Here is a 136,852-nt window from a genome sequence, read left to right as displayed (position 1 = left end):
GGTGGTAGCGCAGTGGGTTAAGCGCACATGGCGCGAAACGCAAGGACTGGCGGCATCTTAAGATCCCGGTTAGAGGCCCCAACTCCCCTGCAGGGAGTCTATTCACAAGCGGTGAAGCAGGTCTGCAGGTGTCTGTCTTTCTCTCCCCCTCTCTGTCTTCCCCTCCTCTCTCCATTTCTCTCTGTCCTATCTAACAATAACAACATCAATAACAACAACAATAACTACAACAACAATAAAAAACAGCAAGGGCAACAAAAAGGGAAAATAAATAAGTAAATAAATATTTGTAAAGCAATTTTGGGAGTCGGGCGGTAGCACAGTGGGTCAGGTGCAGTGGCGCAAAGCACAAGGACTGGGGTAAGGATCCCGGCTCCCCACCTGCAGGGGAGTCGCTTCAAAGACAGTGAAGCAGGTCTGCAAGTGTCTCTCTTTCTCTCCCCCTCTCTGTCTTCCCCTCCTCTCTCTATTTCTCTCTGTCCTATTCAACAACGACAACATCAATAACAACAACAATAGTAACTATAACAATAAAAACAATATGGGCAACAAAAAGGGGATAAATTTTTTTTTATTTTTTAAAAAATCAATCTGAAAAAAAGGTGGGGTCCAGATGATGTTACACATTATAGAGCACAAGGAGCTGGGTTCAAACCCCTGGTGACCACCTGCAGGAGGAAAGCCTTGTGAGTGGTGTAGCAGAGCTGCAGGTATCTGTCTCTGCCTCACTATCTCCCCCTTCCCTCTCAATATGTCTGTCACTAGCCAATAAATAAATAAATGAGAAAAAAAAGTAAAGGCTCACCTCAAAATGGAGTTGGGAGGAAGAGAGGGAAAAAGGACAAGTCCACACAAAAAGTGCCGGCATGGCTTCAGGAGGAACTTACAAGCCCAAAGCCTAGAAGGACAGAACTGAGTGCAAGCCGCTCAGGTTACACAGGTTACACAGCAAGGCAGGGAGCCAGGGAGCCAGACAACTGAAAACAATCTCACCCCCACCCCCGAGGGAGTGGGCCTGGGGCACCTGACATATGGCAACTCCATTAACAAAGCCAGCGGGCCATGAAAGGTGGCAGGCCCGCATGAGAGCGAGAGTGACAACGAGAGAGTTCCCAACTCTGTCAGATGGGGCTCAAAGACTCCAGCCCCGCCCGCCACAGCACTGCAGCTCTACTGCCCTGCTGAACCCCTGATTGGTCAGGTCCTAAGCCCTGATCCATGTAAGGGACGCACAGGACATGAGGAATGAATGAGGCAGAGACTTGCCATAGAAAATGGGTAGCAGGGGCGGCTTCCCTTCAGCCTGGAGGAAGACCCCAGGCCGTCAAGTGTCCACCAGGCAGTGACTTGGCTGCTGCACTGGGTCCCACTTCGGTCCTCTCCTGTCACTGATGAAGTGGACCTGAGTCCAGACTCCACAGCAGGAGACAAGAGTCGGCAGCCCCCTTTAAGGCGCTGCAGGCACCCACGCAGGGACTTGAGTCATAAGGCTCCCAAGAGAGTAAGGCCCAAAGCCCCCGAGGTTCGAACACTTGAAGCAGCCTGGGGCAGAAAGATGACACAGGAAGAGCCCAAGGGTGAGTGCCGAGTCCCTGCAGGTAGCCATACTGTGATGACTCTGGCAAGGCCTGCCACCTCCCCTCACATGCCCATGAGCCTCTCTGCTCAGATCTGGACTCTTACCCTCCCCTCCAACATGCATCCCGCAGGGAGCAGCCCTCAAGACAGGTGCTCCACACCCCACTCTTGGTTCTGGGCCCTGAAGTCACATGCCCACAGCCAGTCTGCACAGTGGCCGGGGAGCTCTCCCCACACACACACCCCACCTAGAGGAAAAAGAAGGACTTGGCAGTGCGCACCTGGTAGAGTACACACGTTAGCGCACGCAAGGACCCGGGTTTCGGTGAGTCTCTGGAACCCACCTGCAGGGGAGAAATGAAGCAGAGCTGCAGCTGTTCTTTCCCTCCCTATCTCCCCCTTCCCTCTCAGTTTCTGTTTCTATCCAAAATAAACACACAAATGAACAATATTTTTTTAATAAAAGAATAAGTGGCGTCTGGGGCTGGGAGTTGAGCTCAGCCCATTAGAGCACCAGTTCACAAGCCTGAGGCCCCAGAGGCTCCAGATTTAATTCGTGGCACCGCCTTGTGCTAGAGCTGAGCAGAGCTCTGGTCTCTCTCTCTTCTCCCTCCTCTCATTCTCTCTGCAATAATAGTAAAAATAATAACGACAGCAGCAATAATCAAAAAGACATTGATCTCAGAGCTTCACAGCGAGGCAGACACTCAGGAGTCTGCAGAATGACCACCGCAGGAGAGGGTTTTAACAGCTACCAACACAGTATGGAAGGTACTTCAGGGCAAGCCAGCAAATGAAAACAAAGGACTGTAAAAATAATAACAATATACTATGCATAAGGACCTGGGTTCAAGCCCCTGCTCCCCATCTGCAAGGGTGAGGCTTCACAAATGGTGAAGCGGTGCTGCAGGTGTCTCTGGTGTGTCTCTCTCCCTCTCTCGCCCCCCCTCTTAATTTCTATCTGTCCCATCAAATTTCTAAAAGTCAGTATTTTAAAATAATAATAAACTAAAATCAACTGCAGAAAGAAGTAGCCAAAGCCTTCAAAGTGCTCCTGCCCCTGGCCCAGGGATTCCATGCTAAGAATTTACCCAGATCTCTTGCCTTCTGTCCACACACGTGGCAAGGCGCCCCTGCCAGCAGGATATAAGGCGAGTGCTCCCACAGAGCACCCAAAGCTGCCCTGTTCACCTGCGCCTCGTGACAGCCCAAAAACACACTGAGCATGACCCCTGTTTACAGGCGTAATGACTCCAGGTAACAGCTGCTAACACGCTAGGTCCCAGTCCCTTTGAAGAATGAACCCCCCTCCGGTTGACAAAGCAGTGGGGCTCCCCTCCCTCCTCCTTTTGCACTCCATGGAGCCAGCTGAGAAGGTAGACCAGCTGCCCTCTCCCAGCCAGGCACCAACATGAGAGGAAAGCTCTCATGCACCAAAGCTGCACTGCACCCCCACCCTCTGTAGAGAGTGACCCCCCCCCACTTATAAAACCCCATTCCTCCCAAGTAGCTGAAATCCACCCCCAAACCAAAAGGGAGACCTGCCAGTGCAAAGCAAGTTACCCCCATTTTGAGACTGCTTGCCCACCCCAAACAGCAGCCACAAACAGAACTGGGGGGTATGGCCCCCCACATGCAGCCCCAGCTCAGCCCACCCATCTCAGACAAGTAGCGACCTAGTTACTCTCTCTACCCCCTGCCCCATTATTAGAAAAGCAAGACTGAAGATTATATCGCAGGGACCAGGCCCCAAATGCCACTACAGAGAAGGTGGCTGGTCCAGAAAGAACCCTTGAATCACAAAGAGCTTGGAGCCCTGGCCAGGAGCCAGCATGCCCTGGGGGGCAGCCTGCCCAGACAAGTCCTCCGACTCCTCCTGGCAGACCAGTTACAACATCAAAGCTGCTGCCCCTGGTATTTCACACCCCAACCCAGGGCCCCAAAGACCTTTTTTCGTTGTTGCTGCTGCTGTTTCCTTTTTAAAAACTTAAGAAATCCAGTTTCCTCCAACTATACTTCTTCTGGCCACACCCTGTAACTCTCCTGAGTTTGGAGAACTGGGAGATGGTGTGCCTCCACCTCCCCTCACTCAAACGGGACCTCTCTGGCCCCCAGCTGCCACCTCACCGGAGCAGGCTGGAGCTCTGGTTCTGCTTCCAGAAGGCAGATCTCTAGCCCCATGGGGAGCGGGGAGCCCCCTCCCCAACTTCCCACCCAGAGCACTGCCCTACTTGGAAAACATGAGGTTTCTCAAACGACAAGCAGGCTGTGAGTGCTGGAGGAAAGGGTAGACATGAATATGAAGGCTGAGTGGAGAAAGGTTGGGGTCAGGACTCAGGGGCGCAGATGCAGAGAAAGGCAGGTGCAGGAGGGACACTGGGGGTAGGGGGATTCAGGGGGTGGGGCCCCAGGGAGATGGGGCAGCTAGGTGGCTGCCTGGGAGCCCAGGAGCAGAAGGTAGGATTCTGGGAGCCCAGGTCCACCGTCCTTTCCATTCAGCCCTCAAGACAGAAGCAGGGTCACCAGTAAATGAGTCCCAGAGGACCAGCCTGCAAGGACCAGACAGACTGGGAGCAGGAAAACACACACACACCCGGGTCCATAGGCCTCCAGCCTCCACCTCCTGGCCCAATTCCACCTCGACTAATTACTTCAGACCCAATTTTCAGCCCTCCCCAGCTTCCTGCCGCCCGGTGGGGTGGGAGGAGGGCTGGGGGGGGAGGGGGGAGTCTGAGGCCTTACTGCTCCTCCTGTTCCCCCACCTCCACCCACTGCCCACCCCAAGCCCAACCCCGGAAGCATGGCTTGTACAAGTGCCTGAAGCAATCCCATCCCTCCCTGCAGGAGGGTGAACCAGCCAGCAACTCCAGCTGGAGAATCCGGGTTTGGGCACCCCCACCCCAGCCCACCCTTCTAGACAAGGCTCCTGCCCACCCCAACCCCCCTACTCCCACCCCCGCCCACCCAGCAGGGTGGCTGCTGCAGATGCTGACAAGCTTCACGGAGCAGAATCTCAAATCAGAAGCCTGACTGTGGGAGTGGAAGGGGGGCAAGGCCACCCCAGGAGCACCTGCCGCCTGCTGGGGCCTGGGAGCCCTGGCACCCCAAGCCTGGCCTGCTGGGGACACCAACTTCTCTGGGCTCAGGACGCAGCCCCAGGAAGCTCCCAGCGGGCACCTGACTCCTTATCTTCTGGGGCTCTGCGGCCCTGTAAGAGTCCCCAGCCCCCCCCCCCTCCCCATCGCTATACAGTAGGCTCCTCATGGGGCCTTTCTTCTGGAAAGGCAAAGGACAGGGAAGCCTGGCGATCTGCTTTCCTGCACAAACAGCAGCCCCTGGGAAGCACCCCCCCCCCAGTAGCCTGTGGCCAGGTGTCCCCAGCACTGGCTTCATCACAGGGGAGCCCCGCTCACAAGGAAGGGAGAGAGTTGTATAGTGGCCTCCCAGGAACCCCTCAAGCCTCCAGCCCCTGAGCACAGGCACCAAGGAGCTTATCCCCTGCCCCCCAATGCACCTCCCTGTAGCACCCCAGGTGGGCACCCAGCAGTCTGCTCCAGCCCCCCATATGGGTCTCTAGGAACCGGCCCCCCATCCTGTCCTCTGCCTCTCCTTGTTCCAGGCCCCAAAGAGCTGCCTGAAGGACTCCCCTGGCCTAAACCGCCCCCCACTGCTGCCAGCTCCTGACACCAATCCAGTATGCTGTCAGCATTTTCTTTTTTAAACCTCTCCTTCTAAAAATTCCTCCCCCACCCCCCCCACCCCAACTCCCAAGGCCTCCGGGATGGAGTCCAGAGTGGCAGCCACCACTGCCCCCTGGAAGTCTGCCACCTCCCAGCCTCACCCAGTGCCGCGCCCCACCCACCTCACCTCCCCCTCCCTGGGGAGACTTCACCAGCCCTCAGGCTGCCTGTTCCTCTCACAGGGCACATCCCTGCACACCCACTTTCTGCCAATGTAACTCCTTGCCCACTCTGTGGGGCTTGGGTCACCTGTCACCCACAGGTCATGGGGGGGGGGGGTCCTGTGTCCTGTACACACTCACAGGTGACTCAGAAATTGCTCCCCATGGCCTCTCTCTCAACCCACTAGATGCAGGCACTTAGAGGCAGGAGAAGAAAGGCTGAGGAAACAGCAGAGTAAGTCTGCAAAAAGGCTTCCCTGCCTGAGGCTCCGAGGTCCCAAGTTCAATCCCCAGCACCACCACCAGCCAGAGCTACGCAGAGCTCTGGTCTCTATACATTTCTCTCTGTATCTCTCATTAAAATAAAACAAATAGAGGACCAAGTGGTAGCACAAGGAGTTAAATGCACATGGTAAGCGAAGCATAGGGACCAGCTCAAGGATCCTGGTTCAAGTCCCCAGCTCCCCACCTGTAGGGGAGTCAGTTCACAAGTGGTGAAGCAGGTGTCTTTCTCTCCCCCTCTCTGTCTCCCCCTCCTCTCTCAATTTCACTCTGTCCTATCCAACAACAGCAGCAACGGTAACAATAACAATAACAAAGGTAACAACAAGGGCAACAAAATGGGAAAAATGGCCTCCAGGAGCGGTGGATTCGTAGTGCAGGCCCCGAGCCCCGGCGATAACCCTGGATGCAAAAAAAAAAAGAAAAAGAAAAAGAAAGAAAATATATAATGGAAAGAGAAAAAGAAAGAGAGGGAGGACTTGAAGCTTAAGGATTGGCGGGCAGGCGTAAGGATCCCAATTCAAGCCCCCCCCCTTCCGCTCCCCACCTGCAGGGGAGTCGCTTCACAGGCGGTGAAGCAGGTCTGCAGGTGTCTGTCTTTCTCTCCCCATCTCTGTCTTTCCCCTCCTCTCTCCATTTCCTCTGTCCTATCCAACAACAATGACATTAATAACAACAATAAAACAACAAGGGCAGCAAAAGGGGAAAAAATGGCTTCCAGGAGCAGTGGATTCGTGAGCCCCAGCAATAACCCTGGAGGGAAAAAGAAAAAAAGAGAGAGAGAGAAAGGAAGGGGAAGGGAAGGAGGAAGGGAAGGAAAGAACACTACTGGGTGCCCCCACCGCCCAGTCACACCCTCTGCTCTGGCCCAGAGCTTCCTCCTCCCCTCACTGCACCAGGGGGTGGGGGTGGAGTGCAGGAGCTGAGGAAGGAAAGAGGAAAGGAGGGTCCTCCCACAGCCCTCCCACCAGCACTGCCCAACACAGTCTGGAAGGTTCTCTCCTGAACTTTGGACTCAAGGCAAACACTCAGGAGGAAACGGCTAAGCTCCTGGGTCAAGTTCACTGCTGACATGGGCACAGGAAACAGGGGTCTCCTGGTCCTGGAGCCAGGCCACCCCATCCCGTCAGCCACAGCCGTCCTGCTGGAGAGTTCCAAGCAGCTCCAGAGACTCTCCTGGCAGAGCACACACATTACCATGCACAAAGACCCAGGTTCAAAGCCTCCCTCACCCGCAGGGAGGAAGCTTCACCAAAGGTGAAGCAGGGCTGTCGATGTTTCTCCTTTCTATCTACCCCTTTCATTTCAATTTCTCTATCTCTATCCAATAAATAAAATATTTTACAGAAGAAAAAATAACTTTTAAAAGATACTTTAAAAGATGATTACTTATGTATCAGCAGAGGAAAGAGAGAACCAGAGCATCACTCTGGCACGTGCAGTGCTGAGGGTCGAACTCAGGACCTCATTTTTAAAATTTTTTTAAGTATTTTTATTTATTTATTTATTTATTTATTTATTTATTCCCTTTTTGTTGCCCTTGTTTTGTTGTTGTTGTTGTAGTTATTATTGTCGTTGTTATTGATGTCGTTGTTGTTGGATAGGACAGAGAGAAATAAAGAGAGGAGGGGAAGACAGAGGGGGAGAGAAAGACAGACACCTGCAGACCTGCTTCACTGCCTGTGAAGCGACTCCCACACAGGAGGGGAGCCGGGGGCTCGAACCAGGATCCTTACGCTTAAAGGACTTCATACTTTTAAGTCTAGACATGCTGCCATCTCTCAGGTCATTCAGAAAATATTTTTTAAATATTTATATTTTTATTTGATAGAACAGAGAGAAACTTAGGAGGGATGGGGAGGTAGAGAGGGAAAGAAAGAGACACTTGCAGCCCTACTTCACTACTCATGAAGCTTCCACCCCGCACCTGGCTAGAACAGGTGTGCCCTACCAGATACACCACCGCCTGGGTCCTACTCAAGAAAAAAAAAAGTTTTTTTTTCTTAATCAAAGCAGAATCTTTAACTTCCTCTCAATATAGGTATAAGCCTCCAAAATCAACAAAGTCCCCCTAATAGCTCTTCTCTTTAGCAGTTCAACTCAAAAGGGGGAGAAATCAATCCTTTCCCCCTGAAAAGTCACTACAAAACAGCATTCATTTAGCAAACCCCACCCAAGGACTAAGTGCCCTGAACACATCCATGTCAGCCCTCTCCCCCAAGCCCAGGAGTGAGTCAGAGCTACACTGAGGCCCAGGTCCCACGACAGGGGCCAAGCCTGCATTCCCCTTCATTCTCCTACCCACAAGTTTTGAGTCACGCACATAAGTCCCTAAAGATAACCCCAAATTCTCACCGTCAGCTCATGCTTATCTAACAAGGCTGGGAAGGGAGAGGTGGAGGCAAGGCGGGACATTTTATCTACAGATGCCACACATGTGAGCACAGAAAGACAGGCACACTCATCACAGACACACGACAGGGACTCAGAAGTGTGACTGGCACTCGCGCCCCACCAGTGACAGAGGTCACTCCAGGGAGAGGGGAGGAAATGGGTTTAGTCCCTGGCACACGGGTGCAAGTCCTTATCGCCCCATGAATGCTCTCTGGACTCTCTCCACAACCCAGGTCCTCTTCACCAGCCCCTCCTCCTTCCTCAGAGTCCTCTGCTTTGGTGCAGTACACGATACCCAGCCCATGTTTCACTGTGTTCTCCCTCTCTGCCCCTATTTCTTAGTCCCACCTATAAATGCACTGGAAACCCCTAGCTCCCCAATAAAAAAAAAATGACTCAAAAAGAAAGAAAAATATAAAGAACAATTCCATTTTTTGTCTTTTTTTTATTTGATAGAGACAGCCAGAAATTGAGAGGAAGGGGGAGATAAAGAGAGGAGACAGAGAGACACCTGCAGTACTGCTTCGCCACTTGTGAAGCTTTCCCCCTGCAGGTGGGGACCGGGGGGTTCGAACCTGGTTCCTTGCGCACTTCTTCTTCTAGCGTTTGCCCCTCTTCCATAGCCAGTCAACAGCGTCAGGTTGAGCTGCTTGTTGCTGGCTTTGAAAGTGACTGGGATCCATGTGGATTCAGTCGGCTAGGAAGGATCGTCAGTTTCCCCAATGAATGGGTACTCACGGGATGCACCACGGGAAGGTCGATCCAACCAGGTGAGCCACCACCCGGGCCCTTATGTCTAGTCTTTAAAGCATTGTGTGGTAACCTCAATTATCTTGTGCCTCAACCCCAGGCCCCCTGTAACTGCAGTCCCCCCTCTCTCTCTCTCTATCTATCTTTCTCTCTTTCTCTAAGTTTTATTTATTATTCATGAAGAAAGAAGGAGAGAGAGAGGAAGAACCAGACATCACTCTGGTATATGTGCTGCCAAGGACTGCACTGAGGACCTCATGCTTGAGAACCCAATGCCTTATCTACTGCGCCACCTCTCGGACCACTGCAATCCTCTTTTGAAGTCTCTAGAGCACTGGAAAGACAACATAATAGTTCTGCAAAAGACTCTCCTGCCTAAGACTCTGAGGTTCAATCACTGGCATCACCATAAGCTGAGCAGTGCTCTGGTCTCTCTCTATTTCTCTCTGTATCTCTCTTCCACTAATGTCAAATAAAATATTTTTTCAAAGAAATGGCATTAGGTGGTCCGGGAGGTGGCGCAGTGCTAAAGCTCTGGACTCTCAAGCATGAGGTCCTGAGTTCGATCCCCAGGAGCACATGTGCCAAAGTGATGTCTGGTTCTCTCTCTCCTCCTTTCTCATAAATAAATTAAAATCTTAAAAAAAAAAGAAAAAGAAAGAAAGAGAGAGAGAGAGATGGCATGTTTTTAAAAAATGGCATTAGTAGAAGCATACTGGAGACTTCTATAAAAAAATTATTTAAAAAAAAAGGAAGGAGGGGGCCAGGTGATAGTGCACACATGGTTCGAAACTCAAGGACCAACGTAAGGATCCCGGTTTGAACCCCCGGCTCCCCACCTGCAGGGGGGTTGCTTCACAAGCAGTGAAGCAGGTCTGCAGGTGTCTATCTTTCTCTCTGCCTCTCTGTCTTCCCCTCCTCTCTCCATTTCTCTCTGTCCTATCCAACAACGACGACATAAATAACAACAATAACTACAACAACAATAAACAAGGTCAACAAAAGGGGAAAAATAGCCTCCGAGAGCAGTGGATTCCTAGTGTAGGCACTGAGACCCAGCAGCAACCCTGGAGGCACAAAAAAAGGGGGGGAGGAGGAAGGGCACAGGAGGTGTGCAATGAGCAAAGTGTTGAACTCTTCAGGCACGAGTTTTAAGTTTGACCTCCAGCACTGCACATATCCGGGGTATTACCTTGATTCTCTCATAAATAAATCTTTTTTAAAAGGAGGTGCTGTCAAGGTAGCTCGCCAGGATAGGGCCCCTGATTTGCCCTGCACAAGACCCTAACTCAAGCCAGGCCTCCAGTGCACTGGTGCCGTGGTCTCCTCCTCCCTCTCTGTCTCTTTCTATCTGGAAACATTGGCTCAGAGGAGTGAAACTCCTAAAATAGATATCTCAACCCAGGAGACAGTGCAGCGGGCAGAGCACCAGACTTCTGCCCCAAGTTTGATCCCCGGCATCGCATATGCCCAAGTGATGCTCTAGGTCTCTCTCTTCTTCCCTCCCTCCACATCCACTCAAGACATCTTTCTTAAAAAAGAAGGTCTAGCTAGGGGGCCAGGTAGCACAGTGGGTTAAGCACATGCGGCTCCAAGTGCAAGGACTGGCTGAAGGATCGGGGTTCGAGAGCCCCTGGCTCCCCACCTGCAGGGGGTCACTTCACAAGTGGTGAAGCAGGTCTGCAGGTGTCCATCTTTCTCCTTCTCTGTCTTCCCCTCCTCTCTCCATTTCTCTGTCCTATCCAAAAACAACGACAGCAATAACAGTAATAATAACGATAAACAAGGGCAACAAAAGGGAAAAAAAACGGCCTCTAGGAGCAGTGAATTCCTAATGCAGGCACCCAGGCACCAAGCCCCAGCAATAACCCTGGGGGCAAAAAAAAAAAAATCTAAAACAAGTGTGTAAAAGACCTACATGTTTCACATCTGTTTGGAACAACAGACAACCAGGCAAGCTCTTACTGCTGTTCCGTGCGCTGCTTTGCTTTTCACTTTCAAAGCTGGGAGGGGAGATAGATCCAAGGAAGAAAGGCGGGCCCGGGCTGTGTGTCCACTGTCAGAAGGAACCCTGGTTGCCTTCTGCCTCCTCAAGCTGAGTTTAGGGACTCAGGAAACTCCTAGCCCTTAAAACACTGAAATCCCGGTTCCCAGCCATCTCTAGCCCCTGTAGAACTGTGGGTTTCAGATCCACGACTCATACTCTGCAGAAGAGGACTTTGGGAGGGGGCAGTGCCCCCAGAACACAGTGAGTGAGGCATGCAGTGAGCCACCAGCAGAAACTCAGCCAGATCCCCACCTCCCGGGAAAGTCTATGGGCAGGTGTGTGTGTGTGTGCGCGTGCACACACACACACACACACACAGCAGGCATTTATCACAGGTTCAACTCCCTCCACCACTTAACCCCAGCAATAGCCCTGGTGGTAATAATAAAAAAAAAAAATTAAAGATAAAATAAGTAAGTAGGGAGTTGGGCGGTAGCGCAGCGAGTTAAGTGCACGTGGCACAAAGCACAAGGACCGGATTAAGGATCTTGGTTTGAGCCTCCGGCTCCCCACTTGCAGGGGGGTCGTTTCACAGATGGTGAAGCAGGTTTGCAGGTGTCTGTCTTTCTCTCCTCCCCTCTGTCTTCCCCATCTTTCTCTGTCCTATCTAACAACAACAACATTAATAAAAACAATAATAACTACACTACCAATAAAAAAAGGCAATAAAAGGGAAAATAAATAAATATTTAAAAATGTTTTTAAAAAATAAGTCAGTAAATATTTGAAATAAAAATAACTGTCTCCCTCATGCAAGCCCTCAAGCCCAGAAGAGTGGCTTTTGCAAAGTTGGAGACAGGATCAGGGAGCAGTCCTTGTTTGCAGAACTTCCTTGAATGTCCTTTCGAAGTAAGAATCAATTCTGTTCCTGCTCTGATGGCGGCGGGGCGGGAAGGGGAAAAGGCAGGACACGGGATTGTCTGCAGGGCTGAGTGGGAGGGTGGGAAAGAAAGCCCATTCAGGCCAAAGCTGGAAGGAAACATAAACTCCACAGTGATTGTGTCTGGGTGGTGGAGCTGCGCAGTGCTTTATACAGAGAACTGGTCACACGCGGGACAACAGCTGGCTTTCCACCACAATGAACAGGAAGGAACAGACCACAGCACACCTTCCCCACCTCTGCCCCAGAGGCCCGTGCAGGACAGGCTGTGAGCCTTCAGGACCAGGACCAGGAAGGCCCCAGGCTATCAGCAAACAACTGCTCTAGGCCAGGCCCATGTATCACCTCCTCTAAGAAGCCTTCTCCCCTGAGAAGTCACATCCTTCAAGATCACCTCCTCCAAGAAGCCTTCTCCCCTGAGGAGTCACATCCTTCAAGAAGCCTTCTCCCCTGAGGCCAGAGGCTTGCTGATGACATTCTTTTTTTTTAATATTTATTTACTTATTCCCTTTTGTTGCCCTTGTTTTCTTATTGTTTTCTTGTTGTTGTTATTGATGTCATTGTCGTTGGATAGGACAGAGAGAAATGGAGAGAGATGGGGAAGACAGAGAAGAGGAGAGAAAGACAGACACCTGCAGACCTGCTTCACCGCCTGTGAAGCGACTCCCCTGCAGGTGGGGAGCCGGGGGCTCGAACCGGGATCCTTATGTTGGTCCTGATAACATTCTTAGCCCAAATGGTTCACCCTGCCCATCACCCCTTTGAATGACTCCTGTATGAACACCCCCAGATGTGGGGGATCCCCATTAGACAGCAGGCTTGGGGTACCAGGTGCAAGCCCAGGTGGGTCTCTGGGAACCCTAGGCGTGCCAGCACGCCTGCAGAGCTCAGGAACATTCACCTGGCAGAGCAGCGACCGGCAGCGGGCACCACGCCGGGGCCCGAACTATCCTCACCTGGTAGTAGGTCTTGATGCTCCTCACCAGGATGCTCAGGTTCTGGATGCGCAGGTTCACGTCATTGTTCACGTGCTTGTTGACACGCTGGGTGGTGGGTCTGGGGTCTCTGCGCGGACAGGACAATGGGGTCACACGGCAACCAGGAGCCCAGCAGACGCTCCTCCCCTTCCCAGCCCCCGATCCATGCTGCCCCGTTCCCCCACCAGGAGCCCCCTCTGCACCACACGGTGCCGGACTGAAGAGGAGATCACCGGTGGGGACAGATCCTCGCTCTGTTTTGTTTGTTTGTTTGAGCTCCTTACTTTGTATGAGAACCCCGGGTTCGAGCCACAGCACCACACACAGTAACTTGGCTGGCAGCAGAGGAGCACCATGGATGGTGGACCGGTGCTGTGGTGTCTCTCCCCCATGGACAAGTGCTTAGGCTCTCTGTCTCTCTCATGCGCGCAATTGAAAAGTCAACAATTGGGTAGGGGAGACAGCATAATGATTCTGCAAGACTTTCATGCTTGAGGCACCAGAGGTCCCAGGTTCAATTCCTTCCACTACCACAAGCCAAGGCTGAGTAGTGCTCTGGTAAATAAAAAATTTTTTAATGTAAAACATTGGGGGCCAGGCGGTAGCACAGCTGGTTGAGCACACACGGCGCAAAGCACAAGGACCAGAGTAGGGATCCCAGTTTGAGCCCCGGGCTCCCCACTTGCAGGGGAGTCGCTTCACAAACGGTGAAGCAGGTCTGCAGGTGTCTATCTTTCTCTCCTCCTTCCCCTCTCCTCTCAATTTCTCTCTATCCTATCCAACAACAATGGCAGAAATAACAATAATAAGGATAAACAACAAGGGCAAGAAGAGGGGAAGAAATGGCCTCCAGGAGCAGTGATTCACAGTGTAGGCACCAAGCCCCAGCAATAACCCTGGAGGCAAAAAAACAAAAAAAGGAGAACGTTGAGGGGGACCAGTGGTAGCTCAGCCCTGTACAATATATAACTACCATGTACGAGGACCCAAGTTCAAGCCCCCCTTCCCCACCTGCTGTGGGGAAGGCAGCTTCACAAGCAACAGAGCAGTGTCACAGCTGTATCTCTTTCTATCTCTCTCCCTGTCTCTCATCTTCTATCAAAAAGAAGAATATAAAGGCCACAGGGAACAGTGGCATCACATAGGCACTGAGTGCCAGCGATAACCACAAACAAAAATAAATAAAATAAAATAAAATAAAATAAAATGCTGAGTTGGGGAGGTCACTTGGGTATCACACACATGATCCTGGATTCATCTTTTGATGCCACATTAAAAGAAAAATAAATCACTATCCTGCTTGCAAATAGATTTCAAGATTAAAAGGATTGCAAGCTAATCAATCAAAATATGTGGAATACCGAGAAATACAGGAAGCATCTGGCTGAGCAAACACATTACCCCGTGCAAGGGCCCGGCCTCAAGCCCCGAGTCCCCATGTTCAGGTGGGGAAGCTTCACAGCAGTGGAGCAGGGCTGCACATGTCCTCTGTCTCCTCCCCTATCTTCCCCATCCTTCTCAGTTTCTGTCTGTCTCTACCCAATAAAATAAAAACAAAGAAAATATTGTTAAAAGAAGCATAAAAAATTCATTAAAGAGGGCTGGGCAGTAGCGCAGTAGGTTAAGCGCAGGTGGCGCAAAGCACAAGGACCGGCATAAGGATCCCGGTTCGAACCCCGGCTCCCCACCTGCAGGGGAGTCGCTTCACAGGCGGTGAAGCAGGTCTGCAGGTGTCTGTCTTTCTCTCCCCCCTCCTCTCTCCATTTCTCTCTGTCCTATCCAACAACGACAGCAACAATAGCTACAACAATAAAACAACAACGACAACAAAAGGGAAAATAAATAATTTTAAAAATTCATTAAAAAAAAGAAAAAGAAATATAGTCCAGGAGGTGGCACAGTGGACTCTCAACCATGAGGTCCCAAGTTCAATTCCCAGCAGCACATGTACTGAGTGATGTCTGATTCTGAATCTTTCTCTTTCCTATTTTTCTCATGAAGAGAGAAAGAAAGAAAGAAAGAAAGAAAGAAAGAAAGAAAGAAAGAAAGAAAGAAAGAAAGAAAGAAAAGGAAAGGAAAGGAAAGGAAAGGAAAGGAAAGGAAAGGAAAGGAAAGGAAAGGAAAGGAAAGGAAAGGAAAAGGAAAAGGAAAAGGAAAAGGAAAAGGAAAAGGAAAAGGAAAAGGAAAAGGAAAAGGAAAAGGAAAAGGAAAGGAAAGGAAAGGAAAGGAAAGGAAAGGAAAGGAAAGAAAAGAAAAGGGGGAGAAAGGCAGATTTTCTGACTTCATAGACTGGTGACATCATTACTACTCTGTTTCAGGGCCCGAGGTCCCTCTCCTGTAACCAAGCTGCTAGCTGCTAGTCCTGCCTGTCATTTGTACCCCAGGGACACAAACCCACCTGGGGACCCGACATCCTCCATCCAAGCTGTGGACAGGGCGGCAAAAAGAAACACTAAATGTGAGAGGAGAGACACAAAGAATTCACACAGGAAGTCCCAGGAATGTCATTTATTTTGCAATCCTGGGCAAATGTCTGGACAGGTTGTGATGAAAGGAGGAAGAGGGGCTGTGGAGACAGCACAATGGTTCTGCAAAGGACTGTCATGCCTCAGGCTCTGAGGTCCCAGGTTCAATCCCCAGCACCACCATCACCAAGAGATAAGCAGTGACCTAGTGTCTCTTTCTCTCTCACTAAAATAAGTAAATTTTTAAAAGTCTGCTCTCTTAACAATATTTGTAAATCAAAGTGACAGGCACATTTCCTCATAGACACATAGAACACTTCTCCCAAGTCTCCACACTGGGTCCTCTGTGAGGAAGAGACACGGGAGAACACACTGATGCCCCCTTTCTGTGCCGTGTTCGGGTTTCTATATGAAGCACTCCTGCCCCTCGGTTCAGCCCCAACACAACGGAGGAAGCTTGACTGAAGTGGGACCCATCTTCGGGTTTCCTCTGTATCAGAGCCCTGAGCGGGGGTGACCCTGAGGGCTAACACAAGTGACAGCCACGACCTCTTCCGCCTTCCTCAACGATTAGAGAGGCACAGGAAGGAGGTTTAAGACAGCAACTCAACCTCAGCACCACCCAGCTCCTTTGAAGCCAAGAATCAGTACAAACTCAGCCGACATGCACATAGATAGATCTACAAATTGAAAGCATTTCAGTGGTACTAGAAGTACTGTGTTTTGTTTTGTGTTTTGTTTTGTTCTGTTTTGTTTTGTATGCAGCCTGTTTCAAACTCAGCCACTGGGCTGGGAGAGCTCACCTTGTAGAAAGATTAGTGCCTTCCCAGGCTCAAGGGATGGTAGAGGGTTCTGTGGCATCTCTCCACTCTCGTTTCCTCTTTCCCTCATCAACAATAATGATGATGATACTTTTTTATAAATATTTTATTTATTGGGTAGCAACAGAGAGAAATTTAAAGAGAAGAAATTGAGAGGGAAGGAGGGAGAAATAAAGAGACCTGCAGAGCCACGCAGTAGCACACCTGACTGAGCACACACGTTAGTTACAGTGCTCAAGGACCTGGGTTCAAGACCTGGACTCCCCCCTGAGGAGGGAAGCTTCTCAACAGTGAAGCAGAGCTACAGGTGGCTCTCATCTCTCTCCCTCTCTACTCCCCCTTCCTTCTCAACTTCTCCCTGTATCAGAAATGGAGAGGGGGTCATGCATCCTTGCAGCACTGTTTCACTGCTCATGAAACTTCCCCCTGCAGGTGAGGACAAGGGCTTGAGCCCAGGGCTTTTTGTGTGCTGATGTGTGCACTTAACCAGGTGCACCACAACCCAGGCCCCTATAACAATAATTTTTAAGAAACGTAAAGTTGAGTGTGAGGCAGATAGCATAATAGTTCTGCAAACAGACTCTCATGCTTGAGGCTCCAAAAGCCCCAGGTTCAATCCCCAGCACCACCATAAACCAGAGCTGAGCAGTCCTCCGGTAACAAAACAAAACAAAACAAAACAAAACAAAACAAAACAAAACAGTAAGTAAGTAGAACCTGGGAGGTCAGTGGCCCGTGCAGTGCATGAGGCTCTGAAATCATGCCTGGGGTAGTGTGAAATAAATAAGTAAAGAAATAAATGCAGACTGGTGGCACAGCTGGTAAAGCACAAGCCCAGGTTACCATGCTCAAGGACCCAGGTTCAAACCCCCCAGTCTCCACCTACAAGGGAAACCTTCAGGAGTGGTGAAGCAGTGCTGCAAGTGCCTCCCTTTCTCTCCTTCTCTACTTCTTTCTGTCTCTGTAAGAAGAAAAAAAGGAAGAAAGAAAGAGAGGAAGGAAGGAAGGAAGGAAGGAAGGAAGGAAGGAAGGAAGGAAGAAAAAGAAATAAGAAAGAAAGGAAGGTAGGCCGGCCCCTGGAACAGTGGAGCCACCCTGCAAGCACCAAGGCCTAGTGTTAACCCTGGTGGCAAAAAAAAAAAAAAAAAACGAATAATAATTAATTCCAATACCATCACTGAGTAAATATTTAACAACTACAACAGGAGCCCCTGTACTGCAGTAACGCCTTGTTTGTCTGCTTATTGTTTGCTGACACCTTGGCCACTGCAGTCACTAATCAGTCGGGGATCCTATGCCACCAGCCTGAGGCCGCTAACACCTTCACACAGGAGCCCCAGAGCATCCACAAGACCCTTTGCAGCTGTCAGTGGTGACATTCCTTACTGTCCCTACAGAGCAAGGACGCCTGGCCAGGTCATTTCCACGGTACGTGTTTCTCTTGGAGCAGTGAGCGCCTCTCAGGAAAAGAAAGGTTAACAGGTTAGCAGCAATTAACTGAAGAGCTGAGGAGCGCTGGGAATGTCAGAGGCGCAGGCACAGTGAGCACTGCAGGGCAACTTCTTTCACAGGTGCTGCTCTTCTGCCTCTGCCACAGACACCCGAAGAGACCAGAAGCAGCTTCATAAAGTGACAGACGTGCTTAGCAAGATGGGAGGACACGCAGGCTTTTCCTGTTTGCTGTCACTGTTGTTTCATCCAAGTAGGAGGGGTCTCTGGCATTCAGAGAGCGAGGTCCTGAGGACAGGGGATAGCAGGGCAGACTCCGCCTTCCTAGTTTTTACTGTCCCCAGAACAGGAGTCAACCACTGATTGAAACAAACACCCCAACAGAACAGCAGCCTACACCCAATAAAATGATTTCATAAAATTATTCATCTAAATCTTTGGAGGTGGGGGTTTACCTAGATTATGATCACTATACTTTTTTAAGGTTAATTTTTTTAAATATTTATTTTATTTATTTATTTATTTATGTATTCCCTTTTGTTGCCCTTGTTTGTTGTTGTTGTTGTTGTTGTTGTTGATATTGTCATTATTAGATAGGACAGACAGAAATGCAGAGAGGAGGGGAAGATAGAGAGGGGGAGAGAAAGATAGATACCTGCAGACATGCTTCACTGCTCGTGAAGCAACCCGCCTGCAGGTGAGGAGCCGGGGGCTCAAACCAGGATCCTTACACCGGTCCTTGTGCTTTGCGCCACGTGCGCTTAACCCACTGCACTACCGCCCAACTCCCAAGATTAATTTTTTACAGAAATGCCTTACGATCTAGCAGTACCACCACTCCTCGACATCTCTCCAAAGGAAGCAGTCATTTGAGAGGCCACCTGCAGCTCTGCATTCAAACTAAGGAAGCAATCTAACTACCCACTGGCAGCAACTAGATAAAAAAATGATGGGAAATGTATTCAAGGGAATATTACTCGACAATTAAAAAAAAGGCATCGCAGGGGGTCAGAGAAGTAGGTCATCTGACAGGAGGTGCTTGACCGTGTACAAGGTCCTGAGTTCGAACCGCTGGCTGCCACATGGCAGCACCATGCCGAAGGGGAAGTGAGGCAGTGAAGCAGGGTTGTGGTGACTCTCCCCTCCTCCTGTCTCTCACCCTCTAACTCCAAAAAAGAAAGAAAGAAATTCCACCAGGAGCCATAGATTTGCACAGGCTGGGGGTGGGCAGAGGAGAAGATACTGTAGTGGCACAGAAGATAGTGCTGGGCTCACAAATGTGAAGCCGAGTTCAGGCCAGCTGCCAGCTGATACTCTGGTTCAATAAGAAATAAATGAATGCAAATAAATAAATAGATAAATAAATGCATCTTTAAAAGTAATAACACAGGGCCAGTGAAATAGCTCACTGGGATAGTATGCTGCCTCCTCTGTGCATGACCCAGGTTCAAAGCCAGCCTCTACTGCTTTCAAGGAAACTTTAGTGCTGCGGTCTCTTTCACTTTCTCTCCCTCTGTATCTCTACCTCTCTCTCCATCTATAAACAATAATAGTAATGATTCATTTAAAAAAAAAAAGATAATGCATCATTTGGAACAAAATGGGTGCAACTCTTGGTGATTATACTAAGTGAAGTAAGAGCTAAGACAGCCACCGGGCTGGGGAGACAGCACAGTGTTCATGCTAACTCTCATGCCTGAGGCTCCAAAGGCCCAGGTTCAATCCTCCCCAGACCCTCACCACCATAAGACAGAGTTGAGCAGTGCTCTGGTAGGAAAAAAACAAAACAAAACAAAAACACCAATGGTTTCACTTATACATAGACTACAGGTAGCTAGAGCAAAAATTATTTTTTTAAAAAAGAGGGAAGGGGAAGTCGGGCACAGCGGGTTAAGCACACATGGTGCAAAGTGCAAGGACCAGCCTAAGGATCCCGGTTCAAACCCCCGGCTCCCCACCTGCAGGGAGTCACCTCACAGGCGATGAAGCAGGTCTGCAGGTGTCTGTCTTTCTCTCCCCGTCTCTGTCTTCCCCTCCTCTGTCCATTTCCTCTATCCTATCCAACAACAACGACAACAATATTAACTACAACGATAAAACAAGGGCAACAAAAGGGAACAAATAAATAAATTTTTTTTAAAAAAAGTAACCAAACTGTCTCTTGGGTGGTTACCACAGGAACTTATCTGGTTCTCACAGGAACTTCAGTGCTGGCTGAGGTGAGTCTCTCACACACACATATAGGTGTGGAACTATACCCCAGACTCTTCTAATTTTATAAACCAGCATTAAGCCTTTAAAATAAACAGACTTTCAACAGCTCTCCTGGACAGTGCGCTGCTTTGCCACTGTGTGACCCAGGCTCAAGCCCAGCTCCCACATACTCAATGTGAAATAAATAAATCACTAATAAAATTATTTTTTTAAAAAAAAGAACAAATATTGGGAGCTGGGCAGTAGCACACCAGGTTAAGCACATAGTGCAAAGCGCAATGACCGGCGTAAGGATCCCAGCTCAAGCTGTAAAGCAGGTCTTCAGGTGTCTGTCTTTCTCTCCCCCTCTCTGTCTTCCTCTCCTCTCTCGATTTCTCTCTGTCCTATCCAACAACCACAACAGCAGCAGCAACAATGAAAAAGAAAAAAAAAAAAAAGATGGTCTCCCGGAGCAGTGGATTCGTAGTGCAGACATTGAGCCCCAGCGATAACTCTAGAGGTAAATATATATATTTATGGGCTGGGGAGACAGCATAATGGTGATGCAAAAAAAAAACTGGGGTGGGGAGACAGCATAATGGTTATGCAAAGAGCCTTTCATGCTTGAAGCTCCAAGATCCTAGGTTCAATCCCTAACACCACCATAAGCCAGAGCTGAGCAATGCTCTGGTCTCTTTCCTCTCTCTGTATCTCTCATTAAAATAAAATTTAAAAAAAAATTTTTTTTAATCTTCACTATTCCAGCCTTTAGGTTCATGATTAGTTAACAATTTGTTTGGCTTTATATGTTAACTCTCTTTTTAGCCACCAGGTTCTAGATGCTAGCATGACGCCGACCAGACTTCCCTGGACAGACAACCCCACCAATGTGTCCTGGAGATCCGATTCCCCAGAACCCTGACCCACTAGGGAAAGAGAGAGACAGGCTGGGAGTATGGATCGACCTGCCAATGCCCATGTTCAGCGGGGAAGCAATTACAGAAGCCAGACCTTCCACCTTCTGCACCCCACAATGACCCTGGGTCCATGCTCCCAAAGGGATACAGAATAGGAAAGCTATCAGGGGAGGGGATGGGATACTGAGTTCTGATGGTGGGAATTGTGTGGAGTTGTACCCCTCTTATCCTACGGTTCTGTCAGTGTTTCCTTTTTATAAATAAAATGAGAGTGTTGAAGATGGAAATAAATAATTTATAACAAAAAAAAAACTTTCATGACTGAGGCTCTGGTAAATAAAAACAGGACTAGGCTAGAACTCGAATAAATCCCTCTCTCCATTGTTACCAGTCATTTCTATCAGGAACAACACAATAGACCCCTTTGTGAGCCCCCATAGGACCTTGCCCTCAACTTGGATCAACAATGGTAGAGAATGTGCCGTTCTCGGAAGGGAGGATGGACAACATACTCTATGCTACACCTGAGGAAGATGGGTCAATACTGGGGCAGCTTGAAATGTTCCTATTCATGACCACAGAATGTGAGCTCAGATCTAGAGGGATGCAGAGGTCACACAGGCTCCTAAGGTAATTATGGCCCCAGATCACATCAAATCGATGGGGTTTACAGTCAACAATATTTATACACCTTTTCCCATATTAGGGAGCTACTCTCTTCCCTGATCCAGCTTTCTGGTCCTTTTCCCAGGCATGACATCATCTCCCCAGACAATAACTTGGATCCACCTGTGTATCAGATTCCAGGCTCAGGCAAAAAAAAAAAAAACTAGTATAGCTACAGGCCCTTTGAAATATGACTAAAATATGCCTACTAGCTATCTACAAAATGGAGGACCCCCCCCCAACACTTCATCTGCACTATTCCAGCCTTTAGGTCCATGATTGTTCAACAATTTGTTTGGCTTTGTATGTTAACTCTCTTTTCAGCCACCAGGTTACAGACGTTAGCAGGATGCCGACCAGACTTCCCTGGACAGACAACCCCACCAATGTGTCCTGGAGCTCCGCTTCCCCAGAGCCCTTCCCCACTAGGGAGAGAGAGAGACAGGCTGGGAGTATGGATCAACCTGTCAACGCCGATGTTCAGTGGGGAAGCCATTACAGAAGCCAGACCTTCCACCTTCTGCACCCCACAATGACCTTGGGTCCATACTCCCAGAGGGTTAAAGAATAAGGAAGCTACAACATCAACAACAATAACTACAACAACAATAAAAAACAACAAGGGCAACAAAAGGGAAAATAAATTTTTTAAATTAAAAAAAAAAAGAATAGTGGTCCGGGAGGTGGTGCAGTGATAAAGCTTTGGACTCTCAAGCATGAGGTCCTGAGTTCAATCCCTGGCAGCACATGTGCCAGAGTGATGTCTGGTTCTTTCTCTCTCCTCCTATCTTTCTCATTAATAAATAAAATCTTAAAAAAAAAAAAAAAAGAATAAGGAAGCTATCAGGGAAGGGGATGTTCTGGTGGTGAGAATTGTGTGAAGGTGTACCCCTCTTATCCTAAGGTTTTGTCAATGTTTCCTTTTTATAAATAAAATTTAAAAAAAAAAATAGGGCTAGGGAGACAGCACAATGGTAATTAAAAAAAAAAAAACTTTCACATCTGTGACACCAAATGTCCCAGGTTCAATCCCCAGTGCCACCAGAAGCCAGAACTGAGGCAGTGCTATGATAAATTTAAAAAAAAGGCTAAAATAAAATAATAATAATAACAGTAGTAAATAGTGATTCATTTACTACCAAGCCTCAGTGCAGAAAATACAGCACTAGGGACTGAACCTGGGGCCTCAGGCTTGCAAATCCTGCACTCCACCATGGAGCCACCTCTGGGCCACAAAGATCAGTTTTACCTGATTGCCCTGGGTGAAAAAAGCCTATCAGTCTCCAGCCTGGAAGCCAGAGAACAGCAGAGGGAGCGGTCCAGGACATCCTCCTCAGAAAAGCTTCTCATTCATCAAAAGGAAACCAGCTCTGCCTAGAGCTCTAAGCTTCGTCATTTTGGTTTACAGCTTAATCACACTGTCCTCCCCAACCCCTCCGCTTCTCTGAGAAGCCAGTGCACCCAGCTTTGGGCTAGATCCCAAAAATTTCCTAAATTATAAAACTGACTCAGGAAGCTGACCACATTGACACAGAGGAACTGTCTATAATATGTCATAGTTTACAAATCAGAGGCTAAAACACAGCACCGTCAGCCCTTCAGTCTAGGTCAATGCACCAGGCACATACATCAGTGTACAGACCATAGACCCCACCTGGAGGGTACCAGATACCAACATGGCTCCCTCTACACCACAGAACCATGGGCAATGTTGACTGCATGTTCCTACCCTCCTACAAGGAGTGTGAGTTGTTGGTATAATTCTCAAAGGATCAAAACCCCAGTGGGATGGCTTATGCAGCAGCCAAAAAAAATCATTTTCCTACACATTTTCATCAACACAATTTCATTCAACTCACAAGTATTCACCCTCTTCCATCTGCAGAATGGGGACACAGCTCCTACTACAATATGCTACGGTGTGGAGATGGCGAGTTTTAGAGCCTGAAAAAGTCTCAGAATTCAGGCCAGCAAAACAGCTCCCTAGGGTAGTGCGCTAGTTTGCCATGTGATCAACCCAGGCTTGAACCCAGCCCTCCAACTACACCAAGGGTAGTTTCCGTGCCGTGGTGTCTCTCTTTCTCTGTCTCTCTCTCTCTCTCTCCTCCCCCCCCATCTCTACTGAAGGAAAGAAAAAAGGAAAGGAAGGGAAGAAGAGACTGCCAATTCTTCAAATTCCCAAACTCTTCATAATTAAGACATTATCCCAACTTCATTCTACAGATGATGACTGGCATCTTATTGGGCATTTTCTATATGCATAATCTTATTTAATTGTTTCAGTCTATAAAATACCAGACCCTTTATTACAGATGAGGACATGGAGGCTTAAGAGAGCACAAGTCGAAGCCAGATGGTAGTGCACATTTCCATACACAGGATCTGAGCTGAGACCCCCAGTCCCCACCTGCAGGGATGGGGAAGTTTCTCAAGTGGTGAAGCAGGGCTACAGATCTCTTTCTTTCACTCTCTTTCCCTCTTGATTTCTCTGTATCCAGTAAATAAATTATATATATATATATATATATATAATCGATTTTTTTCCCTCCAGGGTTATTGCTGGGGCTGGGTGCCTGCACTACAAATCCACTGGCTCCTGGAGGCTATTTTTTTTTTCCTTTTTGTTGCCCTTGTTGTTTTATCATTGTTGTGTTTATTATTGTTGTTGTTATTGTTGCCGTTGTTGTACAGAACAGAGAGAAATCAAGAAAGGAGGGGAAGACAGAGAATGGAAGAGAAAGAGACACACCTGCAGACCTGCTTCACTGTTTGTGAAGCGACCCCTTGCAGGTGGGGAGCTAGGGTCTCGAACCAGGATCCTTACGCCGGTCCTTGAGCTTTGCACCATGTGCACTTAACCTGCTGTGCTACTGCCCGACCCCTTAAATTTATATTCTTTTTTTTTATATTTATTTTATTTATTTATTCCCTTTTGTTGCCCTTGTTGTTTTATTGTTGTAGTTATTGTTGTTGTCGTTGTTGGATAGGACAGAGAGAAATGGAGAGAGGAGGGGAAGACAGAGAGGAGGAGAGAAAGATAGACACCTACAGACCTGCTTCACCGCCTATGAAGCGACTCCCCTGCAGGTGGGGAGCCGGGGTTCGAACCGGGATCCTTATGCCGGTCCTTGAGCTTTGCGCCACCTGCGCTTAACCCGCTGCGCTACAGTCCGGCTCCCTAAATTTATATTATTTAAAGAGAGTGAGTAAGCTTAAGTCACCTGCCCTGGGTAGCAGGAACATTAAAGTAGGAGACCAAGAAGGCAAAGAAATTCACTGGAAAAAAAATAATAAAATAACTCAAGGCCAGCAACATGGTAGACAGTATGTGTGAGCCAGATTTGAGCCCAGCCTCCACTGCATTGAAGGAAGTCTCGGTGCTGTGGTCTCTGTCTCTCTATGTCCATCTGTCGCTCCCTCCCCTGCTTCTGTCTCTAAAAAAGTAACAATAGTAATAACTTTTAGGCATGTCTATCCTTCTGGATTTGAGGAACACATGCAAAATTAAGTAAACAATACCAAGACCTATTATTTGAGAGCACCATGTCCTAAGATATCACCCCATTTCATCTCCTTAGGGGATTCCTTATGGCCTACATTACAGAAGTGAAGTGTCACAGGCTGCAGGGGACAGACTTGGGTTCCAACCCAGCCTGCCTACTGAAGCTGTCTCACAAGGGCTTGAACCCTTCACCTTATGTTAGTTAAATAAGAGGTTGCATGGTGCTGCACCTGATAAAGCACACGTTACCATGCTCAGGAACTCGGATTCAAGCCCACTTCCTACCTGCAGGGAGGAAGCTTCACAACTGATGAAGCCGTGCTACAAGTGTCTCTCTCTCTCTCTCTCTCTCTCTCTCTCTCTCCCTATCTCCTTCTCCCACCTCAATTTGTCTCTATCCAAATTTTAAAGATACATAAATAAGAAAATAGCATTGACAGTAAGATGCATACATCTCAAGTCAGTGTGCTGAGCTCTGAAAAAGGAAATGTGCACCGACCAGTATTCAGAGCATTGCAGTCACCTCCAGAGCTCCCTCCACCTTCCCCAATCAACCCCATCCACCCCCAATCACCAGAGGTGGGCAATATTCTGAGGCAGGATTATTCAGGGACCACAATCAATGAAAGGTGGGGCGTGGGAGACAGCTCAGAGGCCCCAGGTTCAATTCCCAGCACCGCCACATTCCAGAGCTGAGCTGAGCCATGCTCTGTTGTGCTCCTCTTTCCCCCTCCCCCTCTCCCTCTCTGTGAAAATTAAGAAATTAACCTTAAGGAGAGGAGTCCAGGGGGCCGGGCAGTGGTACAATTCAGTTAAGCAAACATAGTACTATGTGCAAGGACCCGCACAAGGAGCTGAGTTCAAGTCCCCAGCCCCATCTGCAGTGGGAACACTCCTTTTTTTTTTTCCTAATTTTTATTAAATACGTCAGAGAGAAATTGAAAGAGGACAGGGAGATAGAGAGGGAGAGAAAGGGAGACACCTATAGACCTGCTTCTCTACTCATGAAGCAGACCCAGTGAGAACACAAGTGGTGAATCAAGTCTGCAGGTGTCTCTCTTTCTCTCCCTCTCTACCTGCCCCTCCCCTCTCAATTTCTCTCTGTCCTAGCCAATAAAATGATGGGAGGAGAAATGATGGGGTGTGGTGGATTTGCAGTGCCAGCACTTAGCCCCAGTAATAACCCTGGAGGCAAAAAGAAATAAGTAAAACAGGACAGAGGCACCTCCATGAACTGTGTGCGGCTGATGCCACTCCCCCTTCCTCAGATAACCGCTCACCTCAGGCGAAAGGATCAGAGTGAGACAGTGTACTATGAGTCTTTTTCATTTTTACTATTATTTTTGGTCCTTGCCATGGCTTCACTACTCCTGGCTGGCTTTTTCACAGAGAGTGACAGAGCAAGAGAGAGAAGCTTTCTCCCACAAAGTGGGAAACCAGGCTCAAACCTGGGTCGTGCACCAGGCAAAGCGGATGTGGGTGAGCTATCAGGTTAGCCCCAGGAGTGACCCAAAGAGCTCCCACTTCCAACCCCACTGCACTGGAGCACCACAGAGGAACAAACTGCCCAGGGATGTCGAGAAGTCCCCCAAACTGAAATGGGCCAGAGGTCACGTGGCAGGAGGGGCAGGGGAGCCACAGGCATCCCCAATTTACAGAGGGCAAGGCTGCAGTCACCCCAAGGTTGGGGATGAGAGAGAAGCGGGGCCCAGAGCCCCATCTTCCCCTCCCCCAGGCACAGAAGTGGCCTAGACACTGCTGGGTTTTTAATTAAACAGGTGGGGCCTGGGGAAAGTTTCACTGGAGACAACAGCAAAGGAATCCAGGGTCTCAGAACCAGGGGTGGGTGGGAGGCTGCCACAAGTTGAATAAGACACAAGACAGCCCCTCCCTACACCGAAACTCATTTCATCCTCACTCTGGAAAAAGTCACTCCCACACTGGGGAAGGCTGGGGAAGAAAAGACAAAAAAGGCTCAGATCCCAACCTGTGTCTCCAAAGGCCCAAACCAGAGAAGCCAGGTTCTCAGGAAGTGGCTGCTTTTGGTATTTGTTGTTGTTGTTGTTTTCAGCCCTTTTAGGTACATCTATTTATTTTGTTGTTGTTCTTAAATTTATTATTTATTTTGAGAGAATCTGAGAGGCAAGGGGGAGATAGAGAGGGAGAGAGAGAGACACCTGCAGCACTGCTTCACTGCTTGTGAAGTTCCCCACCCCCCACAGGTGGGGACCTGGGGTTTGATGGTAACATACGCACTCAACTGGGTGCATAGACTTAAACTGCTTCCTGAGCACACCCCAGCTCACTGGGGCCTGAGGCTCACAGGTTCAGGCCTAACACCTCCAAGAGCCAGAGCTGAGCAGTACCCTGGATGAAAAACACAAACAAAAGCTGAAAGCAACCAGGAGCCAACACTGGTATGTGGCTGGCTGTCACTTCCAGACAGAATTCAATGGCAGCAAAGGATGTGGCCAGCCAGCACACCAGCCAACGGCCACCAAGACAGAGTCCCTGTCTAGGCAGAAAGACTTTCACGCTGGAGGCTCCAGAGTCCCGGGTTCGATTTCCCACACCACCATATGCCAGAGCTCAACAGTGCTCTGGTTGAATAATAACATCCACATATATATCATATACATATATCGGGCTGTTAGAAAAGTCATGACATTTTTCTGTGTTTTTCTATTCTAAACACTTTTTCTAACAACCCAGTATGTAGGCCAGGTGGTGGCACACCTGGTACAGCATACATGTTACCATGCACAAGGACCCAGGTTCAAGCTTCCAATTCCCACTTGCAAAGCTTCACAAGTGGTGAAGCAGGGCTGCAGGTCTCTATCTCCTTACCCCTCTCAATTTCTGTCTCTATGCAAAATAAGTAAAATAAAATATATTTTAAAAGATAAACATACACACACACATAGGACCAGGCCACTCTGAGACACTAAGTTTCTGCAGACACAGTGACTTGATTTAATTTTTATTTTTATTTTACCAAGCCCTGATAAGCTCTGGCTTATGTTGGTGCCGGGGATTGAACCTGGGACCTCAGAGCTTCAGGCAGGCAAGTCTTCTTGCATACCCATCAAGCTCTCTCCCCTAGCCACAGTAAGTTTAAATCCAGTGCAGAAGGAGCTTCCCTGCACTAGCCGGGGAGGGCCAGAAGAGAGAGAGGAGCGGTGAAGGGAGGGGGAAGCTCAGAGGGCTCCCTCTAAGCCGGAGTGAAACTTTAGAGTCAAGCAGATGCACTTCCTGTAAGTAGACACGCCACACCGCCACACCGTCACAGCTCCCTGCCCCTAACAGACTGAGGGTTCCTTCCTCGCTGAGCGCCCCAACTCGGGGCCTGAGTTTGATGTCACCTGCCCTCCAGAATGGGAATATGACAGTCACTCAGATGCAAACTCTTTTCACCTCACAAGCTGCTGGGTTTCTCTGCACCCCCAGGAAAGAATCCCCAAAACCGTAAAGAGTGAGGCCACCAACCAGGAAGCCTCCTGCGGCCGCAGCCCTGGGTCCCACGAGGTGGAGCACCCCTCTTTTCCTCCTTCCCTCACCCCGAGATCACTCACATCTGCAACATAATCTGGTTGAGCACGATGCCGTCCGCCAAGGCCATGTAGGTGGTGAGGTTGTCCTGGCCGCCGCCGCCAAAAGGGCCGAAAGTTTTCACCTGTGGGGCGAGGAGGGGACAGGGTGGAAGAAAGCGGGTCACTCATCAGGCCGTCGGCTCTGGGGGACACAGCGGGCAGGGCCCACGTGGGCAGAAGGGGGTCCGCCGTGCCCACCCACCTGGCCACTCAGGGACAGCTCCCTGTGCCCTCCCGCGCCACCAGCCAGCAGCAGGGCAATTTGCTGCCACTGTGTCCCTGAGCTGGGAGAAAAAACAAAAAACAGCCCAAGGAGCTGCTCAGTAAATCCCTCACGTCCTGGGCCCCCCCAAGTCTCGGCGGCTCCTCGCCCGCGGGGCTCCAGGACTCAGAAACCACACGAGGTTTGGGGGGTTCTAGATGTCCTCCCCCGGTGGTCAAGCCGCGGGGACCCGGGGTGGCCACTCGGACCCTGTACCCGCGGGCCCCAGCCCGGCGCCTCGGCAGGAGCAGGTGTACCCGGCCGCGCGCGCCCGAGTTGGGGACGCCCCTCTCCAGCCCAGGGCGCGCGCCCCGAGTGTGCCCCGAGTCCAGCCGGGGGGCGCAGGTCCAAGCCCCCACCTCCGCTTCTGTGGGCGGCCCGGTGGGGACGGGGGTCGGGTGGGGGCGCCCCTTAGTGGGGAAGGGGACGGGGGCTCACCCAGGTCACCAGCGGGCTCTGTAGGAAGAGCTCCATGAGCTCCGACACCGTCACGTCCATGCCGCCCCCGCGCCCCCCGCGCCCCCCCGCGCCCCCCGCGCCCCGCGGCACAAAGCGGCTGCGGCGCTCCGGCGGCGCCCGGGAGACAAAGGCGGGGCGCCGGCCCACGTTCCCCGGCTCCCGCGCCCCGCGCCCCGCCCGCCCGGCCCGGGAAGGGGAGGAACCTTCCCCGCGCCCCGCCCCCGCGCCTGTCGGCCCCCGCCGGACTCGGGGTGCACGTGGGCGGGGAGGGGAAAGGACCCCGCCTGCCCCACAACGCGCAGGGACGCCAGCACCTGCCCGCCCCCTGCGCCCAGGCCGCGCACCCGAGTGCCCGCCAGAGCCTGCCCCGCCCCCTCCCGGCCTCGGGGTGCTTCCTGCACCCCCACTTCTCCCAGAGCCGGGGAGCCCCGCCCCTAACGGTTAGCCCTGTGGGCGGAAAGAAACCCCAGTCACCGCCAATTCCACCCAGGTGATCCGACCGACCCCCACCCCGGGCGGGCAACGGAGGGCTGGGCAGTCGGTGCACCCAACAGGATGGAGGCACCACTTCGGAGGCCGCCCGAGGGGCAGTGGAGGCAATTCTGCGGGGAGTTTAGATGCTCAGAGTTCCTCCCACCCCTGCCTTCTAGAAGTTTCCCCCAGGCAGCCGGTGACGCGGCCACAGCGACCCGGGATGGCCCCAACTGTGTCCCCACCCCACCCCCACCTCCGTCTCTCCCAAGTCCCAAAGGCCAACTGGGAAGCCAGAGCTCCAGCTGGGTGGCAGGTGGCAGGGAAGGAGACGAGGACTCCAGGCTGATGGAAAGCCGTCACCACCACTGCCTCCGGCGGTCACCTGGCTGCTGAGACCTCACGGGGACCCGAGTTCGGGACCAGGCTCTGCCTCCTCACTTGGGCGGGAAGTCATCTTGCACTTTAACTGCGTTCAGAGCACTTGCGGGTGCGACCGCGGTGACCTGTACTTTCCCAGGTGAGCCACATCTGCAGGGTGACCTCGGTGCCCCGCTCACAGGTAGACGGCAGGCGCTAATAGGTGTCCAGCTTCTTCTTCTTCTAGCGTTTGCCTAGGTGTCCAGCAATGGCCAGTGTCTCAAAGTGGACGTTGTCCAACGTATGGGGCAGCGGCACCTGCCGATGAAGTATGGTACTGCAGCCTGGTTCCTGCTCTTCTTAATACGTCAGGCGGCCAAGTAATTAAAACATTTTAATTTTCTTATTTATTGGGCGGAGGTAGAGCCTCAGGCATGAAAGTCTTTTGCAAAACCACGATGTTGTCTCCCAAGCCAAATAGTTCCAGTTGAAGACAACGGAGAGATAGCTCAGTCTTCTAGCGTTTGCCCTTCTTCCGTAGCCAGTCAACAGCGTCCGGTTGAGCCTGATGTCAAGTTTCGAGACCTCCTTTGAATCTGGAGAGGTGGCAGTCGTTGACTATGTGGGTCATAGTCTGTCTGGAGCCGCAGGGGCAGTTCGGGTCGTCTCTGGCTCCCCAGCGATGGAACATAGCGGCGCACCGGCCATGGCCTGTTTGATAGCGATTGAGGAGGGCCCGATCATAACGTGCTAGGTCAAAGCCAGGTTGACGCTCGCAGGGCTCTGTGATGAGGTGTTTGTTCTTGACCTCAGCTGACTGCCAACTCTGTTTCCAAGAGACTGGAACAGAGAAGTTCAGTGTAGGCGTAGGGGACCAGATTGGGTGACGAGACGTCAAGCGTTGGACAGGGTGGGCGAAGATATCCGCGTATATTGGCAGGTCCGGTCGAGCGTAGACGTGGGAAATGAACTTAGATGATGCCGCATCCCGACGAATATCTGGCAGGGCGATGTTGCTAAGAACTGGCAGCCATGGAACCGGGGTGGAACGGATGGTTCCAGAAATTATCCTCATGGAGGAATATAATTTGGAATCGACCAAGTGGACATGGGGGCTACGGAACCATCCTGGGGCACAGTATTCTGCAGTGGAATAGCATAATGCCAGAGATGATAGCTTAGTATTAGAGTGGAGGACTTGCATGCCTCCCACACAAGACACCGCACTTTCAATCCCCCACATGCCAAAGCTGGGCAGTGCCTGGTCTCTCACACATGTTCTCTCCTGCCCCTCTCAGAAAAATAAATAATAATGTTTAAGTCTGGTTTGAAAGATATCTCAGCAAATAGAGCACCACAAATGCTTGAGCAGTGCTCTGCCTTCTATCACTCATAAAAATAAATAAATGGAAGTCGGGCAGTAGCGCAGCGGGTTAAGCGCAGGTGGCACAAAGCACAAGGACCGGCATAAGGATCCCAGTTCAAGTCCCCGGCTCCTCACCTGCAGGGGAGTCGCTTCACAGGCGGTGAAGCAGGTCTGTAGGTGTCTGTCTTTCTCTCCCCCTCTCTGTCTTCCCCTCCTCTCTCCATTTCTCTCTGTCCTATCCAACAACGATGACATCTACAACAATAAAACAACAAGGGCAACAAAAGAGAATAAATAAATTAAATAATTTTAATTAAATAAATAAATGTCTTTTACAAACGTTATTGGTCCCAAATTCAATCCCCTGCAGCACCATAAACCAGTATGAGCAGTGGTCTGAAAGAAAAAGAAATTAATTTATTGTTTCTTATTAGTGAAAGAGAGAGGGAGAACCATCACTCTGGCACATGTGATACTGGAGATCAAACTTGGGCACCTCATTCATACACACACACACACACACACACACACACACACACATATAATTTCATTTAGTTATTGGATAGAAACAGAAATTGAGAGGGGAGGAGTAGAGAGAGACACCTGCAGCCCTGCTTCACCACTTGTGAAGCTTTTTCCCTGTAGGTAGGGACCAGGGCCTTAAACTTGGGGCCTTGTGCACTGTAATGTGTGGGCTTAACCAAGTGCACCACCACCCGACACCCTTGACACCTCATTCTTGAGAGCTCAGTGCTTTGATCCTGGTGCCACCTCCCAGGTTGGGAGACTGTTCATTAACATGAGAGAGAGAGAGAGAGAGAGAGAGAGAGAGAGAGAGAAGCAAAGCATCACTTTGGTACTTGGGATGCTGGAGATTGAACTTGCGACCTCATGCTTCTAATTCTAGCACGCTAGCCACTGTGCCACCTCCCAGACTGCTAAATTACTCTTTTTGTTTGCCTGTTTTGTTTTTTGTTTTTTGTTGTTTTTTTTTTTGCTACCAGGGTTATTCTGAAGCGCAGTGACTACACAATTCTACCACTTCTTTTCTCTTAGATATGTGGTGAAAGAGTGAGATAAGGAGACATCACAGCACTGCTCCAGTGCTTGTAAAGCTTCCCCCTCCTGCAGATACTCCCATGTGGTGACATGGAAGCTTGAACCCAGGTCCTTGAACATGGTAACATGTGTGCTCTACTGGGATAGCTAGCTACCTGTCCTTTATTCTGAGGAAGGCATTTTCTAGCCCCTCCCTGAAAATGCTGGTTCAACAGACTGGTCTCGAGGCATTTCTGTGCCACCTGATAGCAGCTTCAAGAGGCTGAAGTGGCTGTTTGTTAATGTGCCTGTGTCTGAGTATTGTCACCATGAGCACATTGTGCCTTCATAATTAGATTTTTGCTTTTGTTTTCAAATGAAAACATAAGACTTGCCATCTGAATTATTTTTAGGAGTGTCAGACATATTCACACTAGAGTTCAGCTGTTATTATCATCCATCCCCATCTCTCTTTCCAGCTTGTCAATCAGAAACTCTATGCCCACTGGGCAGGAACACCCCACTCTCTCTTCCCCAACTCCCAGTGGCCCATTTCTACAGTCTGTCTTTGTGACTTATCATTAACAGGGTTATTGCTGGAGCTCGGTGTCTACATGACGGATCCACAGCTCCTGGGAGACACTTTTCTTTTTTTAATAGGATAGATATAATCAAGAGGGAGGGGAAGATAGAAGGAGGGAGAAAAAGAGAGACACCTGTGAACCTGCTTCACCACTCATGAACCTTCCCTCCTGCAACTGGGGACAGGGCTTGAACCCAGATCCTTGAGCAGTGTAGCGTGTGCTCATCATGTGTGCACACCTCCTAGCCCCATCCTTATTGTTTTATTACCAGAGCCCTGCTCAGTTTTGGCTTATTGTGGTACTAGGCATTGAACCTGGGAGCTTGAAGCCCCAGGTATGATTGTCTTTTTCATACCCATGATGCCTTTTCCCAGCCCAAAATTTTCTTGAAATATCACTGCATATATACTTGCTCAATCATTTCAAGAACGGACCAGGAAGGTGGCTCAATAGAGGAAAGCTGTTCTTACATCTGACAGTCCCAGGTTCCACCCCCTGCCCTGCTATGGCCTCTCTTTACTTCCTTGGCTAAATACAGATTTTTTTTAATTTTTTTAAATATTTATTTAATATTTATCTTCCCTTTTGTTGCCCTTGTTTTATTGTTGTAGTTATTGATGTCATAGTTGTTAGATAGGACAAAGAGAAATGGAGGGGGGAGGGGAAGACAGAGAGGGGGAGAGAAAGACAGACACCTGCAGATCTGCTTCGCCTATGAAGCGACCCCCCTGCAGGTGGGGAGCCAGGGGGCTCAAAAAGGGATCCTTATGCCGGTCCATGCGCTTTGCGCCGTGTGCTTAACCCGCTGTGCTACCGCCTGACTCCCATTTGTTTCTTTGTTAAAAGAGTGATCTCGTGTGCACTATGCACAATGAAGACTCTCCAGATGTGTGGCAAGAGAGGAGAGGATGGCTCACTTCCCTTTGCTGTAAGCAAAATTCTGCTTCACCTGCTTGGAGTTTCCCATATTCTCGCACTGAGCAATCCCCAAGTCCATTTTCTTCACTTTTCTCCATTTTTTTTCAAATTTATTTCAGTTTATGATGTAAAATGATACATTATTTATTATATCATCAACCAGCAATAGAGTAGAGCATTTCTCGCAAACAGGCGGCACTGCTGTGTTATATTGCCTCCTTGTGGACATATATTAAAATGCACCTTAAGTGATCTTTAAATTTTAATCAATATGTAACTGTCAATTATTGCCAAGAAAATGATGACTAGCAACCAGGGAAGTGGACCAGTGCTAGATTTTTTTATCATTATATATTTCTTGGATTTTTTTAACCGGAGAACACTGCTCAGCTCTGGCTTATGTTGGCACTGGGGATTTGACCTGTGACCCTTGGTGCCTCAGGTATTAAAGTCTTTGCATAGCCATTATGCTCGCTCTCCAGCCCAGTGGCTAGAAATATATACAGATAGAGAGAGAGGGAGAGAGATGCAGAGAGAGAGAGAGAGGAACAAGAGCACAGCTCAGCTCTGGCTCATGATGCTGTGGAGACTGAACTGCTGTGGGGCTCCGGGCATCAGGCATGAAAACGGTTCTGTTTCAGAACCATTATCCAGGCTCCCCCCAACCCTTGGCTAGAATTTTGAACATAGAAGCATGGAATCTTGCATTTAATCCATGACATTACATGTGCCAATAGTACTATTGTGTTCTCTCTCTCTCCCCCTCCCTCCCCCCCCACACTTTCCTTTCTTTTTCATGCTAATAAATACAAATATTAAAAAGAAATTTTATACACAAAAGATGTTGACAGTAGAATTTTTGTAAGAGTTTTTTTGTGTGTGCCTATTCAATCAGTTCATTCAGCAGAACTCCCCCCCCCCGCCCCCACATATCAGAAAGAGAAGGGGAAGGCAGATAGAGAGGAGATACTCTACAGTCCCACACACACACTGTGCAGGACACTTCCCCTATACATGATACTGCCATGTGGTACTGAGGACTTGGACACAGGCCTCATGCGTGAGGAAGTGTGCACTCTACTGGGTCAGCTGTGGCTCGTCCCAAACACAGTAGGTCTTAAATTTTGTCATAAAAAAGTAAAATAGGGAGTCAGGCATTAGCACTGCAGATTAAGCGCACGCACGTGGATCCCAGTTCGAGCCCCCGGCTCCCCATCTGCAGGGGAGTCACTTCATAAGCGGTGAAGCAGGTCTGCAGGTGTCTATCTTTCTCTCCTCCTCTTTGTCTTCCCCTCTTCTCTCCATTTCTCTCTGGCCTATCCAACAATGACATCAATAACAACAATAATAACAACTACAACAAGGGCAACAAAAGGGAAAATTAAAAAAATAGCCAAGACTTAAAAGAAAAAATTTTAAATATTTGTGGTTAGAGAGGGAGAGGGAGAGAGAGAAGGAAATGATTGGCTGAGAAGAGAGCTATCTAGCAAAGATCTGGCATTCTTGAGGTTCCAGAGGCTATAGGTTCCATGCCCAGCACCACTTTATGCCAGGACTTAGGACAAGGGTAGATAGCATAATAGTTATGCAAAAGAGACTCTCATGCCTGAGACTGGCTCCAAAGTCTCAGGTTCAATGCCCCTACCACCATAAACTAGAGCTGAACAGTGCCCTAGTTAAGAAAACAAAAAAAGACAGGGCTTGAACTCAGACTCATACTTGAGAGTTTGATGCTTTATCCACCTCCTAGGAGGCAAATATATGTTTTTAAAAGACATTTCATTAACAGTTTAGTCACTTTGAAAGGAAGAAATGGTACTTTGTGTGAATTATACTTGTGTTAGTTAAAGTGCTAATCTGTTTGCAAATTATTTGTTTCAAAGCAACACAAGTACACCTTAAACTAGCAGATTGTTATATCTGAATGGGGGAAAAAAGAAAGAAAGAAAGAAAGAAAGAAAGAAAGAAAGAAAGAAAGAAAGAAAGAAAGAAAGAAAGAAAGAGGGGGAAAAAATCATCATCAGAGTGTTACCACTTATTGAAACTCTGCTGTGTGCCAGGCATTGCACTGTCCGTCTGCTTATTTCGTGTGCACAGCAACTCCATGAAGCAGCAAGTAGAACAGCCTTGTGCACAAAGGAGGGAGCTGGCTCGGCATTTACCTGCCGGATGAGAGGCAGAAGTGTTCTTACTGTACAGTCAGTACACCTGCCCCCTGAACAAAGCTTTTGCACATTACAGAACCACTCAACTAGAAACTATAAAATAACCTATTTAGTAGACAATATTGACAAGAACATAAGAACTAGGTAACACTTACCTATTTTGTTTCATGACCTTTCATGTTACATAAATCAAACCAAAAAGTGAAGATTTATGTCATCTAAAGGGAGGGCATCATTTAAAATGGTACCTAAATGGCAAAGATTTAGACACAGGCATTAAAAAGGCCAAGGGGACAGGTAGAACACACATGTTCCTATACTCAGACTTGGGTTCAAGTCCTTGTCCCTGCATTCAGAAGAGAAGTGGGGCCAAGAGGTGGCGCAGCTGGTTGAACACACATGCTACAATGCACAAGGTCCTGGGTTTGAGCCCCCTGAGCTGACTACTGTGGGGAAAGCTTTCCTACAGGAGGAAAGGTTTCCGAGTGGTCAAGCAGGGCTGCAGGTGTCTCTGTCTCTCTCCCTCTCTGTCACCCCCCTTCCCTCTCAATTTCTGGATGTCTCTATCCAATAAGTAAATAAAGATATATATTTGGGGGGATGGATGCATTGTAACAGGTGCACTCAACCAGGGGCGCCACCACCTGGACCCTTTTGTTTTCCTTTTTATTTTTAATATTTATTTATTTATTTATTTATTCCCTTTTGTTGTCCTTGTTTTTGATTCTTGTAGTTATTTTTGTTGTTATTGATGTCATTGTTGTTGGATAGGACAGAGAGAAATGGAGAGAGGAGGGAAAGACAGAGAGGGGGAGAGAAAGATAGACACCTGCAGACCTGCTTCACCGCCTGTGAAGCAACTCCCCTGCAGGTGGGGAGCCGGGGGCTCGAACTAGGATTCTTACGCCAGTCCTTCCACTTCGCACCACCTGCACTTAACCCGCTGTGCTACCGCCCAACTCCCATAAAGATAATTTTTTTAAAAAATAAAATTAAGAGGGGTACAGGCAGTAACACAGTGGGTTAAGCGTACATGGTGCAAAGTGCAAGGACCAGCTCAAGGATCCTGGTTCGAGCCCTCGGTTCCCCACCTGCAGGGGAGTCGCTTCACAAGTGAGCAGATCTGCAGGTGTCTTTCTCTCCCCCTCTGTCTTCCCCTCCTCTCTCCATTTCTCTCTGTCCTATCCAACAACAACGACAGCAATAACAATAATAATAACAACAACAATAAACACCAAGGCAACAAAAGGGAAAAAATAGCCTCCAGGGGGCGTTGGGCGGTAGTGCAACGGGTTGGGTTAAGCACACATGGCGCAAAGCGCAAGGACCAGCATAAGGATCCCGGTTCAAGCCCCCGGCTCCCCACCTGCAGGGGAGTCACTTCACAGGTGGTGAAGCAGGTCTGCAGGTGTCTGTCTTTCTCTCCTGCCTTTCTGTCTTCCCTTCCTCTCTCCATTTCTATCTGTCCTATCTAACAACAACGACATCATCAACAACAATAATAACTACAACAACAATGAAAAACAACAAGGACAACAAAAAGGGAAAATAAATAAATATTAAAAAAAAAAAATAGCCTCCAGGAGCAGTGGATTGGTAGTGCAGGCACTGAGCCCCAGTGATAACCCTGGAGGCAGAAAGAGAGAGAAGCTTCAGGTAGTGGTGAGTGCTATAAGCATCTCTTTATCTATATCTTATATATCTCTCTCACTCTATCTCTTCCCTTCTCAATTACCGTCTCTAAAACTAAAAAGAACACCAGGAGCACAGAGAGCCAGTAATAATCATGGCGGCAATAATGATAGCAAAAAACAACAAAGCCTAAGACATGTATGAAAAAACACAACATGAGGACAAATTGAGGGTAAGGTGACAGCACAATGCTTATGCAAAAACCCTTTCATTTCTGAGGCTTGAGAATCCAGATTCAATTCATAAACCCAAGCTGAGCAGTGGTTTGGTCTGAGAGGGGGAAGAGTGCTGTAGTAGTCAGGGAGGTGGCTAGAGTGTTGGCCCTCAAATACAGAGTTCTGAGTTTGATCAGAAGCATCCCAGGTGCCACAGTGGTGCTTTGGTTTCTCTCCTCTTATCTCTGTCATAAATAAATCTTTAAGGGCAGAGTGTAGGTAGCATAATGTTTATGCAAACAGACTCTCATGTCTGAGGCTCCAAAGTCCCAGGTTCAATCCCCCGCACCACCATAAGCCAGGGCTGAACAGTGCTCTGGTAAAATAAATAAATAAATCTTTAAAAGAGTAGTAGAGGGAGTCGAGCTGTAGCGCAGCGGGATAAGCGCAGGTGGCGCAAAGCACAAGGACCGGCATAAGGATCCCGGTTCGAATCCCGGCTCCCCACCTGCAGGGGAGTCGCTTCACAGGCGGTGAAGCAGATCTGCAGGTGTCTATCTTTCTCTCCCCCTCTCTGTCTTCCCCTCCTCTCCCCATTTTTTCTCTGTCCTATCCAACAACAATGACAACAATAATAACTACAACAATAGAACAAGGGCAACGAAAGGGAATAAATAAATAAATAAATAAAATATTTTTAAAAAAGAATAGTAGAAAGGGGCCAGGTGGTGGCGCACCTGGTTGAGCACACATGCTACAGTGTTCAAGGACCCAGGTTCGAGCCCCTGATCCCCACCTGCAGGAGGAAAGCTTCACAAGCAGTGAAGCAGGGCTGCAGGTGTCTCTCTGTCTCTCTCCCCATCTGTCACCCTCTTCCCTCTCCATTTCTGGCTGTCTCTATCTAATAAAGATTTAAAAAAAAAAAAAAGAGTAGTAGAATAGGAGAAGGAAAAAAAGATCATCCTGGGAGTCCAGCGGTAACACAGCGGGTTAAGCGCACCTGGCACAAGGGCTGGCTTAAGGATCCCGGTTCGAGCCCCTGGCTCCCCACCTGCAGGGGAGTCGCTTCACAGGCAGTGAAGCAGGTCTGCAGGTGTCTGTCTTTCTCTCCTTCTCTGTCTTCCCCTCCTCTCTCCATTTCTCTCTGTCCTACCCAACAACAACAATAACTACAACAACAATAAAAACAACAAGGACATCGGAGGGTAGATAGCATAATGGGTATGCAAATAGACTCTCATGCCTGAGGCTCCAAAGTCCCAGGTTCAATCCCCCACACCACCATAAGCCAGAGCTGAACAGTGTTCTGGTTAAAAAGAAAGAAAGAAAGAAAGAAAAAAAAAAAGGACAACAAAAGAGAAAATAAATATTAAAAAAACTTCCTTGCTAGCTAAATGCATCCACAGATAACATTGAATTATAAGAAATAATGTTTGGTGGTAAGGTGACACACTGCAAACGGAGAACAAAAGCCACCCGAGGTGCAGGAAAAACGTAGTTTATTGGCACTGACCCAGAACTAGCTCAGGCTACAAGCTCTGGGCCCCAAATTTCAGCAGTTTCTTTCTTTTTCTTTCTTTTTTTTTTTTTTTTTTTTTTTTGCCTCCAGGGTTATTGCCTGGGCTCGGTGCCCGCACCATGAATTCACTGCTCCTGGAGGCTATTTTTCCCTCTTCTTACCCTGGTTGTTTTACCATTGTGGTTACTATTATCGCTGTCATTGTTGGACAGGACAGAGAAATGGAGAGAGGAGGGGAAGACAGAGAGGGGGAGAGAATGATAGACACCTGCAGACCTGCTTCACCACCTGTGAAGCGACTCCCCTGCAGGTGAGGAGTTGGAGCTTGAACCGGGATCCTTTTGCCGGTCCTTGCGCTTTGCGCCACGTGCACTTAACCCACTGCGCTACACCTGACCCCCAGCAGTTCCTTTTTTTATAGTAAAACAGTCCACAGAGGAAGGTTGGCTAGTGATTCACATTTGGATTGTGAGGACTAGGAGATGGGCAGAGGCAGTAAAAGGCTTCAAGCTCTCAGGACCATACAAACACCAGAAGATGGAAGAGGTTACGCTTGGAGTTTATAGATGTTCTGAAAACCTGCTACACATCTTTGCAGTTAATTTTTATATACTACTTCACTGCAGCCAAGTCTCACTCAGGAGCTGTGATGTTGTACATTTATGAGACTCTGGGACTGGGGGAAAAAATACACCCCAGCATGAGCAAACCCCTTCTCTCTCTCTGTTGACAGGTGTTCAGTCTCACACCAGTTTTGATTTCATCTTCACCTTCATCGTCTGTAAATAAATGTGACCATTTTAGTGGAGTCTCCTTTGACTTTACCAGGAAGTTGTCAAACAGTAGCATCATGTAAGTGTGGAGGGAAAACATCAGAGACAAAGAATGGAGCCAGGCTCATCCCCCAGCAGGCTTTGTGGCCCTGGGGAAGAGTGGTGTTACTGGGACTGAGGAGATATAAAGTGACCTTGGAATGGCCATGGCAGTGGGGGTACCTTCCTGCAGTCCAAAGTGACAGACATTATTGCACCTGCAGGTGGATGTCTGAGACTTAGTAAAAAAGAGATAGCGAATATACTTATCAACAACATAATGCGATTCATCAAATAAAAGTCCTTCAATGGAGCTTACCTGCTAATGTTGATTTAAACTATCACTTGTCTTATATGGGCATATATCTAATACAGTGAAAGACATAAGGAGTTTGAACTAGTACTAATTCAAGCTGTGCTTTCCTAGTGATTCTTTTCAAAGTTCTACCAGTTGAAATGGGAGACATTTGGCCAGAGAGACAGCATGGTAGTTTCAGCAAAAGGCTTTCATTCCTGAGGCTTGGGTCTCAGGTCCACCACTATAAGCCAGAGCCAAGCAGTGCCATAGTAGCCAAGAAAAGAAGAAGTATTATGCTTGCACATATATTTTGAAATATTTGCCAAAGATAGTGTAGCACCTTCAATAAAGATATTTATCTCCGTAACAAATTAAATTCAGAAAGAACAGGCTTCAGGTGCATGGCACCTCAGCTGTGGTCAACTCCAGACTCAAAGATGCTGGCAGGGTGTAGGGTCCTCCTCCCTCAGGCTGACTTTGTTGGGGGGACTTAGCCTTGCTCATGGTTGCAAACACCACACCTGTAACCCAGATAAAGGCAGTGTTCCTCCAGCGTTGTGATAAAAAGAGAAACTGCCTCTTCCTTTCACCTCAGACAACTTTGCGTTCCCAGGGCTCCAGAGCCTGGAGGACCTACAGGTGCCTGGGGCTCTGCATTGTGGAGGACTCATGCCCCTCACAGAGGCTGACCTCCTGGGGCTCCCCTGGGGGAAGCAGGCTTACATTACAACTCTCCACAGGCTCTCACTAGACTTGCCTGTCACCTGTGTTCTTCTCTATCATTAAGCCACTAAGAATATGGAATTCTCTTTTATTTTGACCCTGCTCAGACAGTATGGCAGCGTGAGCTATTCTAAGATTCTCTTCAAAGCAGTTATTTATTGACATATTTACAAAGTGGGCTCAGGAGAAGGGAAGCAGAGTGAGTTCAAGTTCCAGCTCTGCTAGGATAACACTGAGCCTCCAGGATGCTGGTCCTGGGTTCTGCTGATACATGCAGCAATCCCCTGGAAAATTCTGTCTTGTCTTTCTTAATATTCATGTTTGCAACCTTCTATCTAATTCCAGCCCTGCAGATAAAGAGTCCCTCCAAGAGCCTCAGAGACAAAGCTTCCCCCTGTGCCCCCCATTACCTATGGCTGAGGGGCAACCTGGGGTGTGTAGGCTGGTGGTGGCCTCTGCACCTGCTGGGTGCTGTGGGGAGCAAGGAGGTACACACACACCAGGGAAGGAGGGTCTTACCGCCCCAGTGAACTCACAGTTGGGGGATATGCATAGACATGTAAAGTGGCTTCTGCACACTGCTTGGTGCCTCTACACCATGGCCACACTGTCACAGCGATGGCCACCATCATAAAATGAGGCAGAAATAGCCCCCAGCAAAGTCTGTGTCTTAAGCCAGACTCACCAGGACGCCTCATTGGGGACAGATGTTTTGCAGACGAGAGCAGTGGACTCTCCTCAGCCTCTGGCTGTCCTGTGAGGAAACACTAGGTCCAGCACACCCTCTAGGCACTGGATACACTGTGCTCCCAGCCCCTCTCCTCCCAGGAGACAGGACCAGTGCAGGGCTCCCTCCCCAAGGCCACAGAGAGACAGCTCCTAAGCTCCCACTGTATGTCCATGTCGGTCTTTCCAAGTCTCTCTCTCTGCATGTCTATCTCTCCATGTCCATCTCTCTGGACTCAGAGCTCTGCTCCAACTTAGCATAGGGTGTCTGGGGGGGAAGAGGTTCTGTCTCAGGAGAGATTTGTCCCCAGGGGCCAGGAAGAGGGGCGCAGGGAGACCCGAGAGGCAAGACAAAGAGACTGAGGTCTTGCTGGTGCCCCAAGGGGGTCAGCAGAGACCTCAGTGCCAAGGCTGCTGTGGATTGATGGGAGCCCAGCTGTGGCACCCCACACCACTGCCTATGGGTGCAGCACCCATGTCTACCTGCTGCATAGAGCAGGAGTCCTCTGAGTGAGGGGACAGGTCTTTAGTCACAGGCTGAGGGTACTGGCAGCCCCAGACTAGACACCCAGCACAGGCCCCTCCTAGGTCCCTGCTGGAGGCTGAAGTATGTTGGCACCGGGGTGGCAAGCTGTCCCTTTGTGTCCCCATCTGCTTGGTGGGATGACACTTGGACACCACAGTCACCCAGGGAGCTGTGGGAGCCCCCACCCCCCCCAGAGCACAACGTGGGTCTGCTCAGGCCTGGAGTGGGGTGGGGGCAGGAGGCCAAGGTCCAGCTGAATATGGAAATGGACCCACACTGCGTCCTGTTACTTGGGGCAGCGTGCATGGGGCGTGGAGGGGCAGGGGGCAGGAAGGGCCGAAGCACTGAGCAGGGGAAGCATCTCTCTCTCGGTAAGTCTTTTTTGTTTGTTTGATTATTGAGAGGGGAGGAGAGAGACTGGAGCACCAGCCTGGCTGGCACAGGTGATGATGCCAGGACCTGATGTCTGAGGGTCCGAGGCTTTATCCTCTGTGCCACCTTTTAATAAGAAAAGGTTCCCCCCAGCCCAGGTGTGTGATGGTAGTAAAGAACCCAGGCTGGTGACAGTGTTTTGCAGACACCTGTCATAGGAGATGGGAGACTGTACTCGTGTCCACAGCTGTCCTGTAAACTATTAACCCTGCGATAAAGTAAAAGATTAAAAAGCAGAGTACCCTAGATACTAGGCCTGCCTTCTTCAGGAAGCCGTCAAGTATCTGGGTCATAGTTATTCCCCAGCCCCAGTTCTGGGGGGCTGTTTATGTGTCCCCAGCCCCACCTGGGGTTGTGTTCCTGCACACGTGTGCCCCCAGGTTGGCTCAGCCCCATGGCTGGCCAGGTACCCCCACCCGTGTACCCCGTGGGGACACAGGCAAAACCACTCCCTTTGTGACACCACAGGCTCTCAGTGGCATCTGGGGTCAGCCTGTGTTGTGAGGACCAGGCTGTCAGGTCTGTAGCTGGCCACTCAGAGGCCTTTCACTGTGTCCTCCAGGGACAAACAGTGACTCAGGGTCAACACACTCTGGGGCACTTAACCCCCAGCCAGAGAAGCAGGCAGGGGATTAAGAGTCAATGCTGATCACCCTCCCACAGCCCCTGACATCTCATGATGTTCTCACGCCAGTGTGTAAAACCCATTTTGTTTACACACTCTGCAGTCTCAGAAGAGCATAAAAAGGAAGCTTTCAAATCTAACAGTGTGGGTATCTTTTAGGTGTCTTTCCAAACTTGCCCTTGCTCATGGGAGACTTTGGTCCCTTTGTTTTACAATTTACCAACTACAGGAATGTTCCTGGAAGACAGACAGACCCTGGGGGGGGGTCATTCTTCCCTACAGGGTCTCAAGAGGCCTGGGGCGGGTGGGAATAATCAGGTGACAGGGCTAGTGAGCTGTGTTGGGGGGGTACACGAGGTGGGGGAGCACAGGACGTGATGGGGTCACGGAGGCCTGGGAGGTAAGAGGTAACAGGGTCACGGAGGTGTGGGGGGACTAGGATCAGGAGGTGATGGGCTCAGGCAGGCCTGGAGGGGGTGGTCAGGAAGCCGCCGCGCAATGGGGCGACACCGCCGGGATGGCATTAGGGTGCTGGTGGATAGCAGCCAGGGGTTATGGCGCCTCGGGCGGGGCGGGGCAGGGTAGGGCAGGATAGGGCGGGGCAGGGCAGGGTAAGGCAGGGCAGGGCGGGGCGGGGTAGGGCAGGGCAAGGTAAGGCAGGGCAGGGCGGGGCGGGGTAGGGCAGGGCAAGGTAGGGTAGGGCAGGGTGGGGCGGGGTAGGGCAGGGTAAGGTAGGGCAGGCCTGGAGGGGCAGGGCAGGGTAGGGTATGGCAGGGGGCAGGGTATGGCAGGGCGGGGCCGGGTAGGGCAGGGTAGGGCTGGGCAGGATAGGGCGGGCAGGGTAGGGCGGGGCGGGGTAGGACGGGGGGCGGGGTAGGACGGGGCGGGGTAGGACGGGGCGGGGTAGGGCGGGGCAGGGCAGGGTGGGGCGGGGTAGGGCAGGGCAGGCCTGGAGGGGCAGGGCATGGCAGGGTAGGGCGGGGCGTGGTAGGGCAGGGCGGGTTGGTGTAGGGCAGGGCCAGCTAGGGCTGGGTAGGGCAGGGCAGGGCGGGCCTGGAGGGGCAGGGCACGGTAGGGCGGGGCGGGGCAGGGCAGGGTAGGGCGGGTGGGTCGGGGTAGGTCAGGGCAGGGCAGGGCTGGCCTGGAGGGGCAGGGTAGGGCGGCAGGGAGGGGCAGGGTATGGCAGGGCGGGGCCGTGTAGGGCAGGGTAGGGCAGGATTGGGCGGGCAGGGTAGGGCAGGGTAGGGCAGGGCATGTAGGGCTAGGCAGGGCAGGGCCGGGCAGGCCTGGAGGGGCAGGGCGGGGCAGGGTAGGGTAGGGCGGGGCTTGGTTGGGCAGGGCAGGGCGGGGCCGGGCAGGGTAGGGTAGGGCAGGGAGGGCTAGGCTGGGTAGGGCAGGGCAGGGAGGGCTAGGCTGGGTAGGGCAGGGCAGGGCGGGCCTGGAGGGGCAGGGTCCGGCGCGTGCGCGTGGTCAGCCCTCCACGGGGCCGCAGGCAGAGCCGCTCTTGCTCATCGTCCCCGCGCTGACCCTGGACACCTGGGACGGAGGCCGACGTCCTGCCTGGCGGGAAGGGGCACTGGGGCACCGGCGGGGCCGGAGGGAGGACAGAGCGCAGTACGCGCCGACCGAGGGGCTCAAGCTCAAGCTCGCACACGCACGCACACGCACACACACTCGCGCGCGCGCACACACACACTCGCGCACGGGCCCGTCGCCCCCTGATGGCGTCACGGCACGGGCCGCGAGCAGGCAGTCACCCCAAGGCGTCGCCAAGAGTGCGACACTCGCAGCCGTCTCAGCTGCCCTCAGGTGCGAGTCTGTCTCCCAGCTCAGTGGTGGCCGTGAGGGCCGACCCGCCCCGCTCGGAAGCGCACGCCCCGACACAGCCTCCAGAGACCACCAAGCTAACCACCCACCCCCCGCGGCCGCTGCGGCTCGTCCTGCTCTGCGCATGCGCTCCGCTGCTCCTTGCTCTCCCCGCCCCTCCTGGTTCTGCGCATGCGTCCCTAGGCTGGTGGGAGTCCTGAGGTTAAAGGGCAAGCGCCGGAGAGTGAGCCGGCTGCAGGGGTGAGCACGGGGGTGCACGGGAGTGCTGCAGGAGTGGGTCTGGCGGTTGCATGGACTCTGCAGGTGTGGACATGACGGGATGCACAAGGGCTGCAGGAATGTGCATGGTGGGGTGCATTGGTTGTTTCTGTGTCCCCCTCCACTCCCAAGTTCTTTCTGTCCTGTGCAATAAAACAGAAAAAAAAAAAAAGGGGGGGGAGGGTTGAGGGGAACGGCCACCAGGATGAGCGTTAGGTTCCTGGTGCTGGAACCAAACCCCAGCATGAATCCTGGGCAATTAAAAAAAAAAAAAAAAGGAAAGACGAAAGAAAGAAAAGAAGGTAAGTGACAAAGCAGAGAATGATGCTGTCGTGTGGCAGGATGCCCACTGACCAAGGCATAAGGGCTTGAGTACAGAGCACCAGACAGTTCTCCTCCACCACCTCCAGCCCCGCTCCCATGCTATGCCCAAGCTGAGTAGGCTCAACCCTGTACTGCCCAAAGCTGGCATCATCCAACTAAAGGTTGTAGCTCTCTGCCCTAAATTTGAGCTCACATCAGTGGAGGTGACTTCCAGGCCACTCCTGGACCACACCCCTCCAGGAGCCCCTACACCCCTCCAGCCCACAGGAGAGGAGAGGCCCACAGAACACACCCAAGGTTTCATGCAGAAGTGGCAGCTTTTGGTCTATGAGGACAGGGTGCAAGCATAAGGTCAGCCTATGTTTGCCCCTCCAAGTCTAAGGCCTCCCACCTCGTCTCCACCCTGTAGCTGGGGGAAGGCTAGAGCAGGAGACTGTGCTGGGAGCCCTCACGCCAGCCCCATCAAGTCTGGGGTATTTGGGGGGTGGTTTCTATACCCCTGGGCTTCAGGCAGCCTGCCAGAGGCTGAGGGGCTGGGGTGAACTGGTGGCAACCAGCTACTGCGAAGCCTCTCGAGCAGCCTTTGTGATGTGAAGCCTGTCCCTATGGCACAAGGTGGAGACCACCAGCCCCAGGGTTACTGCTTACCAGGAGGCTGCTCGGCTAGCCCAGGCTGGGAAGCCGCCTCCACTCCCACCTAGCCCTGCACACACCTGACAGTCACCCTCAGAAACTCAGGCTGGGAGTCGGGCGCTAGCGGGTTAAACGCAGGTGGCACAAAGTGCAAGGACCGACCTAAGGATCCCGGTTCGAGCCCCCAGCTCCCCATCTGTAAGGTAGTCCCTTCACAGCAAGTGAAGCAGGTCTGCAGGTGTCTATCTTTCTCTCCCCATCTCTGTCTTCTGCTCCTCTCCATTTCTCTATCCTATCCAACAACAATGACATCAATAACAACAACAATAACTACAACAAGGGCAACAAAACGGAATAAATAAATAAAATAAATATTTTTAAAAATAATAATAAATTTAAGGGCTGAGTTCAGGGTGGAGCAGGGGCCCCTCAAGTGCCTAGTCAGCCCTGCCCTGGGGTCCCTGCACTGCAGGCAGGCAGGAACTGTGCACTAGGCAGGCCATGGCCTATCACCAGGCCCCTGGATAGAGTGGGTAGACCCACCTGGATTGAGGCTGAGGACTTGGTCCCCGGATGACCATGGGAAGAGCCGCCTAGCCCCAAAGCAGTTTTCTCTGGGAAGCTGCTTCCCCCAGGAAGAGACAGTGAGGTTTCAGAGCTGCTGAGCATCCTGGAGCCAGGCCCCCTGCTGCTCTCTCAGCAACTGTGGCTGTGCTGGAGGCCAGCTCCAGCCCCTGGCCTCCCTCTCTGAATCTGGAGCAGGGATGCCAACAATAATAACTACAACAATAAAACAACAAGGGCAACAAAAGGGAATAAATAAGTAAAATAAATATTAAAAAAATAAAAACAAAAAAAACAAAAAAACCCTGGGTCACAAGCATGGCGGGGCAGCACACTACCCATATGAGCTATCTCACTGGCCCACTCCCTCCTGCCTTCAGTGCCTGCACCACAGCTGAGTCGGTGAGAGCAGCCACAAGGCAGGAGGAGGAATGTCTGGGGTGACCAGGATGAACTGCGGGAGTCACCTCTGATCCTGGGGCTTTTGTGGGGGACAGGGAGCAGCTGGCACCCATGAGTGTGGATTTTGCTCCGCCTTTGGCTGTGCGTGGAGGGGTTTTCCAAAGTCTCCCCCCACCCCAGGCAGTGGATATGAACTTGCAGTTCCTCCCCGCTGCCTGGGGCCCGAAGGTGGCCTTGTTGGCTATGACCAAGACCCCACAAGTCTGTTGCAGCTCTGCACACTTCAGGGAGCAACGATTTGAGGCTCATCACAGTAGGTAGAGCACAGGGTTGCAGGCATGAAGCTCCAAATCCAATTTCTGACTCCACTGTGGCAGTGATGCTCTGGTTCTCTAAGTAAGTAAATCTGGGGGCCAGGTGTTGGTGCACCTTGTTAAGTATGAAGCTCAAGGACCCGTGCTAGGATCTTGGTTCAAGCCCGTGGCTCCCCACCTCCCGGGGGGTTGCTTCAGAAGCAGTGAAGCAGGTCTACAAGTGTCTCTGTGTCTCTCTTCCCTCTCAATTTCTCTCTGTCCTATCCAATACAAATGAAAAATGGCTGCCAGGAGCAGTGGATTTGTAGTGCAGGCACCGAGCCCCAGCAATAACCCTGGAGACCAAAATAAAATAAAATAAAATAAAAAGTAAATCTGTCATCGGGAGGTGGCACAGCAGATAGAGCGCTGGCCTCTCAAGTGTGAGTCCTGAACTGGACCCCAGGCATTACGATACTCTGACTCTCGCTCTATCATTAATAAATCTTTGAAAAAAAGATTAATTTTAGTTTTACAAGAGACAAAGGGAGAGTGAGAATGGAAGACAGTGCTGTTCTAGTGTATGGGGATGCTGGAGCTTGAAGCTGGGACCTGGGAGGGTGGCGGGGGGATTCACATTAGGGCTCCAGCAGACTGAACTCCCCAGCCCAGGGCGAGACTTCTGACCTGACAGCCAGGAGGGGCCAGGAAACCATGTCACACTCCCTGTGGAACTATCAGTAAACGCAGGCAGAGGGCTCTCAGATCTGCAGTCACCCCCAGCTCCAGAAGTATGTGCAGAGGGGCCTCAGTAGCTGGTGTGGGAGCAGGAAGTTGGGTATCCCCAGGCTGGCTCGGGCCTGCAAGGTAGACTAAGGCTAACTGACCCAGAGTGATAGACTTGGGCGAGGGAGTGAGGCCAGGCACAGGAGGCAGAGGCCAGACTGCCCAGCAGGAACTCCGATACCCTATACCCGTCCCAGCAAAGCTGCCAGCCAGGTAGCTCCCCCATCCATGGGGAGGGTGGTGGTCTTGATGGCCCCTGGGGAAATCTCACCCCACCCCCATTCCAGAGGGGCCTGTAGACTGGAGTCCCCCCAGCAAGTGCACACACAGTAAGCACACACGCGGCTCTTTGAGATGTCTCCCAACTCCAGATAACACCCAAGATCCCCATTCCTCCTTGATGACCCCGTCTAGCAGGTCCTTCCTTGGACATTCCTCTCCACACTCGCCCCCAAAAAGCACCAAAGGATCCTCAAAGCCACAGCACCACTGCCTTCTCTCCCAGCTTCCTCAGTCAGCACGTTCCCACCCAGAAGCTCCAGCATCCCCACCTTAACCACTTCCAACACTGGGCCCCCTCCCCACAGGATGCAGGAGGCTGCTCCTGGAGCCCAAACCCATGCCCCCAGGCCAGCACCTCCACTTCCTCCGGTGGTGTCTGACACATCAGCTTCTGGTCATGTGAAGACCCCCGTGTGCCCATACCTGCAGGACTATACCCTGCTACACATACACATACACACACACACAGCCCTGGTGGAGCAGGGCTCATGTCATGAGGAAGGAGCACTGGTGCCACCAACCTGGTGAGGGGCACCCCTTCTCCGTGGGGGCCCAGGACCCACCCAGTGTGGGGTCAGCTGAAGACCAGGCAGGAGGCTGCAGGCAGGCCCCACCCAGGGCAACGGGTCCTCCGGCTGACCGGCCCTCAGAGGGGTCTGTCCAGGAGCCAGGCAAGGTCCCCAAAGCAAAGCTGGGTGCTGGTGTCACCCAGGCTGGGGTGTACCCAGCGGCAGGAGACACAAGGGGCTCATGAACTTGTTGGCCAGGGCCAGGGCTCCTCTGGAAGGGGGCTGCGGGGAGTCGGCCCTGGGACAGGCGGACACCCCCCACCTCACCCCCGCACACGGGCTCAGGCCACTCCGGGCACACAGCATAGACAAGGCAGAGGAGGGCGACCCTGGGTAGGAAACTGTAAACACTAGTCTTTAAAACTCCGGGCCCCCCGCAGGACCCCCACCCGTCCTCCCGAGCCCCCAGGCCAGCAGGGCCGAGGTCCGAGGGGTTCCTGAGCTGGAGACCCGGTGGCAGGGGGGCACGCGGCGGGGCATCACGTGTCCAGGCACGAGCCCGAGGGGACACGGGGTGCGCACGGAGCGACTTCTCGGTCACGTGTCCAGGCCCAAGGAGGCGCGCGGCGGGACGTCGTCACGTGTCCAGGCCCTCGCGCGCGGGCACAGGCCCGAGGGGGCGGCCAGGGGTGCGCGGTGGGGGCGCGGGCGCGGGGGCACGAGGCGCGGGCTGCGGCTGCATTTCCAGCGCCAGTGCAGGCGGCGGGAGGTCGCGCACCTGGCGGCGGTACTCCAGGAAGGTGCAGGCCTTGGTGGCCAGAGCCACCACGTTCTTGCCCACGAAGATGGCCGAGACGCGGCTGTCGCGGAAGAGCGCCATGTTAGCGGCGCGCGCCAGCACTGCCACCACGTTGACGGTGGCCAGGCTGAGCACGGGGTAGAGCATCATCTTCTGCGGCGCGATGTGCTCGCCCTGCATGCTGAGCTCGCTGAGCGCCACGCACGGTAGCACGAGCAGCAGCATGTAGCAGTAGAAGAAGGTCAGGCCCTCGGCCCACAGCGGCAGCCCCGAGCGCGGCGGCTCCCACAGGCTGGCCTGCATGTCCAGCAGGTCCAGCAGGTCCAGCGCCACCCAGAAGAGACGGCCGCGCAGGTCCTCGCGCTTGCGGAAGGTGCGCACGTAGTCCATGCGGTCGAGCGCCACGAGCAGCAGGAACAGGCCGGGCACGCACACCGACAGCAGCAGCGTGAGCGCCTTGCGCGCCACCGGGTCGGCCGCACCGCGTCGCGCCGCCTTGTAGTTCTGGAAGATGAAGTAGAGCTTGATCTCCAGCACAAAGATGTAGAGGAACCAGAGGATCATGGCATAGCCGCGCTTGGCCGTGCGCACCTCAGCGCCCACCCACACGGCCACGTAGCGCAGCACCAGCAGGAAGCACACGTCGCCCACCAGCACGATGATGCACACGCCGATCTTGCGCGGGCCCTGGTTCTGCTCCACCAGGTACGCGTCCATCACCGCCATGCTGCCCACGATCACCAGCGTGGTCAGGCACACGTGGCGCCGGTCCGGGGGCGGCAGCACCATGGTCTCCCGGGGCGAGGCCCTGCGCTGGTCAGCCAGCGGGCATGGCGCGCTGGCCGGCCGGCGAGCTGGACCTGGGGGCAGAAGGCGCGGGTCAGCGCTGCGCGCAGCCAGGGGACGGCACGGGCCGCCAGGGGGCGCTGCAGCCCCGCCGGGACTCCCGACGCGGGCCCGCGTTCCCGCCACCGCCCGGGCGTAAGCGGACGGAAGTGGCGGCGCCCGGGTCGCGTGCCGGCCCAGCCCCGATGCTGGGGCTCCTTTCCAACCCGGGGCCCCTCCCGGTGCTGGGGCTCCATCCCGATGCGGGGCCCCTCCCGGAGCCGGCCGAGCCCGGGTACCGGGGCTCCATCCTCCGGCCCCGCCGATCACATCCCGCCCACCGCCCTGGGCTCCCCGCGGCCATCTCCTGAGGCCGCGTCCACTGCCCTGCTGACTCGGAGCGGGGACCCGAGCTCGCAGCCCTGCAAGGAAGGGGGTGGGGACACAAGCGCCACCACTGGCCGCGCAGCCCCTCCCACCACCAAGCGCCCAGACCCTCACCCACCAGGAGCACCTGAAGGCCCCCCACTTTCACCCACTACGCGGGCTCACGCTGCCCAGTCTAGACAAAGACATAAAATAGAATGTCCCCATGACAGCAGGCCTGCTGACACCCAGACGCCCCTGGCCCCGCACCAGCTCAGCAGCTGCATCCCTGCCCGCACCCCAGCTGGCCCCAGCACCTAACTGCAGGGCCCCTCCCACCCACTCGCAGCTCCCAGACCCCCAGTGCGGGGGTGTCAAGCCAGCCTTACACAACCGCCCCCCACCCCAGGTTTTTCACTCCGCGGTGGCTGCAGCGGCCCCGAGTAATGTCCCTCCCCGTGGATGTGGCGGGGAGCCCGGCCTCTGCTCCGCTTCCGCGCGGCCCTCGCCCGGAGCCGGTCCCCCATGGGGGCGGGACAGACGGGGGGCGCCCCCCAGGAGCCCATCTGCCCCGGTGCCCCGCCACTTCTACAACCCAGGCATTCCTTCTCAGCCGCGAGACCCCGCAGCGGTCCCCTGCCCCAGCCGGGTCAGCCCCGCGCCTACCCGCCGGCCAGATGCTGCGCCGCGCCGGCCGCCAAGCTCCGCCAGGCCACGCTCCTCCGCGCGCCCCCGGCCCTCCGCGCGCCCCCGCCGCCACCCGCGCGCCCGCCCGCCTGAGGCCCCGCCCCACGCCCCCTGAGGTCCGGGCACCTCATCCCTTTGCGGGGCGGGTGGTCTGCACAGCTCTGCTCTCGTGCGGGCGGAGGAGCGGCCTGTCCACCCAGGTACATCAGGCTGGCGGGCGCAGCCCCCCGCAGTTGCCCACCCAGCACAGCCCACACGCCGGCCCCAGCCCGGTAGAACCCCATCCCAGAGGCGCTCAGCAGGTGTCCGGTGCTCACAGGCCGGCCAGCCCCCACTTCATGCTGGGGGCCAGAGTGCTTGCCCGGACTCACCCTGGGTCATCCTTGAGGGGTGCACAGGCAATGCTGGGATGAGTGCTTGGCTACTGGGGACACTCATCACTTGCCTGCTGTCACCCTTGCGCTCAGCCCCTGAGATGCAGTGAAAACCACAGAGCTGTTCCTGTATCCAGGAGGGCGCCCCTAAACCCACCCAGCCCCCTAAAAAAAGGGAAGTTTACAGGTGCCCTGCTTCCTCCAGGGGCTGAGGGCCTAGGCAGAAAGCCCCTCCCCACAGGAGACACAAGACATGAAGGAAGCTCTGGAAGACCCAGGCTGGCAGGTTTGAAAGCTAAAAAGCCAGGACACCCCCGCCCCCGCCCCCGCCCCCACCCCGGAACTCCATCACAGCCCCACACAGCCTGCCTCCACTTTCAGGAGCTGACCTGTCCAACTTGTGGGTCTGCAGCCTCCCTCCACAGCCCCCCCGCCATCAGGTGGGTTCCCAGCCCAGACGCCACTCAAGTCAGACTTGAGGCTGCCCTGCTCTGCACTGGGCCTGGGGGGGAAGGGTGAAGATGCATGACAACCTGGGCATGGGAATTCCAGGGCAGACCTCAGATTACTGCTCAAGGCATCATGCTGATCGGACCCCAGGAGCAAGCTGGCAGGACCCCCACACACACACACACACACACACACCAATACCCCAGAACAGCCACACCAGTGTCAGAGAAGTGGATTCAGAATTGGCTCTGCCATGAGACACAATGGGGTGAGGGTTTAGGGTTCCCAAGGAGAATCATATAAAGGGAGCATCAAGACAGACAGTGCTGGGAACATAGGAGCAGGTGGGGAGGACCAGGCTGAGGCCACCAGGATGGCTCTCCCCGCTACGCACCTTGGTCACCAGCCTGAGCCCCCAGGTGGACAGGGTGCTCCAGGAGAACCCAAGTGTGTGCTGATGCCACCTCAGCCCCTCAACCACCCCAAGGAAGCTCTGGTGAGGAATAGAGGGCTTGCTGCCCTCCCCCGCCCCTCCTGTGAGACAGCCCCCTGGAGAGGAGGCCAGGCAGGAGCACAGTCAAAACAAATTCAGTGGTTCTCCTTTCCAAATGCTAGAAACAACCTTGAACTTTAAAATTAGATTTAGGACAACAATAACAACAACAAATGGGGGGGGGGGGAGATGGCCTCCAGGAGCAGTGGATTCCTAGTGCAGGCACTGAGCCCCAACGATAACCCTAAAGGCAAAAAAAACCTAAGGGAGTCAGGTGGTAGCGCAGTGGGTTAAGCACAGGTGGTACAAAGCACAAGAACCGGTGTAAGGACCCGGTTCAAGCCCCCGGCTCCCCACCTGCAGGGAAGTCGCTTCACAGTGAAGTCGGTCAGCAGGTGTCTATATTTCCTCCACTCTGTTCTCCCCTCCTCTCTCCATTTCTCTCTGTCCTATCCAACAACAATGGCATCAATAATAGCAACAAAAGGGAATAAATAAATATTTTTTAAAATAACTAGATTTAGGGATGGGGTGGGAGGGTGTCAGAAGGCGGCTCAGCTATGGAGCAATTGCCTTGTGGGATGGGGCCTTGAATTCCATCCCCAGCCCTAGATTTTAAAAAAAAAAAAAGCAGGGCTGGAGAGATAGCATGATGCTTTTTTGTTTGTTTTATTTTTCAGAGACCAGGGCGTAGCTCAACTCTAGCTGATGGTGCTGGTGATTAAACCTGGGACCTCAGAGCCTCAGGCAGGAAAGGGAGAGAATAACATTTCTGCAAATGTTCTGAGCTTCTACATTCGAGCCCGAGCACCAGCCAGAGCTGAGCAATGTTCTGGTGAAAAAAAAAAAAAAAAAGCTAAAAGAAAAACAGAAAAGAGGGCCAGGCTAGTAGTAGTGCACAAGATTTATATATGAACCCCAAGTTCCATCCCCAGAATCACCAAACAGTGCACAGGGGGAAAAACACAGGAAAGAAAAACACACACAGTGCCCTGCTGTGTGCTTGATAAAAACTGCTTGGGGAAGGGCTCAGTTGGCTAAATACTGAGGTTTCCCTTTCAGTCCCCAGCATAGAATGTCCCCTGTCATGTTCTCGCTCTCTTTTCTCTGTCTCATGTGAAACTTGTTATTAAGGAATAGGTAAATCTTTAAAAATAAAATTACTTGGGACCAGGCGATGGTGCACCTGGTTAAGCACACATATTACAGTGCGCAAGAATCTGGGTTCAAGCCCCTCATCCCCACTGCAGGGGGAAAGCTTCACGAGTGGTAAGAAGAGCTGTGCAGGGTCTCTCCTGCATCTCTCCCCCTTCAATTTCTGTCTCTATTCATTAATAAATAAATAGCTTTCTGACCACACAGAGTGAAAGGGGTCTGAAGCTTCCTCCAGTACAGCAGGGGCAAACTCAAACCTGGGTCATCCTATTCCTGAAGCCCAACCTGGGCACGGGGTTCTCAGACCTCATGCTGTCACAGGCTGAGCATCAGCTCAAAGCTGCCCAGAGAGACTGACTACCAGGTCCTGGGAGTTCTTCCCATGTGGCCTTCAGCAACCAGAAGCTGTATGAAGACTAAATTCAGCCAGATGCATGTGGGCAACCCTCAGCCCACCACCCTCATAGCCGCCCAGACTGCAGCCTTAGAGGAAGGTGGCTTCTCAAACCTGGCTGCCCTTTCAGATTTTGCTGTTCCCTGGTTAAATCTTTCCTTGCACCTTGCATGTTTAAAAAGGAAAAATGTAATAATGGTATGGGAAAGCAGAGAGCCGCAAGCGTTCCCCAAGGCACTATGTGTGCCTAGCCCCAGGATGCCTCCCCGTCCTATAGGCTTTTTTTTTTTTTTAAGAATTTATTTATTTATTCATGAGAAAGATAGGAGGAGAGAAAGAACCAGACATCACTCTGGTACATATGCTGCCGGGGATCGAACTCGGGACCTCATGGTTTAGAATCCAATGCTTTATCCACTTGCCACCTCCCGGACCACTGTCCTATAGGCTTCTGCTGTGTGGTGCCCAGGCGTGCCGCCTACTTCTGACTTTCCCCACCTGCCTCTCATGGGGACCGCAGCAACAAGCTGACCTACCCTGTCAGTTCACCCACTTAGACAGTGTTTCTTTCTTTCTTCTTTTTTTTTTCTTTCCTCCAGGGTTATTGCTGGGGCTCAATGCCTACACTATGAATCCACTGCTCCTGGAGGCTACTTTTACCATTTTGTTGCTCTCGTTGTGGTTGTTGTTACAGCTGTTGTTGTTCAATAGGACAGAAAGAAATTGATGCGGGGCTTTGTGCTTTGTGCCATGTGCACTTAATCCGCTGCATTACTACCCAGAGTCCCTCTTTTTTTTTTTTTAAGATTTTACATATTAATTACAAAGATAGGAGAGAGAACCAGCCATCACTCTGGTACCTGTGCCACCAGGGATTGAACTCAGAACCTCATGCCTGAGAGTCCAATGCTTTGTCTACTGCGCCACCTCCCAGACCACTTATTTACTTATTTGCCTCTGGGATTATTGCTGGGGCTCAGTGCCTGCACTACGAATCCACTGCTCCTGGAGGCCATTTTTCCCATTTTGTTGTTGTTATTGCTGTTGTTGAGTAGGACAGAGAGAAATTGAAAGAGGGGCAGACAGTGGGAGAAAGGTTGACACCCGCAGACCTGCTTCACCACTTGTGAAGTGACCCCCCTGCAGGTGGGGTGCCAGGAGCTCAAACCAGGATCTTTGCACCGGTCCTTGTGCTTCACATCATGTGCGCTTAACCCCGCTGTGCTACTGCCCAGCCTGACAAGTGTCTCCACATCTGACTTGTTTCCATGGCCACCTTTAGGGTTTCCACTGCCATCTTCCCTGTACCAGGCACAGGGAAACCTCGGGCTGGCTGCTCAGCACGCAGGCTGCTGGAGACTCATGCCCCAACTCTGGGTAGAGGTGTCCCCCTCCCCCTGCAGTGACCTGGGCGCCTTCACTTGCCTATAGGCCTACAAGCAGGCAGGGCTTGCTCCCACCCATGTGGGACTTCAGGAAGGTGGTCCCCAAGTCTGGGCACACCTAAGGAGTGCCACCAAGCAAATAATCCCTGCTGGCCATAGGCCTGTCCACCCCCCTGGCCCAGCTTGCTTGTTAGACATTTTTAAAATTTATTTTGTGGGGATTCCAGAAGATGGCGGACTGAGAAGCGGCTAGTGGCTTGAGCTCCGACGACATCTGCTGGAAATGCCACCAGGTTCCAGATGCCATCAGGATGCCAGCCAGGCTTCCCTGGACTGAAGACCCCACCAATGTGTCCTGGAGCTCCGCTTCCCCAGAGACCCACCCTGCTAGGGAAAAAGAGAGGCAGACTGGGAGTATGGACTGACCAGTCAACGCCCATGTTCAGCAGGGAAGCAATTACAGAAGCCAGACCTTCCACCTCCTGCAACCCACAATGACCCTGGGTCCATGCTCCCAGAGGGATAGAGAATGGGAAAGCTATCAGGGGAGGGGGTGGGATGTGGAGATTGGGTGGTGGGAATTGTGTGGAATTGTACCCCTCCTATCCTATGGTTTTGTTAATGTCTCCTTACTTAAATAAAAAATAAATTTAAAAAAATTTATTTTGTGACATGAATTTCTCATGAGAAACCAGAGCGCCATTCCAATGCATGCAGTTGCAGAGACTGAATCAGACACCAGACACGTGAGTCTGATGTTCCACCACTGGAGCCATTTTCCCAGCCACTGCTTTCTTGTGTGTGTGGGGGGAGAACAGAGAAAAGCTTGGGTCCCCCACTCATGGCCTTCTATTAGTACTGTTCAGGATGCCTCCATGTGCTGCCAGGGACCAAGCCCAGGACCTCCCACACAAGGCAAGAACTCCACCGGTGGCTGTGTCATCTCCAGGCCCTTTGTGGTGTTTAATAAACCGAGGCCTCTAGGGTGTGTGTGTGTGTGTGTTGGAAGTGGAAGGAGGTAAGCACCAAAGCTTCCTCCAGTGGGAGCTGGGCTTGAACCTGGGCTGGGCACATTGCAAAGAAGCACACTAAGTGGGCTATTTCACAGGTTTTAAGATTTTATTTATGGAGGCCGGGTGGTGGTGCACCTAGTTGAGTGCACATTAAAATGCACAAGGACCCAGATTGGAGTCCCCCGTCCCCAACTGCAGGCAGAAAGCTTCATGAGTGGTGAAGTAGTGCTGCAGGTATCTGTTCCTCTTCCTCTCTGTCCCCTACTTCCCTCTCGATTTCTGGCTGTCTCTATCCAATAAATAAAGATAATTTAAAGGAGGTTTTTTTTTTTTAAAAAAAAATTATTCCCTTTTGTGGCCTTTGCTGTTTTATTGTTGTAGTTATTATTGTTGTCATTGTTGTTGGATAGAACAGAGAGAAATGGAGAGAGGAGGGGAAGACAGAGAGGAGGAGAGAAAGATAGACATCTGCAGACCTGCTTCACCGCCTGTGAAGCGACTCCCCTGCAGGTGGGGAGCCAGGGTTTCGAACCAAGATCCTTAAGCCAGTCCTTGTGCTTTGTGCCACGTGTGCTTAACCCGCTGTGCTACCACCCGACTCCCTAAAAAAGGTTTTATTTATTAATGAGAAATAACCAGACATCACTCTGGTACATGTGCTGCCAGGGATTGAACTCAGGATCTCATGCTTACAAGTCCAATGCTTTGTCTGCTGTGCCATCTCCCAGACCACTTATTTGTTTTTTAAATATTGGTTTTGAGGGGCTGGGCATTGAAGCACATTATCAGCATGTGCAGAGATGAGGGTTCGATCCCCCATTCTCCACCTGTAAGGAGGACACTTCATGAGTGGTGAAGCAAGTCTGCAGGTGTCTATCTTTCTCTCTCCCTCTCCATCTCCCCTTCCCTCTCAATTTCTCTTTTTCCTATCAAATAAAAAAAAAAAAAGCGACAAAATGGTCACCAGCAACAGTGGATTCATAGTGCAAGTACTGAGCGATGACCTTGGAGATGAGAAGAAAGATTGGTTTTGATGAGACACCTAAGTTCTACTAGGTATATGTGCTATCAAGAATTGAACCTGGGACCCCCCAGGTGCACAGGACAGCCTGCTGTCAGGCCCTCCCTGGGTCTGGACTGGTGGGTCAGCTGTCACCTGTCACATACAGAAGGGGATTAAGGTGCTGGTTTCAGATGGAGGGGGGCAATGCAAGGGCTGGGCCTTGCAAGAGTGTACGGGAGGCCTATGTGGTGAAGGCGGTGTCTGTATCCCCTCGCTCGGCTGTAGCCCTCACCACCTGTTCCACCTGGCACACACGCAAGTGCACATGGTTTGGGCTCCAACTACATGAAGGGAAAGGGGGCAGAGCTGATGAGCCCGGCGGCTAAGAGTGGAGTTCCTGGCACACTGGCAGCCCTCCAGAGAAGGGGTGGAGATAGCCCAGAGGTGGTATCATGGGTGTTCCAGGCCAGTGGTGGAACCAGCAAGAAATGGCAGGCCTTGGGGTGGGGTGGGGGGCTGGCACACTCCAGCTGGGGCGGCAGAGGGGAGGGGGGAGTGTGGAGAGGGAGTCAGTCCCGGTACACAGGCCAGGCTGGCAGAGAATGTGCCAAGCTGGCTGCATACCCCCAGCCACTCAGTGCAGAGAAGAGGCTGCCTGGGAGCCTCCTGGGACAGTGGGGGCCTGTTCTGGCAGGCGGGAAGCACATACCAGACAGAAGGCTCTTTGTTCCAGCTGAGCCGCCTTGGGAACAAAGACCCCTCTGTCCACGGCACCCTCCCCCTCACCCCAGGCCCCTCAGGCTCCCATCCGGCACCCCCCAGGCACAGCCAGATGGGAGCTAGCCCTCCGCAGGCCCTGCCCCACTCCCCCTGCAGATAGACTAGAATAGGGAGGCAGCCATCAAGGCCTGTCCCTGAAGTCCTCACCAGCCCTGGGGCCCCAGTCACCACCTGGTCCTGTCGTGAGCTGGAGACACCCAGGCCCTGCAGGGCTAGACAGGTTATTGTGTGTCCAGCAGCCGGCTAAGGGGGTTAGCGTGTCCCTGAAGGTGTGGGGGCCAGCCGCCCATGGGACGGCAGGATCCAGAGGAGGCCAGGCAGGGCCCCAGACAACCTGGCCAACTCCTGCTGGCACTGAGCCTGCAGCTGGCTCAGGGCTTCCTCCAGACATGCCTCCTGGCTCCGCAGCACCCCCATCAGTTCAGCTGCTTGCAACCCCAGGCCCGCAGGCACGGCAGCCTGGCTCTGCACCAGCCGGCAGGGCCCGTGGGGCTGTGGGGGGGCCCTGCCATGCTCCCAGGTCTGCTTCAGGGCCACCAGCTCCCGTGTCACTGCCATCTGTACCATCTGCTGCCAGGCCTCCAGCTCTGGCCCCCGGGCTCCAGCCTGCAAGGGAAATGGGTGTCAGTAACCCCTAGAGAAGGGCACCTCACCCTATCACCCTACTGCCAGGGGTGGCCCACCCAGAGCTCACAAAGGGCAGGGGAGTGTCTGCACCAGTGCCAGGGATGTGCTCAGAGCCCCCCCACCACCACCACCAGTCAGGGTCATAGGGGACCCAGAACGGTGATCTCACCTTACTACCTCCAGCAGAGCCATACCAGGCCCCCAGCCCCCCCAAGCATGCCCTGTGGCATCTAGGCCTCCCTGCAGCCACCCTCACCCAGGCCTTCACCAGATGCTCCCCAATCCCTAGCTCCCCAGGACCCTGGCCCCCCAGGACCCCCAGCCCCTCTGCCCCCACTCACCCTGGCCTCCCAGGCCACACGCAGGGGCCCTGCCGCCTCCCGTAGCCCCTCTTGCAGGGTCTGCAGCTCCCGTGACAGCAGCTCCAGCTCCCTGGACACTGGACTCAAGAGCAGACCCGAGAGCCGGGGAGGGGTCGGGGGTCGTGAGGCCTCCTCTGGGGGACAGGTGACGAGCACAGAGTCCTATGAGAGGCAGGAAGGTGCTTGCGGGCAGGAACTGAGGCCATCCCCTGGGACAGGAGGCGCCAACCCCCACTCAGCTCCCACCCCTCAAGGCAGCTATGGGGGGGACAGGGAGAGGCTCCTGGGACACTCACCATCCACTGCCAGAAGAGAAGCTCGCAGCGTCGCCACTGTAGGGCGGCCTCCAGCCGCTTGTTTTCACACTGCAGCCTCCACAGCAGCTGCAACACAGGAGCCGATGCCCAGTCGTGGGTCCGAGGGATGGACTCAAGAGTGGACCCCAGACAGAGGTGGACCCAAGGGATGGGACCCAGAGACTGGATCCAAGGCCATGCCCCCCAGCAAGCCCTCCAGAATGGTCAGCGGGGCCCCCCATGCTGTGTCCATCTGGCAGTTGTGTCAGCTGTGTCCCCCATGCAGTTACCTCCTGACAAGACAGGCTACCCCACTCTATGTCCATCTGGCCTCATCCTTGACCCCAATCCAATCATCCCCCTGACAGGGACACGGCCAGCATGGAGCAGGGGGCAGCTCTGTCAGACCCAGATGCCCCCAAAGCCAAGTCCTGGGCACCACACAGGGAGCAGGGCCATCTGAGGCCCCCATCCCATCCAAGCCTGCCCCACACCAAGTCAGAGCAGGGAGGGTGCCCTGGGAGGTAGAGAACTGGGGGTGCCACCCACGCCCCCTCACAAAAAGAGCCAGGACTCCCAACAGAAGAGGAAGGATGAGGGGTTTGGCGAGCAGCCCCTCAGGGCTCAGGGTGCCCTCACTCTAGCCATGAAAAAGGGAGCAGGGCGGGAGGGGGGGTCAGGCAGTAGCACAGCGGGTTAAGCGCACACAGCTCAAAGCACAAGGACCAGCGAAAGGATCCCGGTTCGAGCCCCCAACTCCACACCTGCAGGGGGGTCGATTCACAGGTGGTAAAGTGGGTCTGCAGGTGTCTATCTCTCTCTCCCCCTCTCTGTCTTCCCCTCCTCTCTCCATTTCTCTCTATCCTATCCAACAATGACAAGAATAATAATAACCACAACAACGATAACACAAGTAGAAACACAAGTAGAAGCTGAACTGGAGTTGGTGTGTTGCACCAAAGTAAAAGACTCTGGGGTGGGGGTTTGGGGGGGAAGAGTACGGGTCCAAAAAGGATGACAGAGGACCTAGTGGGGGTTGTATTGTTATGTGGAAAACTGAGAAATGTTATGCATGTACAAACTATTGTATTTACTGTCTATCGAATGTAAAACATTAATTCCCAAGTAAAGAAATTATAAATAAAAAATAAAAAACAAGGGCAACAAAAAGGGGAAAGAAAGAAAAAAAAAAAGCCTCCAGGAGCAGTGGATTTGTGGTGCAGGCACCGAGCCCCAGCAATAACCCTGGAGGCAAAAAAAGGGGGGGATCAGGCAACCAGCACCCCCCAAGTGGAGTGATGCCAACCAGCACCCCCCACATTCTGGGGTCAGGGAAGCCTCCCCCCATACACACACTCAACAGGGACATTCCCTCTTGGCAGCCGGCCTAGCCCAACCCTACAGCCCAGATCATTCCAGAAGCTTCTGGGGGCCTGGCAGGAGAGCAGGCCCTGTGGGCAGGCTGGTCCAAGCTAAGCCAGTGTCCCTCCAGAAGCCTTGGGAGGAAGCCCAGCTGACCTGGGGACACCTGCACTAGCTCAAGGGAGGGGCCTCTGCTGACCCCAGGCCAGGCCACCTCTACTCTGCTCACACCAGGGCAAGAAAGCTGGGGCTTCCACTCCAGGACCTATGGGCCACCCAGACCACGAAAGCCACCAAGGGCACGGGGATGCGGGTGCCAAGGGTCAGCTGAGCACACCCAGCAGCTGGCAGCCCCATAATTGGCATCAGACCCAGGGGGCTGGAAGCCTTGTCAGGGGCAGAAGCCTGACTGGCCACTGTCCCATCCCACCTGCCCAGGACACAAAAGGGGGGGGGGTGCATCTCAGTCCAGGTCAGCTGGGCACCCAGATACTGGGCAGTGCTAGTTCCCCCCAGGACAAACTAGAGCCCATCCTGGAGGAGGGACAGTGAGGTGAAGCCTGGGCTTCCCAGGTGGGACCAATGTCAGCCTCGGAAGGAAAAGAGGGGCGAGTGAGGCCCAGAAGGTTGGGGACCCTGGGGCGCATCCCTCCTTCACCAGTGCAGCTCTGACCCGTCCCCTCGGGCCATACCTGAGCCTAGACACACTGCCATGCACCTGGACTTCACATGGGGGCCATCCAGAGAAATCAGCCCCCAGGGGCTAGACAAGTGTGCACAGCCCCAGACCCACCCTGTGGACCCTCACCTGCTGGCCACCTTCAGGGTCCCTGAGTGCCTCCGTCTCAGGGACAGACAGATGGCCAAGCTCCCGGTCACTGTGGCATCCCTGGGTGTACGCGTGGATCTGGAAGGGCAGTGCGTGTTGAGTGCGGTGGGGGCACCCCCCACAGGGCCTCCCAGAGTCCACCCCAGCAGGTCTGTGGCTCCCCCCCACCTTTTGGGTCCCTGGAGGAACTGTGAACAGGAGGCACCTCCAACCCCTCAGGCTCTCGGGGGAGACTCAGCTCGGCACAGGCACTGCTGAGCACACAAAGGGACACTGGGCCTGGGGGCAGGGAGCACTATCCCCAGAACAACTGAGCTGTGGGGGTCCCGGATGAAAGCACTCAGCTCCCCAACACCCCAGAGGAAGCGGTGCTGCCCAGACAGGGAGCCCAGCTCAGTGCTAGCCACAGTCTCAGGGAATCCTGGGGACAGGAAAGCCCACCCCACAGGCCCCGGTACCCAGCTGACACCAGGCCAGGGTGCTGGGGTCTGTCGGCTTCCCTAGGCTCTCACCCGACCTCCCTGGGGCCCCAGGCTTGGTCAGCCATCAGCCCCGGCTGGGGAGGCTGCAGGAGGGACTGTGTGGTCCAAGCTGCCCTGCTGCTGCCTGAGTGGACGACAGCCACGATACCTGGCCCAGGAGGGCGCAGTGCTCCCACTGACTGGACGCCAGGGTCCGCCACCGGATCTGAAGCTTTCCCATCAGCCACTGCAAGAAGCGAATGTCCACTGGGCCTTCTGTGTCCACACCATGGGCAGGCGGGCAAGGCCTGGCCTGGAGCTCACACTGCAAGGGGGTCGGGTCACGCTGGAGAGGGGTCGGGGTCACAGGCCGGACCCGGTGTTACACACACATTGTCCCGTGCCCTCCAGGGGGAACTCGGAAGGGAAAGCCCGAGAGCCCCGGGGGAGAGCTCGCTCGGCCGCACCCACCTGGCACGCGGTCACCTCGTCGCCCAGCTGCACGCGCGCCCGGGCCAGCAGCCGCTCCAGCAGGGGCTCGCGAGCCAGGAGCCAGGCCAGCGCCAGCAGCAGCTCGCGGCTGCCCCCCGCGCCGGACTCGGGGAGCCGGGCTCCTCGCGGGTAGCCCCGGGCACACAGCGCCGACCTCAGCAGGCGAGCCTGGCCATCTGCGGGCAGACGCCAAGCTCAGTCGGCCGACCCAGCGCACCCGGGGCCCAGCCAACCCAGGACCCGGGGACCACGCGGGGGCCGGCCCGAGGGCGTGACCGAGGTGGGCGGGGCGGTAGGCGGGTGGGAGCCGGCCGGCGGGGCGCGTCTACCCGGGTCCGCAGCGCCGTCCTCCGGCAGCGACGAGAGCAGGCCGAGGAGCAGCCGCCGGAGTGCGGGGACCTGTGGAGGAGAGCGAGGCACGGCGTCGGCGGGGCCCTCCTCCCGCGCCCCCGGCCCGCCAGCCCCGCCGCGACCCTCACCGCCTCCGGACGGTCGAACTTGGCGCGGCGGAAGGTCTCGGGGCTGGGCCCGCCGGGCAGAGCCCGACTGAGCGCGGCGATAGCCTCGGGCAGGGCCCCCACGCCAGCCGCCCCGGAGCCCCGGCGCCGCCGCCCCATCGGTCCCGCACCCGCGGAACTCCGGCCGCGCCGCCGCAGGCCCCGACCAATCCCTCCGCGAGGCGGGCGTCCGCAACCAATCCCCGCGCCTGGCCCACCCCTGCTCGGCCCACACCCAATGCCCGCGCCGGCCAGGCCGCGCCTCCGGGCGCCATCCAATGAGTCAGCCGTGTCCCGCGCAGAGGCGCTTCCGGCCTGGCGACGGCCAATCGGAGCCGGCGACCCCGCCCCCGGGCCGGTGAGACGAAGACAGCCTCGCTTAGGCCCCGCCCACCACACCTGCCGGCCCTTCCCGACCCCCCCCCCCTGCAGCGCACCTGTCAGCCTCACCCCGGGCCGCTCTCGGCCCGCCCTCGGTTCATTTGTCCCCTCTCGATCTCCCCACGTCCATCCTCTGTACCCCACTCATGTCCCCCACGTCCATCCTTTGTACCCCACACATATGTCCCTTCACGCCCATCCTCTGTACCCCACCCTCTGCCCGCCCTCTGCCGTCCATCTCTGGCCCTCCATCTGTGCCCCTCCGTTCTTCCTCCCCGCCCATTTTCCCCTTCTGTGCCTCCACCCCAGTGTCTGGAGAGCACCCCGCCCGCAGTGCACACTGAGGCTCCGGAAACCCCAGCACAGTGGCCTTGAGAAGCACTTTCTTTCTAACTCCACACATACACTGCCTGGGCCCCCGCCCGACCAGTCCCCATGTGTCTCTTGACACCACAGCCCAGCAGCCAGGGAAGCCCTTCCCTCCCTGACCTTTGCACCTGCAGGTCCTTACGCCCAAACCCCGTGGAATCACTCTTCCAGCCACCAAGCATTGGGCAGCCTGGACAGATAAGGGGGGGGCGCAGGAGCTATGGGGTCAGGGTCACCAGGGGAGTACAGGGGCCACCAGGGAAGTACAGGAACCACAGGGGTGGCAGAGTCACAGGGTTAGTCAGGGAGTAACAAGGACAGGGCAGGAGCTCTGGGAACAGTAACCACAGTGAGGACAAAAGACATGAGTCAAAGTGGGGGCATATAGGATGGAGAGAAGAGGTAGAGGTCAGGGACAGGTGTGGGGGAGAGCCATGGGGGTCCAGCATGAGCCAGAGTGGGGGCAGATGTGTTCCCACACCCAATGGCTACAAGCACATCTCAAAGTACCCCAACCCCACCCTTCTAGAAGCACCCGGCTTCCTTGGAATCCTCCTTGCATCCACCCCACCCTCCTCCCGCTCCCAAGGCAAGCAGAACCTCAGCCACTGACCAAGCCCCCGAGGTCAGCAGGTCCTAGGGGTATCCTGGGAGAGGGGTCTATAGCTGTTCTGAGAGGGAAAATTGGGAGACTTCCAGAGAGCCCCTCATTTCCACAGCCAGTCCTCATTTCCCCATGAGGGACTAGGTGCCCTGGCAGAACAAGTGGGGGGCAGCCAGATCCAAGGGTAGGGCAGAGGAGGAACCAAGGGTGGGGTGACAGGAAATGGGGGAGGCAGCCAAGGACTCCCTACATATCCTCCAGAGCTTCTCAAAAAGGGAACCAGGGTGAATTCAGCCACTTTCTGCTGACCCCTTGGCCTGGTGCACCTGGGAGGGGGGAGCCGAGCCTGCAGTGCTTCAGGGCGTCCCCAAGAAAGGCAGGCACTGTGCCCCGTGCAGACCCCCAACCTTCCCTGGTCACATATGCAAACATGCATGCATGTGTGCGCAAGCACGCACACACACACACACACACACACACACACACACACACACACACGTCTTCCGAGTGTCAGGCTTTATTGTAAAGAAGAGGGGCCATGTGGGCCCCAGGTGTCAGGGGTCAGACCTGGCGCTGACCCAGAGGGGCTGTGCCCCAAGGTGGCCAGGGGCTGGGGCTCCATAACCTGCTGAGAGAGGGGGACAAAGCTGAGTACAGTCTCCTCGACCTTCTCCAGGGCCCCCAGTATGGGCAGGAGAGTGCATGGGGTAGGACTGTACCTGGGTTTACTTGAACGTGTGACTCTCAGCACCACCTCGCCCAAAGCCTGCAGAAAAAGCAGCGGGTGTTAGGGGAACTGGTGGGGATGGAGAGGTGGGGGGTCAAAAGAGCAGATTAGGATGGGGACCGAGGGAGGTGGCTAGATGAGGGTGGGGGCTTAGGGGAGCTGGTTAGGGTGGACGGGGGAGGGTCAAGGGAGCAGGTTGGGGGGTGATCAGGGAAGCCCACTAGGGTGGGGGGCATACCCTTGGGCCCGAACATGGCGGCATAGCAGGGGTGGTTGCAGTAGGGCTTGCCTTCATGCTGTGGAGAGAGACAGAGTAATGAGGATGGCTAGTCCCCCTCCCCCACCTCCTGCCCCCTCCTCACTCCGATCCCCACCTACCTCTGCATGGCCACCTGAGGTCAGCGTCTTCCCACATTTCTCACACTTCAGGCAAGGCCGGTGCCAGTCCTTGCCGAGCGAGGTCACCCGCTCGGCTGCAAAGGAGGGCACAGTCTATGAGGCTGGGGTCCCAGGTTTCTCCCCCCACACACACACCTGTCCAGGCCTCAGCAGGAGCCCCACCAACAGGACAGAGCTAGCCACAGCCTCAAGCCCCCCGACCCGGCGCACCCCACGGACGCTGGTTCTCTGGCTAGGGAGGAGGCTTGGGAGAGTGGGCCCCCCACTTCCTCCTGGCCAGCCCGAGGGTGTGCCGGGGTGGAAAGCAGCCAAGCAGCCCCAGGCGCCAGTTTCCGTGTCTGTTTCCACTTAGGCGGGTGAGGTGCTGGGCCCGCCCCTCAGACCCGCGGGGTCCCTGCCTGGCAGCGCCCATGGGTGGGGGAGCGGGGGGGGGGGTGTCGAGCCCGCGCCCCAGCCCCGTGGGGTCCCCGTCTGGTACCACTCAGGGGTGGAGGATCCCCAGCCCCGCAGGGTCCCCACCTGGCAGCACCCATGGGTAAGGCGGGTCGGGGGGTACCGAGTCCGCCCCACAGCCGCCTCCTGGCAGCACCCACGGATGGGATTGGCGCCCACGGGTGCCAGGGACGGAGCCGAGGGTGAACCCTGGGCTGACCTCGGCCCCGTGCCCCCGACTACCCTAGGGGCGCTCCGGCCGCAAGGGGGGTGCTCACCAAAGTACACCTCCTTGTTGCATTTGGGGCACTTGGGCATCGCGGCGGCGTCGGGGCTGGAGGCCTTCTGGGTGGGTGCGGCCGGCGCTCGCCTTTCAGGGACCCCGGGGTCCCGCCCCCGCCAGCCCCGCCCCACCGCTCCGCCCAGTCCCGGACAAGGATCGGGGATGGGGGGGGGTGCGATCAGAGAGGCACTTGCCCCCTCCCCCGCCTACAGCAACCCCCACACACACTAAGGGCGCGCAGGGGGCCCCCGCAAGTTGTGGGGCACACCTACCTACAGACACCCCCAGATTTTCTAGTGACCAAAACGCAAGCGGATGCAAAATATTCTGGGAGCCGTCAGCTCCTCCCCCCCCACCCCCCCGGCCCCGCCATGGCCTGGGTGCGAGGGACCTCCGTGAAGGGTGGAAGGACTCCTTGACAGCCCCCCTCTGCTTTCCGTCCAGGTGGGGTCAGGAGGCTCTGGCCTACTCCTGGTAAGCCCCTAGGGCCTTAGCGGGAAAGCCCCGGGCCTGGGGAAGCCCCGCCTGGGGCACCAAGACAGGTCTCTGTCCGGCAGATGCAATCCACCCTCCTCACCCCGCACCCAGGTCCACCCTTGCTTCCTGGTGCCAGTCTCCTGGTGCCAGCAGAGACTGGCCACACCCCACCGGCGTCTCGCAGGTTCTGGGCTGGGGGTGTGAGGTGGGCAGTGGGTCTTCACCCAGAGCCCAGGTCTCCTAGGGACAGGCTGGGGGAGGGCCCCCCCAAGAAATTCTCGCCCTTTGGGCACCACTGCCTGACTCCTCCTCTCGGGTCACTGTCACCCAGGCCACCACCCTCTGAGGTCACTCTGTGACCCGCCAACTCCCAGCTCTGGGGAACCTCCTGCCACACCCAGTTTCCAGGGGCCTCTGCTCCCTGCTCCCCCATTCTCTGTATCTCTGTACCTGGGGATCCCCTTCTCTGTGTCTCAGCTCCCTGCCCTGGGGTATCTGGGGTCCCCCTTCACTGTGTTCTCAGTACCCCCATCTCCAAAAGCGTCATCATCACAGGGCCTGCCTAGGAGGGAGGGCTCTGGCCCAGCCCCAGGTACCCATGACCCCAGCCCTATACCACCCCACCCACCATGCGGCTGGAGCTGGAGTGAGAGTGGGGCTCTAGGAGGGGCTGCACTGAACCCCACAGCCCAGCCTGCCTTCCCACACAGATGTCTGTGGCCAGCCACCGACTGCCCAGGATATGAGTGCAGTCCACACCCTGGAGCCTCTCTCCCACCCACCTGCAGGTAACTGCCTGGGGCCTCATCCGCATCCTGGGACTGGCCTAATCTGCAGCTGAGCGTCCTGAGTGCCCCCCATCCCCACCACTGAGGGACCTAGGGCAGGGGTCAGTCCTGGCCAAAAGGGGGAAGGTCCATGGGGTGGCAGTCAGGAGGGGCCCCGAGTGCACAGGCCCGAGGGTCCCCAACCTCCAGGCCCCACACTCCTCACTCCTTGTCCAGGTCCACACAGGGGCCTGGCAACACAGGACAATACGCCTCCGTGGGTGTTATGTCCAGCTCACCCCAGCACACTTGCAGGGGGCACAGCCAGCCTCATCTTGCCCACCAGCACTTCCAACCCCACCCTGTGGAGCAGCACCCCTGAAAAACAGGGTGATGAATCCTTTCCTGGCCCTGCCACTGTTATTGTTGTTGTCATAGAGACGGGGGAGGGTGCCAAGGTCCCAGGCCTCACCCTCTGCACTGGGCTGGTGCTTGGTTTCCCCTGCTCAGACCCATATGGAAAGACACCCCAAAATGTGAACCCTTCCTGGACCCCCAAGGCTTCCCGCAGCTAGGTGTAGATGTGGTACCTTCATCAGGGGCAGCCCCCACCCTCCCTGGGACTGTGGTGGGTGGGAGCTCCTCCCTCAGCGGACTCCAGGCCCAGTGCCCTACTCCCAGCCTTTGGGCGCTGCAAGAGCACATGGTGGAGGGAGGCAGCCCCCACTGTGTGGCAGCCCTCTGTCCTGCCAGCCTCTGGTCTCATCCTCCCAGGAGGCCCTGAGGAGTCTCAGGCCCCACGCCAGGTATGTGAGGGACAGAGTGGCCAGGACAGGGACAGCACAGCCCAGAACATTCTGCCCTGAGCAGGCAGGACAGTGGGCACCCAGGGTGCAGGCCTGCAGGCCAGACAGCCTCCATCCACCCCCACCCCTTGCTTGAAGCGGGGGGGGGGGGGGGGGGCAGGAGGCAGTGTTCGGTGACCGCTCAGGAATCCACCCCCAGGGATATGATGGGGGAATGTGCCCCTGCTCCCCTTCCCAGGGCACTGCCTCCATGCCTCCCAATGCTCCGGAAAGCCCCCAGTGCTCAGCCCCAGGCCCCCAGTGTGCACTGGTGCAAGATGTCCCCTCATAAGACCTGCCCAGGTGCTATGGGGCACTGCCAACACCCTCAAGGGGCCAGTGTGGTGGGTTCCCCACCCCCCACATCCTCCCAGGGCCTCCAGTTCCCAGGGCCTATTTTCAGTTGCTGTCTCTTGGGACCCCTGTCTTGCTGGCTAGGGGTGGGGGGGTGCTGCTGCTGCCCCCAGCCCTGTCCTCCACAGTCCAGACAGGCAGTGGAGGGGGGCCAGGTCACAGACCTCAACCACTCAAGTGGACAGCATGGCAGAGGGTGGCAGGCAGCGGCCAAGAGTTCTCAGATCAGTTGGCTTGGGGGAACAGTGTGGCCAAAGGGGCTGCCCCCTCCCAGTAGGCTGAGTCTGGTTCCAGGAATCTCTGTGTGTCTCAGCCAAAACCCAGGCGGAACCGCCTCGAATTCCAGCCCAGGCTCTGCCCCCAGCCTGGACCCAGAAGGAGCAGACTGCACCTGGCCCCACCTGTTACAGCCCCGCCCTGAAAGCACCAACCCATGAAGCAGGCACAGAAGAGTCCTGCCCCTCAAGTCCTCACTCAGAGAGAGTAGCCAGAGCTGACGGGGTCCAGCAGAGGCCACTGACCCAGGGGACAGTGGACAGGGCTGGCACTGGGATCCGAGTCTCAGATGGGGGCCACCCAGGGTGGGCAGTGGCCAGCAGGGGGTGGTGCGCAGTGCTGGGGCAGTTGGTGTGTGCAGTTGTGGCTAGCCAGGGAGGTGCCAGGGCCCGGGGTGCCTGGACGTGGTTCGAGGGTCCTCAGGCAGGAGGAGGCTGTGCCTTGGGGGGGGGGACACAGGACAGGGAGCTCCCGCTGCGCTCAGAATGCACCTGGTGCAGAGGGTGCATGGGGCACCGGGGGTGGGGTACGGGACTGAGGAGCTCACAGGGGCATGGGAGCTTCTGAGAGGGGACTCTCCCTACATCACCCGGCGCCCCCACCTCCCAGCAGTCCCAACGCCGCCGCCTCTGGACCGTAGAGGCACCGCCCCGTCTCCATGACAACGGCTAAGAAACAAACACTAGGCGTCAGCCGCCCGCAGGAAACTCGCGCAGCCGCCAGCCCGGGCGTCTTCCCCAGACGCCGGCGGGGTGGGGGGTGGCAGGGGTGGCGTGGGGGCGATGACCGGCCTGTCCTTCCGGGACGCCCCTAACTCAGGGGGAGGCAGGCGCAGACTAGCCGCCCTGCAGAGCGCCCCCTGCACTCCCAGGGGCCCGGGATTCGGGGTGCGAGGGAGTGGTGACACGGGGACGCGGGGACTCAGGACGCCGGGTTTGGGACATGTGGACGCTTGGCGTGGGTGACTGGGGGGGCCTGGCTCAGGGCAGGAGAAGCGGGTGCAAGCTCAGCGGGCCGTCTGGCCCGAGGCGCCCTCTGGTGGCCGAGGCGGGGTATTGCGTGCTGTGTGGCGGGGTCCCAGGACAAGGGAACCTCAGAGGACCAGACCCTTGATCCCTAGCCCTCTGTGGCCACTGCAGAAGCCAGTGTCCAGATGGCATCGCAGGGCCAGGTCCCAGGACGGTCAGACAGAGCACCCACAGATTCCTCACACCTTTATTAAGTGAACTGGGCAGTGGGTAGCTGTGGGGACACTGGCGGCAGTGTGGCAGTCTGGGGGCTCTCTCCCCAGCCCCCAAAGTCTGTGGCATAAATAATGTGGCAGGTCAGGCATGGGAGTAGCAAGGGCCTGCAGGGCCATGGTCACACAGGTTAGTGGGCACACAGGGAGTGTGGGCTGGGAGTCCAGCAGGAGTGAGGGACAGCGGGGACATGGCCTGTGTGGTTGACACACTCCCAGAGGTGCTGGGCCAGGCCAGGCTGGGCAGGATCACTGTCCCCAGGATGGGGCAGTGGCCGGTGGCCTAGGGCTGTACTTTATCCTCAGGGTCCTTGTCGTAGATGTAGCTGCCCACGCCTCCCGTGTTCACTCCTGTAGAGAGAGGCTCCAGGTAGGAGTGGGTGACGGGAAGGGGCTTGGGACTCTGGTTGGGGTCCTGGAGCCACACTCACCCTTGGGTCCAAAGAGTATTCCATAGCACGGCTTGTGGCAGTAGGGCTGGCTGTCATGCTGGGGACAGGGTGGGGGTGAGGAGGGGTCCTGGGTCAGCTCCCTCTCCCCAGAGTCACCTTGAATCCAAGGGCAGGGGCAGAATCCAGGGCATCTGGGCCTCAGTCCCCTCCTGCCACCAGGGGGCAGCCTTGCCCCTCACCTCTAAGCGGTTCTCTAGTCCGTGTCTTCCCCCCCCCACTCCCCCCACAGCCTCTCTCTTCCATTCCCCTCAGCCCGCCACCCCTCACCTCTGCAGACCCTCTGACCTCCAAGTCCTCAGTTCCCTGACTCCCTGGCCCTACTCCTCATCCACTCACCCCACCCCTCACCTCAGTGTGGCCTGTTAGAGTGAGGGTTTTCCCACAGCACTCACCTCCTTTTTAAAAATTAATTAATTTTTTAAATACTTATTTATTTATTCCCTTTTGTTGCCCTTGTTTTATTGTTGTAGTTATTATTGTTGTTGTTCTTGATGTCACTGTTGTTGGATAGGACAGAGAGAAATGGAGAGAGGAAGGGAAGACAGAGAGGGGGAGAGAAAGGCAGACACCTGCAGGCAGGTGGGGAGCTGGGGGCTCGAACCAGGTTCCTTACGCCGGTCCATTAAACGCTTTGCGCCACCTGTGCTTAACCCGCTGCACTACGCCCGACTCCCTCCCTATCTGCATGGCCACCTAAAGTGTCTTTCTACAGCCCCCTACCCCCCCCCACCGCCCACCTCTCCAACCCCGATCCCCACTCACCTCCTGACCTCCCAACCCTCACCTCGGCAGGGTCACCTGGAGTCAGGGTCTTCCCACAGCGCTCACCCCCTCACCTCCTCACCCTCCCGCCTTCTCATCCTCATCCCCACCCACCCCTCACCTCCTCACTCCCCCCTCCCTCACCTCAGCATGGCCCCCTGGAGTCAGGGTCTTCCCACAGCGCTCACAGCGCAGACAGGGCCGGTGCCAGTCCTTGCCCAGGGACGTCACCTTCTCAGCTGGGGAGAGAGGATAAGGTGGGACAGGAAGGAGAGGCAGGGGCAGCTCTGGCGGCTGGGGGACAGGGGTGGGGCCATTACTCACCAAAGTACACCCTCTTGTTGCAGCGAGGACACACGTTGGGCTCCCCAGTGAATGTGGTGACACTGGAAGCTGGGGGTGGGGGTGGGGGTGGGTCAGGGCCAGCCAGGCACTGGGTGTCCCCCCCACCGGCCCCCCAGGCCCAGTACCCACCTCTGCTGGGGCCCTTGGGTGGGCCACTGGCCTTGCGCTCCTCAGCCCAAGCCACGGGAACTTCAATGGGGCCAGTGACCTGGGGGCTCTCGGCAGGGGGCTTGTCATAGATGTAAGAGCCAGCACCTCCGATGTTCACCCCTGGGGGTGGGCACCATTTGGGTGTCACCCTGTCCCCCACATCCTGGGGGGTGGGGGGTCCACCCACACCCCCCCAATCAACACGCCCAGTTCTGGGAGAGGCAGGGGCCACATGGAGGTGCAGGGACCCCCACTGAGGCTCACCCACACGTCAGCATCCCACCTGCTGGTTCTGGGGTGGGGGAACACCGTGAGGCTCACCTTTGGGTCCAAAGAGCGTGGCATAGCAGGGCTTGTGGCAGAAGGGCTTCCCGTCGTGCTGGGCGGTAGTGCAGGGTGAGTGAGAGCCTGTCTGACACCACCCACAGCCCTGCTCCCCCACCCCAGCTCCAGGGGGGGCTTACCTCTGCGTGGCCGCCAGGTGTCAGAGTCTTGTTACAGCGCTCACACTTGAGGCAGAACTTGTGCCAGTCCTTGCCCAGGGAGCTCACCTTCTCGGCTGGAGACAAGCAGCCAGTGTGGCCACTCCAAGCCATCGGGGTCTCCCTGCACCCCCAAAGGGCTAGCAGAGCCTCCAGACCCACCAGCATACCCACCCCAACCTGGGCGCCCAGACCAGCTGCTGGGGCAGGTCACCCCCACTGGACGGAAGCGTGGAGACCTCCCCAATGGACGGAAGCCGGTGGCTTCCCCAGGGAGCCCAGCAGGAAAGGGGTGGAGGACTCTGGAATTCTAAAGGGAAAGGCCTGGCCAGGAGTGCAGGGGTCACCAGCCAAGGACCTGCAGTGGCTGGGAGCTGGGAGCCAGAGTCTGGCCAGACGGCTCATGGGGACAGCTGAAGAGTCGGATGCTGCTGGTGGGCACTGTGGGGGAAATGCCACCCACCCCAGGGCAGTGCAGACACAGCCCTCAGGCCTCTCTAGGATGCAGGCTGGCCAGAGCCTGTGCCAGGGCAGGAGGACTACCCCAGTCCAGAAAGAGCCCATGCCAGCCTCCCCATGGGCCAGTGGCAGCCGTGACAGCTGCCAGGATACACAGCATTGGCCAGCAGGGGAATGACCCGCAGGCCCAGTGGGCGGGAAGTGGGTTCTGGAAACACTGGATCAATAAGCGCCAGAGACTGGGCCAGGAGCAGGCTGCACCCTTGTTGGGAACACAGGGCAGGGTGTCACCTGACCAGGCATCCTGACCAGGGTCCACGCTGTCCACACTGGGTACAGGCTGGGGGGCAGCTGGTACTGTGGTCGGCCCACCCTCCCTCGCCGGTGCCTCCCCAGCCAGGAGGCGGCAGGAATCTGAGCCGCCTTTGTCTTGGGCTGAGCCACCGGCAGAAGCGTTTTCCTGGCTGTCCACCCAATGGTGGCCAGGGTTAGAAGAACGTGGACAGTGGGCTGGCTGGGGCAGGGCCGTGGGCAGCGGGACTGGGCAGGGGCCGGGCTGACTAGGCGGAGGCTCTCAAGGATGGAGGGGAGGGTGGGGCGGCTCCTGAGGAAGCATCCGGAAGCCCCTCGGCGCCTGGCCAGACCAGAAGCTCTCCAGCCGGATCCGGTCCCTCCCGCCAGGAGCAGAAAACAAGGGGCCTCCTCGGCGGCTTGACCACGGGGGAGGCCAGCGGCTGCACCCAGACCACAGTCTCCTCCCCACCCCCACCCCCCGCCCAACCTCCAGGCACTAGGCCTGCCCCCGGTGGCTCAGTGAGTGGGCAGGGTGAGAGAGGCAGGGCCCAGTCGGCGGCCAGCGCCAGGGATCTAGTTCCCAGGACGGGATCTGGCGGACACCCCTTTCTGTCCGGCCAGTCTGGATGGGGGAGGGAAGGGCCGGACCCGGGACGCCAGCGCCCTCATGCCGCACGCCGCACCCGTGGGAAACTCCGGGGAGGCCCCGCGCCAAGGAAGGGTGCCGTCGGGACAGGCAGCGGGAGGGTGTGTCGCCCCCGTAAGGACCGGCCACACAGCCTAGAGGTGGCCAGACCCTCGGGGCAGACAGGGGTCAGTGCGGGGCCAGGTAGCCCGACCACGTGTCCGTGCGCAGAGGAGGTGGGTCCGCGGGAAAAGGCGCGGGGAGGCCCGGGTCAGCGGCCCCACCCGGCTCCACCCGGCCCCACCCGCCGGCACCGCAGCGCAGAACGCTGGCAGCCCCCGGGCTCCCTGCCACCCCCACCCACCCCACCCCGGGCTCACCCGGCCCACAGGCTCCTTGGTCCTTCGGGCCCGCACACCCGCCCGAGCCCCCCCTCCCAACCGGCTCCAGTTTCGAGTCCGGGCGTGGCCGCCCACCCCGTCCAGCCATCTGGCTCCCGACTGCGCCCGCTCGGGTGCGCACAGGTTCGGGGGCAAGGGGGACGAGCGGGGGCACTCACCAAAGTACACCGTCTTGTCGCACTTCGGACACTTGGAGGCCATGGTCGTGCGCTCTGTCGACCCCGCGCCCGCGCCTGAGTCCGCACCGCCGCGCCCCGCCCCCGGCCCGACTCTCGGCTCCCATTGGCTGCGCTGCGGGGCGGGGCTTCAGGAGCCCGCCTCCCCGGTCCGATAATCGGCGCCCACTGGCTGCAAGGCGGGGCGGGGCCTCGGGAGCCCCGGGCGGGGGGGGGGGAGGGCGCACCTGCCCGTGGCTCCGGGGGGACCTGGCGCCCCTCTCTCGCCCCTCCCCTACTCGCCTCGCAGGCGACGTTGGGACCGGGACTCGGCTGCATTGGAGCAGGTGATAGCTCCCGGGGTGCTCAGCGCGAAGTCCAGCTTGGGAACCGTAGACGGACACCCCGACTCTAGGACCCCTCCCCACCGGGCTGCACGCTGTCACCATCCCCCCCACCCCGCTTTGCTTCCCTTTGTTGCTTGGTTTCCGTGGCAACAGCCGAGCAGCTAGGGGAGCCGATTCCCGCCCCCATCCCCTCACCCCCGCGCCCGCCCACCCTGCGGAGGCTTCTCGGTGGAGCTCCGGCTCGAAAGGCACCGCCACTTCCAAAAACAGCGCCACAAAAACTGCTGGAAGGGGTAGGGGCGGGGCGGGGCGGGGCGGATCCCGGGCCTCAGGCAAGGAAGGAGGCCGTTGTGGGGACCCCGCCTAAGCAGGTGGCTCGCCCCCAGCCCCTTACCCAGGACCCTTACTTCCATCGTTACCTTTTCTGACCCGTAACGTAGGCCTCCCCCCCCCCCCCAGCCTCGTGGCTCCCGACAGGAGCCTAACCACGCCCACTGCCCCAGCCTCCATGGAGGCCCACCTGGAGGACACGGCTCAGACATCCCGCAGCCCTGCCTTCAGCCTGGCATCAACAGGCCACCAGCCCTGCATGGGCAGTCGCCCCACCTTTGCGGAGGCTGGAGGACTAGGGGTCTCGTGCCCCACCACCTGCTCCTGGCCAGGTGTCACCGTGTCTGCAGCTCCAGTGCCCAGACTTCTGGCCCCAGTCCTCCTCTCTGGCTGCCACTTCCCTGACTACACCTGTACTTGTGCCCCCAAGCCTGACCGACCAGCCTGACCGGCCCCTGCCTGCACAGGGAGACTCTAGACTGGCTCCTAGCCAGCCAGGGCAGGGGGGAGCTCCTGGTCAGCTGAACAGCTGCTCGGCTTGGCATTTCCTGTCACTCAGTCATTCATGGGTCGTGTATCGTGCCCCCCCCCCAAGCACGATGCCCTCTCCAGCCAGCCCTCTTCTTGGGCTGGCCCACCTAATGCAGCCTGTGTAGGGCAGGGCAGGCTCAGGTGTGGGTACCTGTGAGGGGAGGGGCAGTGTAGCCTCAGCAGGCCCAGCAGCCTGAGGGCTGGGCGGGCAGCTATCTGCCATGAACATATGCCTGATGTGGGTGGTTAGGGCATGTCTCTTGCCCACAGGAGCATGCCCCTGGTCAGAGATGGGGGGGGGGCACCATGAGACCTAACAGCTGGAAGCTATCTCTGGTGGCCCAGGCCCACTCCCTAAACTTCTAAACCAGAGAGGGTCAGTGTGCTCGGGTCCCTGGTCTTGGGACTACTGTGCCCTGGGAGGAGGCCCATCCTGCCACCCAACCCTTGGAAGATCCTGCCTCAAGGTCACCTACCCCCAACTGCCGAGGTGGGGGGGCGCTGCTCAGAAGAGAGCCTGAGAGCTCCTTATCTCTGTCCTCAGAGGCAGCATTAAGTGGCTTCTATTTCCATTCCCTGACTGAGATTCCACAGGACCAAGGGGCTGGAGGAGGGGAAAGCTAGAACTGGGAGTGGGGGACCCTGGAAGAGCAGCCCCGGGTTGGGGGTGGGGCACAACCTGAAAGGGAACATGCCACCCCAGGCCCCTGAGGTTGTGGGGAGCTACCACGGGGTTTCTGAGATGGGGGCTGACTAAAATCTAAGCAGATTACCACTGGGGTCACCACAGCTAGGTGTCTAGTCCAGCAGGGGGCACTGTGCCCTCACAGGGGCAAGGGGCCTGGCTCCCAACACTAGCACATATACATGGAGTCGAGTGCCCTGCCACCCACCTGATGTGCCCAGGCCTTGGGAGACCAGGCCCAGCTCCTCCCTAGAGCTGGAGCCATGGCAGGGTCCAGTTGGCAGGGACAACGGAGACAAAGGACTCAGAAAAGGCCTGCTGGCTTTTCCCTTTTTATGAGTTTTTTTTTTTTAATATGAAAATTACTTGAAAAGACAAGGGGCCAAGCCCACCGGGCAGCTCGGCCGGCCGCTGGCCATGCCCATCTTAACATTCCAGGTGTACGGTACAGAGCTGAAGTTCATCTACAAAAAAAGTAATAAAAATAAAATTTAAAATGGCACCTTCAACAGAACACAACAGAACTGGCCGGCCGAGGCCCGGGGGACCGGCGGCCCAGGCTCCGCGCAGCCAGAAGGTAAACACAAAGCTAAGGGCCTCTCGGCGGTGGCGGCAGCGGCGGCGGCCAGCAGCCTGCCCCGGGGGTGGGGGCGGGCAGGCATCCGAGGGGCAGGTCTCTGGTGGGGGGCACGGCCGGAGGCGCAGTCAGGCCAGTCTCAGCCTGGTGTCCAGCTAGCTAGTCCTCGATGACAATGGGCTCGTCATTGACTGGAGGGGGTGCGGGCGGCCGGGGTGGCAGGGCCTGGCTCTGGCGCAGGGCGATGGGCTTGTAGGGCCGGCGGGCAGCACGCTTGGTCTCAGAGGATGAGAGCAGCTTACGGACTTTCCTGCGGACAGGAAGGGAAGTGGGCAAAGAGCCTGGTGCTGCCTGCCTGTCCACCACCCTGACCCCAGGGGCGCCTTGCCCCGCCTACCACCCTCTGCCCCGCCCACCTGGTTTCCTCCGTGGCCATATAGAAGACATCATCAGGGGCGTCAATCCAGTTCATGCGCCTTCGCTTGACAGGGGGCAGGGAGCCCCCACGGATCAGGCGCACTTTGGTGGGGTACGACTTCCCATTGAGCAGGAGATTCCGGCTTGGTCCCTGGAGGGGAGGGGAGTCAGAGTGAGCACTACTGGCTAACTCTAGGCTCCTACCCGATCCCCTATCTCCCTTACCATGTGCCTGGTCTGCCCGTGGTTCGCCAAACCTGCAGGAGAAGAGTGGGTGAGGCCCGGCCATGCGGGGAGCCCCAGGGCCCTACCGAGGTCATGGACTGGCCACGAGTGCAGGTAGGGCCGGGGGCGGTGCTGCCCTTGGTTCTCCTCACCCTTCCCAGCACAGTCCCCTGGGTGCCCCTCACTGGGCTAGGCCACCCTAGAGGCTGACCCTGGCAAGTGCAACCACACCCCCCCATCATGGCCCCTGCAGACAACAGCAGCCCCGCTCCAGTAGTCACAGGGCAGGGCCGTGGGGCCTGAGTATGAGGCTGGGTGCGCGTGTGCCAGAAGCTGGACATAGGATGTGACCTGCGGGCCAGCTGAGGTCTGCTATGCACAGGGACAAAGCCCACCTGCTGCCCCCTGGCAAGGTTTGTGGGGGGTCTGCAGGGCGGCACTACTCACCCAGGTAAGTGCCTGCAGGAGGGGCCACCAGGGAAGAATAAACAGGTTAGTGCCCAGCGCGGTTAGTGAGCTAGGGCCAAAGATCAGCATGGCCCACTGCCCGGCACATACCCAGAGTCCATGCAGCACAACACGGGTGCAAAACCCACGGGAACCAGGGTCTCATAGAGCTAGTCCAGGGTCCCATGACACAGATGCCCAGCATTCCACCCCGCAGTCCATACCTGGGATGGACAGCCACCTTCTGGCCCCTGCCTAATAATGCCCATCTGCTGGGTGCCCAATGCTATGGCAGGGCCCTGGGATGGCCCTCCCACCCCAGATATCTACCCACTGTGCTCCCAGGGCCTCGTGGTCACACCCAGCCTACAGAGGCTGAGATGGAGGGGTACTGCTAGCGGGGAGGGTGCTAGGCAGGTGGCACCTGTGAAGTGACAGCAGAGCTCTGGGCTTGGGGGCCCTAGCAAAGGGGTCCCCAGATTCAGCACCCCCACCCCCAGCACAGGCACAGGTGAGTGGGGGCTGGATGCCAGCCCCAGGCAGGCTGAGGGCATGCGGGCAGTCACAGCGCGAGGCGGGCAGTGCAGGCGGGCAGTGGGCCCACAGCCCAGGCGCCCCCCCCCCCAGCCCGCCCGCCTGCAGCCATGCAGCACAGCACACAGTGGCTTGCCGGCAGCCGGCCTTACCCCTACTGGGCATCAACAGGCGCTTCTTCAGGGTGCCTGGCAGTGGCCGCCGGCAGGAGAGAGGAAAGAGCACAGGTCAGCACACGGGCACCATGGTTGGGCCCAGCCAGGGGGCGGCACTCACCATCTACACCGTTGTGCTGCTCGTACGTCCTCTTGCCCAAGATGGTGGGCGAGCCGTTGTTGATGACTGGAGTGGCCTTGGCAGGGGTCAAGCCACCCAGCACACCAGACGTGGTCTTCACGGGGTCGGGCTTGGGGGGGCGGGGGTGGGCCTCTGTGGGGCAGAGGGCAGCGTCACAGACAGCGACCAGTGGATGGGGAGTGACTGGGCAGCACCAGCCCTGACAAAGTGCAGAGCAGCCCAGAGGCCTCAGATAGGGGCCACCAGCAACGCAGTGGACGGCTGGCTGGCTGCCCACCACAGCCCTGCAGCCCCACCCAGAAGAGCAAGCAGCACGCCTAGACCCCAGACATGGGGGCCAAGTCCACTTGAGACACTCAGCTCAGGACTCAGGAATGTCCTCCACAGAAGCAGTCACCTCCATTCCTGGAGGGGACGCAGGGCCTGCTGCCAGCCTGAGACCTGGGCACGACTGTCCAACCCAAGAGCTCAGGGGCCCCCAGCCTGCCGCCTTGGGAGCCATGAGGGCAGGGCCAGGGACACACAGGCAGGGGCTAGCTCACCCAGGTACCGCAGCACAGCTTCCAGTGGCTTCCGCACGGCTTGCTTCAGCACCAGTGGGCTCTGGGAGGCCTCGGGCAGCCGCGCTGTGCCTGTGGGCAGAGCAGGCAGCTCACAGGGCCCGCCCGGCCCCAGCCAGTTCCCCTGCCCATCCCCTCCCCATAGCCACTTACACTCTGCCTTGATGGCAGCACTGTTGACAGGCAGGTAGGGGTGCCGTGCAGCGTGCCAGGGGCGCAGGATCTCACGACACAGGCGCCGGGCAATACGAGTCAGCTTGGTGGTGTGCAGGTAGAAGGCCTGGCGTGTCTTCATGGCAAACTTGGGGCTCCCGCTGCTCCGCACTGGGACACCGTGGGGGCTCTGCGGAAGGGGGCGCACCCCAACACAACGCCATGACCGAAGGCAGGGGTGGGGGGTGGGGGGCATGGGGTGGGCATGTGGCACTCACCATGTTACTGCGGTTGGGTCCCGGCCTCTCTCCATCAAGCCGGGTTGGCATTTTCAAGCCACCGTATTTCTTCCAATACGTCCAACAAGATGCGCAGAGACGACACTGCATGTTAGGGGGACCCCAAGAATACCACTGGTAAGACTGGGTGGCTACGGACAAATTGAGATAGACGATTCTTAAGCAGAACCAGTGACGGCAGAGCATTACCCAGCTGTCGCCCGCCTGCCCGCCCGCCCCACCACACCCCACCCCGGGGACCCCAAGGCTCCCGGGCCAGGCACACCCCCACCCACCCAGGACGGCTGGCCTCCCCCCTGTGCCGCAGGCTGGGGTGCGAGGCTCCAGGTGGGCACTTACTGTAACAGCTCTCGCAGGCGCGGCCAGCTCCTGGGCTCTGGCCTGGAGCCCCTGCACCGTTCACCACGCCAGCCTTGAGGGTGTTCACACTGATCTGGTTGGGGTTTGGCTTGTTGCTACGGCAGAGGGGGAGGGGGGTCAGAGCAGGGGACCCAAGGTGCACTGGCCTGGCCTCAGGGTGCACTTGGTTACCAAGGTATCAGGGGTGTGGGGTGGGGGGCTCAGGGCAGGGACCAGGGTGCCCTAAGGCCCCTACGGGTGTGCTCCCACCACCCCCTGCCCAGGTGCTCCCACAAGGCCCAGCACACACTGCCCCCTGCCCAGGGAGACCCTACACATGGACAAGTGAGGGTAGACACTCACTAGTTGGGGATGTACACCTGCTTCAGTTTGCTCTCTGCCTCCGCGGCCTTCAGGCGTTTCTGCAAATACAAGGGAGCAGGCAGGAGGTCAAAAGTGGCCGGTGTGGGTAGCCCTCCCCAAGTCCACCCTCCCTGCATCCAGTCCTCGACACCTGCTGCACGTATCTGTCTGTGGTCTTCCACATGTAGTAGTATTCAATGATGCTGGTCAGCGACTTCCAGGGCAGCTGAGGAGAGTGTGTCGGGTGAGACAGTCCCCGAGCACAGCCAGCTCATGGGGAGCCCGCTTCTGGTGCGAGCCCCCCCCCCCATGAGGCAGCTTCAGCAGGCTCCTGACGTGGCTCCCAGGAGCGCTTCTCCCAACCTGGACCAGCTCCCCCACTCCCCATAGGGACCCTGAGGGCCCCCCCATCTCCAGGGCCCAGGAACCCAGGAGACAGGGCACTCACGAAGTCCTGCTGGATGTCTGTGAAGTCCTTGCCATACTTCTCCAGCGCCTCCTCAAACAGGCTGGCCTCAGAGGCCGACCACTCCTCCATCTCATCGCGGCAGAGCACAGGACCGCCCTGCGGCACCAGTGCTGAGATGGCCTTGGCCACGTCGTACACGCTCCTGTGCAGTGTGTCCATTGCGTGGAACTACACGGGGACACCAGTCACTGAGCCAGGGCAGGTGCCGGAGAGGGTGCAAGCTGACCCCAGGAAGGGCATGGGAACACTGGTCACTCAGGTCTTGGATGGGGGCCAGAGCAGGGGCCAGGCTGACCCCGGGAAGGGCCAGTGTGGGATCTCACTGAGCCTGGGCAGGGGAAGGGCACTAAGGTGTTCAGTGCTTTCTCACACCCCCCAATGGGCATCCAGCCAGAGAAGTGCAACAAGGTGGGGGCAGTTGTAACTGAGCCCAAGCGCACCTATGGGGATCTCCATCACCTACCAGGGTGATGTCCCGGGAGGCGGCTGCGGCGCTCATGTGCAGGCTGGGCTGGCGGACGGAGCTGCTGCAGTCCAGGGCACGCGCAAAGGTGCCCACAGACCTGGGGAGCAGACACACTGACCCCCATCGGGCAGGACCCAGACAGACACACCCCCCAGGGGCTGACCACCCTGTACAGCCACCCCAGAATGGTCGAGCCTGTGAGGCCCTGAGACAAGAAGGGAGCAAAGGGGAGTCGGGCGGTAGCACAGCAGGTTAAGCGCACGTAGTGCAAAGCGCAAGGACCAGCATAAGGATCCCGGTTCAAGCCCCCAGCTCCCCACCTACAGGGGAGTTGCTTCACAAGCGGTGAAGCAGGTCTGCAGGTGTCTCTTTTTCTCTCCCCCTCCTCTCTCCATTTCTCTCTTTCCTATCCAACAACGACATCAATAATAGCTACAACAATAAAACAACAAGGCCAAAAAAAGGATTAAAAAAAAAAAAAGGGAGCAGAGGACCCCAGGTCCCATCATCCCCCAGTAGAGCCCACAGGCCCTGTCTCTCTCTCTCTCTCTCTCACACACACACACACACACACACACACACACAAACAACATCACCTCCTCACTCACCGGGCCACCACCAGGAACTGGTCAATCTGCTTGTCCACCAGTGGGTTGTGGGCTTCCCACACCTTGGTCTCCAACCTGGCCTGGTCACGCCCATCTTCCTCACCTGAAGGAGGAGCCTGGTGTGAGCTACACCAGAGACCCCATGAGTTGCGGGTCCCTGATGCCTCCACCCTTGTGGATGGGCACTTACCCTCCTTCAGCAGGTCGGTGATATCTGCCTGGTACCGGCTGCCCACTCGGATCTCACCCTTGTCAGCCAACAGGGTCTTCTGCTGTGGGTCATACACCAGAGAGTAGAAGAAGAAGTCCTGGAAGACATGGGTGGGTGGGTAAGGGTCAGATGCAACCCTATCCGCTGACTGGTGGGTGCAAAAAGGGGAGCTGGGGTGGTCAGTGCTGAGTCCACCTGGCCCCTGCCCAGGGTGCCAGCAGGACAGGGCCCCAGGGCCAGAGTGGCCAGCTGGAGCATGGATGCCGGCCAGCTCTGTCTGCCTCAGCCCGCCCTCATCCATTCTGACACCCAGAGCGCTGCTTCTGTCTTCTGTCAGCTCAAGTTTTATTTACTTTCTGAGTGTCACAGCCCAGGGCTCTCGTCTGCTCATGGGGCCTCACCCCTGGCTCTGTCATGATCTCCCAGACTGGGGTCTGGCCCCCACAGGGAAGCAGAGGGCAGCACAACTGCAGCCCCTCGGCCCTTCTCCAGCTCCTGTCCTCCATGGGGGGCTGCCCCTACCTGTGTGGCCCCTGAAGCCACCCAGCAGTGACCCACAGCCCCCAAGGATACATGGGAGGCAGTGCCCAGGAGTGGGGGGGCAGCCAGGAACCTGGAGTGTGGGCTCACCTCACGCTCCAGATATGACTTGAGTGATTCAGTCTCGTTGAGCAGGGTCACACTACACTTGCCCCTGGAAGAGAGGGGGTCAGCAGTGGCCCCTCAGGCACCTTGCCCCCCCCCAACCCCTTGTCCCCGCACCTGATGTGGGTGGCGGGGAGGGATTCCAGCTGCCGAGACAGGAACAGCTCTCGGTGCCGCAACTGGTGCTTGAGCTTCTCAGGCAAATCCACTACCTCAGGGTTCTCCAGCTCCTCCTCCATCTCCCCTGCGGGGCACCGGTCAGCACAGGAGTTGTGGGCAGGGGTGCAGACAGAGGAATGGGCAGGGGTGTAGGTTGAGGGCAGGCAGGAGTGCTCACCTTCCTCTCCGTTGTCAGCCCCACTCTGGTAGCAGACAGACAGGGCTGTGGGGACAGACGGGGGTAGGTGACACTCCCAATCTCCTGCCCACTGGCACGTAACACTCCTGTTCCCCAGCGCTGCACTCTGCTGCCCCCATGTGGTGGCCCTGGGACAGCCCCACAGCAGTGTCCACCCCCACCCCCCCCACCCCACACACACACCTTAACCCCAGGAGGGGCAGGCGGGAGCTGATGAGCGCAGCCTGGGGCAGTCCCTCCCCAGGCGTGGCTCCACCAGGGTCAGGGCAGAGGCCAGGATGATGCTGGGTGTCACCTCTCTCTCTGGTAGGTGACCCCTTGTGCCCAGCATCATCCCTGCAGAGCCCCACGCTCCAACCTCCAAGAAAAGAGCCCAGGGGGCCACGTCTACACCCACGTCCGACCCCAGGCAGCACTCACTGGCGTGCTTGTCGGCCAGTGCGATGAGGCTGCTGGAGATGTCCCGCCGACGGTAGAAGCAGACCACCTTGGCCTCCACGTTCCCGTTCGCCGTCTACAACACAAGGCAGAGCCTGAACCCACACCTGCCAGAGATTCTGGGGCACCCACTGAACCCCCCCACCAGCCAGCTGGAGGGGGGTCCAACCTCCAACCTGCCCAGTCCAGCCCAGCCTAGCCTGGAGGTGGAGGTCTTTCAGGAGAATAGCCCCCATGGGTCTGGGCACCAGGACGTGAGCCACAGCTATGGGACCTCAGGGTAGGAGGCCACAAGAGCAGCAGGAAGCTCGCTCAAAGGTACCAAGAAGCTTCTGGAACGTTCCAAGAAGAGGATGCTCTGCCCAGCAGATGGACATGGACAGGAGGCCCCTGGGGACAGGTCCCCAATGGTCTGCTGCTCCTGGAGCTCTGCCCCTCCCTGGGCAGGGCCCTATATGTCTCCCACTGGGAGCTGGGGGTACCCTAGTCTGCACCGCGGCTTGTACCAGAAGCAGCAGGGTATGGAGGCCTTTTGGAGTGCGGTCCCACAGGGTGGGCCCTCTGCTTGAGTCTGCAAGATGTCCAAAGACTCCTGTCCACCACCCCCCCCCCAAGGCCTGGCTCTGACTCCTGCCACTGGAGAACATCTCCATCCCCACCTAGGCCTTGGCCCTGACCACTTCCCCACCCAGGCCTTGGTGCTGACCCCAGACCTCAAGGAACCCCCTCCACTCCCCAGCAGCTGCAGGTGAGGGGTGGGGGCTGGGCCTGGGCCTCGGAGCTCCCAAGGGTAAGGACACGTCTGAGTTATCCCTCAGTTATGTGCTGCCACCTCATATCCCATTAGGGACACTGCTCCCATCGAGGTAGGGCACAGGGTGCCCTTCCCAGGTCCTCAGTGTTCCCGGGGAGCCCCCAGACCCCGCTGCCCTCATGCCTCAAGTGTGTGCCCAGAGGGTTCTGGGGATGAGGACAGTGGCCCAGGCAGCCTGGTTTACCTTGTTGAGCTCCTCAATCCTGCGGATCAGATAGGGGTTGCTGGAAGAGTTCTCAAAGTAGACGTAGTCTGCAATGGAACAAGGAGTTGCCCCAGGTTGGTGTGGGGTACCTGACAGGGTCAGGTGAGGGAACGTGGGAGCCCCCCACGCCATCTGCCTGATGAGTTTCCAGGGAACACTTGCTTAGAGAGGGTCCCCCAGGATCTGTTGGCCAGGCCCAAAGAATGCCAGCACATGGGGGCTGGCCCCCACCTTCTCTGCAGCCCCGGGGAAGCCCAAAACCCTTGCTGACAAGGGCTGCAAGGGAGACTGTGGCGGGGCCATGGGTGGGGTGGCTGACCAGGACTCAACACCCTGCATCCAAAGCAGCTGGGACAGGCACTTCTAGGGCTCTGAATCCTTGTAGGACCCACAGGAGTCAGGCTCAAGCCCTGTCAAGCCTGGCCTTGGCCACACACACCCACAGGCTCCAGTCTGGCCATGAGCAGTGAGGCTGGAGAAGCTGAAGGTGTCTCCCCCAGGGCGTCTCCTGCTGTCCACACAGCTGTGCATGCATGTGCACCTGTGGGGTATGACCCGTGGGAGCATGCCTGTAAGCAGTGCTCCCTGCTCCTCACCCTCTGTCAGAGGGAACAGAAGCAGAGCCTACCAGGTGAGGCAGAGTCCCCAGGGAGTCCTGAGGCAGAAATAAATGAAGTCACTTTTTTTTTTTTTGGGACATCTGGGCCAGAGGCTCAGCAGGCAGCTCAAAAGCATCAGCACACAGGAGCCACGTGGGAGACGCTATGGCACTGGGGGAAGCTCTGGGGCTGTGGAGTCTCTGCTCTATCTCTAGCAAAAGGCCCAGAGCAGTGAAGTTACACTGTGCCAGGTCCCTGACTTCACATATACCAGAGTTTCCTTAGAAAGGTGGGGACAGAGAAGAGATGCCCCTGGCTGTAACCTCCCACCACCCATCAGCCAACGCAACCCCAGGACGTCTCCTCCCAACCATTTAAAAATGTAACCCATTGGGGGTGAGGCTGCAACACAGCGGGTTAAGCGCACATGGCGCGAAGAGCAAGGACCACATAAGGATCCTCAAGTCCCCGACTCCCCACCTGCAAGGGGGTTGCTTCACAAGTAGTAAAGCAGGTCTGCAGGTGTCTATCTTTCTCTCCCCCTGTCTTCCCCTCCTCTGATTTCTCTCTGTCCTACCCAACAACAACATCAACAACAATAATCATAACCACAAGAACGATGAAACAACAAGGGCAACAAAAAGGGAAAAAACAGTCTCCAGGAGCAGCGACTTCATGGTGCAGGCGCCAAGTCCCAGCAGTAACCCTGGAGGCTACACACACACACACACACACACACACCCTGTCTTCAGCTGTGAGTGAGGTGAGAGCAGGTACGGATGCTGTCCTTGTACCTCCCAGCTCAGAAAGAGGCCTGGCACCCCAAACCTCTGTGTAGGGTTCATGCCATGATGCCAGCAACACCCAGAGATGGTGGGAGATGGGGTGGGGGGCAGGCATGGGCCCTGGACCACAGGCAGCACTGTGGGCACTGCGTGGATGAGGATGATGGACAGGCGGTAGGGGCAAACCCACAAAGAGTGCTGATCATCACCTTCTAAGAGCTGAGCTGGCCAGGACACAGGCCCAGCACTGGTGGTGGCGGCGTGTGTGTGTGGGGGGCAGCACGCAACCCCAGCAGCCTGGGGCACAGAGGCTAGCTGCAGAAGATACCCCGGGACACACTGGAGGAAGCACACCAACCTAGGAAGCCACCTTTCAGGGACAGGCCAGCAGTTACAAGAGGCCACAGCTACTGCTTGGGGGGTGCACAGAAAACAAGGGTGTCCACAGGGGACACCCATATGCTAGGGACAGCCATACCCCAATGACCTGGGAGGCCAGCTTCAGGCTTAGCTGGGGAAGGAGGTAGGCAGTCAGCTTACCCCCCCCCCCACCATGGTGGTTGTGCTCCCCAGAACCTGTACACATCCCTCGTCTCTGCTGACCCGAGGACAATACACAGGATGGCCCCGTGGCCACTGCACATCTCAGACCCACCAGCCGTGCCAGGAGTCAGTACAGGGGCAGTAAGGAGACAGCAGAGACACAGCTCAGGGAACAGCAGTGGGAGAGCAGAGGGGAGAGCAGGGGAGAGCATCCCAGGCTCCAGGGCAGCACCAGCACAGGGGTCAAGGGTGTCCTGGGGGCTTCTGGTCAGGCTGTTCCCCAGGGGACCCCCCCATGCTGCCACCCCCACAGGAGCATTTGTCAAGGAAGCTGGTGAGAGGGGGAACACCTTCCTCCCAAGAGTGAGGCCCAGGGTGGGAAGACAGCAGGGGCTCTGCAAACACACCCTGGAGCCTAAGGCTCCAGGGCCCAGGTTCAATCCCCTGCTCTACCATCAGCCAAAGCCAAGCAGTGCTCTGGGGAAAAAATAACAGAATGCCAAGCTTGGTGCCCTGGGTTCTAGCCGCAGCACTGCTTGGGAGCTCATGAGCTAAGTGGGGTCTCCCTGGATGGGGGCTCAGAGGCGAGCCCATGCCCAGCATGAGAGGCCCGGGGCCAGGTGGAAGGAAGCACCCTGGGCAGGCATGGAGGGCTGCTGGGGTATGAGGGAGAGGTGGGTAGGGTAGATAGGCCCCCATCCTTGGGCCCTGCAAAAGACAAGCACAGGAATCCCCCAGGGTCCCTCCAGCCTGGGGAGCAGAGGGAAACACAGCAGCCCCCCACTTGCACTTGCTGGCTGGGCCCATGCTGACTACCCAGGGCAGAGCTGTGGGGATCACAGCCCTCAGAACCCCCTCCGGGGTCCTGATCTCTGCCCCGAAGACTTCAGCACTCTGTAAGAGCCCGGCCATAACATGGGTTGCACCCCAGCGCCCCCTACACCCCCAGGGGAACACTGGGGCAGCTCTGGCTGTGTCCAGGCCTGAGGGGAGACTCCTGTACAGTCCGGCCTTTCTCTGTCAGCTGGGGGCCTACAATGACCATCACACCCTCTCAGTGTGCCAGTGAGGGGATGCTGGGTACACCCCTCACTCACTGTCCCTGGCCCCCTCAGGTGGGGCAGCAGCCTGGGGGTCTCTTGAGTGGGCACATGCACTACACCCACTTCCAGCTCAGGAAAGCAGAAGCCAGAAAGCCAGCCCAGCTGGACCTGGGTTCAAACCCTGCCCCTACTTCACCAACAGCTTCAGTGTCATGTGTCTCTCTTCACCTCACCCCGCCTCTTGCCGTCTGAAAATGGTCTGGAGTAGTGACACTCCATTCCACCCCGAGGTCAGCTGGCACATGCCACCCAGGGTGCTCTGGCCAGAACAGACAGCTATGGGGGAGACTGGGCAGCCTGAGGCCCTGGCTAGAGAACCCCCGGCCCTGCCTTGCACCCTGAGACCAGGACAGGGGAGGCAGGAGAGAGGGCCCCTTCCATGAGAGCACCTTGGTCGGGATGCCGCTTGATCACAACCTTGCTAGTGCAGGGGCATCCGAGAAGCCCTGTGACCACACTGCTGGGGACACCCAGGCTCAGACAGTGCAATGCCAGACAGACTCACGTCCACATGGGGGAACCAAGGCACGGTCAGCTGAGGGGGTGGGTGTCCAGGCCAGGCAGCCCGAGGGGCTGTGGGGAGATGGTACCCTGGGGGCATGGAGGCCCACCACCCAGCACCCTGTCCACGGGGTGAGTTGGAGGGGGGAGTCTGCTGGGCAGAGGAGTCTATGCGGGGTGGGGGTTGGGGCCTGTGGGTGCAGGAGGGAAGCAGCTCTTCTCAGGGCCCTGCACCCTAGAGGGGGAGTTGAGGGAGGGTCGCAGCCCCATCAGACCTGGGGGGCCAAGGATAAGTAGAGTTGGGTTGCAGGGCCCAGGCGGTCCCCAAGTCTGATGGGGTACTCCGGGCTGCCTCCTCAGGGAAGGCCCAGGCTTAAAACCCCCATGGGGAAACAGGCTCCCCACAAAGCAGCTGGAATCCTGGGAAGGGAGCCCCCCTGCCAGTCAGCACTCTCCAGTCAGTAGAAAGGAGGACCCCCCCCCATCTTTGTAAAGCACCTCCCGCACAGAGTGGGGGCGAACATAATGCAGGGAGAAGTTTGGGGGTGCTGGGTGATCCAGCGGGGACAGCCCCAAACGCCCGCCTGCCCGCAGGCGCCCCACCCCCACCCCGCACGTGGACCCCCCCCAGCCGGGGTGGGGGGGTGTGAGGGGGTGTGGGGGGCTCCCCCCCCCCGGGCCACGTGCTTCGCGGGGGAGGGGGCTGCTCTTCTGCAGCTCGGGCCAGGCCCCAACAGGTGGGCAGACCCCCACCCAGGGGCGCCTCTGTGGCCTGAGTGGGCTGCGCCAGGAAGATGGAGGGAAGACGAAGCGGGGTGCCGGGGCCGAGTGGGGGCGGGGTGCGGGGCGCTGGGGCGGGGTGCAAGGGGAGGGGGAGGGGCGGGGCGGCGTGGGCGCGGGGTGCAGGGGGGAGGGGTGCAGGCGATGGAGGGGAAGTGGGGGTGCAGGCGATGGCGGGGAAGTGGGGGTGCAGGCGATGGGGAAGCAGGGTGGGGGCAGGGCAGGGCAGGGGCGCGGAGGATGGGGAAGGAGGGGCGTCCGGGGCGCGGAGCTGGATGCGGAGGGTCGGGGTGCGGGCCGGGGGTCTTGGGGCGCGGGGTCTCGGGGTGCGGTCTGGGGTGTGGGGGCGCGAGCCGGGGCTTGAGGATGCGAGGTTTGGGGATGCGGGCCGGGACCGGGGCCGGGGTGCGGGCCGGGCGGGCGCGGCCTTACCTCCGACCCGGTACATGTTGGCGGCCATGTCCGGCCGGGCAGCGCGGCGGCGGCCTGAAAATGGAGGCGGCGGCGGGCGGGGGCGCGGGCGGCGGTTTAAAGGGGCCGCGGCGCCGGCGGGCGGGGCGGGGCGGGAGCTGGCGCCGCCCCCACCTCGAGCGGGCGCCCGCCTCGGGACCCCCGGGTGGCCTCCCCGCCACCCAACCCCGCCCGGGTGGCCCTCCCGGAACCTCCCTCCGCCCCGGGTGGCCCTCCCCAACCACCCCCCAGCCGCGGGGTGGGCCCTGACCGCCACCCGCCCCGCAGTGGCCCCGTTCATCCCGCCCCGCTCCGCCCAGAGTCCCTCCCGACCCCTGTTACACACAACACACATACACCACACACACACAACACACATACACCACACACACACCATACACACTACACACACACACCACACACACACCACACACACACACCATACACACACCACACAACACACACACCATACACACAACACACATACACCACACACACACCATACACACATACACCACACACACACCACACACATACACCATACACACAACACACATACACCACACACACACCATACACACACCACACATACACCACACACACACACCATACACACATACACCACACACACACCACACACATACACCATACACACAACACACATACACCACACACACACCATACACACACCACACATACACCACACACACACACCATACACACATACACCACACACACACCACACACATACACCATACACACAACACACATACACCACACACACACCATACACACTACACACATACACCACACACACACCATACACACAACACACATACACCACACACACCATACACACTACACACATACACCACACACACACCACACACACCATACACACAACACACATACACCACACACACACCATACACACTACACACATACACCACACACACACACCATACACACTACACACATACACCACACACACACCACACACACACCATACACACTACACACATACACCACACACACACACCATACACACTACACACATACACCACACACACCACACACACACCATACACACAACACACACACCATACACACTACACACATACACCACACACACACACACCATACAACACACACACACCATACACACAACACATATACACCACACACACACCACACATACACCACACAAACACACCACACACACACCATACACACAACACATACACACAACCACACAGAACACACAAACACCACAGAACACACAAACACCACACACACCACACACACAAAACACACATACACACACCACACACCCCACACATCCCAAGCACTACACACACCACACACACACACAACATACACACATACACCACACACAACACATACACAACATACACACAATACATACACCACCATACACATACAACATACACCCCACACACAACATACACAACATACAATGCACACAGCACATACACACAGAACACACAAACACCACACACACCGCGCATAAACACACCACACAAAACACACATCCACACACACCACACACACACACCACACACACACCCTGTCCTGTCCTCCCTGGCCCCTTCCCTATCCCAGGATGATTCCCACTGTGCCCACCAGGCTTGCTCAGGGGTGCCATTCCTGGAGTGCGCGCGAGTCCTCCTGTATCTCCAGGGGCATCCTCAAGAGCTCATGGCATCCTCCCATGATCCTCATGAGTCCTGAGCCCTGGGGTGGCCCCCTGCACCTCCCTGTGCACTCCTGCAGCATTCCCCCACTGGCCTGTCCCCTCCCCCAGAGGCTGCTCCAGCCCCTTAACAGGACTGCAGGCCCCTAGAGTGGGTTCTCCTGTCTGGGGACATTGCTGTGTCTGCTGCTCCCACCACCCATCCCCAGTCCTCTCCCACGTCCCCATTCTGCCTGCCTGGAGACCCTGTCCCCTGGCTGTGGGGAGTGTCTGAGCTGGTCAGGCTCCTGGGGTGCAGTGTGAGGTACAGATGGGTACAGGGCAGGAGAGAACAGGGCTCTGCCAGCCGAAGCATGGGTTACAGAGGTGGTCCCTGCTGTGGTGTGAAGACACCCCAATATCACTGAGAGGTTAGGGGAAACAGGATGGGGCTCCAGGTGACTTGTCCAAGCAATGCCAGGTAGCCAGGGGACATGTCCAGAGAGAAAGTCAGCTCTGGGGACACAGAGGGACATGGCCAGCACCCCACGAGGGCAGGTCCAAGGAAGGCTGTTTTGCTGAGGGTTGTGGTATAGGGAAAAGATGTGGCACCCCAGCAGTCTCCCCCAAAGGGCCCCCAGAGGGAGGGAAACTGCATGGTGTAGGGATGCTGGAGAAGGCCAGTCACCTCCAGGCGAAGACCAGGCATGGCTCAGGGGGCAGAGCGCAGGCTCCAAGTGGGGCTGGGGCCGGCCATGGTCAGGTAGAGCTTCTCCAGACTCCAGACTCTGGCTGAGGCGCGACAGTACCCACTTCCCAGGCCTCCTCTCCTCCCCTCCCCTCCCCTCCCCTCCCCTCCCCTCCCCTCCCCTCCCCTCCCCTCCCCTCCCCTCCCCTCCCCTCTCCTCTCCTCTCCTCTCCTCTCCTCTCCTCTCCTCTCCTCTTCCACTTCCCAGGCTGGTTTTTCTCTTCTCTTCTCTTTTCCCTTCCCTTCCCTTCCCTTCCCTTCCCTTCCCTTCCCTTCCCTTCCCTTCCCTTCCCTTCCCTTCCCTTCTTTTCTCTTTTCCCTCTTCTCTTCTCTTCTCTTCTCTTCTCTTCTCTTCTCTTCTCTTCTCTTCTCTTCTCTTCTCTTCTCTTCTCTTCTCTTCCATCAGAGCCCTGCTCAGCTCTGAGTTAAGGTAGTGCAGGGGACTGAACCTGGGGCCTCGGAGGCCCAGGCACACCAGCCCTTTGCATCACTGGTCTGTTGTCTTGCTGCCCATTTGTTTGTTTGCTTTTTCATAGGACAGAGAAAAATTGAGAGGGGAGGGAGGAGAGGGAGAAAGAGATACCTGCAGTCTTGCTTCCCCCCCCCCCATACCTCTTGCAGTGGAGGAGGCTTGAACCTGGGTCCTTGCACACAATAATGTGTGCCTTAACTGGGTACTCCACGTGGCCCCCTGCATTTTCTTTTTCTTCGAGGAACAGGGCAGGGAGACCACTAGGGTGCCACCAACTAGGGGTTTGTGCCCCACAAAACAAGGTGACCACCTCTTATGGGGGAACAGAAGAAGTGGGAGGCAAGGTGAATGACAACATGGGTTTATTCGGCCAGGTCCTACCTGCTAAGACCCACTGCTGCGGGAACTCAGAAGGGTTCTGCTGTCCTTGAGGCATAGGGACAGAGGCGATCCTGATGCTGGATGAGGACGGGACAGACAGACAGCAGCGTCAGAGGTGGGTGAGACTAGCATGGATGGGACTGTGTGAGAGCCCCTCCACCGGGCCCTCTGCTGGTCTTTTGGACCTGTGGGGACACACACTTTGCCTTCAGGGGGTGGGGTGAGAGGGAGGATGGTCCAGTAGCCTGGGTCTCAGAGCCACTTGGGAGGCCTCTGGTTAGCCATCCAGCTGGGGGTCCGCTCCCCCACCTCGGCCTTGGACTCCCGCCCTCTGAAGCCACACCCACAGCCCAGGTCAAGCCTCTTGGGCCAGGACCAGGAGCCCACACAAGGTCACCTTAGTGCGAAGTGGGCCCTCCCTTTCTGACTGGTCCCTATGAGGACCCTGTGGTCTGGACACTCAAAGGAAGTCATTGCCACCCTCAACTACAGGGTAGATCACAGGAGAAGCACAGCTTACGTGCCTGAGCCCCCAGAAGCCTTAGGTTCAGTCCCTGGCACCAGCTTATACTTGTGCTGAGCTAAGTCCTGCTCTCTCTCTGCTGATGGTGAACACAGTGTGTGCACACACACTGTCTCTCTTTCGTTTGTGAAGAACACATACAAGGGGCTGGACAGTGTTGCACCTGGTTAATCAAACACATTACAGTGCACAAGGACCTGGGCTCAAGCCCATCGGTTCCCACCTGTAGGGGAAAAACTTCACAAGGGGTGAACAGGGTTGCAGGTGTCTCTCTCTTTCCTTTTCTACCTCCTCCTCCCCTCTCAATTTCTATCTCTAATAAAAAATATAATTAAAATAATAATAATTATTATTTTGCCTCCAGGGTTATCGCTGGGGCTTGGCATATGCACTACGAATCCACTGATCCTGGTGGCCATTTTTTTCCATTGTTGTTGTTGCTGTTATTATTATTGTTGTTGATGCTGCTGCTGTTGTTGAATAGGACAGAGAGAAATTGAGAGAGGTGGGGAAGACAGAGAAGGGGAGAGAAAAACACCTGCTTCACTGCTTGTGAAGCGAACCCCCCTGTAGGTGGGGAGCTGGGGCTCAAACCAGGATCCTTGCTCCAGTCCTTGTGCTTTATACTATACATACACGAACACACAATACACGAAGAATGAATACCGGGGCCAGGCGGTGTTGCACCTGGCTAAGCGCTCACATTACAGTGCACAAGGATCTGGGTTCAAGTCCCTGGTCCCCACTTATGGGGGGAAGCAGGGCTGCAGGTGTCTCTCTGTCTCTTTCCCTCTTTATCTCCCCCTCCCCTCTCAATTTCTGTCTCTATCCAGTAATAAATAAATAAACATTAAAAAGGACACAAGTTGTCTTTAAAAAAGAATTAATACATACAGCACACACACTCATTCAACTCCCAGCATGCCAATGGGGATGACCCAGCATTGTCCAGAGGCCCAGGGGAGCGTTGGCAGGGGCAGGAGTGGCAGGCAAGACAGGGTCAGGGTGAGGGGTAGTAGGAGGGCCCAGGGCTGGGGATTTGGGGCCACAGGGCAGCTGCTACCTCCACTGGAAACCAGGAGGCACTGTCCAGCCGAGGGTGCTGGCCTCCGGACACCACACAGACACACCTGTTAAGGGGATGCAGCCTCCTGAGGTTAGTCAGCAGGGACACAGCAAGTGGTCATTCAGCTCCAGCCTCAGCTGGCCCTGTGGCTGGAGGCAGCTCCACCAGCCTTGTCCTGACACCCCAGCCCAGCCTCCATCACAGGGGACCCAGGGTGCCCCAGTGGCCCTGCACCCTGCCTAACCCCCCAACCCAAGAATGAACAGACCCAGGACCCCAGAGATGGGCAGCCTGTGCTAGTGTGTTGGAGTGAAAGCTGCAGTGGAGGGTGCCCTCAGGGCAGGGGTGCAGGGGGGCTGCAGTGGAGGGTGCCCCTCATGGGAGGGATGCAGGGGGATCTTTAATAGAGGGTGTCCCTCAGGGCAGGGGTGCAGGGTGGGGGCTGCAGTGGAGGGTACCCTCAGGGCAGGGCAGGGCAGGGGGTGCTGCTGGGGGTCACACAGGGGCATACACTGACAGGCCCTGACCCTCCCCTGGACCTGTAGCTAGCTTCCTCAGGGCCTGTGCAGCCCCCAGAGTAGCTTGGCCTGGTCAGTGCCACAGGCAGGGGCCCTGAGGTCCATTATTCTCCTGGGACCCATGCTGAAGCTCAGGCTGAGGTGTGGAGCCAGCCTCAGTTTAGGATGCCCACCCCACCTAGAGATGTCCTCCTGGATGGCAAGAGTGGGCAAGAGTGGCCCAGGCAGAAGGGTTCCCCACGGACAGGGCAGAGACCCCAGGAAAGACACGGACACAGTCTGGGGCTTTAGCGGGGTGGGGACCCTGTGGCCTCCTTAGCCATCGTGTTCTGCCAGAAGTGTGTGCAGTGGTCCAGGAAGTCCCAGAGGGTGCTGGCCACCTCAGGGGATGCAGGTGACCGCCGGAAGAGCACATCTTTGTCCACGACCTCAGACGCCAGCTGTGCTACCAGCTGTGCCATGTCCTGCATGGAGGAGGGGTGAGGGCTCAGGTGGGTGTCCCCCTCCTCCCTGGGGTTCCTGCCCCAGGTCCCCCCACCTGCCCAACAATTCATCCCCTCTCTAGGCAGGAGGTGCCACCCCCACGCCCTCAGGGGGCCTTGGCCCCAGCCGTCCAGTCTATGTATTGGGTATGGGGAGGCCCCCACCCTCCAGCCCCCGTCTTCATACCAGGTATAGGGAGGGTCCCCCGAGATGCTCCCGGCACCCACGCATGGCCAGCTGCCGCCGATCCTCAATGCTCAGGCTCCAGTGGCGCTGTGGACGCCTGCCGCCCTCAGGAGGGTCGCAGACCTATGGGACAGGCAGGCTGGCTGTTGCCCAGCTCCTGACATACATATATTTCAAATGTATTTACTTACTAACTAGAATAAAGAAAACAGAGACTCAGGGGTCGGACAGTAGTACAATGAGTTAAGTGCACGTGGCTCAAGGCTCAAGGACCAGCCTCAGGATCCCAGTTCGAGCCCCTGGCTCCCCACCTGCAGGGGAGTCGCTTCACAGGTAGTGAAGCAGGTCTGCAGGTGTCTATCTTTCTCTCCCTCTCTCTATCTTCCCCTCCCCTCGCCATTTCTTGCTGACATCAATAACAACAACAATAATAACTACAACAATAAAAAAACAAGGGCAACAAAAGGGAAAATAAATATTTAAAAAACACTCTGGTACACACAGTCTGGGGACTGAACTAGTGACCTCATGCATCCAAGCCCTGTGCTTTATCCACTGTGGCAGCTCCCAGGACTAAGCCAAGTAAAAATAAATAAGTAAGTGTTCTTTTGCCACCCGGGTTCTCCCTGGGACTCAGTGCCTGCATGGCTCCACCATCGTCAGTGACTTCCCTTTTCATGCTTTTTAGATAGAGAATGAGAGATAGAGATAAACATGGAGGAAGAAGATAGGGTGACAACACAGGGGTTCTACAAGACTTTCATGAGGTACAGGAGGTAGTGCACCAGGTTAAGTGCATATAGTACGAAGTGCATATAGGATGAAGTGCAAGGATCTGAGCAAGAATCCTGGTTCGAGCCCCTGGGTCGCTTCACAAGCAGTGGAGAAGGTCTGTAGGTGTTTATTTCTCTCTTCCTCGTTCTGTCTTCCCCTTCTCTCAATTTCTTTTTTTATGTATTTATTTTCCCTTTTGTTTCCCTTGTTTTTTTTAAAATTTTTTTTTAACATTTATTTATTCCCTTTTGTTGCCCTTGTTGTTTTATTGTTATAGTTATTATTGTTGTCGTTGCTGGATAGAGAAAAAGAGAGAAGAGAGGAAGACAGAGAGGGGGTGAGAAAGACAGACACCTATAGACCTGCTTCATCACCTGTGAAGCAACTCCCATGTAGGTGGGGAGCCAGGGGCTCGAACTGGGACCCTTACGCTGGTCCCTGTGCTTTGTGCCACCTGCGCTTAACCCGCTGAGCTACCGCCCAACTCCTTCCCTTGTTTTTTTTTATTATTGTTATTATTGTTGTGGTTACTGATGTCGTCATTGTTAGATAGGATAGAGAGAAATGGAGAGAGGAGGGGAAGACAGAGAGAGGGGGGAGAGAAAGACACCTGCAGACCTGCTTCACCACCTGTGAAGTGACTCCTCTGCAGGTGGGGAGCCAGGCGTTTGAACCGGGATCCTTACTCCAGTCCTTGCGCTTTGCGCCACAGTGTGCGCTTAACCCGCTGCACTACCGACCAACTCCCATCCTTCTCTCAATTTCTTTTTTTTTTAATACTTTTTAAAAATATTTGTTTATGTGGTCCAGGAGGTGGCGCAGTGGCCAAGGCACTAGACTCTCAAGCATGAGGTCCTGAGTTCAATCCCTGGCAGCACATGTACCAGAGTGATGTCTGGTTCTTTCTCTCTCTCCCCTATCTTTCTCATAAATAAAATCTAAAAAAAAAAAATTTTGTTTATTTATTTTCCCTTTTGTTGCCCTTGTTTTTTATTGTTGTAGTTATTATTGTTGTTGTTACTGATGTCGTTGTTGGATAGGACAGAGAGAAATGGAGAGAGGAGGGGAAGACAGAGAGGGGGAGAGAAAGACAGACACCTGCAGACCTGCTTCACCGCCTGTGAAGTGACTCCCCTGCAGGTGGGGAGCTGGGGGCTTGAACCGGGATCCTTACGGTCCTTGTGCTTCAAGCCACATGCGCTTAACCGCTTAACCTGCTGTGGTACCGCCTTGCTCCCCCTTCTCTCAATTTCTATCTGTCCCATCTAAAAAAAACACAAAGGCCTCTAGCAGTGGATTCATAGTGCCATCACCAAGCGATAATGCTGGAGAGTAAACAAACAAGGGAGTCAGAAGGTAGCGCAGCGGGTTAAGCGCGCAAATATATCTAAGCGCAGGGACCGGCGTAAGGATCCCGGTTCAAGCCCCCGGCTCCCCACCTGCAGGGGAGTCGCTTCACAGGCGGTGAAGCAGGTCTGCAGGTGTCTGTCTTTCTCACTCCGTCTTCCTCTCCTCTCTCCATTTCTCTCTGTCCTATCAACAACAACGACATCAATAACAACAATAACTACAACAATAAAAAACAAGAGCAACAAAAGGGAAAATAAATAAATAAATAAATAAATAAATAAATACAAGGGGGCCGGGTGGGTAGTGCACATGTTGTGAAGCACAAGGACTGGCTTAAGGATCCCCATTTGAGCCCCCTGCTCCCCACTTGCAGGGTGTCACTTCACAAGTGGTGAAACAGGTCTGCAGGTGTCTTTCTCTCCCCCTCTCTGTCTCCCCTTCCTCTCTCAATTTCTCTCTATGCTATCCAACAACAATGACAGCAATAACAACAGAAACAATAATAATGACAACGATAAACAACAAGGGCAACAAAAGGGAAAAAATAGGCTTCAGGAGCAGTGAATTTGTGGTGCAGGCACGAAGCCCCAGCAATAACCCTGGAGGCAAAAAAAAAAAAAAAAAAGAACTTTCATGCTTGAAACTCTGAGGTCCCAGGTTCAATTCCCCAAACCATTATCAGCAGAGCTCATCAGTGCTCTGACGGATGAAAGAAATTGAAAGAAAGAAGATGACCAGGCCTGGGAGGTGATGTAGGTAGTTAGGCACAGAACTTGGAAGCATGGGGTCTCAAGTTTAGACCCCCAGCATCCCACATGCAAGAATAATGCTCTGGTTCTTGCTCACTAGCTTGTATTAACATTGGGAGGGTTTAGGAAGGGAGAGAGGGATTCCCCTGAGCACTGCTCCACTGCTTGTAAAGCTCCCACTGGGACCAAGGACTTGAACCAGGGTCCATGTACACGGCAACATGACTACACCAGCAGGCGAGCACCACCCAGTTGCAAGTCGACTTTTTTTTTTTAAATTTTAAAAATTATTTTTATTTCCTTTTGTTGTCCTTGTTGTTTTATTGTTGTAGTTATTGATGTCGTCGTTGTTGGAATAGGACAGAGAAATGGAGAGAGGAGGGGAAAACAGAGAGGGGAGAAAGATAGACATCTGCAGAACTGCTTCACCGCTTGTGAAGTGACTCCCCTGCAGGTGGGGAGCCGGGGGCGCTTGAACCGGGATCCTTACCGATCTTTGCGCTTCGCGCCATGTGCGCTTAACCCGCTGTGCTACCACCCGACTCCCTGCAAGTCAACTTTTATCTTCTGAGATTTCACTGCAATATCAGAGGCACACTGTTCACTTGTGCACATCTGGACAGAGACCACACTGCATGGGCAGCAGTCACGTGAGCTCAGGCGAATCTGTAGAGGACCCTCCAGACTGTGGGTCCCATGTCCCACCCCTGGGCATGAGCTCTCCCTGCCTGAGAGCTGGGGTTTGTCATCCCACCCCACACATCTGCTCGGAGCACCCTGCCCCGCCAACATGTGGCTGTATACACCACACTTCCTCTCACAGGCATGTTTTACTTTTTAAATTTATGATAGAGACTAAGAGACATTAAGGGGCAAGGGGAGATAAGGAGACAGTGACACCTATAGTACTGTTTCACTGCTTGTAAAGTTTCCCCTGCAGGTGGGGACAGGAGGCTTGAACCTGGGTCTTTGCACACTGTCAACCAGGTGTGCCACTAGCCAGATCATATATATATATATATATATATATACATACACATATATATTAGATATATACATATATATTAAATATATTTCTATGGGAGACCAGAGCACACATGATGCTCAGCTCTGGCTTGTAGTTGTGCTAAGGGCTGAACCTGGGTCTGGGTGCTGGCCCAAACCCTAACCCTGGGTTTCTCTGGCTAGACTGGCATGGCTTCTGTCCAGTCCCTTCATAGTCCATGTGGTGTGACTTATTCTTCTGCAGGAGCCCAGGCCTCAAGGGTGCAAAGCAGGCACTGGGTCATCGACCATTTCCTGGCCCCTGTTCACGCCTGGGTCCACACTGGTCTTCTGCGAGGTCCCTCCAGTTGTCTGTCTCTTGCCCCACATCCACCTCCCTGCTGCCTTTCCAGGTGGCTTGCAGCTCATGGCCTTGCCCTTCTGTGGAGTCTTTTGACGCTCTCTTCATGCTCACTTTTCAGGAGCTCCTTCAAGCATGATGCTCCATTCATAGCAGGCTGGGCCCTCTTAACTTCTGGAGTTTTCTGCCCCCCTACCCTCCTGCTCTGAGTCCTCATCAAGTGGGGGAGTTGCAAGGCCTTTATGCAGGGGAGTCTCCTCCAGGGTTTAGCGGAGCAGGTCCAATCCTGGAGCGTTCTTGGGTCTCTTCAAGGTATCTTGGGCAGCTCTCCTCTGCCGGCTGCTGAGCCCAGGGCCAGACAACCTGGTGCCTGGGTCCAGCTGCTTCTGAGGGGAGTTCTGGGCATGTCCAGCTGGTGGTCAGGGCATAAGAAGTCAGGCCAGCATCCCAGCAGGAGGTGGGGGAGGAGGCTGTGCTGGCCATCTGGAGGCCTAATTGCCAGTGGATGGGTCGCCACTCATGTGGCCTCAGCACCTGATGTGAGAATGGTGGTTGGGGCAGTGTCACACACCATGGGTCAGATCCTCAGCACCAGGAAGGAAGCAGATTCATCACATATAACTGAGAGCAAGCACCACATTGGAAACACAAAAGGAAAATGCATTTTAACACAGGAATCTGCCGGTCCCTGTTCAGGCACCAGATGTCAGACTAGCGTCGCAGGAGAGAGACTCTGGGACTGGCAGAGCCAGAAGGCAATCCAATGTGTGTTTAATCAGAAAAGAATCTGTTTTTATACTCACCAAGAAGGAAACAGCAAAAAGAGAGTGCAAACCAGTGGGGATTAAATAGTGGAAAACAGGGTGTGACTAGGAGAGGGGGTGGAGAGAAAAGAGAGTGCAAACCAGTGGGATTAAACCAATGTCCTGCAGGCAGGGCGGGTCTCAGGTAAAACAGTGATTATGTAAATAGACCACAGCGTTAAGCAGGGAGGAGCTGGCGTACTGCCCAACAGGAATCCACTATCCAAGGTAAATAAAGTGAAATATGCTTCAGTTCCCCTCAGAAAGAAACACAACTGCTAGGCCAAGTGGCCCAGGCCCTCTTCCTGCTGGGCACCCACCTGGGACACTGCTCTTGAAGCTTCCCCCTTGCAGATGGGGACTGGGAGTTTGAACCGGGGTCCTTGGGCATGGTCATGTGTGAGCTCAACTGAGTGTGCAACTGTCTGGCTCCTTAAAAATTATTATTGGGGGTCAGGCTGTAGCGCAGTGGGTTAAGTGCAGGTGGCACAAAGCACAAAGACCAGCATAAGGATCCCGGTTCAAGCCCCCAGCTCCCCATCTGCAAGGGAGTCGCTTTACAGGTGGTGAAGCAGGTCTGCAGGTGTCTCTCTTTCTCTCCTCCTCTCTTTCTTCCCCTCCTCTCTCCATTTCTCTCTGTCCTATCCAACAACAATAATAACCACAACAAGGGCAACAAAAGGGGGAAAAATGTTTTCCAGGAGCAGTGGATTCATGGTGCAGGCACTGAGCCCCAGCAATAACCCTGGAGGAAAAAAAAATTATCGGGGGTCGGGTGGTAGCACAGCAGAATAATCACATGTGGCCTGAAGCGCAAGGACCAGCATAAGGATTCCGGTTCAAGCCCCTGGCTCCCCACATGCAGGGAGGTCGCTTTACAAACAGTGAAGCAGGCCTGTAAGGTGTCTATCTTTCTCTCCCCACACCCCCCATCTTCCCTTCCTCTCTCCATTTCTCTCTGTCCTATCCAACAACAATCATATCAATAACAACAAAAACAATAATAACCACAACAACGATAAAACAACAAGGGCAACAAAAGGAGGAGAAAAATGTCTTCCAGGAGCAGTGGATTCATGGTGTTGTAGGAACCGAGCCCCAGCAATAACCCTGGAGGCAAGAAAAATATTTTTCTACAATTATTTTGCCATCAGGTTTTTTTTTGTTTTTTTTTAATTACCATCAGAGTTATCACTTGGACTCGGTGCCTGCATGATGAATCCTCCTTTCTTGGAATCCTTTTTTAAAAAATTTTTATTTATAAAAAAGGAAACACTAACAAAAACCATAGGATAAGAGGGGTACAACTCCACACAATTCCCACCACCAGAACTCCGTATCCCATCCCCTCCTCTGGTAGCTTTCCTATTCTTTTAAAAAAATATTTATTTATTCCCTTTTGTTGCTCTTGTGGTTTTATTGTTGTAGTTATTATTGCTGTTATTGATGTCATCGTTGTTGGATAGGACAGAGAGAAATAGAGAGAGGAGGGGAAGACAGAGGGGGAGAGAAAGACAGACACCTGCAGACCTGCTTCACCGCCTGTGAAGAGACTCCCCTGCAGGTGGGGAGCCGGGGGCTCCAACTGCGATCCTTATACCGGTCCTTGTGCTTTGCGCCACCTGCGCTCAGTCTGCTATGCTACCCGCCCGACTCCCAGCTTTCCTATCCTCTGGAGTATGGACCCAGGGTCATTATGGGGTGCAGAAGGTGGGAAGTCTGGCTTCTAGAATTGCTTCCCCGCTGAACGTGAGACCCCCTTTTTTCTCTCTATTTTTATTAGATAGGACAGAGAAATTGAGAAGGGAGGGGAAGAGTGGTCCAGAAGGAGATACAGTGATAAAGTTTTGGACTCTCAAGCACAAGGTCTGGAGTTCAGTCCCTGGAAGCACACGTACCAGAGTGCTGTCTGGTTCTTTCTCTTTCTCTCCCAATCATTCTTCATGAATCAATGAAATCTTTAAAAAGGGGGGGGGGAGAGGAAGAGAGAAGTACAGACCTGCTTCACTACTCATGAAGCATCCCCCATGTAGGTAGGGTGCAGGGGCTTGAACCATTGTCCCTGTGTATAGTAATATGGATGTTTAACTGGGTATGCCACCACCTGAACCCCTCTTTTTCTATTTTAAAAAATATTTTTTAAACTTTATTTTCCCTTTTGTTGCCCTTGTTGTTTTTTTATTATTGTTGTTGTTATTGATGTCGTTGTTGTTGGATAGAACAGAGAGAAATGGAGAGAGGAGGGGAAGACAGAGAGGGGGAGAGAAAGACAGACACCTGCAGACCTGCTTCACCGCCTGGGAAGCGACTCCCCTGCAGGTGGGGAGCCGGGGGCTCGAACCAGGATTCTTATGTTGGTCCTTGCGCTTTGTGTCACATGCACTTAACTTGCTGCGCTACTGCCTGACTCCCTTTATTTTTCTATTTTTTTTTTAATTTAAACAATTTCTTATATTTATTTTTTTATTTATTCCCTTTTTGTTTTATTGTAGTTATTATTGTATGTTTTATTGTATTATTAGTAGTATTTATTGTAGTTATTATTATTGTTGTTAATTATGTCATTGTTGTTAGATAAGACAGAGAGAAATGGAGAGAGGAGGGGATGACAGAGAGGGGAAGAGAAAGATAGACACCTACAGACGCCTGTGAAGAGACTCCCCTGCAGGTGGGAAGCCTGGGGCTCGAACCGGGACCCTTATGGCAGTCCTTGCACTTTGCGCCACATGCATTTAACCCGCTGCACTACCACCCAACTCTTCTTTTTCTATTTTTGGCAGAGATAGGGAGAGACTGAGAGAGGAAAGACACCTGCAGCTCTCTTCCATTGCCTGTGAAGGCTGCAGGTGGGGACAAGGGGCTTAAACCTGGGACTTTGAGCATGGTAATATGTGTGTTCTACCAGTGGGCCAGTGCTGGCCTGTATTCGAAAGAGAGAGGGAGGCAAGCAGAGCATCACTGTGGCATGAGATGCTGGGAGTCAGACTTGGGGCCTCCATCTTGAACCCAGTTTTAGCCCTGCAACACCTCCTGGGCTGCCCCTTTGTGGTCTTGTGTTTGGGTCCCAGCAAGCTGTTGGGGACCGCAGGCTGGCTGCGGCGGGGCTGGCTGTAGGATGCGGTGTCCCTGTTTTCCTCACTATGTATGCTTTTAACTGGTGCCTCGTTCCTCTTTCCTTTAACAGTCCCTTTTTGTTTGGGATAAACTAAACGTAAATCCCATTTGAACCATTTCCAGGTGGTCACCTCAGGAGCCCTAAGCACATTCACAAGGCTGCTTAACCTTCCCCATCATTTCCAGAACTTTTTCACCTTTCCTGACGGGCCCTCTGTCGCCTTGAAACACTGCTGCCCCTTTCATCCCTGCCCATTCACCTCTGTCTGTGGGCCTATGACTTTGAGGCTCCTCCAGGATGTGGCTGTCAGGATGCCTTCTCTCTGTGAGGCTGACAGGCCCTGTGCTGATGGGCATCAGCTTGTGGTGACATCTCCTTGTGCATTTCTGGACAGTCACCTTCTCACAAGCTGCTTCACCACTGGTCTATCTTCTTGGGTATGTGTCCCGTGAGGTCTTTTGTTCATTGTTTGGCTCAGGCTTTTATTCTTTTCTTTTCTTTTTAATATTTATTTATTTATTCCCTTTTGTTGCCCTTGTTTTATTGTTGTAGTTATCACTGTTGTTGTTATTGATGTCGTTGTTGGATAGGACAGAGAGAAATGGAGAGAGGAGGGGAAGACAGAGAGGGAGAGAGAAAGACAGACACCTGCAGACCTGCTTCACCACCTGTGAAGCGACTCCCCTGCAGGTGGGGAGCTGGGGGCTCAAACCCGGATCCTTATGCCGGTCCTTGCGCTTTGCACCACATGCGCTTAACCTGCTGTGCTACCGCCCAACTCCCGCTTTTATTATTTTCGAACTTAACGTCTCTATTTTCTGGATATAAATCCCTTATTGGATGTGTAATGTACTTTTCCCAGAGTCAGAAGACAGTTTACCTGGGAGAGTGTCTGCTTTGCCATATGGTGACCCAAGCTCAGGCCCAGCCCCCAGCATGCTGGGGGTGGAGGGAGGGCCAGGGAGGGTCTTTGGTATTCTGATAACTTTCCCTCTCTCCCTCTGTGGCTGGCTCAGGTGTTCTCTCTCTTTGGTCTTTCTCTCTCTTTTTTTTTAATTTTATTTATTTGTTTTCCCTTTTGTTGCCCTTTTTTATTGTTGTAGTTATTATTGTTGTCCTCGTTAAGATAGGACAGAGAGAAATGGAGAGAGGAGGGGATGACAGAGGGGGGAGAGAAAGACAGACACCTGCAGACCTGCTTCACCACTTAAGAAGCGACTCCTCTGCAGGTGGGGAGCTGGGGGCTTGAACCGGGTTCCTAATGCCAGTAGTTGCACTTTGCACCACATGCGCTTAACCCGCTGCGCTACTGCCTGACTCCCTCTCTCTCTCTCTCTCTCTCTCTCTCTTTTAAAGAATTTATTTATTAGAAAGATAGGCAGAAAGAGAGAAAGAACCAGATATCACTCTGGTACATGTGCTGCTGGGAATTGAACTTAGGATCTCATGGTTGAGAATCCAATGCTTTATCCACTTCGCCATCTCTGGAACCACAGTCTCTCTCTTTTTTAAACAGAGTCCTGATCAGCTATGGCTGATAGTGGTGCTGGGGATTGAGCCTGGGAGCTCAGGCATGAAAGTTGTTTGTAGAAACCTTGTGCTCTTAGCACTTCAGCCTCTGAAAAAGCTGGCCTAGCGCAATGAAGACTCAGTGATGACAAAAAGGAGAAAAGAGTTGCAGCGGTCACTGGTTTGTGTTTCCTTCTGTCGGTGCTGCCGTTGGATGTCCTATAAAAGCTCATCATTTTTTTCTTTATTATCTTTACTTATTGGCTAGAGACAGCCAGAAATCAAGAGGGAGGGGAGGTGATAGAGAGGGAGAGAGACAGAGAGACACCTGCAGCCCTGCTTCACCACTCGTAAAGCTTTCCCCCTGCAGGTGGGGACCGGGTCCTTGCGCATGGTAATAATTGCGCTCAATCAGATGCACCACCACCTGGCCCCTAAAATCTCATCATTTTGACAACATCTAGTTCATCTTCTGCAATTAGCTGTACAATTGGTACTGTCCAATAAATAAACCATTGCCAGATTCAACATCCCAGATTGTCCCCTACATCTTCTTCTTTCATTATTAGTAGTTTTTATTGCCACCACAGTTATGGCTGGGGCTTGGTACCAGCATTATGAATCCATTGCTCCCGGAAGTCAGTTAGTCAGTCAGTCAGTCAGTCAGTCAGTCAGTCAGTCAGTCAGTCAGTCTTTCTTTCATTTTTTCCTCTCCTGGGTTATCAGTGGGCCTTGGTGTCAGCACCACAAACCCATTGCTCCTGGCAGCCAACTTTTTATTTTCTCTCTAATTTTTATTAACTAGGACAGAGAGGAATTGAGAGAGGGATGGGGAGCTAGAAAGAGGGAAAGGGGGGACCAGGTAGCGGTGCACTTGGTTAAGCACACACATTATCATGCACAAGGTCCTGGGTACAAGCTCCTGGTCCCTACCTTCAGGAAAAAGCTTCATGAGTGGTGAAGCAGGGCTGCAGGTGTCTCTCTTTTCCTCTCTATTTCCCCCTCCCCTCTCAATTTGTCTCTATTCAATAGTAAAATTAATTTTTAAAAAAGAGAAAGGGAGATACCTGCAACCTGTTTCATCATTCGTGAAGCATCCCCCTGCAGGTGGGGAGCAGGGGTTCCAACCCCATCTTTGCGCTTAACCAGGTGTGTCACTGCCAGGTCCCCTTCCTCTTCTCTCCCTTCCTATTTTTTAAAAAATATTTTTTTTATTTATTTATTCCCTTTTGTTGCCCTTGTTTTTTTTTTCTTTTTTTTCTTTTTCCTCCTCCAGGGTTATTGCTGGGCTCGGTGCCTGCACCATGAATCCACCGCTCCTGGAGGCCATTTTTTCCCCCCTCTTGTTGCCCTTGTTGTAGCTTCATTGTGGTTATTATTATTGCCCTTGTTGACGCAATTCGTTGTTGGATAGGACAGAGAGAAATGGAGAGAGGAGGGGAAGACAGAGAAGGGAAAAGAAAGATAGACACCTGCAGACCTGCTTCACCGCCTGTGAAGCGACTCCCCTGCAGGTGGGGAGATGGGGGCTCGAGCCAGGATCCTTACGCTGGTCCTTGCGCTTTGTGCCATGTGCGCTTAACCTGCTGCACTACCACCCGACTCCCTATTTTTAAAATTTTTATACTTATTTATTCCATTTTGTTGCCCTTGTTGTTTGATTGTTGTAGTTATTATTGTTGTTGTTGATGTCTTCGTTGTTGGATAGAGAGAAATGGAGAGAGGAGGGGAGACAGAGGGGGAGAGAAAGACAGACACCTGCAGACCTGCTTCACCGCCTGTGAAGCGACTCCCCTGCAGGTGGGGAGCCGGGGGCTCGAACCAGGATCCTTATGCTGGTCCTTGCGCTTTGTGCCAGGTGCGCTTAACCTGCTGCACTACCACCCGACTCCCTATTTTTTAAATTTTTATACTTATTTATTCCTTTTTGTTGCCCTTGTTGTTTGATTGTTGTAGTTATTATTGTTGTTGATGTCTTCGTTGTTGGATAGAGAGATATGGAGAGAGGAGGGGAGACAGAGAGGGGGAGAGAAAGACAGACACCTGCAGACCTGCTTCACCGCCTGTGAAGGAACTCCCTTGTAGGTGGGGAGCTGGGGGCTTGAACCAGGATCCTTACGCCGGTCCTTCAACTTTGCGCCACCTGCGTTTAACCCGCTGTGCTACTTCCCAAATCCCTCGAACCGGGATTTTAGCGTAGGTGGCCCAAAGCATGAGGAGGATCAGTGTAAGAATCCCGGTTCAAACCCCCGGCTCCCCACCTGCAGGGGAGTCGCTTCACAGGCGGTGAAGCAGGTCTGCAGGTGTCTGTCTTTCTCTCCCCCTCTCTGTCTTCCCCTCCTCTCTCCATTTCTCTCTGTCCTGTCCAACAACAATGACATCAACAATAACTACAACAATAAAACAACGGCAACAAAAGGGGGGAAAAGCAAAAAAATAATTAATTAAAAAATTATCTTTATTTATTTATTGGATCGAGACAGCCAGAAATTGAGAAGGAAGGGGGTGATAGAGAGGGAGAGAGACAGACAACTGCAGCCCTGCTTCATCACTCAAAAGCTTCCCCCGTGCAGGTGGGGACTAGGGGGGGATGCTTTAGTTTGTTTTTTATGTATTTTTGATCCATTTTGTTATTTTTTTAACAAAATTTTATTTTTCCCTTTTGTTGCCCTTGTTTTATTGTTGTAGTTATTATTGATGTTGTTGTTGTTGGATAGGACAGAGAGAAATGGAGAGAGGAGGGGAAGACAAAGAGGGGGAGAGAAAGATAGACACCTGCAAACCTGCTTCACTGCCTGTGAAGCGACTCCCCTGCAGGTGGGGAGCCGGGGGCTCGAATCAGGATCCTTGCGCTTCCTGTCACGTGCGCTTAACCCGCTGTGCTACTGCCCAACTCCCATTTTGAGTTATTCTTATAAAAAAAATACTTCATTTTAATGAGAGAGAGAAGCAAGGAGACAGGACAGAGACGCCAGAGCCCTGCTCAGCTCTGGCTGATGGTGGTGCTGGGAACTGAACCTGGCACCTTGGAGTGTCAGGGATGATAGCCTTGTGCAGTCCTACTGTGCTGTCTCGCCAGCTGGAGTTAATTATTATAGGGTGCCAGGTGGGCGTTCTATGCTCTGGTAGAGTTGGTCTTCCCAGTGTCATTTGCAACGTCTCTTCTTGCCTCATTGTCTTGGCTGCTGTCAGCTGTCCTTAGATTGTGCATGGTGTGTGTTTTACCCTAATAAGAGTTTTCTTTTCCATCCAGATGTGATTAAGTGCACCCAGCTTTTTTTTTTTTAAGATTGATTTTATTAATGAGAAAGATAGGAGAGAAAGACAGAACCAGACATCACTCTGGTACATGTGCTGCCAGGGATTGAACTCAGGACCTTATGCTGAGAGACCAATGCTTTATCCACTGCGCCATCTCCTAGACCACCCCAGCTTTGCGTTCTTTTTTACTGAGGGGGTTAATGCTTTACAGTGCAATACTTGATAGATGTGTAGTTTTTAAAATATTTATTCCCTTTTTTGGCCCTACTGTAGTTATTATTGTTGTTATTGATGTCGTTGTTGGATAGGACAGAGAGAAATGGAGAGAGGAGGGGAAGACAGAGGGGGGGAGAGAAAAACACCTGCAGACCTGCTTCACCACTTGTGAAGCGACACCCCTGTAGGTGGAGACGGGGGCTGGAACCGGGATCCTTAGACCAGTCCTTGTGCTTTGCGCCACGTGCGCTTAACCTGCTGCGCTACCGCCCGACTCCCTAGATGTCTACTTTTATGGAACAGGCCCCCAAAGTTTTCTTCCTATTCTCCCTCCCTCCCCCTCCCCAGAGTCCTTTGCTTTGGTGCAATACACCATGTCCAGCCCATGATTTTTTTTTTTCCCTTTATTGGGGGATGAAATGTTTTACAGTCAACAGTAAATATAATAGTTTGTATATGCATAACATTTCTCAGTTTTCCACATAAGAATACAACCCCCACTAGGTCCTCTGCCATCCTTTTCCAGGGCCTATACTCCCCCCACTCACCCACCCTAGAGTCTTTTACTTTGGTGCAACACGCCAATTCCAGTTCAGGTTCTACTTGTGTTTTCTCTTCTGATCTTGTTTTTCAACTTCTGCCTGAGAGTGAGATCATCCCATATTCAGCCTCCTGTTTCTGGCTTATTTCACTCAACTTGATTTCTTCAAGCTCAGCCCATGCTGCACTTTGTGCTTTTCCTCCCTGGAGTCCTTTGCTTTGGTGCAAGTATCCAGCTTTTTTCTCCTTTGGGTTCTGAGCCTTCAGGCTCAGTTAGAAAGCCATTCCTGCTCCATGGCTGTAACAGTCAGACCACAGCAGATTTTCATGCCTGAGGCACAGAGTTCAACACCTGGCAATGCCATATGCCAGAGCTGAGCAGTGCTCTGGTTAAAAAAAAAATTTAAAAAAAAAGTGTTTCTCCAGAACTTTTGCTAGCACTTCTCAGGTTTTATTTGTTCTTTTAAAGATTTATCTGTTAGTAAGAGAGCAGGAGGGAAAGTAACCAGATCATCAATCTGGAGCTGAACTTGGGGCCTCATACTTATCAGATTTTACCTAACACGCCACTTCCTGGGTCCTTGGTCATTCTTTGCAGTTCTAAGCCTTCCATCTACTTGGAGTTTGTCCCGACATTCACTGAGACCACAGCCTGCCTTCTCCTACCAGGGCGATCCCAGCCCTCCCACCTGCAGCAGATGTCCCATATTTCCAGTTATGTTTGTCAAAATGTGCCCTTTTTTGTTCATTTACTTCTATTACTTTTATTTATTTATTTATATATTTTTATTATTTTTTTCTTCTTTTTTTTTTTTTTCCTCCAGGGTCATTGCTGGGCTCGGTGCCTGCACCATGAATCCACCGCTCCTGGAGGCCATTTTTCCCCCTTTTGTTGCCCTTGTTGTTGTAGCCTTGTTGTGGTTATCATTATTGCCATTGTTGATGTTGTTCGTTGTTGGATAGGACAGAGAGAAATGGAGAGAGGAGGGGAAGACAGAGAGGGGGAGAGAAAGACAGACACCTGCAAACCTGCTTCACCGCCTGTGAAGCAACTGCCCTGAAGGTGGGGAGCCAGGGGCTCGAACCAGGATCCTTATGCCGGTCCTTGTGCTTTGTGCCACAGCTTAACCCACTGCGCCACCGCCCAACCCCTTATTTTATTTTATTTTAACCAGAGCACTCCTCTCAGCTCTGGCTTTTGGTGGTGTGGGGGACTGAACCCGGGACTTTGGAGCCTCAGGCATGAGAGTCTGTTTGCATAACCATTATGCTATCTACTCGCGCCCTACTTACTTCTAATGCCTAAGGTTCTGTTACCACTCCTCCCCATGCACTCTGCTGTTGAGGGACCCCAGAAGGTGACCAGGTCACAGGTCCCCAGACTGTTCGCTACAGCCCTCCACGTGAGAGAACCTTTCTGTACCTCTTGGGGGGTACCTCCCACCACAGGGCTGAGAGCACAGCTGCAGGGAGACAGCCCCACACAACGATCAGAGGGGGTGTCTCCCAGGCACACAGCTGTGGATAGGGGTGATGGGGGTGGACGCCTAGGTGGGACTGCTGTCACAGCTGGCAAGGACAGGGAGAGCCTGGCACACACCCCTGGCTAGGACGTGGCCCCAAGGCTGCTGTGTCACCTGCATGGGCAGCACTGTGGGGGCAGAGGGGCTCGCCTGTGGGGGGCGGAGGGGCTAACCCGGGCTGCCCTCTTACCCAGTCCTCTGTAGGTGGCACATGCTGGATGCCAGGGTGTGGGAGCATCCAGCCGACTGTCAGGCTGCGCGGTGGAGAGGGAGGCTGGGAAGCCCGGGGCTTCTCAGTCTCTGTTCCTGGAGGGTCCCTGTGCTCCTTGCTGTCCATGTCCTCCAGCTGGTCACTGCTCCAGCCTCGAGCCTTGGTTTGAGGGTCGGAGGGGGGCACCCGGAGCCCACCTGTGTCCAGTGACACCTGGGCCCTATGAGCAGCTACTTGAGGACAGGCTGGAAAGTGCTGGGCAGGTCCCCCAGGGCCAGTCCTGAGTCCCCTACCCCAGCGACGCTCCCCTCCTGGGCCTTGCACCCAGGGACTCCCCAGGCCCCGCAGACCTCTTCTGTCTCCCAAGATCATCCCATCCCAAGGACCCCGCCCCAGGTGCCCTAAACCCCAGGGATCCCATCCCAGGGACCCCACCTCAGTCCCTCACACCCCAGCTCCAGCTGCCAGCATGTGAACCCTAAGGTCCATGCATCCTGACCTCTGTGATCTCACCTGACGTTGGCCACGTGGTGGGCAGGAAATGAAAGGGACGTACAGGTGTTGGGGGCACCCGGAGTTCTAGAAGGCATGAGGGGGTGGGGCCAAACGACCAAGCCCCGCCCCTTCCGGCGCCTCTGCTCATGCGCACTGGCTGGGTCCTGGCCGGACCCGAATGGGACTGGGGGCGCTGTCCTCGCCCCACCCCCCCATACCTCCCCAGGCCCAGATCCCCCATTGCTCCAAACCCCAACTCCTGGCCTTCCTGTGCACTGACCCCTAACTCCTGACCCCCCAGCCCCAGATCCCAACACCCAGCCTCCTCAGGTACTGGCCCCCCAATTCTGACCCCCAGCTCCTGAACCCCAGCTCCTGGGGTCCTGGTCTCGCATGCTCCTGAACCCCAGCTCCTGATCCCCGGGTCCCTGGGGGCCCCCAGGTCCGTCTGCGCACCCCGGGCAAGGCAGGAGGAACCACACGAAGGCGGGCGCCTGGGGACCTGCTTCTCCAGGTTTATTAGTGTCACATCAGCACCTTAAAATAGTCCACGTGGTCACATACGTGACAGATTAGAATCTGTTCCCCAAAACGCTATGTACATGAATCTCGTTTCCATTAAAAAACAAAAACAAAAACAAAAAAACTAGCATCACACACGTCCTAGAAACCAAATTACGGGATGAGCAGGCGGCAGGAGCAGAGTGGGCCTTGCCCAGACACGCCCAGCCCAGGCCCAACCAGGCCATGAGGGCTCAGGGCCAGCCGGCAGCAGGTGCAGCCGGGGGAGGGGGCAGGGTGCCCAGCTCTTAGCCTCCGCCCAGGCTTAGGACACTGGCCTGCATGGACACAAGCGGGGAGGCGGGAGTGGGAGGCAGTGCTGGGCCTGCCCTCACCACCGGCTGCCTGGCTGCCCGCTATTGGGGCCTGAGCCTGGCCCTGCTCCCCTCACACTGCAGCGCTCGTCCCAGAGACTGGCCTCTGCTGTGTCTTCCTTCAGGGAGAAAGTGCTTTGACACCATCCTCAGAACAGCTCCGTGAGGTAGGCAGGGAGGTGAGCCACCCTCCACGTGTGCATGGGGAAACCGAGGCACAGGGGTGAGCATGGCCCAGCGCTCCCAGTGAGGAGGAGGGGGCATAGTGGCCACGGAGGTGGATGGGACACAGGGGGCTGGGGCCTGAAGGGACAGCCGCTCGAAACACCCCCCCGCCCCCCGAAAGCAGCAGCTCTGAGGGCTGCTGACAGGAAGTGGGTCGCCCCGGCCAAGGCCCGAGGTGGAGTGCTGGCTGAGGGTCAGTGTGGGCCTCTCTGTTGCCTGACCCCTCTGGCTGGGCTACACTGGCCTTGGCGTACAGGGCAGGCTCCTAGGCTGAAGTGTGGGCCATGCCCTGACTGTGCATAGGTGACTGAGCAGGGTGGCTGCAGCGATGGTGGCAGGGACCCAGGAGCAGCACCCAGGATGGGGGTTAGCAGGGATGGCTGGGGGGCGGGGGCACACTGGCTGGCCTGGCCCCAGGCTGCTGGGACTGCAGAAGAGCAAGGTCTGTTTGGCAGCTACATTATCACATGTTGAAAGCGTTAGAGATGTCTGCCCTGCATGGCTGGAATTTATTGGGGTGAGCTGGTGAGACCAGGTACCCAGCGCGAGGGCCTGCTGCCCCATTCCCGGAGACACAGCTCACAGCCATCAGGATGAACAAGGTGCGACTCCAAGAAGCCTCCCCATCGGTGCTTTGGCCGCGGCACTGGGAGTGTGCCCTCTGGAGCAGGTTGAGCGGGAGGCTCTGGCGTGGGCCCGTTAGTGTGGGGAGGGGTGCACTCACAAGGACGGCACTGTAGGAGGCTGTCTGGAGTCACTGCGGCGTAAGGGAGGCCGCGGGGGCTAGAAGGTAGACTTGGAGTGTCCGAAGATGCAGATGGGGAAGTGCTTGACGTGGGAAGACCACTGGGCAGCCAGCTGGAAAAACTTGACGTCATTCCACTCCACACCGTCGATGAGGACTGCGGGGCAGGTGGCCTGAGCATGGTGCCCAAGGAGGGCCCGGGCTCCCTGCTATCTGCAGCCCAACCAGCCCACCACCCACCCACCCCACCCTGGCCCTGCAGGCTGAGCCCGCCCCCCACCGGGAAAGTGGGGCGAAGCCGGAGACCACACTCAGCCTGGGGTGTCATCCAGGGTGCCCACCCTGCTGGCTCACCACGCAGCATGTTCTGCTGGTGCTTGGCGGTGCAGATGAGGCGGCTGATGCCCTCAATGCACTGGCTCTTGGCTTCCATGTCCTTGTCCTTTGCCTTCTTGGGCAGAAACATGACTAGGAGGGAAAGAGCGAGCTGTCCTAGGCACTGCTGGCCCCACCTGCAGACTAGGGGCTCTGCCCGAGGGAGCCAGGAGCGGGCAGACCCTGCTTTACCCTTCTTGTTCTTCTCCTTGGTGACCACAGTCATGGACATGGAGGGAGTAGCGGCAGCCTCACCGCTGCTGGGCAGCCGGCTGACCTGCAGGGACCGGAAGCTGCACTTGAGCGTGGTCTTGGCGGCCGGCAGGTCCCTCTTTTCCACATCCCTCTTCCGGTCTGCAGGCGGCACTGCCAGCCAGTAATCCACCTGCAGGCCCATCAGCTCGGCCCCGGCACCCTGGCTGCAAGCAGAGGAGGGGCTCACCTCTGTTCTCCAGGCCCAGTGGCACCTACCATCCCCCCAGCTGTGTGTCCTTGGGCAACCCTGGGGTGCGGCTGCTGGTCTGAGGGGGCGCCAGGGACTACTCTCCAGGGGAGACACCACCCTTGGACAGGTTCCCGGGGCAGGTGGGCCCAGCTGCCCTGAGTCTACGGTGCTGGATGCCACAAGTCTGGGCCTTACCTGGGGGAGGACAGGCCTCCACTCACAGACGGGGAGGAGGGTGGTGTGGGTGAAGCCTCCTTGGCTGCAGGAGAGGTGGACGGCGGGGTGGATGAGAGCACACTAGAGGCCGAAGGCGCTGCGTCATCAGAATCACCTTTGGGAAGCAGCCGGGCAGGGACAGTGTGAGCCTCCCATGTCTGCCCCACAGCAGTGGGGCAGTAGCCCATGGGGGGAGCAGCTGGGGAGACATGGCCTGTGGGGTGTGCGCCCAGGGACATAGGCTCACCTGACGTGGCCGAGGAAGGCTCCACGATCCCAACCTTCACCACCTGGAAGGCAGGCAGTGCATGCTGGGTGGCAGCAAGGGTGTCACCAGCCCCCCCCCCCCCCCCCGTATCTGGTAGGCCGCACCCGCAGGGCCTGCTGTCCCACTGCTACTAGCATGGCCCCGCCCACACCTGAGCAGGTAAAGCCAGGCTGGGCCTGTGCAACAGCAGCTAACGGGACAGTGCCTTTGTCTGAGGCAGCAGGACACAAGATGCCCTCGGCATCCAAGTCCAGAGCACTGAGAGTCCCACCACAGGGACATCCTCTGGGGCCCTAGGGTGGCAGTCTGCCGGCCAGCAGTACTCACCCCCACAAATGGGATGAACTTCTGGGAGGACTCTTCGTCAGGGCTAGAGCAAGAAGAGCAATGGTCACTGCCTGGGGGACAGGCCCTGCACCCAGCGTTTTTGAAGCCCTTATCCTACAGCCCTGCACCTCAGGCACACAGGTCCTGTCACAGCACCCCAAGGTTCCCCATCTCCGTCCCAGTCCCAGGCCAGAGCCTCCGAGTGGGGGGCCCACTTAGCCTCAGGGTCAGATGAGGGGCTGGGTGCTGCCCCAAGACCCCCAGAGCCAGCTGAAGGACTAGGTGCTGCTCCGCTGGGTGCTGTTCCTCCCGGTGCCTAGAGCCAGGGTTCTCCTCCCCAGGTCCCGGCTGCAGTGGGGGCAGGCCATGTTCTGGCCAGGTCACTGAGGGAGTGTTGGTGGCAAGTTAGGGCCTCAAGCAGGCCTCTGGCCCTCGGTGCTTACTGCCTGGGCATGGGGCCAGCTCTCTGGCTTCCCCTGCCTGCATGCACTGGCCCCATGTGTCACTGGCTCCTGGTAGCAGTGAGAAGCCTGTGGCCAGCAGGAGGGGAGGGTGCCTGGGAGCCCACAGCCCTGGGGCTGGCCAGGCAGGCACACAGGGCCTGCCACATCCTGGGGGTGGGGGCAGCAGCAAGTGGTCAGCCCTCCCCCACGTGGACACGAGGCAGGATCATACGGACAGGAAGGCTTTGGGGTGGGAGAAGTGCAGGTCTGCTGGGCCCAGGAACTGCCAGGGCCCTTCAATAAGGCCACCCCCAACTGTTTCCCATGCCAGTCTCCCCAAACCCCCACACGCCAAGAACAGACGGGCAAGGCTGAGACGGGACCCACAGCACAGGACTGGACTCAGCAGCTGCCTGGGGCCATGCAGACGGGTAACACCAGCTGGGAACCTGCCATACAGCACACATACATGGCCCCCATGAGCCCCTCTATCCCTCCCTGCGGCCTGCCCTCTGGGAGCCTGCCAGCATTGCACCATCTCAGCAGCACTGGCCTCATCACAGGGGCCGCTCGCCCCCACCCTGTGCCACCACTACAATGGGGAGCAGCAGGCAGGCAGGTGGGGTCACCTGCAGTCCCCCTGGTGGGGGTTGGGGTGAGCAGCAGCATGCTGGGTGCTCGGCTGGTCTTTCCTGGACTGCCAGGCTTGTTTAGCAGGAAGCAGGGGTTGGAGCCCCTTCTGCCTACACCAGGTCCAGCAAGGCCCCACTTGGGGTGCTTCCGGAGGCACAAGGGGCAGAGATAGGTAGTGGGGCACACTGGGAACAGTGCGAGGGCGGCTCTTCCACCCGGCTTGGCTCCAAACCCAAGTCCTTAGAGAATTATCTCAGCATCCCCTAACTGTTCCCTCAGAACATGCCAGAAGGCCCCTGTGCCCTGGCAGCAGGGCACAGCTGGGCAGTGCTCTCCCCAGCATCCCCATGTGAGAATCACACATTGGCTGGCCTGCAGGGGCCTCCAGAAGGCAGGCAGTCTTGAGAGCCCACAGCTACAGGCAGGGAGCAGCGTGTGCCCCATGGGGTGGGGGTGCGGGGGTCTGGGCTGCACTTCCCCCTGCAGAAACTGCTAAACAGCCATAAAGACCAGCCTGGGGGTACAGCGCCCAGAGAGGAGTACCTGAGAGTAAAGTCAAAGTGAAAGTTCTTTCTCCTTTTCAGAAAGCCACCAGAGAGAAAACAGACACATTAGCGGGATGGGCAGCCTGGCGGGGCCACGCCCCACGCTCTAGAGGTCATGTGGAGCACCCAGCTCCCTGGCTGGTGGAGCCGCCTCCCGGGCACCCAGGGGCCTCAGGCAGGCAGTAGAGGCCCAGCCGGGGCTCTATTAACCTTCTGGGGAAGAAACCCCACAACAGTGGGGCTGGCAGCAGAATTCTACAGGGACCCCGCCCACCCAGGCCCCCCAGGTACCTCCTCTGCTTGTAGGTCAACATGGCCTCGGCGATGGGCAGCTGGTGGGCGCAGTTGGCCCCCGAGATGTACTGCGTGATCCTGGACACAATGTCGGGCGTGTCCTGCACTGCACAGCGAGGCGGAGCTATGGGCAGGTGCCGGGCTCACCTAGCCCAGGAGCAGCTGCTGGGGGCCAGGAGTCAAGGGCCAGGCAGGAGGGCCTGTGTTCCTGGTCAGGAAGAGCCCCCAGACGCCATGGCCCTGTTCCTCTCTGCTGCCCAAGAGCTGAGGCTAGGGTCTCCACGACAGACCTGGGTCCAAGGGGGCCAGGCCTCACCTGCACTCTGAGCCTCCAGCTTGTTGAACAGGTCTCTCCAGGCCAGGTCCTGGAAGAAGTTGTTGTAGCGGTAGTCCACAGAGCCCAGGTACCTGGCCACGGGGTGTGAGCCTGCAGCACAGAACAAGAGTTAGGCCACAGCCCCAAACCCGTGGGAGCTGGGCTGCCCCTGCACTGAGGGTGGTGCATCCCCACACACCAGGCTCTTGAGGGTCACCCAGTGCCTGCCTGACTGTGGGAACACTGGGCACTTTGCTTCTCCTTCAAAGTGCTGTGACACTTTGTTTCTGTGTATTTGAAATACTTCCCCAAAGAGTGGGGTGGCGGGGGGGCTGTCCCAGGGGCAGGGTGAGTGGAGGCCTGTCTCTGGGGCAGGATGTGGGGGGTTACGTCCCTGGGGCTGGGCCCTTTGCACCCATCCCCATCCCCATCTCCATCCCGTCCGTCTGTGTGTGCCTGACTCTGCCCGCCAGCCCTGTGCCCACCCATGGGTGGCGCAGCCTCACCCAGCGGTATGACCAGGAAGCGCATGTAGCCCAGCCAGTCGGGTGTCTTGTGGGAGAGCTGCTCCACGAAGAGCCGCAGCACTGCGCTGAGGTAGTGCTGGGCACCCGCCACTGCGATCTTCACTGGCGTCGGCGGCTGGGAGTTGCAGTTGCAGCTGGATGGGGGTTTGGCACCTCAGAGACGGCTGCCTCCTTCCCTGGGAGGCCACTCACCCTGGCCACAGGTCCCCTCCTCCACGCCCCCCCCCAAAATGTTCAAGAGGGCTCACTATCTCTGGATACGGGAGACGATGGTGCTGAAGGCAGCCTGCACATCGGCTGGAGAACAGGTGCAAACCACAGGCAGCGTGTGCCTCTGCAGGACATCTGACAGGAACTGTGGGAGACGGAGGGGAAGGGGGTAAGCTGTGCACTCCCACAATCCCCACGCCCCATCCCGTCCTGGGCAGGGCCCCCCACCTGGCCTTGCCAGTCGGATGTGTTGACCAAGATGATATTCTCGGGGAGCTGGTCGTCGGAGATGAGGATGTGGTTGAGCTGGTCATACACAGTCTTCCTGGGGATCTGAGACACGAGGTCACTGTGAGGGGCTGACGGCACCACGGCCCACACCCTGCTCTGGCCTGGGGGGGTCACCTGCAGCTGGCTGCGTGTGTCCGGGCAGCGCTCGCTGTCCAGGCTGTTGGCCCGCTCGTTCTGGGGCCGCGCCGGCTGGCGCTCCTTCAGAGATGTGCTGCGGCCCCGGCGGCCAGCCTGCTTCCCCTCAGACCTGTAAGAACCATAGGCTGAAGAGGGTCAGACCCTCTGGCCAGCCAGGACCCCAAGCCAGGACCGAGTGGGCATCAGGTAAAGGCAGACAGAGAGCTAGTGCCCCTGAGGCTGCTGGGAGGCCCAGGATCAGGCCCACCCAGACACACTGGGTCCCAAGGACTGGGGGAAACTGCTCTCATCCACAGAGGCCCTGCATGGATGCAGCCCTGGTGCAGGGCAGGGGGCCCAATCCAGGAATGGATACACCCATCCTGCCAACCGCTGGCCACAGACGGTGCAGAGTGAACACGTGCCCGGCCCCTGCCATCACCTGGTGGATGGGATGACCAGCGACTCAGTCTTGGTGATGCGTCCACTAGGCGGCAGCTTCTCCGTGAATACATCTAGGGTGGGGGTCTCTGCCTCAGGGCTGTCTTCGGGCTGTGAGGGTGCCTCCCCAGGGGCAGGTGGGCTCTGCCAGGACAGGGGCACATAGCCTTGCATCCTGCCCTAGGGACAACCCCTACACCCTGCCCCCCCTACCTTGGGGCCTGTGCTTACATGGGCCACCACATCAGGGACACTGTCGCTTGGCTGCCTGGACCCCGGGGTCCAAGTCTTCTCAGGCACATCGGCCTATGTGGACAGCAGAAGGAGCTCAATGTGGGCAGGGGATCAGTCAGAGGATGGGGGGGTTCAGTGTGGGCATCATGGAGGGGTCAGCATGGGCAGGGGGATCACCATGGGCAGGGGGGAGTCAGCGAGGCCATGGGGGGTCAGCATGGACACGAGCAGAGGTCAGCCCAGAGCTGCAGCAGTGACAACCCAGTGCTGGGCAGAGGGCCAGGCTCCTCACCAGGCTGGGTGGCTCCTTCTGGCTCCGGCCACTGTGGATGCTGCCGATCTCAGTCTGGGAGCTTGAGTGGGACAGGCCTTCGAAGTATGGCCTAGTGTGGGGACAGGAGGCTCAGCCCGCAACTACACCTGGCCCCTGGGAGCATGCCCTGTGACCCCCACTGGAGCAGGACAGCCCTCCCCATGCCCCAGCCTGGCAGAGGCACCCTCCTAGCCCAGCTCCACCTCCAGGTGGTCAGAAGAGTCCCAGGCCCCATTCCAGATGGTCCCATGCCTCTCAGCCCACAAGCAGTCCTGCCAGGTGGGGCCCTGGGAGGGCACCCACCTGAGCTTTGGCTTGGGGGTGCTGAGGACACTATCATCGTCCTCCATGTCAGGGCCACTGTCACTGGGGTCCATGTCCAGCGTGTCATAGAGAAGGTCCAGGTCCTCCTCCACTTCAGGGACATGCTCAGCGGGGTCCTGCTCAGAGTCCAGGACCTGTGTGGATGCCAGGCGTAGGGCAAGGGCCAGCTGGTGCAGCCCTGGGCACTGAAACCCCTGCCTCCAGCCATGGTGAGGACAACAAGGCCTGAGTGACCTGTCCAGTGGCCATGCACTCAGGAGGGTCAAGTGTCTGACCACTCTCGGCATGTGGGGTCAACAAGGCTCCAGTCCCATGGGGATGTGTCCACTTTGGAGGGAGCCCCCAGAGTGGACACTCTGCTGTCAATGACTAGTGTGGGGACAATGGTGCCACCTGCCTGTAGTCACAACAGCGAGCAAATCCCAACACATTAGACCAGAGCTAACAGCAGCCACCTCCTCATCTGCCCTGCAGTTTTGCATCTGTGTGATTTGGGGGCTCCAAGCACTTATTTTTCTTAAATGGAGAGTAAGAGACAGAGAGAGAAAAACTCCAAGGCACTGCCTCACTGCTAGGGTGTCCGTTCAGCTGGGGGCTCCTATGAGCCAGCCGGGGCTGGAGCCTGGTCCCAGCACACGCAGTGGACATTCTACGAGGTGAGCACTCTCCTGGCCCCAAGCTGTGCTTCTGGCTCCAAAAACCTACATCTGCATAGTCTCACTGAAATCTGGAAAAAAAGCCCACAGGAGTCGGCTATGAAGAGACAGGTGTGCTGAGGTGGGAGCCGAGGCTGGCACCTGCTCAGTCAACTTGCCAAGCTGGTTGGGTCTAGATATATATATTTTTTATTTTTAAAAATCTTTTTTAACATTTAAAAAAATTTTAAGTTTATTCCCTTTTGTTGCCCTTTTTTTTTTTTAATTGTTGTAGTTATTATTGTTGATGTCATTATTGGACAGGACAAAGAGAAATGGAGAGAGGAAGGAAGACAGAGAGGGTGAGAGAAAGATACCTGCAGACCTGCTTCACCGCCTGTGAAGCGACTCCCCTGCAGGTGGGGAGCTGGGGGCTTGAACCAGGATCCTTACACTGGGGTCTCTGTGCTTTGCGCCACCTGCATGTACCCCGTTGTGCTACCGCCCAAGTCCCTATTTATTTATTTTTTAAGATTCATGTATTTATCAGGAGCTAGGTGGTGGCACCCACCATGCATGAGAACCCAGGTTCAAGACCCTGGTCCCCATCTGTGGGGGGTGGGAGGTGGGGGGTGGGGGGTAGCTTCACAAATTATGAAGCAGGTCTGCGGGTGTCTCTTTTCGTCTACCTCCCCCCCCCAATTTCTTTCTATCCTATCAAATAAAAATAAAGAGAAAATGGCCGCCAGGAGTGGTGAATTCACCATGCAGGCACCAAACCCGAGAGAAAACCCTGGTGGCAATAAAAGATAGATAAATAAAGATGTGTGTGTGCATCAACTAAAGAGACGCAGAGCACCACTCGGGCACGGAGCTGGGACCTTGTGCATGCAAACCCAGAGCCAGTTGGGCCACTTACCTCATCTGAGACCTTGAACCTGCGCAGTAGAGCCACCACCTTCTGCTTGAAGTTTTGCTGCTGTAAGAGAAGCGGCAGAGACTCGGGTCTTGAGGCTAGGGGATGCAAGCCCAGGACACCAGACCCTCCATTGGGACCACAGCTAAACAGGGGGCCAGAGGGGCCTGCCTGCATAGCCCTCCTGCCCCTCTTAGCACCCTGGGGTCCACTCTACACAACAGAATCCCACTTTGCCGTGATGGGCTCTGGGACTGGGCTGCTGGCTCTGTGTGTCCAAGGGGCGCTCTGTGGCCAGAATCCAGGGCCGGGGCGCCAGCACGTGGAGTGGGAACTAGCCTCCCCAGGCTGTATGCAGGCCTGGGTAGCTCCCTTCCAGTAGGATGGGAGTCTCCACACAGCATCTGAAGAAGCCACAGCCTACAGGCCACTGCCCACTGGGGTCCAGCATGGTCACCACCCACCCAGTGCCCCCCACCCTCCTGCCCCCAGCATTAGTAAAAGTAGCTTCCACCGACCCTGGTCATGGAGGTCGCTCTTACTATCGAGCGGCGCTGTTTCTTGGGTTTCCCCATGTCGAAGTCATCCTCATCCAGGTCCTGTGGGGACACAGGGCTGAGAACACTGAGCTGCTGGGTGCAAGGACACCCTGCAGACCCCTGGGTGCCCAGGTTACCTCAGCTGGCCACTCGAGGTTGAGGACATCACCTAGTGGATAGAAGCCCCCTGCCCTGAGCTGCCCTTCCCTGCCCCAGCAGACAACCGTGCAACGTCTGGGGGTAGACCTCCATGCAGACGGGGCCCAGGCACGGTCTGTCCCCAAGCACAGGCTGACGCACGGTAGGCCCTGGGGACAGCCGGGAGGGCCAGCTGGTGGCACCTCGCCAGAGAGGCTGGATGTGTGCCAGCCCACATACCTGTCCCTGCACAGCGTCATCACTGGCCTCCTGCTCTGAGGAGAAGCTCTCGTATTCCTCCTCTGAGTAGTTGTCTGCGGAACGGCACACGGAAGGGACAGTGCCGTGAGATTCCGGGGTGCCTGGCGATGAGGCCCCCGGCACAGCTCACTGGACACTGCTCAGTCTACCCTCGCTCAGCCACAGGCCTGCTGCCTGTCTCGGCTGCCGCTCCCATGTCACCTGTGGCCTTAGCCTTGGGCCCAGCCGTCATGGCACTGTCCTCATGGTCGATGGGCTGGCTGGACAGGGAGAAGATCCAGATTTCAGCCACTTTCACTGCAGCCTCCTTCACGCTGCTGCACAGGCCCAGCACCTGGCCACCCTCAGATGGGTGCTGCATCACCTGGGGGAGCAGGGGGATGGGAGGGCATATGGCTAAAGGACTAGGCAGCCCCAGGGTGGGCAGAGTGCCATAAGAGGTCATGGCCCAGGGGCGGGAGGGACGCTGGGCCTCACTTCAGCGTCATCAGTGCTGAGAGTCACCGCCTGCTCACTGGGCCTCAGCATCATCACCCAACTGACAGCGCCCTGCTCTGGGGGCCTGTCAAGAGGCCATCAGCAGAGACACCCCCCTCATAGCAGAATCCTGCTGGGAGACCCCCCCAGCAGAGCCCACAAGAATCACTCCCCCCAGCAACCCACCTCAGCCATGTTGATGGCGCCAGCAGCCAGAGTCTTATAGCCCAGGAAGGTACGGTTCTTGTAGCGCTTGCGGCGCTGAAGCAGGATCTGCAGTTTGTTGCCCTCGCGCTTCAGGAAATGGGGGTACTGCAGGGGGTGGGGCACGGCTTAGACCCAAGCCCCTTGCATGGGGCTAAGACCCAGGCGAGAGTGGCTGAAAGGTCACCCGTGAAGTGGGGTGGGGCTCTGGGCCCACCTGCAGGGAGAAGGTCAGCGCCAGGTCAGTCTCCACTTGTCCACTGGGGGGCAGCACAATCTCGTGGGAACGCAGGATCCGCTTGGAGCCCTGGGGTGCAAGAGCAGGGAGTAGGTGCTAGGCTGGGTGTCACACCCTCCCTGGACATGGGGAGTCTTCCTGTGCTGACCCACCCAGGGTTCCCTACACTGAGACCAGGAGACCAGGTGGTCACCAAGAGCTCAGCCTGGGCCCGCTTTCAGCGAGCCTGACCACTGGGCCCCCGGCACTCCACCCATGTCCCTCTGTCCTGCCCAATCTCTCTATCACCATTACCTCTGTCCAGTCTATTTGTGACCACCCTGTCCCATGTCCACCCCTGCCCTCTGGTCCTGTGTCCACCCCTGTTCTCTGCTCCCCTGTGTCACACCGTCCTCTGCATCTCCATGTCCATCCCTCCCCTGCTCCTCCTGGCAGCAGCCCTGGGCTGACCTGCAGCTTCACTGCAATGACCACAGAGATGAGCTCCTTCTCCAGCTCCTTGAGCACCACCAGCTTCTTCAGGGTCAGGCTGCACAACCTGAGGGCAGACACCACTTGGTGTCCCGACCCACCCAGGCCTGCAGCCCCCCACCTCAGGCCTGGCCAGAACCCATTCCCAGCATGGCCTGAACCCCGGGGCTCTGCCCTGGAGATGTAGGGGGCAGGAGGGAGGGTGGTGAGTGGGCCGCTGCCCCCAAAGACACTGCCCAGAGGACCATGGGCAGAGGGACTCCCATAGCAGGAGAGAGAGGATGGGAAGGAGCATGGCATCCACCAACCACTTCCAGAACATGAGTCATGGGGACTTCAGAAACAACGCTGGAGGGAAGCCTGTGCTGACATGCAAAGTGGGGATGCCCAACATGGCGGCTGCACCCCATGATGGAGCCCCTCAGCCCGCTCAACTCTCATAGGAGCCTGAACCCTGAGACAGGATGCAGGGCCAGGCCGGCCTGTGGCCCAGCAGGGACCTGGGTGCACGCTGAGCCCATTCAGGCCGAGAACTTGGGGGGCAGTGAGGCCTGGCAGCAGGTGAGGTGTCAGGGACCCACCCCAGGAGCTGTCTCAGCTGCAGTGACTCCCAACGCTGTGGGGACCAGCCAGCCAGGCACCTGCCCTGGACACCCCTCCTGTGCCCTAGACTCCCGCCAAGCAAAGTGGGAGAAAGGAGGCTCACAGCCCACAGCAGGGGCCCAGGGGCAGGTGGATACCCAGGGGCTGGATGCACACTGGGGCCATGCTCGTCTCCTTTACAAATCTTCCCCCCCCCCCCAGAGCCCTATTCAGCTCCGGCTAGGAAATGAATCTGGGACTTCAGAGCCTCAGGCAAGAAAGTCTATTTTTTTTTTTTGGCCTCCAGGGTTATTGCTGGGGCTCAGTTGCCTGCACTACAAATCCACTGCTCCTGGAGGCCATTTTTCCCATTTTGTTGCCCTTGTTGTTATTGTTATTGCTACCATAGCTGCTGTTGTTGTTGGATAGGACAGAGAGAAATGGAGAGAGGAGAGGAAGACAGAGAGGCGGAGAGAAAGACAGACACCTGCAGACCTGCTTCACCGCTTGTGAAGCGACCCCAGTAGAGTCTTTATGCAGAACCATTATGCTGTCTCCCCAGCATATATATTTTTTTTCTTTTTCTTTCTTTTTTCAAAAAAATATTTATTTCCTTTTTGTTGCCCTTGTTTTATTGTTGTTATAGTTATTATTATTGTTGTTGTTGGATAGGACAGAGAGAAATGGAGAGAGGAGAGGAAGACAGAGAGGGGGAGAGAAAGAGAGACACCTGCAGACCTGCTTCACCTGCAGGTGGGGAGCCAGGGGTTCTAACAGGGCTCCTTATGCCGGTCCTTGCGCTTTGCGCCACGTGCGCTTAACCCGCTGCACTATCGCCCGACTCCCTTTATTTATTTATTTTCCCTTTTGTTGCCCCTTTTTAAAAAATTGTTGCTGTAGTTATTATCGTTGTTGTTATTGATGTCATCATTGTTGGATAGGGCAGACAGGAACGGAGAGAGGAGGGGAAGATAAGAGAGGGGGAGAGAAAGACACCTGCAGACCTGCTTCACTGCTTGTGAAGCGACTCCTCTGCAGGTGGGGAGCTGGGGGCTCAAACCGGGATCCTTATACCGGTCCTTGCGCTTTACACCACCTACACTTAACCCGCGTTACCTCCCTTTTTTTTTTTAAAGTGGCCCAGAAAGCATCACAGCTGGTAGTGTGCAAGGCTTGGTGCCAGAGGCCCAAAGCCCATCCTTGGCAGCACGTGTGCCAGAGTGAAGCTCTGGCTCACTCTCTCCTCAATGAGCAAATATATCAGCCTTTCAGGGGAAAAAAGTGGCCAAAAGATAACTAAGCTGGGGAGTCGGGCAGTACCGCAGCGGGTTAAGCGCATGTGGCCCAAAGCGGAAGGATCAGTGTGAGGATCCCGGTTTGAGCCCCCGGCTCCCCACCTGCAGGAGAATCGCTTCACAAGCAGTGAAGCAGGTCTGCAGGTGTCTGTCCTTCTCTCCCCCTCTGTCTTCCCCTCCTCTCTCCATTTCTCTCTGTCCTATCCAACAATGACAACAACAATAACTACAAGAATAAAACAACAAACGGCAACAAAAGGAGTAAATATTTTTTAAAATCCTTAAAAAAGAAAAAAAGATAGCTCAGCTGGTAGATTGCTGGCCGTGTGAGTCCACCTCCAGCCACTATGGCTCCCCTCCCCCATGGTGCAGACAGTAAAGATGCTAAAGGAGGGGGCCCGGGGGCCAGGCCCACACAGGCACAGATCACCACAGGGAGCAGCTGGCCAGAGCTCATGTCCACACTGCTGCCCACCCTGCCCTCAGCCCCTGGGAGGCAGGTGGACAACGGGCTGACTGCAGAGCCTCGGGCTAGGGCAGGAAGGGGGGAGTTTCTGCTGCCTAAGTGGGACAGGTCTGAGGGGTAGCAGGCAGGACCAGACACAGCCCTTCCACGAGCCCTGTGACCCTGAAGCCACGGTGACAATGGGCGCTGCATGGCCACCACAAAGAGCGAGTGTGTCAGGACAAAGGCCTCACAGTCGCAGCAGGGAGGGCAGAGGACGAAGCCTCACACAGTAGGCACCCGCCCACACCCATCACCCCTCACCCCACAGGCCTCAGACAGCCCAGGAGAGTGCGGTGAGAGGGCGTAGGGAGACACACGATGGTCGAAAAGACTGGGCCTAACCACTGGCCCAGCTGACCCCCATCACTGTGAGCCGGAGCTCAGCAGGACTCTGGAGAAGAAAAGCAAGGCCCTTACTCTCCAGGAGCCTCCGCAATGTCCAGTGGGCTCCCCACATCTAGGGGTCCCCACTCTCCCAGCTGTGCCAACTGAGTCCTGACCTGAGCCCCTCCCCAGCTTTCCTGATAAGGCCTGGGAGCACAGCAGAGACCCTCAGCTGCCCACACTATAGCATGAGGTCCCAAGTTCAACCCCTGACAGCGAGTATCTCCAGCGCTCCCTCTGGTCAGTAAATCAACTTTCTACACAGCAGCCCATCCCGGGGCTGGGCAGTAGCACCCCTGGTAGAGGACACACAAAGACCCGGGTTTGAACCCCCCAGTCCCCACTAGCAAGGGGAACACTTCCTGAGCAGTGCTGCAGGTCTCTCTCTTCTCTTTCTCTCCTCCCATCTCTCACCCTCTCAAAAAACAGAAAGTAAAAGCCCACCAAGAACTGGTGGAGCTGTGAAGACTCTGAGCTCTGGTGGCACCCCTGCCCTGTGATGGCCAGACCCTTGGCTGTGTCCACGCAGGCTCGCCAGGCTGTCCATGTCCATGCCCCCTCACATCCACACCCCCCTTCCCATGCCATGCCCCCTCACATCCATGGCCCCAACCCTGCAGACCCCACACAGAGCAGAAATACACACACCGGCCCAGCTCCACTGACTAGAACAGGCAGACAGACTGACAGACGCATGCCCAATCCCCATTACCGCCATCAGCCAGTGCTGAGCAGGGCTCTGGTGTATCTGTCTCCTTCTCCCTCTACCCCATTCCGGTATCTTCCATTAAAAAAAGATTTTTAAAAATGCTAAACACATGAGGAGGTGGCAGAGTGAAGCATGAGGCCCTGAATTCAACCCCCAGCAGCATATGAACCAGAGTGAGGTTCTGGCGCTCTCTCTCTCTCTTTTTGCCTCCAGGGCTATTGTTATTGCTGGGGCTCGGTGCTGGCACTATGAATCCACTGCTCCTGGAGGCTTTTTTTTCCCCTTTTGTTGCACTTGTTGTTTATCACTGTTGTTATTATTGTTGTTGGATAGGATAGAGAGAAATCCAGAGAAGAGGAGAAGACAGAGAGGGGGAGAGAAAGACAGACACCTGGGAGTCAGGCAGTAGCGCAGTGGGTTAAGGGCACATGGCGCCAAGCACAAGGACCAGAGTAAGGATCCCGGGTCAAGCGCCCGGCTCCCCACCTGCAGAGGAGTCCCTTCACAGACTCAGGTGAAGCAGGTCTGCAGGTGTCTATCTTTCTCTACCCCTCTCTGTCTTCCCCTCCTCTCTCCATTTTTCTCTGTCCTATCCAACAACAATGACATCAATGACAACAACAATAACTACAACAGTAAAACAACAAGGGCAACAAAAAGGAGTAAATAAATAAATAAATGAAAGATAGACACCTGCAGACCTGCTTCATTGCCTGTGAAGTGACCCCCCCTGCAGGTGGGGAGCCAGGGGCTCGAACTGGGATCCTTGTGCTTCATGCCATGTGCACTTGACCTGCTGCACCACTGCCTGGCCCCCTGACTCTCTCTTTATCATAAATGAAACACCAAAGCTAAGTACTGCTCCGGTAAAAATAAAAAATAAAAAATAAAAAATTAAGATGCACTATATTTTATGTGTTCCAGAAGGTGGCAGAGTGGGTAACGCACTGAACTCTCAAGTATGAGATCCTGGGTTCAATGCCTTAGGTCACCTATGCGAAGTTGATGCTTGGGTTTCTATCTTAGCAGTTAACAAATGAATCTTCTTATAAAAAATAAAAAGAGAGGGACTGTGTGGTGGCGCACCTGGTTGAGCACACATGTTACAGTGCACAAGGACCCAGGTTCAAGCCCCTGGTCCCCACCTGTAAGGGGAAGCTTCATGAGTGGTGAAGCAGGGCTGCAGGTGTCTCTGTCTCTCTCTGTCTCCCCCTCCTCTCTCAATTTCTGACTGTCTCTATCAAATAAATAAAGACAAAAATTAAATAATGATAATAATAGTAATAAAAAGAGGGGGCCAGGTTGTAGTGCAGTGGGTAAAGTGCACATGGTATGAAGCAAGGACTGGTGGAAGGATCCCGGTTCAAGCCCCAGCTCCCTACCTGCAGGGGGTCATTTCACAAGCGGTGAAGCAGGTCTGCAGGTGTCTATCTTTTCTCCCCCTGCATTCCCCTCCTCTCTCCATTTCTCTCTGTCCTATAAGTAATAATAATAATAAACTAGAATATGCTGGAATAGCAGCAACAGAGTCACTACATTCTGAGGACCCACAGCTGAGGCACCCCCACAACACACACAGCACACACCTTACACAGCATACCCTACAGTACACAAAACACACACACCTTATGGCACACACTCATATGCCACCCCCCCACAGCACCCCATGCACACATGCCCAGCACACCAGCCCCTGGAAGGGGCAGCCACACTATAGGTTGCTATGGGAGTTTTAGACTAACAGAACGTTAGTGGCAACTTTAAGCCAATAAGAAAGACAATCTGAGCAAGATGGTCAGATTTCTGAAGGAGGTATGTCCACAACCAACACAAGGGCCCAGCAGGGCAGCGAGTGCTTTGGCCTTAGGGGCAGCCTGGTGGGACCTTCCCCTACCTGGGCACTGAGCACACAGCCTAGCCTGCAAGGATGGGGGTCAGGTGCTGGGCAGACTGATGCTACCAGAGGACCATGCCAGGCTCCTGAGAGACAGACAAGTCTGGTCCCACAAGTCAGCCATTCGGAAAAGAAAAATGCAGGATAATTCCTCTCCTGGGGATATAACCTAAGGAACCCAACATATCTATCCAAAAAGATCTGTGTACACTTATGTTCTTGGCAGCACAATTTGTAATAGCCAAAACCTGGAAGCAACCCAGGTGTCCAACAACAGATGAGTGGCTGAGCAAGTTGTGGTCTATATACACAATGGAATACTACTCAGCTGTAAAGAATGGTGACTTCACCGTTTCAGCTGATCTTGGATGGACCTTGAAAAAATCATGTTGAGTGAAATAAGTCAGAAACAGAAGGATGAATATGGGATGATCTCACTCTCAGGCAGAAGTTGAAAAACAAGATCAGAAAAGAAAACACAAGTAGAACCTGAAACGGAATTGGTGTATCGCACCAAAGTAAAAGACTTTGGGGTGGGTGGGTGGGAGAATACAGGTCCAAGAAGGATTCAGAGGACCTACTGGGGGTTGTATTGTTATATGGGAAACTGGGGAATGTTATGCATGTACAAACTATTGTACTTACTGTTGAATGTAAAACATTAATTCCCCAATAAAAAAAAGAAAGAAAGAAAGAAAGAAAGAAAGAAAGAAAGAAAGAAAGAAAGAAAATGCAGGATAAAGGCCACTGACCCCACAGCGTAGAAAGGATTGGTGATGCAAGATACCCCACTGGCAGCCAGCATGACTGAGAGGGGTCTGCACCTGAAGGGCCAGAGCCACTGCAGGAACTAGCCACACCCCCTCTTCCACCGGGACCCACAGGGACCCACAGAGAGTTGGGGGCGGGGGAGTGCCAACTTCACCTGCAGGAGGACAGGACAAGTGGAGAGCGGGTCAAGCTTGTTGGAGCAGGGGACAGACAGCCTGTGGGTCGGGCAGGGGATAGGCTGTGGGCAGGCGCAGTGGCCTCAGGCCTAAGCAGGTCCGCCACCCACCCCAAGTCATGGCAGTAGAGGAAGCAGCCTGCAGGAGCAGGAGGAATTTCGCTGACAGGAGGCATCCATTAGTAATCAGAGCCACCCGTGGCCCAGCACAGCCGGGCACACCCACCAGAGGGCAAGCTTGGTGGGCTGGAGAGCCTGGGGTGGCCCTGGGGAGAGGTGGAGTCGGGGATAGTAGTGATAGGGGCTCCCGCAACAGCCCCAGCACAGGTCGCAAGGGGAGACAGACACTAGCAGGGACACTCAAGTGGGCAGAGACCACCCACCCATCACGGGACAGGCACGTCGCTGAAGCCACTGAAGCACACGCAGGACCAGAGGGTCCCCAATCTCGCCAGGCCGAGCCGGCCCGCCTCCCCTCACCCCGTCCCCCAAGCCCCTGGCCACACCCCCAGCAGCTCAGGAACCTGGACGCGGGGAAGGGTGCAGCAAAGGGGTTCTCCAGAGGCAGCAGGAGGGAGGGAGGGAGGGAGGGAGTGACGCCAGCCAGCCAGCCAGCCAGCCAGGCAGAGGGGGCCCGGAGGAGGCTGACACAGCCCCCTGGCCTGGGGAGCGAGCCCAGAAGCTCTGGAGCCAGCGAGGCCCAGTGAGGTCCCCCTGCCCACCACACAGAGGAACCAAGGGCCGCCGTCGGTCCCAGGGAGGTGCTCCTGCCACCAGGGCGAGAGAAAGGCCACACAAGGATGGCCCTGACCTCTTGCTGGTCAAGCGGGGGTGCAGCTGGACGCAAGGACGCCAGGGCTCCGTGGGGCCGCGGCAGACGGGACAGGGGCCCCGCTCCCCCGAGCCCCAGGGCCAGAGGAGGGGACAGGGGCCGCCATCAGGCTGAGGGGCCACGCGTGCAGGGCTAGGAGGGGCGCCCCAGGGCCTAGTGGAGATCCCGAGTGGGAGGCACAGAGGCGGCCCAGGAGCATGCTGCCCCCGTGGGGGGCATGTCAAGGAGAGAGGGAGCAAGTGGGGACGCAGTTCCCCAAGCCGGGTCCCTTTGCAGGGGTCCAGGTCTGCAAGGTTTGCAGATCAGGGCGGGAGCGTGTGTGCGTGGGGATCCCAGTACAGGTCCAGGGTGCAAGTCCCTCTGGGGTCCCGGGGTGCAGGTCCCTCTGGGGGGGTCCCGGTGCAGGTCCTCTGGGTTTCCTGGGTCTCGGCGCCGCCCGGCGGGGACAAAGCGTGTACCTGGGCACGCAGCTGGGGCTGGAGCCGTCCACCTCCCAGGCGGCGAACAGGTTCATGGGCACCGGCGTGCCCGGCGAGGCGGGCGGCCCCACGGGCCCCAGGCGGCCCCGCTCGGCCATGGCGCCGGCGCCCGCTCCTCGCCCGGGCTGCGGCGGCCGGCGGCGGCGGGCACGGTCACATGGCTCCGGGCGGCGGGGCCGGGCCGCGACGACGGGCCGCGGGCGGCGTCCAGGCTGCGGTCCGCCCCGCGCGCGCCCGCTATACGCGCGCGCCCGCCGCTGTCCATTGGCTGCACCGCCTGAGAGCCTGTCGCCAGCCGGCCAATCAGGACCCGCGCCCGCCACCGGAAGTGAGGCCCCAGTCCGCCCCGCTCCGAACACGGGAGCGCGCAGCGCGCCTGCGCCTGCGCACTGGCCCCGCCCCGCCCCGCCCCCTGGGAGCAGCGGAGAAATCTGGGCTCTTGCAGGTTCCTGGGGCCTCTTTCTCTGTCTCCTCCTCCGGGGCCCCCTTGTCCTCTCGCGTCCTGACGTTCACCCACCCCTCCCCGTCCAGGACCCTCCTGTCCCCCAGGTCTCTGTCCCCCTGGGTTCCACTCTCCTTGTACCCTGCCCGCTCCTCATCCTGACATTTGCAAGAACTAGTTAGAAAAATTAGGGTTTTTTTGGCACTCTCTGCTGTGATTTATTCCCCAACTAGTGACCCTGTAGACATGAATTGATACATATATATTTTTTGTCACTGAGGCTTCACTGCTCCAGATAGAGACAGCCGGGAGATGGCACAGTGGCTAAAACACAGGAGAGGCAAGCACGAGGCCCCAGGTTCCATCCTGGCACTGTATGTGCTAGACTGATTGTCTGATTCTCTCTCTCATAACTAACTAACTAAATGTTGAAGAAAGAAAAATAGAGAGACAGAGAAAAACAACACAGCATCAAAGTTTCCCTCAGTGCAGTGAGGAACAGGTATATAATTACTATTGTTATTATTATTGCCACTGGAGTTATCACTGGGACTCAGTGCCTGCCTGCATGATGAGTCTACGGCTCCCACTGGCCATTTTCTCCTTTTCTTTTTGATAAAGACAAGGAGAATTTGAGAGGGGGAGGGGGAGTAGAGAGGGAGACAGAAAGACAACTGTAGCCCTGCATCCAACACTTCAAGGGAAGCCTCCCCCTTCCCTCGAAAGTGGGGACCTGGTCCTTATGTGTAGTGATGTGTATGTTCTACCGAGTGTCACCACCTGGCCACTAGACTTTTTTTTTTTTAAGAATTCATTTATTTATTCATGAGAAAGATAGGAGGAGAGAAAGAACCAGAGATCACTCTGGTACATGTGCTGCTGGGGATCGAACTCTGGACCTCATGGTTGAGAATCCAATGGTTTATCCACCGTGCCATCTCCCAGATCACACTAGACTTTTTTTTCTTAAATAAACATAGGTTCCGGGGGTCTCAATCCCCCTACTCACAACCCTGGCCACCAGCTGCACTGGGGTACTATTACCTGGGTCCACTTCAGCCACCAAAAGGGGGGGGGGGTTGTTGCTTCCTACTGCCCTCTCTCTCCTGAGCCACATAGCCCCAAGCCAAGAACAGGACCTCTGTGAGCCTGTACGATGTCCACTCTCAAGGACCCTTTATTATCTCACTCTGCTTACTGTGTTTCACTCCACTTGGGGACCCAGGCAAGCAGGTTACCATGGCCCGAGCTACCCAGATCAGGAGACTGGAATAGACCATAAGAAGGGCTGAGTGCTCTCAATTTCTCTATCTTTGCCCAATAGGGCACTCATGCTACCATGCACGAGGACCAGGGTTCAAGCCCCCTGGTCCTCTTCCTACAGGGGGAAGATTTACAAGCATTGAAGCAAGTATGCAGGTGTCCCTCTTTCCCCATCTATTTTCTTTTTTAAAAAAACCAATCTTTTAAAAAACTATTTATTTATTCCCTTTTGTTGCTCTTGTTTTATTGCTGTAGTTATTATTGTTGTTGTCATTGTTGGATAGGATAGAGGAAATGGAGAGAGGAGGGGAAGACAGAGGGGGAGAGAAAGACAGACACCTGCAGACCTGCTTCACCACCTGTGAAGTGACTCCCCTGCAGGTGGGGAGCCGGGGGCTCGAACCAGGATCCTTACGCTGGTCTTTGAGCTTTGCACCACCTGCACTTAACCCACTGCATTATTGCCCAACTCCCTCCACATCTATTTTCCCCTTCACTTTCAAGTTCTTCTGTCTCTATCCAAAATAAATTTAAAATAAATAAATAAGGGAGTCGGGCAGTAGTGCAGCGGGTTAAGTGCACGTGGCTCAAAGCGTGAGGACCAGCATTAGGATCCCTGTTAGAACCCCCGGCTCCCCACCTGCAGGGGAGTCACTTCACAGGCGGTGAAGCAGGTCTGCAGGTGTCTATCTTTCTCTCCCCCTCTCTGTCTTCCCCTCCTCTCTCCATTTCTTTCTATCCTATCCAACAATGATGACATCAATAATAATTATTACAACAATAAAACAACAAGGGCAACAAAAGGGAATAAATAAATAAATAAATGGAGAGGAGAAAGGCTGGTCTGAGGTTCAAGCAGTTGTTGGCCCTGCAGCCCTGCTGAGGTTAAGCAACGGTCACCTTGGACTTTCTCCGCCTTCGGCCTATGCCTCACCTGCAAGCCCTTTGAGGGGCATAATTGGGCCCTGCAGCTTGGCTTCCCTGCCCCCCCCCCCACTCCTGCTGAGGTCCCCACCTGCCTTTGTGAGGGTTCTGCCTCCCGCTAAAGGTCTATGCCAGGGCCACCAACAGCTGCTGCCACTCACAGCCAGGGCAGCATTTGGGCGAGAACAAGAGAATCTGTGTCCCGGCATGCGCCCACTTCCTAGGGTGCCTGGGGACTCAGACATCTGTCCTGGTGGGTGTGTGGGGTCTCCTTCACACTATCTCTACCACTGTGGGCCCAGGAGTGGGCAGGCTGCTGCAGAGAAGCAGCTCCTCTTACGGCCTCATGTAGGGGGTTGGCAGGAGAGGTGAGGTGGTGTGGGGTTGACACCATCTGCATTTCCTCAGTCCGCAGCCAATGAACACCAGGGAACTGAGACAGCGCATGGGCCATGGTGTGGCCATCACTTCAAGACTAGCCACTGTGAGAAGGGATGGGACCAAGCTGCATCTGCCCCCCAGCTGGGCAGGCCACTGCTTTCCTGTCACGGGGCATGCAGCACTGAACCTCAGTGCCAGTGGGAACTCAGCCCTCTCCCGCCCAGCTCTTCAAGGGAAGCAGGGCACTGTGTCATTAGAACCATCACTTCCATGAGAGTGGGCAGTAGCGCAGCGGGTTAAGCACAGGTGACACAAAGCACAAGGACTGGCGTAAGGATCCTGGTTCGAGCCCTGGCTCCCCACCTACAGGGGAATCGCTTCCTTCACAAGCGGTGAAGCAGGTCTGCAGGTGTCTGTCTTTCTCTCCCCGTCTCTGTCTTCCCCTCCTCTCTCCATTTCTCTCTGTCATATCCAACAACAACATCAATAACTACCGCAATAAAAAAGGGCAACAAAAGGGAATAAATAAATATATTTTAAAAATTAAAAAAAAAAAAAAAGAACTGTCCTTTCCGGGAGTTGGGTAATAGCGCAGCGGGTTAAGTGCAGGTGGCACAAAGCACAAGGTTGGCGTTAAGGATCCCGGTTCGAGCCCCTGGTTTCCCACCTGTAGGGAAGTTGATTCACAGGCAGTGAAGGAGGTCTGCAGGTGTCTGTCTTTCTCTCCCCCTCTCTGCTTTCCCCTCCTCTCTCCATTTCTCTTTGTCCTATCTGACGACGACATCAATAACTACAGCAATAATAACTACAACAATAAAACAAGGGCAACAAAAGGGAATAAATAAATAAATATTTTTTTAAAAAAGAACTATCCTTTCCTTTGTCACCTCTGTATTGAAAGTACCCCTGAGGGAGTCGGGCGGTAGTGCGGCGGGTTAAGCGCAGGTGGCACAAAGCCTAAGGACCGGCAAGGATCCCAGTTTGAGCCCTCAGCTCCCCACCTGCAGGGGAGTCACTTCACAGATGGTGAAGCAGGTCTGCAGGTGTCTCTCTTTCTCTCCCCCTCTCTGTCTTCCCCTCCTCTCTCCATTTCTCTCTGTCCTATATAACAACAACAACATCAATAATAACTACAACAATAAAACAACAAGGGCAACAAAAGGGAATGAATAAATAAATATTTAAAAAAAAGAAGGAAAGAAAGTACCCTTGTAGCAATCTAGGAGATAGTTTAGTGGCAGAGTACCTACCTTGTAAGCCTAAGGCCCTGGATTCCATCCTCAGAACCACAAAGAGTGGTACAGTGATGCTCTGGTCTCTCTCTAAAACAAACAAACAAATAAAACAATGAAAGAGGGCTAGGAGGTGGCACACCTGGTTGAACTTACCTGTTACCATGCACAAAGACCATGCTTCAAGCCCCTGGCCCCCACCTGCGTGGAGGAAGCTTCATAAGTGGTGAAACAGAACTGCAGATGTCTCTGCCTCTCTCTTCTACCTCCTCTTTCCCTCTCAGTTTTTATTTCTAGCCAAAATAAATAAATAAATAAATAAATAAATGGGCAGGGGTAGATAGCATAATGGTTATGCAAAGAGGTTCTCCTACCTGAGGCTCTAAAGTCTCAGGTTAATTTCCCACACCACCATAAGCCAGAGCTGATCAGTGCTCTGGTGAAAAATAAGTAAATAGGGGGTTGGGCGGTAATGCACCGGGTTAAGCACACATGGCTCAAAGGACTGGCTTAAGGATCCAGTTTGAGCCCCAGGCTCCCCACCTGCA

General features: G+C 55.5%; 8 protein-coding genes across 23 annotated transcripts in view; all 8 read right to left on the bottom strand.

Annotated features, from left to right (window-relative positions):
• The window catches only part of CCDC88C (coiled-coil domain containing 88C), a 494,884-nt gene extending 465,466 nt beyond the window's left edge, over window positions 1-29,418 (bottom strand). For 2 of the 6 annotated variants that reach the window (XR_009547242.1, XM_007518418.3), the window contains exons 1-3: window positions 29,113-29,406; window positions 28,395-28,495; window positions 12,789-12,897 (exon numbers count right to left, since the gene is read on the bottom strand). Coding sequence is in view for 4 of the 6 variants with exons in the window: in XM_007518418.3 (XP_007518480.1) it covers window positions 12,789-12,897; window positions 28,395-28,495; window positions 29,113-29,172 (270 nt within the window). In the remaining 2 variants the exon portion in view is untranslated. Of the gene's footprint in view, window positions 1-12,788; window positions 12,898-28,394; window positions 28,496-29,112 lie in introns of those variants that run through there. The other 4 variants (XM_060181205.1, XM_060181206.1, XM_060181201.1 and 1 more) reach the window with 4 other exon arrangements.
• Window positions 29,419-48,973: 19,555 nt separating this feature from the next.
• On the bottom strand, window positions 48,974-52,215 carry TMEM121 (transmembrane protein 121). Its single transcript, XM_060181186.1, has 2 exons — window positions 52,078-52,215; window positions 48,974-51,080 (listed from the first exon to the last, which is right to left on the bottom strand). Exon 2 carries the CDS (start codon window positions 51,007-51,009, stop codon window positions 50,059-50,061), a length of 951 nt encoding a protein of 316 aa, XP_060037169.1. The 5' UTR covers window positions 51,010-51,080; window positions 52,078-52,215; the 3' UTR covers window positions 48,974-50,058.
• Window positions 52,216-57,449: 5,234 nt separating this feature from the next.
• Window positions 57,450-64,300, bottom strand: TEDC1 (tubulin epsilon and delta complex 1). 4 transcript variants are annotated; one of them, XM_060181182.1, is made up of 8 exons: window positions 64,054-64,300; window positions 63,904-63,973; window positions 63,554-63,750; window positions 63,252-63,428; window positions 62,601-62,699; window positions 60,431-60,517; window positions 60,114-60,296; window positions 57,450-59,751 (listed from the first exon to the last, which is right to left on the bottom strand). In XM_060181182.1, the coding sequence occupies exons 1-8, from the start codon at window positions 64,189-64,191 to the stop codon at window positions 59,398-59,400; spliced, it is 1,305 nt and encodes a 434-aa protein (XP_060037165.1). In that variant the 5' UTR covers window positions 64,192-64,300; the 3' UTR covers window positions 57,450-59,397. The 4 variants fall into 4 exon arrangements, with proteins under 4 accessions (XP_060037165.1, XP_016041562.2, XP_060037167.1 ...); XM_016186076.2 differs by having other exon boundaries at window positions 63,252-63,407; window positions 64,054-64,299; XM_060181184.1 differs by having other exon boundaries at window positions 63,252-63,329; window positions 64,054-64,299.
• Window positions 64,301-65,926: 1,626 nt separating this feature from the next.
• On the bottom strand, window positions 65,927-67,417 carry CRIP1 (cysteine rich protein 1). The gene is made up of 5 exons (XM_007518373.3): window positions 67,262-67,417; window positions 66,531-66,625; window positions 66,391-66,448; window positions 66,145-66,191; window positions 65,927-66,050 (listed from the first exon to the last, which is right to left on the bottom strand). The coding sequence occupies exons 1-4, from the start codon at window positions 67,299-67,301 to the stop codon at window positions 66,151-66,153; spliced, it is 234 nt and encodes a 77-aa protein (XP_007518435.1). The 5' UTR covers window positions 67,302-67,417; the 3' UTR covers window positions 65,927-66,050; window positions 66,145-66,150.
• A 3,767-nt stretch (window positions 67,418-71,184) lies between these two features.
• On the bottom strand, window positions 71,185-75,509 carry CRIP2 (cysteine rich protein 2). Its single transcript, XM_007518372.3, has 8 exons — window positions 75,354-75,509; window positions 73,399-73,493; window positions 73,256-73,313; window positions 72,914-73,054; window positions 72,764-72,832; window positions 72,584-72,678; window positions 71,657-71,714; window positions 71,185-71,576 (listed from the first exon to the last, which is right to left on the bottom strand). The coding sequence occupies exons 1-8, from the start codon at window positions 75,394-75,396 to the stop codon at window positions 71,509-71,511; spliced, it is 627 nt and encodes a 208-aa protein (XP_007518434.1). The 5' UTR covers window positions 75,397-75,509; the 3' UTR covers window positions 71,185-71,508.
• Window positions 75,510-77,562: 2,053 nt separating this feature from the next.
• MTA1 (metastasis associated 1) lies at window positions 77,563-90,651 on the bottom strand. Of its 3 annotated transcripts, XM_060181180.1 has the most exons (21): window positions 90,412-90,651; window positions 85,648-85,715; window positions 84,632-84,725; window positions 84,191-84,235; window positions 83,971-84,097; window positions 83,839-83,902; window positions 83,188-83,305; window positions 82,998-83,100; window positions 82,387-82,486; window positions 81,903-82,091; window positions 81,606-81,680; window positions 81,455-81,513; window positions 81,092-81,207; window positions 80,732-80,883; window positions 80,454-80,643; window positions 80,283-80,372; window positions 79,720-79,872; window positions 79,596-79,631; window positions 78,463-78,494; window positions 78,237-78,388; window positions 77,563-78,130 (listed from the first exon to the last, which is right to left on the bottom strand). In XM_060181180.1, exons 1-21 carry the CDS (start codon window positions 90,437-90,439, stop codon window positions 77,980-77,982), a joined length of 2,142 nt encoding a protein of 713 aa, XP_060037163.1. In that variant the 5' UTR covers window positions 90,440-90,651; the 3' UTR covers window positions 77,563-77,979. The 3 variants fall into 3 exon arrangements, with proteins under 3 accessions (XP_060037163.1, XP_060037162.1, XP_060037164.1); XM_060181179.1 differs by lacking the exon at window positions 79,596-79,631 and having other exon boundaries at window positions 90,412-90,586; XM_060181181.1 differs by lacking the exons at window positions 77,563-78,130; window positions 78,237-78,388; window positions 78,463-78,494; ... (1 more) ...; window positions 79,720-79,872; window positions 80,283-80,372 and having other exon boundaries at window positions 80,505-80,643; window positions 80,732-80,836; window positions 90,412-90,586.
• A 5,459-nt stretch (window positions 90,652-96,110) lies between these two features.
• TEX22 (testis expressed 22) lies at window positions 96,111-112,743 on the bottom strand. Of its 2 annotated transcripts, XM_060181178.1 has the most exons (4): window positions 112,409-112,743; window positions 111,875-112,115; window positions 96,500-96,622; window positions 96,111-96,294 (listed from the first exon to the last, which is right to left on the bottom strand). In XM_060181178.1, exons 1-4 carry the CDS (start codon window positions 112,483-112,485, stop codon window positions 96,118-96,120), a joined length of 618 nt encoding a protein of 205 aa, XP_060037161.1. In that variant the 5' UTR covers window positions 112,486-112,743; the 3' UTR covers window positions 96,111-96,117. The 2 variants fall into 2 exon arrangements, with proteins under 2 accessions (XP_060037161.1, XP_060037160.1); XM_060181177.1 differs by having other exon boundaries at window positions 111,875-112,743.
• Window positions 112,744-112,887: 144 nt separating this feature from the next.
• Window positions 112,888-132,292, bottom strand: PACS2 (phosphofurin acidic cluster sorting protein 2). Of its 5 annotated transcripts, XM_060181176.1 has the most exons (25): window positions 132,042-132,291; window positions 124,413-124,500; window positions 123,942-124,031; window positions 123,707-123,832; window positions 123,245-123,407; window positions 123,023-123,096; window positions 122,624-122,704; window positions 122,109-122,168; window positions 120,534-120,688; window positions 120,210-120,300; window positions 119,915-119,989; window positions 119,685-119,827; window positions 119,240-119,372; window positions 119,063-119,167; window positions 118,873-118,979; window positions 118,604-118,758; window positions 118,098-118,208; window positions 117,779-117,887; window positions 117,486-117,518; window positions 115,867-115,909; window positions 115,519-115,561; window positions 115,251-115,386; window positions 114,803-115,029; window positions 114,590-114,703; window positions 112,888-114,392 (listed from the first exon to the last, which is right to left on the bottom strand). In XM_060181176.1, exons 1-25 carry the CDS (start codon window positions 132,158-132,160, stop codon window positions 114,274-114,276), a joined length of 2,700 nt encoding a protein of 899 aa, XP_060037159.1. In that variant the 5' UTR covers window positions 132,161-132,291; the 3' UTR covers window positions 112,888-114,273. The 5 variants fall into 5 exon arrangements, with proteins under 5 accessions (XP_060037159.1, XP_060037156.1, XP_060037157.1 ...); XM_060181173.1 differs by having other exon boundaries at window positions 119,063-119,372; window positions 132,042-132,292; XM_060181174.1 differs by having other exon boundaries at window positions 119,063-119,372; window positions 122,109-122,165; window positions 132,042-132,292.
• Between the last annotated feature and the right edge of the window lie 4,560 nt (window positions 132,293-136,852).

This window comes from Erinaceus europaeus, chromosome 22 (assembly GCF_950295315.1).
Source record: "Erinaceus europaeus chromosome 22, mEriEur2.1, whole genome shotgun sequence".
In the NCBI taxonomy this organism is placed as follows: domain Eukaryota; kingdom Metazoa; phylum Chordata; class Mammalia; order Eulipotyphla; family Erinaceidae; genus Erinaceus; species Erinaceus europaeus.
The sequence above is the reverse complement of the archived record's forward strand: the minus strand, read 5'-3'. Positions and strand labels throughout refer to the sequence as shown.

Bases quoted from the DNA above. Each gene is read 5' to 3' on its own strand.
- TMEM121 (XM_060181186.1), bottom strand. From the start codon at position 51,009: ATGGTGCTGCCGCCCCCGGACCGGCGCCACGTGTGCCTGACCACGCTG.
- MTA1 (XM_060181180.1), bottom strand. From the start codon at position 90,439: ATGGCCGCCAACATGTACCGGGTCGGAG. The intron at 80,373-80,453 runs GTAAGTGGCTAT...CTCTGCCCACAG, and splicing joins TGCTGCCATCAAGGCAGAGT to GCACAGCGCGGCTGCCCGAG. The intron at 78,131-78,236 runs GTGGGCGGGGCA...TCCTGTCCGCAG, and splicing joins ATGGCCACGGAGGAAACCAG to GAAAGTCCGTAAGCTGCTCT.
- CRIP2 (XM_007518372.3), bottom strand. From the start codon at position 75,396: ATGGCCTCCAAGTGTCCGAAGTGCGACAAGACGGTGTACTTTG. The intron at 72,833-72,913 runs GTGGGTACTGGG...CCCCACCCCCAG, and splicing joins ACCCAAGGGCCCCAGCAGAG to CTTCCAGTGTCACCACATTC. The intron at 72,679-72,763 runs GTGAGTAATGGC...CTCTCTCCCCAG, and splicing joins CAACAAGAGGGTGTACTTTG to CTGAGAAGGTGACGTCCCTG.
- PACS2 (XM_060181173.1), bottom strand. From the start codon at position 132,160: ATGGCCGAGCGGGGCCGCCTGGGGCCCGTGGGGCCGCCCGCCTCGCCG. The intron at 120,689-122,108 runs GTAAGTGGCCCA...GCATCCACACAG, and splicing joins GGTTCAAGGTCTCAGATGAG to GTCCTGGACTCTGAGCAGGA. The intron at 120,301-120,533 runs GTGGGTGCCCTC...TCCCCACACTAG, and splicing joins ACCCCCAAGCCAAAGCTCAG to GCCATACTTCGAAGGCCTGT.
- TEDC1 (XM_060181182.1), bottom strand. From the start codon at position 64,191: ATGGGGCGGCGGCGCCGGGGCTCCGGGGCGGCTGGCGTGGGGGCCCTG. The intron at 62,700-63,251 runs GTATCGTGGCTG...CTGCCCTTCCAG, and splicing joins ACTGCGCCCTCCTGGGCCAG to ATCCACGCGTACACCCAGGG. The intron at 60,297-60,430 runs GTGAGTGTCCCA...TGCCTCTCATAG, and splicing joins TTCTCTTCTGGCAGTGGATG to GACTCTGTGCTCGTCACCTG.
- CRIP1 (XM_007518373.3), bottom strand. From the start codon at position 67,301: ATGCCCAAGTGCCCCAAATGCAACAAGGAGGTGTACTTTG. The intron at 66,449-66,530 runs GTAGGTGGGGAT...CTCTCTCCACAG, and splicing joins CCTCAGGTGGCCATGCAGAG to CATGAAGGCAAGCCCTACTG. The intron at 66,192-66,390 runs GTATGCCCCCCA...CTTTTTCTGCAG, and splicing joins CGCCATGTTCGGGCCCAAGG to GCTTTGGGCGAGGTGGTGCT.
- TEX22 (XM_060181177.1), bottom strand. From the start codon at position 112,267: ATGATCTTGGGAGACAGAAGAGGTCTGCGGGGCCTGGGGAGTCCCTGG. The intron at 96,623-111,874 runs GTAAGAGGGCAG...CCTGTCCCATAG, and splicing joins TGCCACCTACAGAGGACTGG to GTCTGCGACCCTCCTGAGGG. The intron at 96,295-96,499 runs GTATGAAGACGG...TCCTCCATGCAG, and splicing joins GGGGACCCTCCCTATACCTG to GACATGGCACAGCTGGTAGC.